Source organism: Rhinoderma darwinii, chromosome 3 (assembly GCF_050947455.1).
Source record: "Rhinoderma darwinii isolate aRhiDar2 chromosome 3, aRhiDar2.hap1, whole genome shotgun sequence".
In the NCBI taxonomy this organism is placed as follows: domain Eukaryota; kingdom Metazoa; phylum Chordata; class Amphibia; order Anura; family Rhinodermatidae; genus Rhinoderma; species Rhinoderma darwinii.
In genome coordinates, this window is record NC_134689.1 from 181,764,883 (window position 1) to 181,909,061 (window position 144,179).

At 43.6% G+C, this 144,179-nt stretch overlaps 1 protein-coding gene across 1 annotated transcript; it reads left to right on the forward strand.

Annotated features, from left to right (window-relative positions):
- Positions 1 to 9,285: 9,285 nt before the first annotated feature.
- Positions 9,286 to 65,581, forward strand: TES (testin LIM domain protein). The gene is made up of 7 exons (XM_075857117.1): positions 9,286 to 9,450; positions 43,053 to 43,138; positions 54,198 to 54,450; positions 54,952 to 55,287; positions 57,415 to 57,630; positions 61,240 to 61,398; positions 62,301 to 65,581. The coding sequence occupies exons 1-7, from the start codon at positions 9,424 to 9,426 to the stop codon at positions 62,490 to 62,492; spliced, it is 1,269 nt and encodes a 422-aa protein (XP_075713232.1). The 5' UTR covers positions 9,286 to 9,423; the 3' UTR covers positions 62,493 to 65,581.
- The last annotated feature ends 78,598 nt before the right edge of the window (positions 65,582 to 144,179 follow it).

Here is a 144,179-nt window from a genome sequence, read left to right on the forward strand (position 1 = left end):
AAAAAGTTATGGTATTTAAAATTCCTTGTTATTTAAATAATAAATGGCTGCTGTGGCCATTAAAATCCAACTCTGCCTCAGTGTCTGCTTTGAGTAATGGATAGGTTTCTTGATGGGAGAAGCGACTCGACTTATTTGAGTCACGATCATTCAGACGATTATCACCGTGTGAGGGAGTAATTTTCTGTCCCTGCGCGATCAGCAGTATGCGCGTTCTGATGCAGCAACGTCCTGCCGCTCATGACCAGCAGCATACTCGTCATGCGTCGGCAACCAGTTAATGCTTTAGGCCCCCTGCACACGGCCGTAGCCGTAATCCCAGTTTGTGATTATGGCCGGCTGCGGTCAGTCACCAACATTTGCGTCTGCATGGGGCCTTATCCATCACACTACATCTGCAGTACACAAACACAGCTCTGCAGTACTTTCACACAGAGCTCTGCACAATGTATAGTAAGGTAGGTAAAAGGAAGAAGGAAAGGGCTGGCACTGTTGAACCAGTAATTATTTTGATTGGAGTATTTCAATGGCCTTTTCTAATGGATCTCAGCAGTCAAATTGCCCCGGAGGTGCTCATCGACAAGTATAACACAAACAACTTGATATCAACGGATAGAAAGTATCGAGGCACTCACCGACTTTGCAACAAATTTCTTTATTCAGGATCTTTATCAGGATGTGGAATTAGCTAATTGTGGAATTACGGACGGAAAATACGCAGTAGAATACAGTAGCAGCATAGTGGATGAGATTTAACAAATCTCATCCACGCGCTGCATAAAATTTCCGACCAGAAATTGACCTGAGGTGCACTATTTTCGTACCGCAGCATTTCAATTCCTGCTGCGGAAAGTGGACTGTATTGCTGCGTTTTTCAGAGGAGATATCACTATCTCCCAACATTGAGGAAACGCGGCAAAATCCAAACTATTTTCTGCAGTAAAAAAACGCAGGAATTGGTGCGCTTTTTCCGCAGCGGAAATCCTGCTAGTTTCTCCAGAAATTCTCTGTAGCAATTCTGTTACGTGTGGACAAGCCCTAAGGGTATGTGCACACACACTAATTACGTCCGTAATTGACGGACGTATTTCGGCCACAAGTAGTGGACCGAACACAGTGCAGGGAGCCGGGCTCCTAGCATCATACTTATGTACGATGCTAGGAGTCCCTGCCTCTCCGTGGAACTACTGTCCCGTACTGAAAACATGATTACAGTACGGGACAGTTGTCCTGCAGAGAGGCAGGGACTCCTAGCATCGTATATAACTATGATGCTAGGAGCCCGGCTCCCTGCACTGTGTTCGGTCCGGGACTTGCGGCCGAAATACGTCTGTCAATTACGGACGTAATTCGTGTGTGTGCACATACCCTAAGACACATGATGTACACCCTGCACAGGGCGTGTCATCACCCCCCACACACAGCTCTGCCCCATGCACATGACCTGCCTAGGTAGAGTCGTGTGTTAACCTTAGACCATACTATCCCCCCACCCCCATTTAGTAAAGACACATGACACCGAGGTTGGATGTGAAATGGCCACAGCAGCCGTTTATTAATTTCACAGTTTTATAAAAACAATTTAAATCCGAAACATTCGGATAACTAGTTAGGAATCCACCAGAGAATTCCTCCTAATAATTCACATGACCCAACATGGGTCAGAATCATAAATAACAATTAAACGTTAACATTAACCCGAGCAGAGGAAGTCCTTGAAGCCCCTTCAGATGTTCCTTTCAAGAACACACCGAATTAGCCATCTGCAAACCACCAATTACCTCCAGCCGTAAACCAGCTCGGAAGCACCGTTCACCTCTGCAGATGGCTCCAACCACTAGAAGTCCACTTCAAGGGGATAACACCCGATGAAGCCCTCAAGTGATATACCGACCACTAGAAGTCCACTTCAAAGGGATAACACCCGATGAAGCCTTCAAGTGATATACCTTCTACCAGAAGACCACTTCAAAGGGATAACACCCGATGAAGTCTTCAACCATGTACCTTTTTTGGGGGACGCATACCCCCGATGCGACCCCCCCACCATTTTGTACTGACTGGCCTCAAGGACTCCCCCCGCCAGCTGCCATGACAACAGAACCTACTCCGGAAAAAAGAAAAACATGTTAAATAAGCACACAAAATAAAACACAACACTCATAGACGGACGTACATAAGACCTAAGGAGTAACAAACCACGGGTGGGAGGGTGGGAGCTTGCTTATTCTATGTTACTCCTCCCGCTGCTTCCGGCTCAATGCCGAGAAACAGCGGGAAGCGCAGTAACGGCCCCCCCGTCCCCCTTAACTCCTCCCCGTCCCTCCTTCAGCTCCTTTCAACTTTCCCTCACCTCATTAACCCTTTCCCTACCAGGACGGTCATGCCGGCTTCCCTTAACCCTGCGGCTGCGTCCAGCCTCTTCTTGACCTGCCTAGGTAGAGTCGTGTGTTAACCTTAGACCATACTATCCCCCCACCCCCATTTAGTAAAGACACATGACACCGAGGTTGGATGTGAAATGGCCACAGCAGCCGTTTATTAATTTCACAGTTTTATAAAAACAATTTAAATCCGAAACATTCGGATAACTAGTTAGGAATCCACCAGAGAATTCCTCCTAATAATTCACATGACCCAACATGGGTCAGAATCATAAATAACAATTAAACGTTAACATTAACCCGAGCAGAGGAAGTCCTTGAAGCCCCTTCAGATGTTCCTTTCAAGAACACACCGAATTAGCCATCTGCAAACCACCAATTACCTCCAGCCGTAAACCAGCTCGGAAGCACCGTTCACCTCTGCAGATGGCTCCAACCACTAGAAGTCCACTTCAAGGGGATAACACCCGATGAAGCCCTCAAGTGATATACCGACCACTAGAAGTCCACTTCAAAGGGATAACACCCGATGAAGCCTTCAAGTGATATACCTTCTACCAGAAGACCACTTCAAAGGGATAACACCCGATGAAGTCTTCAACCATGTACCTTTTTTGGGGGACGCATACCCCCGATGCGACCCCCCCACCATTTTGTACTGACTGGCCTCAAGGACTCCCCCCGCCACCGCGAAACAGGCCTTGACCACCTTAAGCCTGTGAGTTCCTCCACACCACCACCGCCCTTTCTATGCCTTCTGCTATCGCCAAGCTCCAAAGATCAATGCCAACCTCGGTCAGATGAACCCAGTCACTTCTCCAGAAATTCCCCACTCCTGACTCCAAATCCCTATGCCTCACGCAAATGCCCCCGTTCTTTGCCACAAAACGGGACACCGCCCGGTTAACTTTTATGCGAGCCTTATTGACTCTCTCCACCGATCTAGCTAACCGCCAATGCTTTCTTGGGACTATGTCCGACCACACTACCACCAACTTGGGATAAGATACCCACAAACACAACATATCATGTTTGATATCCCGCACCAACTCACGAAAAGGGCGGACTCCTAAGTCATTCCCACCCACGTGCAACACTAAAACCTCCGGAACCCTATCAAGCCGCACATATGTCTGGAATTCCGCCAACACCCTGTTCCACGACATACCTCTAAAACCCAGCCAATGCACAACCGCATCCTGTCGCGGAATGCGCAACTGGCGACCATCCGGGCGGACGTCCGCCCTCAAAGCCCCCCAGTGCACGTACGAATGACCCATCAACCACACCAGACAAGGAGGCGAATCTGAAACGGAAAACACAGTTAGGCACCACCATATAACATTTTCAAGCATAAACAACAAAATTACAACATATGGGGGCGGACATATGACTTAAACCTTTTAGACTCCCAACGACCAATACGCCTCACCCCCTCATCATCCAACCCCCAGCGCCCCGCTTCCGTTGCTGCGCCAATCCGGAAGGAATGAGATGAATATGAGCCTGCCGCAACCCCCACCGCCGTCAAACATTTTTTAAATACAGCTCCAAACTGAAACCTGGACAAAAACGACCCGTCCACATGACGTAACAAAGGCAAATCTGGAGACCCCCTGTTTCCCGTAAAACCCCGCATGCACTCCACTGGGCACATGACCGACCCCGGGAGAGCGAACCAAACTATCAGTTTTCCCTTCCCTACTTGGTCAGTTTTAGATCTACGCAACCATACCTCCAGCCGATCTGCAAAAAGGCTCACCTCCCCAGATCTCAGCCCCCCTGCCTGTTTAGTACTTGGCGACACCAACTCACCTATTCTAAATGCTCCGAAGAACGCTAACGAAAAAGCCAACCGAAACAGATCCATTTCATCTGAAGAACGACATACCGATGCTAATGAACCGCCCAACGAGCCAAGCAAAGCAAACGACACCGGCCTTCTACTATCCGCCTCCACCCTACCTCTGCGCAACCCCTTCAAAGCCTGCGATACCAGAAATTCCTTCGATACATCCCGCAAGCCCCGCAACTTAAGCCCAAACGCCACCGCAGATATGAACCGGTTCACCTTCGCTACTGAAAACCCCGCCTCCCATGCATCCCCTAACCAATACAAAAGTGCCACCAACCTGTCTCTATCCGTATTGACGTCACCCAACTCTCTTACCCACTCCTCCCACTGCCTCCAACAAGCAGCATAAGCACTCCACGTCGTGCGCGCCAAAGACCTTTGTAACAGCTGCTCTACGGGACCGATACCAGATCCCAAAGATGCTCCGGACAAACCAAACCGAGACGTTCCGCTCCCGGGGCCAATTGCCGAAACCGGTCCCACTGCGAGCGAGAAAGAGCATCAGCAATACAATTCCGTACACCCGGGACATGCACCGCCACCACCCACGCGTTCAACGACAAACACACCAACACTAAATGTCGCAACAATTGAACTACCGGAGGAGAGGACGCCGTGATGTTATTAATGGCCAGCACCACCCCCATGTTGTCGCAGTAAAAACGGACCTTCTTATCCCTGAGCCTGTCCCCCCAAATGGTAGCCGCCACCACGATGGGAAACAGCTCGAGCAGGGCCAGATTCCGCGTGAGTCCACTGGACACCCAGCTAGCCGGCCATTGACCTGCGCACCACGGACCTCCCCCGTAAGCTCCAAAGCCACCCGCCCCAGCCGCATCCGTGAAAATATTCAAATCACTCGTATCCTGCGCTGGGGCCATCCATAGCGAGCGACCATTGTACTGGCCCAAGAAGTCATCCCAAACCTGAAGATCAGCTCGGTGCTCCTCCTTGAGCCGCACAAAATGATGCGGCGCACGCACTCCCGCCGTTGCCGCCGCCAACCTTCTACCAAACACCCTTCCCATCGGCATAATCCGGCAGGCGAAATTCAACTTCCCCAGCAGCGACTGAAGCTCCCTCAGCGACATTTTCTTCCTTCTACAAGCCCGTCGAACCTCCAGCCTCAAAGCACCCAACTTATCCGCCGGGAGACGACACTCCATTGCCACCGAGTCTATTTCGATTCCCAAAAAACAAATCGTCGCTACCGGGCCCTCCGTTTTTTCCGGCGCCAAAGGAATCCCAAAATCCCTCGCCACCTTCTGTAGAGCATGAAGCAAATTGCCGCAAACCGGCGAACCCCCCGGGCCAACGCACAAAAAATCATCTAAGTAATGGATCAACGAGTCGACCCCGGATGCTCCCCTCGTTACCCACTCCACGAAGCTACTAAACGCCTCGAAGTATGCACAAGAAAGGGAACACCCCATCGGAAGGCACCGATCCACGTAAAAAGCCCCATTCCAAAAACAACCCAACAGCCGTTGGCTTTCTGGATGAACCGGCAACAACCTGAACGCCGCCTCGATGTCAGTTTTTGCTAGCAGCGCCCCAGGACCCGCAGCCCGCACTAACCCCACCGCCTTATCGAATGAGGTATAAACTACGGAACACAACTCGTGATCAATCCCGTCATTTACCGACGAACCTTTGGGATACGATAAATGTTGAATCAAACGAAACTTTCCGGGCTCGCGTTTAGGGACAATACCCAAAGGGGACACAACTAAATCTTTTACCGGCGACTCAACAAATGGCCCCGACATGCGACCCAACGAAACTTCTTTTAACAACTTTTCCGACACGACTTCCGCATGCAAGTAAGCCGATTTTAAATTCCTCCGCGTAACCGGAACCTCATAAGGAGGTGGAGGAATAACAAACCCAACACGAAACCCTTCATAAAGCAACTTAGCTGCCGCCCTATCCGGATACTCATTTAGATAAGGGGCCATCCTTTCCACCCTCACCGGCGACACCCCCTTGACCAGCCCCGTGCTGGTTCCCTGACCTCTTTTTTCGCAGACATTTTGCCGCCCCGTGTGATGCACCATTACACTCGGAGCACACGTGCTTGAACTTGCACGTGGCCCCGAACTTGCACTGACCTTCATTAAATTGCCAGCAAAACCCCGCCTTTCCCCCGCCGCTTTGTCCACTCTGACTAGACTGGCCTCCCTGGCCACCGCTCCCGGGAAAGGACTGCCTAACCGGAGCCGTAACCCGTAACCAGAGAGCAATATCCTTCTGGTCCCACCGAATCGCCGGCCGAACCGCCTTCCGCTGACGGAATTGCTCATCATATCGCAGCCACGCCTGACCCCCATACGCCCTATGAGCCTCCCCAATGGCATCAAAATAACAAAACAGCGCCGAACAATTCTCCGGCGCCTTTTCCCCTATCACACTAGCCAATATGGCGAACGCCTGCGACCAATTAACGAACGTCTGCGGGATCAGCCTATACCGCCGCCGTTCCTCCTCGTCCTTTTTACTCTCATCCCGCTTGCTCTTATCCAAATTAAATTTAGCCAGTGGCAAGAGAGAAAAAATTTCAACGTATTCGTCTTTCCAGATCCGATCACGCACCTCCTGCTTTAAATGCGCCCCCAACGGACCCTCAAAACAAACATACACCTCCCCCCGAGCACGATCGTCCATACGCACTCGATCGCCGTCCTTCTGTGCCTCGGTCTGTACCGACACCGCGACCGCCTCTCTAACCGCCACCGCAGGACGCGCCTGTAACGATCCCACGTCCCTGGGGCCTTCCCAAACTATCGCAGGAGACACTTCCGTTACTACCGGCGCCGCGGCCCTATCCAGGCGCCCCACCAGCTCCCGTAAGCAACCCACTAAATCTGCCAAACCCGCTCCGTCGCGTCCGCCCGCGCCACTACCGGCCCCCGATGCAATGCTAGCAGCCCCCCCGCCGACACCCGACATAAAAATCGCTGGATAAGACAATGATGGAGTTATACACTCACCGGGCTGCACAGGCGCTGTGTTCCCGTCAGCCGGACCATCCTGACCACGACGATACACGTCCAGTTCACCTTCCTCCAGTTCTTCTCTCGCCGACGACTGTCCCTCCCAACGACATCTTCGGAACGGGGATGAGGACGCGCTGACCGATGGGCCGGCAACCTGCCGCCCGACCGCCGGGACCCAGACTTCCGACCTGACCTGTTGCCTCGACGTCGCTGCAGCTCTAGGCGTCCGTCTAGACGATCCTGACGAAGCCTGCCCCCTGGCCGGAACATCACCATGCGGGGCGGCCGTACCTTGTCCTCCAAATCTTCCATCTGATGGGGGAGGGGTGACAGGGAGCCCAGCCTGCGACTCCCTGCTTACCGCCGGACCCCGTCGCGGCCTGGGATTCCTGCCAGGACGCAGGGCCTGGGAAGGGGCGGTCCTCCCAGCTGCCTGGCCTGCAGCGTCCGGGATCGGGCTCCCTCTGCGACGCCGTGTCCGCGGGACTACCTCCGGACTGAGGCGCTCTGGAGGTCGGGACCGCCGAGAGGGACGGGTCGACCCAGCCTGCGTCGCCGTCACCCCTGGCACCGCTCTCTGCCTGCCCAGCGCAGGAGCGGTTGTTGCCGACTCCCCCCCCGCCGCCATAGCCATGCTTGTAAGGGGGCCGGGGGAGGGGACCCTGTCCTTTTTAACAGACCCCGAACGCCGTGCCCGGCGTGGCGAAACGGCGTCCGGGATCCTCGTTATGGCAGCCACGGTCTCCTCTAGCCATCCGGGACCGTGGTGCACAGCAGCGGCACGCAGCCGCTCTAACAAGAGGGCTTCTGCCATCACTAAAAGCACGGGCAACGGGGAGCTTGCTTATTCTATGTTACTCCTCCCGCTGCTTCCGGCTCAATGCCGAGAAACAGCGGGAAGCGCAGTAACGGCCCCCCCCGTCCCCCTTAACTCCTCCCCGTCCCTCCTTCAGCTCCTTTCAACTTTCCCTCACCTCATTAACCCTTTCCCTACCAGGACGGTCATGCCGGCTTCCCTTAACCCTGCGGCTGCGTCCAGCCTCTTCTTTACACACACAGCTCTCCACTGTAGACTTTACACACACAACCGCACCCCAACTACACACCTAGTACCATGTGTTTCAACCCCCTCACACAGCTCTGCCCAAAGGGCGTCATCAACCAACACAAAACACTACTCCGTGCGCATTACGAATACAAACAGCACTGCATTGTGCACGTTCTGAGCAATAACTGGACATGTACGTGTGCAGTGCACATGCCGCAGAGCTGTGTGTGTGTGTAACGAATACAGCGCAGAGCTGTGTGTGTGTGTGTGTGTATAACGAATACAGCGCAGAGCTGTGTGTGTGTGTGTAACGAACACAGTGCAGGGCTGTGTATGTATGTAACGAATACAGCGCAGAGCTGTGTGTGTGTGTGTGTGTGTGTGTATAACGAATACAGCGCAGAGCTGTGTGTGTGTGTGTAACGAACACAGTGCAGGGCTGTGTATGTATGTAACGAATACAGCGCAGAGGTGTGTGTGTGTGTAACGAATACAGCGCAGAGGTGTGTGTGTGTGTGTGTATAACGAATACAGCGCAGAGGTTTGTGTGTAACGAATACAGCGCAGAGCTGTGCAGTTGATGTGTTTTTTAGAGCTCCATAAAGCACACACATCCATACATCCTGTGTCCTTCTTTTAAAGGGACAGTCCCTACTTTTGACCCAAGTCCCTTATCCCTCTCTGCTCATTAAATGTCCCACTTTTGAAGCTGATAAATAATTTGCATTAACTTAAATACTATAATTCTCCTGAAAGTGTCAGCTTGGATTCTTATTGCATATTAGACCCCACATTGCATATTATTTTATGATTTGATACAAAAATGTTGATAAGCAGATGATATTTTAGTTCCTCTTTGACCGCTGAATAACTTAGGAGGTGTCCACACACATTTCTATTACATGAGGGAAGTTTCACATTCTCAAGAGGAAACTACATGAAACTTCTCCAGCAGCACAGCCAGGAGTCTGACTCCTCCCACACATGTTACTGGTCACATGGTCATGGTGTCATCAAAGGTCCTTTAGCCTAGGAGCATCCCGCAGTGTGGGTCCAATGAGGCAGCGGTGAATGTGAGAGGAGCCCCGGCAACTTCTACACAGTCATTCATAGAGCTGACAGGGAAGGAGCGGCAGAGCAATGGATCTAGAAAACAAAGTAAAGAAGGTGAGAGCAGCTCTTCCTGCGTCTTTTATCGGCTTGTGTGAATGTCATGTAGTGCGGAAATGGCTCGTTTCCTGCAATGTGAGCGCTGAGCTTAGGTGGTAGTTCAGGTACAGGACAAATGTTAAGAGTCAAACCACAGAGTGCTGTGTAACATTTACCAGTTATGTCATGGGCACGAAGTATAAAGACTGACTGGAACAATGCCAAGCTATATTCACATACGGCAGATTTGTTGCAGAAATTTCTACAACTGAATATTTCCTCATACAGGGATGTTTCGGCATTGATTTTGACTCCCTCTTGCCACCCCCCCCCCCCCCCCATATTCAGATAAGTGGGAAAGTCGCAGAAATTTCTGCAACAAATCTGCAGTGTGTGAATACACCCTAAAAGTCTCAGGACTCGTGATAAATGTCTCTAATGTTCAGTTCTGGGACTGGCACAAGCTCTACCTCAGTTTGCCCATCAATAACTCTAATAGATCTTTAGTGGAAAATTTGTGGGTGTTTTTTAGTCAGTGAATAACGTCTGAGTCTCAGACGTTTTGCTTACAAAGATAAGGTAACGCCTCAGCCATTCTATTAGTCATATCAGCAAACCATGATCAACTTTAACCCTTTCACTGCAAGGGGTTTCAATAAATTGAAAGTAGAGACTATTTTATTTTTTTGTACAAATAAAACCTGAATTATAAAATTGAATCCTAATATACCCGCTTTATCTTTTCTAAAAGTAGGCAATCTGCCACCCGGCGCTTTACACTCACGACCGTCTTCATGCAATTTTGCATCAAAGAATAATTTATAAAAAAAAAAAAATAATAGTTTAAAAAAATGAATAAAACCTTTTTGGGGCTAAAAGTCTGACGTATTCGCAATTTTAGATGCATAACTCCTAAAAATGAAAGTTCATGATGTTTCGAGTTGGTGCAGACCACTCGCCTATGTCACATATCACAAGGTCACCAGAACCGAAAAGACCACAAATCTCTTCTTAACAACTAAAAATAAGGGATTAGCCGCCTTCAATAGTAAGTGAACCCCCAAACCCTGTATATTTCCTGAGAGCAGGTAACCTGATCGGAATTGTGCCCAGAAATTTGACATTTTTGCGCAGCCGCCATCATTATGACACTCCATTTGGATGTTTGTAAACAGAAAAGCACGTGGTGCTTTTCTGTTTACATTCAGAGTTTGACAGCCGTTGCGTGAAACAGCCAGTTCGCACGGAAGTGCTTCCATGTGACCTTTTCACGCATCCATTGACCCCTTCACGCACCCAGCGCACAAATATAGGACATGTCGTGAGTGCAAACTGACCTGTCACTTCCTGATGTAGTTTCCGTGTTTTTCCACGAATACAGCATCTCACGGCACACTCAGATTATCACCACTGAATGGGGATAATCTGTGTGCGAAAAACGCAGCTGTAAACTGCCAAACCGCGGTAGAAATGTGAGGATCAGCGTCGGATTTCTGCCATGTAATATCTGCACAGCACATGACATAATTTTTACTGGTAAAAATCTGTTGTGTGAAAAAGACCTAAGGCCTCATGCACACGACCGTAGCAGTGTGCACGGCCGTGATTTTCGGGTCGGCCGGCTGCGGACTGTCAGCCGCGGGCCGCCCGCAAATTGCGGGACATGCACATGGCCGCCGTCATTGTTTTCAATGAGCCCGGACCGCAGAAGATGTAATAGGACATGCCCGTTCTTTCTGTGGTGAGAGTTCCCGGGCCATGCACGGACCGTAAAAACTACGGTCGTGTGCATGGCCCCATAGAAAAGAATGGGGCTGCAATTCTCCCGTGGATTTTCGGGGGAATTGCGGCCGCAAAAACACGTTCGTGTACATGGGGCCTAAGGCTCTGTTCCCAGAATGTTTGTGGTGTATGAGCAAACATGCACCACAAACATCCAGGGTTGCCAACCATCCGTAAATTTACAGACCGTCCGCACAATTTTGTTTTTTTTTTCTGCCGTCTGTAGTGCCCGGCAGAAAAAAACACAGTCTGTGATTTAGTCTCCATTCCCGAAACGTTGCATGTGCCAAAATGTACATGCGCAGTGTAAACAAGGGAAGAGTAGAGGGTGGACGGAGCCAAGTGAATTACGGTCTCAGTGGGAGTGGACCAGTGAGTTCAGGTGACTCCGGCCGTCACCGACCTCACTCGGACTGCCGCTGCCGCGTCATTCACTTGGCTCCGTCTACCCTCCTCCTGCTCATAAATATGAGTGACGTCAGGCAGAGCGGTGGTGGGGGTGGTTGAGTGAGTTCGTTCACCAATCGCTAAGTTAGCGGGGGAAAGCTACAAGCGGAGCTGTGATTGATGAGTCACTCATAGCAAAGTGATTTTGTAATGTGTCCATAACAATTTTGGCCTGTCCATGATTTTTAGCTCAGTTGTCCAGAAATTACTGACGTGGAGGATGACAACCCTGCAAACATTGTGTGAACTGAGCCTACTCTGTGTTTGCTTGAGAGAGTCTGTACAGGATTTTGTCTGCAATATAGACGGTCCGAAGTATGGGACTTCGGCCTTGTTCACACAGAGCAGATTTGATGCAAAATTTGCGTGTATTTTTTTTAAGCCAAAACTAGGAACATTGGAACCTAAACAGAAGAAATATATGAATGGAGGACTTAAAGTTTCTTCTCTCCTGGATCCAATTCTGGTTTTAGCTTTAAATGAGTGCAGATTTGATTTTGCATTCAGTTGTATTGCCCACGGACACCTTCCCATATATATTTACCGGAAGGTGTCCGTGCCTTAGAAAGGCTCCGCAAAAGATAGCACGTGTCCTGTTTGTTGATTTACGGACCGTGCTCCCATACCTGATAATGGGAGCACGGCCCGCAAAATGCGGGTGGCCAGCCGTGCCCGTAATCAGTGATTACAGCCATGGTCGTGTGCACTGGGCCTGAGGCCTCATTTACACGAGCGTGTGCGTTTTGCGCACGCAAAAAAACGCTGCGTTTTGCGTACGCAAAAGGCAATTGACAGCTCCGTGTGTCATCCGTGTATGATGCGCGGCTGCGTGATTTTCGCGCAGCCGCCATCATAGAGATGAGGTAGTCGACGCCCGTCACTGTCCAAGGTGCTGAAAGAGCTAACTGATCGGCAGTAACTCTTTCAGCACCCTCGACAGTGAATGCCGATCACAATCTACACCAACCTGTGAATAAAAAAAAAGACGTTCACACTTACCATGAACTGCCTGCTTCCTCCAGTCCGGTCTCCCGGCCGTTGCCTTGGTGACGCGTCCCTCTCTTGTCATCCGGCCCCACCTCCCAGGATGACGCGGCAGGCCATGAGACCGCTGCAGCCTGTGATTGGCTGCAGCCTGTGCTTGGCCTGTGATTGGCTGCAGCTGTCACTTGGCCTGAATTGTCATCCCGGGAGGTCGGACTGGAGGAAGAAGCCGGGAGTTATCGGTAAGTCAGAACTTCTTTTTTTTTTTACACGTATATGTATATTGTGATCGAAAGTCACTGTCCATGGTGCTGAAACAGTTTAAGTCTTTCAGCACCGTGGGCAGTGACTGTCTCCTGACGTCGCGTACCCGAACATTTTTTGCCGGGTTCGGTTAAAACGAGTTCGGCCGAACCCGGTGAAGTTCGGTGCGCTCATCTCTAATTTGACACTCCGTTTGGATGTTTGTAACCAGAAAAGCACGTGGTGCTTTTCTGTTTACATTCATCCTTTTGACAGCTCTTGCGTGATTTTCGCGCATGCAACGCAGGACCGTCAGTGTGGCATGCGTTGTTTTCACGCACCCATTGAAGTCAATGGGTGCGTGTTGCGTGAAAAACGCAAGAATATAGAACATGTCGTGAGTTTTACGCAACGCGCTCACTCTGCGCAAAATTCACGCATCGTCTAAACAGCCCCATAGACTATTATAGGTGCGTACGACACGCGTGAAAAGCACGCGCGTCGCACGCGCGTATAATACGCTCGTGTAAATGAGGCCTTACAGCGAGATTATGGGTAGAATGAATAGTTCAACTTATCCGGGACAATATGGGAAATTAATGTGAACTCCACAAAAGGAGGACTCTGGTGTAACAGTTGTCCGTATACACATGGTACCCTTTCTGTAGGAATGGCATCATGAGTTCCCAGACTATTTTCCCACTAATGCCAATATCCTCTGGGCAGCCTGGGGGATTAAGGTGGCGGTCCCCTAATAAATAAAAACCCCCACAGGTGTAGCCTTTTGTGCATTTGCACACCTTATAATGTTTCACACTGTATCGGGCTCTTCTGGAGTGGATAAATTGCCGAAAGGATAGACGGCCCTTGAAGTCCATAAGAGACTCGTCTACAGGTAATTTTTGGCCTGGTGTGTAGACGCTTAAAAATGACTCTCTTAGGAGGGAGATAAGTGGGTCTCCATTTGTTGAGGCGATCATGGCCTGGGTCCCTTCTTTGGGGGGGGGGGGGGGGGTGTGGTTTTGGAATTGTCAGAAGTGCATTATAGTTTCATATCGTGTTCGGGCCATAACTGCTGCAAAAATGGGTGCTGTGGATAGCGCCGGTAGCCCAGTAGGACCGGGTGGAAGACTTTACCCCATGTTTAGGGTAATTCCCCAAAAATGTTTAATCTCCGAGACTGTTGTGGGGATCCATGCTCCGGCATAGCAAGACCTGGGATTTTGGGTCACAAATTGCCTGCCATATATATTTGTCTGCTGGACAATTAGTTCCAGGACCTGATCGCCTATGAACAACTTAGTCATAGGGGGTAAAATTTTAGACATCCGTGTTGATGCCTGGAGTGGCTATGTATGGCGAAATTTGGGGGAAAAAAGAAACTGCAGGATCCCACATTGCGGGAGGGACTGCATTACTAGGCCCTTCTCCTGACGCTTCAACTGTGACAGCTACGTCCACCACCATAGGGCTGGGGGTGCAGTGGCAATTCCGAAAGCGACACACAAGTTCTGTTTCTGATACAGTGTCTGTATCGCTGCCTGAAACGTTGGAGCACAGCAAGGTGTATGCCTTCTCCACCGTGAACTTTCTGGGATTCGTTTTTCGCTACACCAACTTTTTATTTGTGTTCTTTCCTTTTTTATTTTTTTATAACTAACAAAAAAGCAAAAAAATTACAGTAAACTGCAGCTAATAACCGCTATTATAACAGCGTAATCAGCAAAAATAATGATCACGGGAGAGAGAGAGAAAACCGCACAAATCCTGTGCTGTATTTACTAAATATGTGACTGTGATAGGCCTATCACAGGGACCATATGATTAACGGTCCCTGATCAGTTACTATTTACAAGCAGACTGTGACTTACACATACAGCGCATGCATGTGCCATTTTTTTCCCGGCAGGGGTGGTGGCAGCGGAGGCCTAATATTAAGTTTTATTTTATTTATTTTTTATCTCCTCTCACCAAACATTTATTGTGAGAGGAGATAAAAATCTTATTTTCACTTGTTACAGCATTATAACGGTGATCGCCGGTATTCGTTGAATACTGGCAATCTCTGCTTTAGGGACCGTAAACAACGGTCCCCAGTCAGTGCTCCAAGCCCTCAGCTACCGGAGATTTCCCTCCTCCAGGCAGCGCTATAGTATTCTAATGCAATGCCGTAAAAAGGCAATTGCATCAGAATAAAGCCTGTTAGTGGCCGCTGTAAAAACAACTATGAGCGGTCGCTAACTGGTTAATGGTGGGAGATCACTTCTGATTTCCATAAATAGGAATATCAATGTTGTCTTGACTACAAAATATTTTTCCATCACCGTCTTGTCTATCTGTGGTTGTTTTGAATTGAGCATATTGTTTATGGACACATGGCCTAATTGATGACCTTTCTTGTAACCGTTCCAGAAGTGAAACAAATGTAAATCAAAAGCTAAAGCAGTTAGAAATGAACATTCTCTGTTGTGTTGTATAAATGTGAAAGTATAGTAAGTAGTTATTTGCCTTTTAATAAAGTAAAATGAGCACTCTTTACCAAGCATGTATAACCAGAGTTAAATGTTCAAAATAGGGTTTTATTATAGCCTTTGCAGCAGGGGTCTCAAGCACGCAGGCCGCATGCGGCCCCTGAGGCTGTCCTCCGCGGGACACAGAGCTGCTAGTATAGGCTCTGCTCCAGGACTCTGTGGAATTTCCTGACATCGCTGTCCATATATGGACACGCGATGTCAGGGTCTTCCCCAGAGCAGAGTCCTGGGCAGAGCGCTATTTATCCCACATGTTAAACGTAAAAATAAAGCTTCTCTCAAATATTTTACTAAATTGTAATAAAAAGGGATTAAAAAGACGTATGTAAGCAAATGTTACAAATAAAATCTATACCTCGCCCTGCAAAAGACAAGCCCTCACACCACCCCATCGACAGAAAAATAAGTTAAAGCTCTCAGAATATGGCGACACAAAACTATTTTTTAACCGGTTAAGGACTAGGCTGTTTTACAGCTAAATGACCAGAGCAAATTTCACAATTTTGCTATGCGCTTCTTTACATGACTATAACTCAGCAGGTGAATAAAGTTCATCTTTGAATTTTACACTCTTTTTAAAGGACAGATAGGGCTTTGTTTTAGTGGCATTTGTCAGTATATATCATTTTTTTTTTTTTCACTAAAGTGGGCAAAATTGGAAAAAAATGCAAGAATTTAACAATTGCGTCGGTTTATGCTAGCATTTTTCACACACGGTATGAACCACGGCCAAAATTAATCTCCTTTCACATTCTTCCACTTCTCCCGTGCATGGGGATACCAAATATGTGAGCCTTATTCACTGTGCGGGCATGTGCCAGGGCTTGGCATAAAAGGAGGCTTTTTGGCCTTTTCGGTCCAGGAATTTTGCATTTGATTTTATAGCCGCATACTGTTTTCTGGGGGGCCTAATGCTGCTGAAACATTAGAAACACCCCATAAATGACTTCATTCACACAAGTAGACCCCACAAGGTTTCCTTCAAGGGGTTTATCATATTTTTAGCAAGTCCAGTTATCTTCTGAAAGTTTCTTGAATAAGATGGAACAAAATAAAATCAGCACTTTTTTAGCAAATGCGTCAGTTTAGGCTAGTATTTTTCACACACGGTATAGACCACGGACAAAATTCATCTCCTTTCACGTTCTTCCACTTCTCCCGTGCATGGGGATACCAAATATGTGTGCCTTATTCGCTGTGCGGGCATGTGCCAGGGCTTGGCATAAAAGGAGGCTTTTTGGCCTTTTCGGTCCAGGAATTTTGCATTTGATTTTAGAGCCGCATACTGTTTTCTGGGGGGTGTAATGCTGCTGAAACATTAGAATCACCCCATAAATGACTTCATTCGCACAAGTAGACCCCACAAGGTTTCCTTCAAGGGGTTTATCATATTTTTAGCAAGTCCAGTTTTCTTCTGAAAGTTTCTTGAATAAGATGGAACAAAATAAAATCAGCACTTTTTTAGCAAATGCGTCAGTTTAGGCTAGTATTTTTCACACACGGTATAGACCACGGCCAAAATTCATCTCCTTTCACGTTCTTCCACTTCTCCCGTGCATGGGGATACCAAATATGTGTGCCTTATTCGCTGTGCGGGCATGTGCCAGGGCTTGGCATAAAAGGAGGCTTTTTGGCATTTTCGGTCCAGGAATTTTGCATTTGATTTTAGAGCCGCATACTGTTTTCTGGGGGGCCTAATGCTGCTGAAACATTAGAAACACCCCATAAATGACTTCATTCACACAAGTAGACCCCACAAGGTTTCCTTCAAGGGGTTTATCATATTTTTAGCAAGTCCAGTTTTCTTCTGAAAGTTTCTTGAATAAGATGGAACAAAATAAAATCAGCACTTTTTTAGCAAATGCGTCAGTTTAGGCTAGTATTTTTCACACACGGTATAGACCACGGCCAAAATTCATCTCCTTTCACATTCTTCCACTTCTCCCGTGCATGGGGATACCAAATATGTGAGCCTTATTCACTGTGCGGGCATGTGCCAGGGCTTGGCATAAAAGGAGGCTTTTTGGCCTTTTCGGTCCAGGAATTTTGCATTTGATTTTATAGCCGCATACTGTTTTCTGGGGGGCCTAATGCTGCTGAAACATTAGAAACACCCCATAAATGACTTCATTCACACAAGTAGACCCCACAAGGTTTCCTTCAAGGGGTTTATCATATTTTTAGCAAGTCCAGTTATCTTCTGAAAGTTTCTTGAATAAGATGGAACAAAATAAAATCAGCACTTTTTTAGCAAATGCGTCAGTTTAGGCTAGTATTTTTCACACACGGTATAGACCACGGACAAAATTCATCTCCTTTCACGTTCTTCCACTTCTCCCGTGCATGGGGATACCAAATATGTGTGCCTTATTCGCTGTGCGGGCATGTGCCAGGGCTTGGCATAAAAGGAGGCTTTTTGGCCTTTTCGGTCCAGGAATTTTGCATTTGATTTTAGAGCCGCATACTGTTTTCTGGGGGGTGTAATGCTGCTGAAACATTAGAATCACCCCATAAATGACTTCATTCGCACAAGTAGACCCCACAAGGTTTCCTTCAAGGGGTTTATCATATTTTTAGCAAGTCCAGTTTTCTTCTGAAAGTTTCTTGAATAAGATGGAACAAAATAAAATCAGCACTTTTTTAGCAAATGCGTCAGTTTAGGCTAGTATTTTTCACACACGGTATAGACCACGGCCAAAATTCATCTCCTTTCACGTTCTTCCACTTCTCCCGTGCATGGGGATACCAAATATGTGTGCCTTATTCGCTGTGCGGGCATGTGCCAGGGCTTGGCATAAAAGGAGGCTTTTTGGCATTTTCGGTCCAGGAATTTTGCATTTGATTTTAGAGCCGCATACTGTTTTCTGGGGGGCCTAATGCTGCTGAAACATTAGAAACACCCCATAAATGACTTCATTCACACAAGTAGACCCCACAAGGTTTCCTTCAAGGGGTTTATCATATTTTTAGCAAGTCCAGTTTTCTTCTGAAAGTTTCTTGAATAAGATGGAACAAAATAAAATCAGCACTTTTTTAGCAAATGCGTCAGTTTAGGCTAGTATTTTTCACACACGGTATAGACCACGGACAAAATTCATCTCCTTTCACGTTCTTCCACTTCTCCCGTGCATGGGGATACCAAATATGTGTGCCTTATTCACTGTGCGGGCATGTGCCAGGGCTTGGCATAAAAGGAGGCTTTTTGGCCTTTTCGGTCTAGGAATTTTGCATTTGATTTTAGAGCCGCATACTGTTTTCTGGGGGGCCTAATGCTGCTGAAACATTAGAAACACCCCATAAATGACTTCATTCACACAAGTAGACCCCACAAGGTTTCCTTCAAGGGGTTTATCATATTTTTAGCAAGTCCAGTTATCTTCTGAAAGTTTCTTGAATAAGATGGAACAAAATAAAATCAGCACTTTTTTAGCAAATGCGTCAGTTTAGGCTAGTATTTTTCACACACGGTATAGACCACGGACAAAATTCATCTCCTTTCACGTTCTTCCACTTCTCCCGTGCATGGGGATACCAAATATGTGTGCCTTATTCAATGGGGGGGCATGTGCCAGGGCTTGGCATAAAAGGAGGCTTTTTGGCCTTTTCGGTCTAGGAATTTTGCATTTGATTTTAGAGCCGCATACTGTTTTCTGGGGGGCCTAATGCTGCTGAAACATTAGAATCACCCCATAAATGACTTCATTCGCACAAGTAGACCCCACAAGGTTTCCTTCAAGGGGTTTATCATATTTTTAGCAAGTCCAGTTTTCTTCTGAAAGTTTCTTGAATAAGATGGAACAAAATAAAATCAGCACTTTTTTAGCAAATGCGTCAGTTTAGGCTAGTATTTTTCACACACGGTATAGACCACGGCCAAAATTCATCTCCTTTCACGTTCTTCCACTTCTCCCGTGCATGGGGATACCAAATATGTGTGCCTTATTCGCTGTGCGGGCATGTGCCAGGGCTTGGCATAAAAGGAGGCTTTTTGGTCCAGGAATTTTGCATTTGATTTTATAGCAGCATACTGTTTTCTGGGGGGTGTAATGCTGCTGAAACATTAGAATCACCCCATAAATGACTTAATTCACACAAGTAGACCCCACAAGGTTTCCTTCAAGGGGTTTATCATATTTTTAGACAGTCCAGTTTTCTTCTGAAAGTTTCTTGAATAAGATGGAACAAAATAAAATTACCTTTTTTTTTTAACAATTGCGCCAGTTTATGCTAGCTTTTTCACACACAAAATGGACCACGGACAAAATTCATCGCATTTCACATTCTTCCACTTCTCCCGTGCATGGGGATACCAAATATGTGTGCTTTATTCACGGGCATGTGCCAGGGCTTGGCATAAAAGGAGGCTTTTTGGCCTTTTCGGTCCAGGAATTCTGCACTTGATTTTATAGCAGCATACTGTTTTCTGGGGGGCCTAATGCTGCTGAAAGATTAGAAACACCCCATAAATTACTTCATTCACACAAGTAGACCCCACAAGGTTTCCTTCAAGGGGTTTATCATATTTTTAGACAGTCCCGTTTTCTTCTGAAAGTTTCTTGAATAAGATGGATCAAAATAAAATTAGCAATTTTTTAGCAAATGCGTCAGTTTATACCAGCATTTTTCACACACGGTATAGACCACGGTCAAAATTAATCTCCGTTCACATTCTGCCACTTCTCCCGTGCATGGGGATACCAAATATGTGGCCTTATTTATCACATAGAGATGTAGGAGGGCGGACGATAGAAGATTATTTCACAAATCGCTTTTTTTCAAAGCTAGTTTTACAAAACTCAACAGAGTTTCTATAACACTTCCAAAATATCTGCTCTTGAAGCAGAGATCCCAAAATATTCATCTAGCGGTATAATGGGAATTTATTTTTTGGGGTTTTCTAAAATAAGAAATTTCAGGTTAATGCAAATGGAGCTCTCCAGCAGATGAACTTTAGAAAACATCAAACATGACATCCACCCCCCACCCATTCCCTCCCTCACCCTTGGAGTAAAATCAGGGGAAAAATAAAAACGTAATGTAGGGCAAATATATTTTCAACAAATTAACTAAAATCTAATAATTCAGAACAGTGTGGTATTTTTTAAAACATGGCTCAATGCACAGGCCTGGTTGCGAGGGACATGAGGGACAGAAATATCGGGAATCTTTGCGGTGCCCGTCTTTTCTGCAGATGCGGCACTTTTTCTGGGGGTTGCTTCTGGTTGCTGTTGGGGGAATCCGACTGACGAAGTGTCTTTCAGTCAGTCGCGTGACATCCTCAGACTGGGGGCATTCTCGGGTGTCCTGAACATCAAAAATGAGGCCTTCAATAATTTTCTCCTGGAAATCCAGGTATGTGTCTCTGCCTCTGTTTTTTTTATAGAGCACAAATGAGTTGTGGATGGCCACCTGTAACAAATAAATGGCCACCTTTTTGTACCAGGTTTTAGTTTTGCGTTTTACTAAATAGGGCTGTAAAACCTGGTCGCTTAAATCCACCCCCCCCATGTACTTGTTATATTCGGACACGCTCACTGGTTTGTGCTTGTCCGATGTTGCCCCTCTTTCCCTCACTGCCACTGTTCCTGCGGTATGAATCGTGCTTAGCACATACACATCTTTGCGATCCCTGAACTTGACCGCCAGCAATTCCTCAGATGCATAAGCACAGGAGTCCCCCTTTACCATGCGCTTCCCCACTAATTGCTGTGGAAAACCAATTCGGTTTTTGCGCATGGTACCATATGCCCCAGTCCTTGCAGCATGCAAATGCCTAAACAGGGGCACACTGGAATAAAAATTATCACAGTACAGGTGGTACCCCTTGTGAAGCAGAGGCTGCATTATCTCCCACACGATCTTACTGCTGGTGGAAAGATCAGGGGGGCATCCAGGAACATTTATTGTGCGGTCCCGCCCTTCATAAATCCTGAAGGCGGTGGTATATCCTGACCCGCTTTCACACAATTTGTAGAGCTTAACGCCATATCTTGCCCTTTTTGAAGGTAGATATTGGCGAAAGCTAAGTCTGCCATGAAAGTTGAGGAGGGATTCGTCCACACTTACATTCTGCTCAGGGGTGTAGAGTTGCAGAAATAAATTATTCAGGGAATTTATTAGCGGTCTTATTTTGAACAACCGATCCCGGTTTGCATCGGTACTTGGGGGGGCCTGTGCGTTGTCATTGAAGTGGAGGAACCTCATTATTGTCTCATAACGAGACCTGGGCATTACTGCAGAATATACTGGGGTGGCTTGGGCGGGTCTTGTTGACCAGTAAGACCTAATGGAGGGCTTTTTGACAATACCCATATTTAGGGTGAGCCCCAAAAAATTTTTTAATTCCTGCAAATTGGTGGGCGTCCAATCTCTGGCATGGGTGGATGAAGGTTTCTGCCTTATATATTGCGTGGCATATAAATTTGTTTCGTGGACAATCTGATTTAGGATGTCGTCCGTTATAAATAAATGGAAGTAATCCATTTGGACAAAATTTGTATTGTCCACGGTTATGCCAGGAGTGGCCGTAAATCCGTGGATTCTAGGCCCAAAAGATGGGGCAGGTGCCCATACAAGAGCCTGGACTGGAGGGACTAGGCTGTCCCGTGCTACAGCGCTACTTGGCCCTGCACTTTCATGTTCTGCAGTTTCGACTGCATCAGGGACAACGTCCCCTGAAGATGAACCTGAAGTGACGCTGTCATCGTCACTACCTAAAACAGGTTCCATCTCGGACGCCATCTCTGATGCGGTCTCCGACTCAGACCACAGCATGGCGTATGCCTCCTCGGCGCTAAACAACTTCCTCGCCATAACGTAACTAACACTAACACTAACTAAACAAATTTTTTTTTTTTTTTTTTTTTTTTATAAAACACACAAACTAACTGCTATATATATCTACACTACCGCTAACAAAAAAATAAACCGCTATTGCTATATATATTATATATATGTGGATATATATATAATTATATACTCCCTACCTGCCTATTCTAATAGAATAAAAGAAAGAAAGGTAGATAGATAGAAAAAAAGATAGATGGATAGATAGATTGTATAGATAGATAGAAATCTATCTATACAGAGAATGTTTTAGTGTAACTGTATTTTTTTTCACTGTATTCTTCTGGCAGCAATTCTCCCGAGTCTCTTCTTCTCCTCAAACTGAAACAATGTTTGAGGAGAAGAAAAGAGGCAGGAGATTTACTGCCAGAAAAGTCAAAATAAAACAAATGTGGTCGCTGTGATAGGTTTTCACAGCGACCACATGATCAGGGACCATCAGATTGGTCCCTGATACTCTGCCCAGTGCCCAGAGCTGTTGGTAACAGCGAGGGCACAGGGCTGTGTGCACGCGATCGCGTGCACACTGTTTTCTATGCAGAAATGCATGTGATCGCTGTGATTGGTTGTCACAGCGATCACATGTTCAGGGGCCAAAAGATTGACCCCTGACATTCTGCCCAGTGCCCATGGCTGTTAGCAACAGCCAGGGCATAGAGCTGTGTGCACGCGATCGCGCGTGCACAGTCTCTGAAGTGCGGCCGTATATATACTATACGCCGGACTTTAGAGACCCTGGCCGCTGGCCGTATATTTACGGCCAGCGGTCGGGAACCTGTTAAAGAAAACTGTTTCTATTATAAAACTAGTACTTCATAAAAAAAATTGTATAAATCGTATTGACCCACAGAATAAAGTTAAAATGTCGCTTTTTTTCAGCGCAGAGAAGAAATGTTTCTAGTTACCCAGTACTTTAAATGGTACATTAACCCCTCCGCGACATCCGCTAAATATATATAGATCAGTCAAAAAACAGGCAGCACTTCGTAGTATGTGAAAAAATAAGGATACTTTATTGCCCCATGTGCACATGGGGCAATAAAGTACCCTCATTTTTTCACATACTACGGAGTGCTGCCTGTTTTTTGACTGCTGTATAGTTGGGACCCTGGTATCCCTGGTATACATATACATACATCTTCACAGCTTGAAAAAGGCTCTAGAGGAAAGAGCTGAAACGCCGCACAGGGAAATAAAGTACCTATCTTTTTTCACTTGAATCATTGGAGTGTTGCCTAATTTTTGACTACTATATATTTGGGACATTGGTCGGTTCCCTGGGGCTTGCAGCGCGCGTCAGGTGCGGGAGTATGGAGCGGGCTAATGGGCTGAGCCTGCTCCATAGGACAAGTGTGTTGGCTGTATATTACAGCCGACACTTCCGGGTAACGAGCGGGAACCTGCTCGAGCGCAATCCTTTTTAGTTTAACCCGTTAAATGCCGAGGTCAATAGACATCGCGGCATTTAAATCACTGGAAACTAAGGCGACCCCCTGTAACATTCCAACGCCCACCCCTCGGGGGGTGCGTTGGTTGGCATGGCAGCCTGGTGCCTGATGAAGGCCATCTCTGTACTCCTATGCCCGGCAGAATCACATATACTTTAATACATTAGTATTGCAGTATATCGTGCAAGCAACCCAACGATCGCTAGTTCAAGTCCCCTAGGGGGACAAGTAAAAAACAGTAAAATAAAGTTGTTGTTTTTTTAATAAATTAAAAAAAAATTGAAAGTTAAAAAAACAAACCTTTTCCCATTCTTAGGCTGGGTTCACACGAGCATGTTACGTCCGTAATGGACGGAACGTATTTCGGCCGCAAGTCCCGGACCGAACACACTGCAGAGAGCCGGGCTCCTAGCATCATAGTTAGGTACGATGCTAGGAGTCCCTGCCTCGCTGCGGGACAACTGTCCCGTACTGTAATCATGTTTTCAGTACGGGACAGTAGTTCCACGGAGAGGCAGGGACTCCTAGCGTCGTACATAACTATGATGCTAGGAGTCCGGCTCCCTGCACTGTGTTCGGTCCGGGACTTCCGGCCGAAATACATTTAGTCCATTACGGACGTAACATGCTCGTGTGAACACAGCCTTAGGCCCCATGGAACACGACCGTATTTTCATCTATCCCGAAATACTGTCAGTAAATACGGATCCGTAGGCATCTTTATTTAACCTGTATATACGGAATGGTATTTCATCTGTATTCCATCCGTATATACTGATCCGTAAAAAAAGGGAGAATGCAAATTATGTCATCGGCATGTTGCATAGCAACGCTTCTGTAAACACGGGCGGTATACTGATGCACATCTGTAGCCGTCTGTATTTATGGAAGCTCCCATAGACTTTTATGAATAGGACAGGTTCTATAATTTTTTCAGCACGGACACGTGTCAGTAAAAATACTGAAAGGTGGCCAATAGAAATAAATGAGTCAGTAATTACATTCCGGAATTACTGATTAAAAATACTGTCGTGTGCGTGGGGCCTAACTCAAGCACAATGTAAACATTAACATAACTGGTATCGACGCGTCCGGAAAAGTCTGAACTATTACAATATATCATTATTTTGTCACGTTAAACGCCATAAAAAAAATTAAAAAGTCAGATTTTCTGTTCTGTGGTCACTTCATAAAGTGGTATCAAAAGTAATCAAAAAGTCTGATGCACTCCAAAATGGTACCAATAGAAACTACAGCTCGCCCCGCAAAAATAAGCCCTCACACCGCTAAATTGACCGAAAAATTAAAAAGTTATGGCTCTCAGATTATTGCGACAACTCAAATTTTATTATTAACTATCAGTTTTTTCTTTGTAAAAGTAGTAAAACATAAACAAAACCTATAAATTTGGTATCGCTGTAATCGTAACGACCCGCAGAATAAAGTTAACGTAACGTTTTTACCGCACGATGAATGCCGTAAACAAAAACCCCCAAAAGATTGAGAAATCCGTTTTTTTTCCTAGTTTACCACTACATTATATGGCACAATAAATGGTGCGAGAAAATCTACAACTTGTCCCGCTAAAAACAAGCCCTCATACGGCAATATTGATAGAAAAATAAAAAAGTTACGGCTTATGGAAGATGGGGAGAAAAAAACCAAAGTGAAAATCCGAAAAATGGCTGCGGCAGGAAGGGGTTAAATGCTGCCATAGCTTTATACGCCTATGACAAAAAAATGAAAAACCCATGATTTTTGAAGGGAAAATGAAAAATGGCTGTGGCGGGATGGGAGTTAATTACCAATTTACAAGAAAAAAGAAGTTAAAAATAAAGTGGCAATAATGCAAGGATGTACAGTGTAATGTGCGGATTATAGATCAAAGTCCAGTCATGATGTGCCAGCCCTATTTACATGTGCCAGTGACACAGATATTCCTTATTCAAGTGGTTTCAATACATACAGAGGTCCTAAATCAGTTGTGTTATATTATTTTCTGCTCACTAGTATTTTAATTTTTTCCCCCTTTTAAGTGGTTCCATACTTCTCATGACTGGTTATATATGGGTAGGATCTACATCCCATGTCTGACAACTGGGGCCTCTAGGGACCTCCTTTAGGGTAGGGACACACGTAGTGTAAACACTGCAGATTTTCCCCGATAGATTTCATTGCGGAAAATCTGCAGCTTATTACCGTAGCAGCAGAGTGGACAAGATTTGAACAAATTGAAACATTCATAAATTGACTAGTGCGGTTTTTAAATCTGCAGCATGTCCGTTTATACTTCAGAATCGCTGCCCTTCTGTTGCAGGTTTTCCCTATTGAATTCAATGGGGAAGAAAAACCTGCAACAAAGCGGCAAATGTTATGTCTTTTTGCGGTGGAAAAGCGGTGATACCGCCGCAAAAAATGCAAGTCCTAAATAAAATGCTTTTTTTCCCTTAAAAATAATAGAAAGGTTGATACTTACAGCCCGGCCGTTATCATCGCGACGCGATCCTCTGTTCTGAGCGCAGTCCAGCCTCTTAGGATGATGTTTTATGCCATGTGACTGCTGCAGCCATTCAAAGGCCGCAGCGGTCACATGGACTGCAACTTCATTCCAGGAGGCTGGGCTAGCTCTGAGTACAGCTGCGGAATCTCTGCTGCGGAAAACAATGCACCAAAATTTTATGATGTTTCTCGGGCGGCATTCTCTGCGGTTTTCCCAATTTTTACTTATTACCTAGTTTGTATTGTTGGGGGTCCGAGCACTGAGACCTCCACCAATCGCTAGAACTAAGCAGCTGCAGCGCTCAGCCGCTTTGTGTCTGTTCGGCTTTTTCCGGAAAGCCGATGTATCGGAGTACGGGCTCAGACTTTCTAATGAGTCCATACACCGATACATTTATTTCCGGAAAAAGCCAAACAGACACGAAGCGGCTGAGCGTTCACACGAACTCTTCAGCTGCTTAGATCTAGCGATTGGTGGGGGTCTCCATGCTCGGACCCCCACCAATCCAAACTTCTGACATGTCACTATGATATATCAGAAGTTTGTCGAACCTTTAGCTACACTTTAAATACTTTTGTGTCAACAAAGACAGAAGTATAGTAGGTATGATAATTTTTTTGGTTAGCCAATACTAGGTATCATACCTACAGTACTTTTTGTCTTTTTTGACACAGAAGTATTTAACATTGCATGTTGTTTCTGGCTAACACGGTACTACACTATTTTTTACTGTACTTATTACCTAAAAATTCTTAATTCAAATTTCTTAAGGGTGTTTGGCTTTTTAAATGAGGTCTTCAGTTTCTAAAAAGATGATTTGGTACGTCAATGATTTTGATATAAGGGAACTGGGAACGCCATATAAAGTACTTGGCTTTATACTCTTGCTTGTATATCTTAAGACTATTAAGGAAAACCATGCCACTAATAACCTTCCTGCTGTGTTGGCTGTGCGTCTTTTATTTACCCCTGCTATTCTTTTCAGCTCTGCTTACAGATAAGTGCAGTGATTTACAGCGTTCGTTTCATCCTTCCTGACAAATGACCAGCGCTACATCTAACACTTTGCACATAATAAATAGATGCACCATTTTAGCAAATGTTCCAATGGTAACCATCAGACAAGTATTAATTTAGGAGTATAATATCAGAGGATCAAAACTAGGGGTAGGCAACCTTGTTGAGGCAGAGATCTACTGTAATAATATAGAATGTTAATGCAGCTGTGTGACGGCCGTTAAAAAAATGATTAAACCTGTCGCGTGAATGAGGCCTAATTTGGATGAGTAGAGGGAAGAATGGTAAGGCCCTGTTCACGCGGAGTATTTTGACAAGCTTTTTGGAGCGGAAACCGCTCCGCAAAACTCGTCAAAAACTGCCTGAAAATGCCTCCCATTGATTTCAATGGGAGGTGGTGGCGGTTTTCTCCCACGAGCGGTAAAACCACATTGCAGGAGAAAGAAGGGACATGCCCTATCTTCGCACGTTTTACGCCTCTGACCTCCCATTGACATCAATGGGAGGCAGAGAAAGCATATTTCGCTGAGTTTTTTGCCGGTAGCACTCAATGGGCGTGAGCGAAAAGCGCAGCAAACGACATGCAGGAAGGACAAAATCTGCCTCAAAATCCCAAACAAAATTTTGAGGCAGAATTTTCCTTCTGCAAAAAACGTGAACGAGGCCTTAGTCAGTATGGTAACAAACAAAAATAGTAGTTTCCTGTGGACTATGGTATTAACAATCACTGATGCTTTACTACAGAACTTGTGGACTGTGAGGGTATGTTCACACGCTGCTCATTTCGGGCCGTAAACGCCAAATACAGGGGCTGAACGCCTCCAAACATCTGCCCGTTGATTTCAATGGGAAAAACGGCATCCTGTTCCCACGGGGCATTTTTTACGCAGCGTTTTTAAGAACGGCGCGTAAAGAAATGGCTCATAAAAAGGAAGTGCATGTCACCTCTTGAGCCGTTTTTCATTGCGTCAATAGATAAACGGCCGTAAAAAATACATAAAAAAAAAAGCTTGATGCATAAAAAAAGGCTGTAAATCAGATGCTGTTTTCCCTTGAAAACAGCTCTGTATTTTACAGCTGTTTTTTGTTAAGCGTGTGAACGTACCCTAAGGCTACGTACACCTTTTTGTAGGCTTTTTTTTTTTCATTAAAGGGTAACTAAACGTTCAACAGACTTCTGACATGTCTTAATACAAATCAATGTATCAGAGTACGGGCTCAATAGAAAGTCTATGAGCCCCTACATCGCTTCATCGGTTTTCCGGGAAAAGCCGAACAGAAACGAAACGACTGAGCGCTCACACGAGCAATACTGCCGCTTCTTTTTAGCGATTTGGTGGGGGTTTCAGTGCTCGGACCCCCACCTATCTATACTTCTGACTTGTCACTATGACAAGTCAGAGGTTTGAACATTTGGTTACCCTTGCAAGCACCTAATAAAGATTTAAAACGTTTTTTTGAATTGACTATTATTAAAAACATTTTTACTGTACCGCTTTTATGTATCTACACACAGGGTACCATAGTTACGGTAACATCTAAGTTAATCAACCGGGACGTGTAATTATGATTCTGTGTGTTTAGAGACGCACACAAGACTCACTGACAGCCGAGTCGTCTGTTCAGCTGAACTGACGGATTTGGCTGATAGCAAACGATACAGCTGATAAGAAGCTGTATCGTAAAAAGTTAGTCAATTTAAAAATCATTTCTAAACACATAAAACACAGATTGAATTTGAAAAGTAAATAATGTGTACATAGCCTTTAAGTGCCCTCATTGCTGAAATAAGTGATCTACTTAGGACCTGTCAAAGATCTACCAGTAGGTTTTGATCTATTAGTTGCCTAACTAGGCTCAAAACTGATTTTAATTCACAACTGAATAGGTTTTTGTTTTTTTATAAAATTGCTATAAATGTTAATCCCTTCCTGCCACAGCCAATTTTTGGATTTTCACTTTAGTTTTTTCCCACTTTCCAAAGCCATAACGTTTCATGGCGCCATTTATTGTACCATATAATGTAGTGGAAAATTGGAATGAATTTTTGTCGGGTGGAATGGGAAAAAAACCCCAGTGATTCCTCCCTTTTTTTTGGAGGGGGGTGTTTGTTTTTACGGCCTTCATCGTGCGGTAAAAGCAGCATCTTAACTTTATTCTGCGGGTCAATACGATTATAGCGATGCCGAATTTATGTAGTGTGTGTGTGTTTTTTTGTTTTTTTTTTACTACTTTTCCAAGGAAAAACTGCTTGTTAAAAATAAAATTTTGTTTTGTTGCCATATTTTGAGCCATAACTTTTTTTTTTTTTTTTTCTTGTCAATTGCGCTTTAGTTTTTTGCTGGGTTGAGTTGTAGTTTTATATTAGTACCATTTTGAGGTACATGAGACTTTTCTTGATCACCTTATTCAGTTTTTTTGGAGGGAGATGAAGTGACCAAAAAAACAGTGGTTCTGACTGTTTACATTTTTTTTTTTTTTTAAGGCGTTCACTGTGTGGGTTAAATAATGTTATATTGTAATAGTTGGACTTTTACCGACGCAGCGATATCAGTTTGTTTTATTTTATGTTTATATTTGCTTTGGGGGGAAAATTTTTTGTTAACATTACATTTTTTTAATATAACGTCTTTATTACTAGTCCCCCTAGGGAACTTGAACCAGGGATCCATAATATACTGCAATACTAATGTATTGCTGTATATCATAATACTGAGTCTACTATGCAACCATGCCGGTGGCAGGAGAACAAAGGTGGCTGGCCTGGGAGCCTTCATTAGGCCCTTAGGCTCCCACTCGTGACACTGAAGTGTCGGCTGTTACACACATACAGTGAAGGAAATAAGTATTTGATCCCTTGCTGATTTTGCAAGTTTGCCCACTGTCAAAGACATGAACAGTCTAGAATTTTTAGGCTAGGTTAATTTTACCAGTGAGAGATAGATTATATAAAAAAAGAAAATCACATAGTCAAAATTATATATATTTATTTGCATTGTGCACAGAGAAATAAGTACTTGATCCCCTACCAACCATTAAGAGTTCAGCCTCCTCCAGACCAGTTACACGCTCCAAATCAACTTGGCGCCTGCATTAAAGACAGCCGTCTTAAAGAGGCTCTGTCACCAGATTTTGCAACCCCTATCTCCTATTGCAGCAGATCGGCGCTGCAATGTAGATAAGAGTAACGTTTTTTTTTTGTTTTTTTTGTTTTTTTAAACGAGCATTTTTGGCCAAGTTATGACCATTTTTATATTTATGCAAATGAGGCTTTCTAAAGTACAACTGGGCGTGTTTAAAGTAAAAGTACAACTGGGCGTGTATTATGTGCGTACATCTGGGCGTTTTTACTTCTTTTACTAGCTGGGCGTTGTGAATGGGAGTGTATGATGCTGACGAATCAGCATCATCCACTTCTCTTCGTTAACACCCAGCTTCTGGCAGTGCACAGACTCAGCGTGTTCTTGAGAGATCACGCTGTGTCGTCACTCACTTCCTGCCCCAGGTCCTGCATCGTGTCGGACGAGCGAGGACACATGGGCACCAGAGGCTACAGTTGATTCTGCAGCAGCATCGGCATTTGCATAAATATAAAAATGGTCATAACTTGGCCAAAAATGCTCGTTTTAAAAAAAACAAAAACGTTACTCTTATCTACATTGCAGCGCCGATCTGCTGCAATAGGAGATAGGGGTTGCAAAATCTGGTGACAGAGCCTCTTTAAATGGTCACCTGTATAAAAGACTCCTGTCCACAGACTCAATTAATCAGTCTGACTCTAACCTCTACAACATGGGCAAGACCAAAGAGCTTTCTAAGGATGTCAGGGACAAGATCATAGACCTGCACAAGGCTGGAATGGGCTACAAAACCATAAGTAAGACGCTGGGTGAGAAGGAGACAACTGTTGGTGCAATAGTAAGAAAATGGAAGACATACAAAATGACTGTCAATCGACCATCGATCTGGGGCTCCATGCAAAATCTCACCTCGTGGGGTATCCTTGATCCTGAGGAAGGTGAGAGCTCAGCTGAAAACTACACAGGGGGAACTTGTTAATGATCTCAAGGCAGCTGGGACCACAGTCACCAAGAAAACCATTGGTAACACATTACGCCGTAATGGATTAAAATCCTGCAGTGCCCGCAAGGTCCCCCTGCTCAAGAAGGCACATGTACAGGCCCGTCTGAAGTTTGCAAATGAACATCTGGATGATTCTGAGAGTGATTGGGAGAAGGTGCTGTGGTCAGATGAGACTAAAATTGAGCTCTTTGGCATTAACTCAACTCGCCGTGTTTGGAGGAAGAGAAATGCTGCCTATGACCCAAAGAACACCATCCCCACTGTCAAGCATGGAGGTGGAAACATTATGTTTTGGGGGTGTTTCTCTGCTAAGGGCACAGGACTACGTCACCGCATCAATGGGATAATGGATGGAGCCATGTACCGTCAAATCCTGAGTGACCACCTCCTTCCCTCCACCAGGACATTAAAAATGGCTCGTGGCTGGGTCTTCCAGCACGACAATGACCCGAAACATACAGCCAAGGCAACAAAGGAGTGGCTCAAAAAGAAGCACATTAAGGTCATGGAGTGGCCTAGCCAGTCTCCAGACCTTAATCCCATCGAAAACTTATGGAGGGAGCTGAAGATCCGAGTTGCCAAGCGACAGCCTCAAAATCTTAATGATTTACAGATGATCTGCAAAGAGGAGTGGGCCAAAATTCCATCTAACATGTGTGCAAACCTCATCAACTACAAAAAACGTCTGACTGCTGTGCTTGCCAACAATGGTTTTGCCACCAAGTATTAAGTCTTGTTTGCCAAAGGGATCAAATACTTATTTCTCTGTGCACAATGCAAATAAATATATATCATTTTGACAATGTGATTTTCTGTTTTTTTTTTTATATAAAATCTATCTCACTGGTAAAATGAACCTAGCCTAAAAATTCTAGACTGTTCATGTCTTTGACAGTGGGCAAACTTACAAAATCAGCAAGGGATCAAATACTTCTTTCCTTCACTGTATATATCCCATGTAGAGGAATATTTTGGGAGTTTACTTTAAGCGATACACGATTGAAATTTCCAGGACATCAAATTACAAATCTTAGTTTTAGTTCATACCAAAGGTCTTCAATGGGGTTGAGGCGTAGCTAAGGATTTAGCAAGGGGGGGGGGGGTGTGGGCGCAACACATCTGCGTGGGCCCCAACCCAGTGGGCCACCGAACGCATGTTTATAACAGCAGAGGTGCATCCGGCGGGGTCAGACTTACGCAATCAGCGTAGTTTGCTGTGTTACTCTGTTTTACTTTCCTAGAAGTGAATGGGTTTTACAAAAGCGGCACAACATAGCGAGCTACGCTGTTTACATAACTTCCATTCACAGAATAGTGCCTCCCCACACAGTTTAATACCCCCATAGCTGCCCCCACACAGTAAAATTTCCCTTTAGCTGCCCTACGCAGTATAATGCCCCTATAGTACTTCCCCACACAGTATAAAGCCCCATAGTGCCCCACACACAGTATAGTGCCTCCACACAACATAATGGTCCCTAGTTGCCCCCCCCCCACAGTATAATGCCCCCATAGTGGCCACCCACACAGTGTGATTCCCCCATAGCTGCCCCCACACTGCCTACTGTCTCTATAGTATAGCTGGCCCTATACGCTATAATTCCCTCATACATAGCTGCCCCCACACAGTATAATGTGCCTAATAAAAACATAATTACTCACCCATCCCCGTTCTCCACGAAGAGTGGAGGAGATCCCTCTGCTCCTCCGCTATGTGCCATGAGTGGCTCGGCGCAGACAGGCACGATGACGTCCCTACATTGCGCCTGTCTGTGCTAAGCCACTCACTACCGGGGTTACACAGTGAATGCTCAAGCAGGGAGCTGACTGCTCCCTGCTCCAGCATTGAATTCCACTGTATCTGTGTCCTGAGGATGCAGATAAAGTTGAAACAGGGACATACCACCGCAATCTGGGCCACCGCCCTCCCTGGCCCCTTGCTAGCTACGCCTCTGGGTTGAGGTGAGTGTTCTGTGCGTGCCAGTCAACTTCTTCCACATCAAACTCACCCAACCATACCTTTTTATGGACCTTGCTTTGTGCACTGGGACAGTCCTGCTGGAACAGAAAAGGGCTTTCCCCAAACTCTTCCCACAAAGTTAGAAGCATACAATTGTCCAAAATGTCTTGGTATGCTGAAACATCAAGCTTTGTTTTCACTGGAACGAAGGGGCCTAGGCCAACATGTGAAAAAATAACCCTATAGCACTATCCCTCCTCCACCAAACTTAACAGCTGGCACAATGCAGTCAGGCAGGTGACGTTCTCCTGGCATTTGCCAAACCCATACTCCTCCATCAGCCTGCCAGTTAGAGACGCTTGATTCATCACTCCACAGAACACATTACCACTTCTCCAGAATCCAGTGGTGGCGTGTTTTACACCACTTCATCCGATGCGTAGCATTGTGCTTAGTGATGTAAGGCTTGCATGTGATGCGGCTGCTCGGCCATGGAAACCCATGCCATGAAATTGCCAATGCACAGTTTTTGTGCAGATGTTAATGCCAGAGGAGGTTTGGAACTTTGTAGTTATTAAGTCAGCAGAGCGTTGGCGACTTTTATGCGCTATGTGACTCGGAGACCCTGTTCTGTAACTTTAGGTTTGTTGCATTACAACCTTGAATTAGAATTAATTTGGGGGGGATCTGTGCCATTGATTTACACAACATGCCTACCACTTTGAAGGTGCAAAATATTTTTAGTGTGACACGAACAATGAAGACAAAAAACAGAGAACTCCTTTGCAATTATTCACCCCCTAAAAGGCAAACATTTATGAAACCACCTTTAGCTGCAATTACAGATGTAAGTCTTTTGTTGTTTGTCTATTAGTTTAGCACTAAACACTGGCATGTTTACCCATTCCTCCAGACAAAACTGCTCCAGCTCCTTCAAAGTTAGATAAGTTGAGTTGGGGTACAGCAATCTTCTAGTCATGCCACAGATTCTCAATTGGTTTGGGGTCTGGGCTTTGACTAGGTAATTTTCAGACAATAAAAAGTTTCCCCTAATTCCACTCTAGTGTAGCTTTAGCGGTATGCTTAAAGAGGCTCTGTCACCAGATTTTGCACCCCCTTTCTACTATTGCAGCAGATTGGCGCTGCAATGTAGATACGAGTAACGTTTTTTTGTTTTTTTTAAAAACGAGCATTTTTGGCCAAGTTATGACCATTTTTATATTTATGCAAATGAGGCTTTCTAAAGTACAACTGGGCGTGTATTATGTATGTACATTTGGGCGTTTTTTTACTTCTTTTACTAGCTGGGCGTTGTGAATAGAAGTGTATGATGCTGACGAATCAGCATCATCCACTTCTCTTCGTTACCACCCAGCTTCTGGCAGTGCACAGACACACAGCGTGTTCTCGAGAGATCACGCTGTGACGTCACTCACTTCCTGCCCCAGGTCCTGCATCGTGTCGGACGAGTGAGGACACATCGATACCAGAGGCTATAGTTGATTCTGCAGCAGCATCAGCAGGTAAGTAGCTACATCGACTTACCTGCAAACGCTGATGCTGCTGCAGAATCAACTGTAGCCTCTGGTGCCGATGTGTCCTCGCTCGTCCGACACGATGCAGGACCTGGGGCAGGAAGTGAGTGACGTCACAGCGTGATCTCTCGAGAACACGCTGTGTGTCTGTGCACTGCCAGAAGCTGGGTGGTAACGAAGAGAAGTGGATGATGCTGATTCGTCAGCATCATACACTTCTATTCACAACGCCCAGCTAGTAAAAGAAGTAAAAACGCCCAGATGTACATACACAATACACGCCCAGTTGTACTTTTACTTTAAACACGCCCAGTTGTATTTTAGAAAGCCTCATTTGCATAAATATAAAAATGGTTATAACTTGGCCAAAAATGCTCGTTTAAAAAAAAAAAAAAACGTTACTCTACATTGCAGCGCCGATCTGCTGAAATAGGAGATAGGGGTTGCAAAATCTGGTGACAGAGCCTCTTTAAGATCAGTGTCCTGCTGGAAGGGGAAACTCTGTCCCAGTCTCAAATCTCTGGCTTTGCTCAAAAATTTCCCTTTCTTGACTGCAATTAATTTTCCTTCAACCCTGACCAGTTTTCCAGTCCCTGCCGATGAAAAGCATCCCCACAGCATGATGCTGCCAGCACCATGCTTCGCTGTCGACTGCGCTATTGATTCCGTCTATAAAAAGGAAACCTTACGGAACGGAGGCAAACGGAAGCCATTTGCAATGGAAGGATTAGCATTGAAATCAATGGTAATGCAAACAGAAGCTATGGTTTCCCTTTGTCTTTCCATTGAAGGGTTACCCTGACTGAAAGGTCTGACTGAACTTGTCAACAAAAACCAAACGCTGATGTGAACACACCCCAAGTTAGGTATATTTGACAAATCATATAAAGCAGTAAAGTCTCTTCCAACAGGAGGAGTATTATTGAGATGAAACGGCTGTGTTTCTGTCGGTAAATTAAAAATGTCACTTTTAAAGGGGTTTTCCCATGAGAGACATTTATGACATATCCACGGGATATATCCTAAATTTCAGAAAGATGCGGGTCCCACCTCTGGGACCCGCACCTATCTCCAGAACGTGGCCCCCTAAACCCCCTTCTGCTGCTCTGTTGCGGCTAAATCAGGCAAATTCCGATCGTGAAAAAGGTTATATGGTCGAGAGTTACGAAAACAGTTTAGCGCGCGGAGTTACACTGTTTCCGTAAGCCCCATAGAACTGAATAGTGTTTAGGGAAACATCGTAGCTCGCATGCTAAGCTGCTTCCGTAACTGCCATTCACTACTATGGCAGTTACGGAAACAGCATAGCTCAGCGAGCTATGCCGTTTTCGTAAATCTCGGCCGAATAACCTTTTTCATGATCGGAATTCGCCTGATTCAGCCGCAACACACAGCAGCAGAACGGGGTTTAGGGGGCCACGTTCTTGAGATAGGTATATATCCTGTGATATGTCATATATGTCTCTTCGGAAACCCCCCGCCTAAAAGGCCTAGTTCACACTGAGGTTTTTTTACAGGCAGCAAAAATCCGCTTCAAAATTCCTGCTGGAAATTTGAGGCCGATTTTTTTATTTTATTTTTTTCCCAATTGCCAGCGTTGTTTTAGAACTTTTATTTTTATGTTTTTTGCATTCAAATCTAAATCTGACTCTTAATAGAACACCTAACATATTCACACTGGAAATCTGGTGGTCTGAGCTCACTAATGTAATTACCTGACATGTATCTCTGATCTTTTCTGTCTGGATTCTTAATTCAAGGCCAGGTTCCCATGAGAAGGTTGCAATGTAGCGTTTGCTGCCCTTTACTAAAGGAAACAGTGGTGGCCTGATTTCTCTGATTGAGGAACAACTGTTGTTGAATTGACAACTGGGCGTGTTTTTACGTTTTACCAAGTGGGCGTTGAACAGAGGAGTGTATGACGCTGACCAATCCGTGACCAATCGGCGTCATACACTTTTCATTGTTCCAGCCCAGCATGATCCACTGCACAGTGTGATTGTGCAGTGAAAGAAGCTGGGCTGGAATGATGGCAAGTGTATGACGCTGATTGGTCAGCGTCATACACTCCTCTGTTCAACGCCCAGTTGTCTATTAAGAAACTAATTAGCATAAATCTAAAATTGTTCATAACTTGCTCAAAAATGATCGTTTTTCAAAATAAAAACCACTGTTCTCTACATTACAGCGCCGATCAGATTATGTGTGAGAGAGGGTACTTATAATCTGGTGACAGAGCCTGTTTAAGGCAAATCTACAGGATATGGGCCCCCGACCTATCTCTCTAGAACGGGGCTCCTAACCCCTATCTTGCCTTCTGGAGCTCTACTCGGGGCACTGAAACCGTGTAGCTTGCTGTGCTCCGCTGTTTTTGTAACTCCTATTCACTTCTATAGGAGTTCTGGAAGCAGTGTAACAAAGCATGCTCGGCTGTTTCCGGAAAAATTCAGTAGCCGGAGCCGATTTGATGGAGGGTAAGGAGAAGGATAGGGTTCCCCATTCTAGAGAGCGGTTTGGATCCCAGAGGTGGGACCTGCATCTATTGGACATTCATCCAATAGATGCGGGTCCCATCTGTCCGAAATGGGAATACCCCTTTAACCCCTTAGTGACCAGCCTATTTTAGACCTTAATGACCAAGCTATTTCTTGCATATTTCAATCGTCTCATTCAAAGAGCTATAACTTTTTTTATTCTTGCGTCGACATAGCTATTTAAGGTCTTGTTTTTTGCGGGAGAAGTTGTAATTTTTTGTATTAAAGTATTCTAGGGGGGGGGGGGGGATACAGAAAGGGAAAAAAAAAAAGGGGATGGGTGGGATAGTAACACAATAACAAGTCATGTTCAACATATTCTCCCGGTGAGAACTAGCTAACTAATACAAATAATCGGTAGCTATCTAATTAGAGTTTTTTTTGTAGTTGAAGAACAGATATATAGAGTTATACTTGCACAAGGTCTCGAGGGTATCTGCTTGTTGGCCTGGTGTGAGAACTATAGTTTCTTATGACATGGTGTTAATTCGTTGGGTTTGTGGTAAGTATGTTTCTATGTCTTTTGAGCCATAAAATCTAGACCATTCATTCCAGATGCTCATATATTTATCATGTTGTAGGTTCCTAGACCATTTATTTCTTTCGTATGATTGGATGAGATTGATCTCTTTTAACCATTCTAGAATGGTAGGAGGATTTGTATCTTTCCAATGTCTCGCTATTAGAGTTTTTGCTGCGTTCAAAAGGTGTGGTATAGTGGAATTTGAGTTAATATATTGATGAGTAGTATCTAGATTGAGTAATACCAGTTCTGGTGTAAGAGTGATAGTTTTTCCAGTATATTTGTTTAAGATCAATTCAATAGTTTGCCAAAAGTAGGAGATATCACAGCATTTAAGCCATATATGTAGCATGGTACCTTTTTTCTTTATTGCATCTCCAACATGTAGGTGAATGATTCTGGTCTATTTTATTTAATATTTCCGGGGTTTTATACCATCTTGTTATAATTTTATAATTGAGTTCTTGGATTCTTGTAGAGACTGAGAACGAGTGGGAATTCCTAAGGATCAGTTTAGATTGTTCTGACGTAAAGGAGGTGTTCAGGTCATTTTCCCACTTCAATAAGTATGGTGGGAATGCCTGTGGAGCTATAAGATATTTATATAATTTCGCTATTTGGCCTTTTGACTGGTCTGTTTTGGGCTTTTATAAGATTAATTAAATTCCTCTGATTTAAGTCAGTAATGTCCGGGAGGAAAGGTTTGATGGATCCCAGTATGATCTCCATTTCCTGTGAGGTTAAGTTTAGGCCTTCCAGGTTAGGTATCGACTTCAGATCTGAAATTATATTATTGTTTGCAATGGGATGTCTAACCGGTCGTTTCGCTAAGCCTTCATCTCTGGTTAGTCTTTGTTTTAGAGATCTGAATCTGTTCGGTATGAGGAATGAAAAGGGTGTGGCCTCACAAATCTTTGGTATGAGATTATGTTTTTTGTCTATGCCAAATTCTTAAAGGAAGAGTGTCGCGAAAATATTTTTTTTTTATATCCCTTTGCTTTTAGTGTTTTATTAAAAAAAAAATTATTTATTTGTGTGTTTGAGTTTAACTTTTTTTTTTTTTTTTTCTAACTTTTTCTTCTCTATGGGGGCTGCCATTTTTTTTTTCATTTCTGTATGTGTCGATTAACGACACATACAGAGATGGAATACGGCACATACACCCCCATAGAGAATGCGAGCCGTTCCATTCACTATGCTGTGCACCGTCTGTGTGGGAACGGCGCATGCGCTGCTCCCACACAGTCCAAATGGAAGGTCTTCGGCCGAGCGACATCCGGCGCCATTTTCTTGTGGGCCGGAAGCCGCGGCCGGACAGTAAGATTACTACTTCTGGTCGCGGCTTCCGGACATGTGTTCTGAAGCAAGCACTAGGAGCGGAGGCAGCGGCGGCGGCAGGAGCAGGTAAGTTATGTCTATGTTCGTGTTTTAGTGTGTGATTAACACTGTATGTAAGCCTACTACACTGTGTATTCGCTCCAAAAATGGCGACACACAGTGTAGGAGGTTTGTACATTCGATCCCCTCCTTTCTCCTGGCACTAGCCAGGATAAAGGAGGGGGGATTGTTTGAGGACGCTAGAGCGAGTGTGTCTTCTCAATTTTGCAGCATAAAGCAATGTGGTTGCTTTACCACATGCCAATGCTGCAATTTTGGGAATTGCTCCCTCTAGTGACCAGCACAGGGAAATGTTATAAATTAGAATCTAATTTATAATATTTCCTGACTTGTGAAAAAATTAGAACAATGTTTAGTCCTTTATATACTAACAGTTTAACTAAAAAAACGTGTTATTAGTCAGGGTATTTACAACTGATTTATATTGGCAAGTTGTAATTTTTAATAGCACCATTTTGGGGTACATAGAATTTACTGATTTTAACTTTTTTAGGGAGGGGTAGAAAAAAAACTTCAATTTCGCCACTCTTTTTTGCGTTCTAAATTTTATGCCGTTTACCGTGTGGTATAAATAACATAATCACTTTATTCAGCGTGTTGTTGCGATTGCAACGATACCAAATTTATATAGATTTTGTATGTTTTACTACTTTTTTACACAGTAAAAACACTTGTTCTTTTTTTTTTTTTTCAAAATTATTTGTTTTTGTGTCTCCATATTTGTAGAGCCATAACTTTATTTTTTTATTTAATTTTTTTTGCGGGACGACTTGTAGTTTTTATTCGTACCATTTTGGAGTAGATGTGACTTTTTGATCACTTTAATTTTTTTTTTTAAAGGCAGGATTCAAAGAAAAGCAGTTTTGCATTGTTTTTTTTATTTTTATTGTTTACGATGTTCACAGTGCGGGTTAAATGATTTTTATTTTTATTTTTTTTTACTAGTCCCACTAGGGGACTTCACTATGTGATCCTCCGATCGCATTTATAATACACTGCAATACTTTTGTATTGCAGTGTATTAGTGCCTGTCTGTGTAAAACGGACAGGCATGTGCTAGGCCATGCCTCTGGCATGACCTAGCAGGCATACACTACAGACAGACCTGGGGGCCTTTATTAGGCCCCCTGGCTGCCAGAGAAGACACCGGCACCCGGCAATCTTATCGCCAGTTGCCGGTGGGATGAGAGGGAGCTCCCTCCCTCTCCCCAAAACCACTCCGATGCGGCGCTCGCAATTGAGGGGTTAAACGGGTGAGTTCTATACTAATATTGATCTCACACGTTCGAGCAGGGACGCACTCAGCTACCTCTCTGTGCTGAGAGCAGGGAGATTTAACGGCTCCCTGCTCTGTTTATTTATTCCGATGCAGCGCCGTGAAAAGACTATTGAATCGGAATAAAGCCCGTTAGTGGCCGCCGTAAAAACACTATGGGGCGGTCACTAACGGGTTACTTTTTTTTTTTTGCCACTTTGATATAGATAGCCTTTTCTTCGAATGGCCCATCTGTAAATATTTTATCACAGGCTGGGGTGCCGGCAGTCAGACCTCTAATCAGCTGAATAAAGAAGCCGCAGCGCTCTTTATTAGACATGTTCATTTAGCATATTCCTGGGGTCCCCTGGAAGGCTATACGGGGAGAGGAGTAACATTATCAGACTATCTTCTTGCTTCCTGCTCTCACTTGCCGCTCGCGGAAAACGTTCCTGACGACAGGCATTTAATCCATTACAACAACGATGCTTCATGATGGTTCATGCTAGAGCAGTGCAGCTAAGCAGTAATGCCGAATGTAAATCTTGCTATGAGGCGCATTAAGGCCTTATTCAGACAAATTATGTAAAACTTGTCTGTATTTATGAGGGAAAAACTGACCATTTTACACCCGTTTTTTTTCCTGTACGTGTAGCAGAAGTGATCATCCGTTTTTCATGTCTGTGAAAAACTGATGCTTTTCAGGCAGTACTTTCTGCTGGGGCTGGGCAATTATGACCTAAATCAAAATCCCGATTTAATTGAACATGTAAACTCGATTACTATTATTTAGGCCACACCACTTTTTGCAGGCTACCCCATTGAATTAATATTTATTCCCTGAGCCTGCTGTATATAATATACCCTCTGACACCACCCCCACACAGTAGAAGGCCCCCTTACCTGCCTCCACACAGTATAATGCCCCCATAGCTGGCTGCCTCCACACCCTATAATGTCCCCCATAATTGTCCTCCACACAGTATGTCTCCATTGCTTCCTCTACATAGTATAATGCCGACAATGCCGCACCCCACACAGTATAATGCCCCCACAGCTGCTCCCAATAGTGCCTGATAAAAAATAATGTCCATACTCCCCTAACCCCGTTCCAATGACTAGTGACGGAGATACTTCTGGTCTGTGCGGCACGGCGCAGTGAGGCGTAATGACATCACTGCCTCGCGTGCGATACATTAGTTTCAACTGTATCTGCGTCCTGAAGATGCAGATACAGTTTAAACCGGGGAAAAATTATTGATAAAACCTAAATTCGCAAGTTGACATTGATTAATTGCGCTGAACTTCGATTTAGATTATTTTTCAATTAATTGCCCAGCCCTACTTTCTACTTTCTTGTCATCATCTGCTAGCAACCCGTCAGTGAAAAACAGAGTGCACACTGATGCCATGAGGGTGCGCTCTGGGTTTTGTTTTGTTTTTCACTGACCCATTGACTTTTTTCACTGACCCATTGAGTCTAGTGCCAGAATCGTACCAAACTGGTGCATTCTGTGATTTCCTCTGCACAAACCAATGGTGAGTGCAGAAAATCAGACATGTAAATTGGCACATTGACGTTAATGTGTCAGTGTGCTGTCCTACACTTGGACAGCACCCGGACATGAACTTTGTTCGTCTGAATAAGGCATTACATTTGGCAAACCCCTCTGACTGCTTTCTTATTGATCGGGTAGAGCTCTTAGATGTGATTCATTACAGATAGATCCTGCCTGTCGGACACACCAGGACCCACTGTCACTGAACCTGTCCGGTCCGGGGGGCAGACAGATTCAGTGAATAGCGCTAGATACAGCTGTACTGTATAGAGAATACAGAGCAGCTGTATCTTAAAAAGTAAAAAACAATTTTTCATCAAATGTATTTACAGTTTATTAACACACACTAATACATGTTTTTATTAAAAAAATCAAAAACACTTTCAAACATTTACATAGCCTTTAACTATAGAGAGAACCACACAGCCGCGCAGTCCCCTCTCTACCTACCTGGCACTTACCTGTCTGATCAGTGCAGGGCACGGAGGGAAGCTGAACACAATGTGCACATCACATTCATCTTCCTGACAGGACTGGGGAGGCGAATAGACCACCAGGTATTCACCCCCTATTTTGCACTGGATCTCAAGGGAACCAGTTATTAACCCTAATATACCATAGGCCACCAGGCATCAACCCCCATTTATACCCTAGGCCACTAGGGAATAAAATATGTACCCCCCCCTATATTTTACCTTAGACCACCAAAGAAAGGGGCACCTCCTTAGACCACCAGGGCTAGTGACATTAACCCCTGCACTATGGGGAATTTTTATTTCATTTTTTTTCCTGTTCTCTGAACCTGGGGTGTGTTTTTATAGTCTGAAAAATATGGGAAGTAAATTGGTTTTATTCACAGTTAATCATTTCTATGTTGGGAATATCCTCATGAGGGTTTGTTTTAGTAACCCTAAACATTTTATACTCTTGTTTTTGATGCTGATCTGAATAACTATTTTTTTTTTTTTTCCACAGATGACATTAGGCCATGAAGAAGGCTCGGGAGCTCCTTGCTTCAAATGTAAAGATAAGTGTGAGGGGTTTGAGCTTCACTTTTGGAGGTGAGTGTTGTGTGTCATACTAATCATCGTGTGTCGGCAATGACCTCATTTTTCTAACGCTACACAAATAAAAAATAAACGTTTTGCTTGTATGGATGTATTGCATGACGAATTATCATTTGCTCTTTGATCTCATTTGCTCTAATCTGCAGTTGAACCTTTTCCCGATGTGGTAGAATGGATAATGCCAGGATTGGAAAATCCCGCATTATAACTAACTTTTTGACATAATTTTGTATTTTTTTTTTAATCCATGTTTATTACAGTTCTTATTGACATACTACAAAAGCAGTTACCGTATATTTCATTACATTAAGGCCTCATGCACACGACCGTAAAAACTCCCATTATTACGGGTCGTTATTACGACCCGTAATAACGGGCTCATAGACTTCTATTGGCCACGGGTACCTTCCCGTTTTCTTACGGGAAGGTGCCCGTGCCGTTAAAAAAGATAGAACATGTCCTATTTCAGGCCGTAATAACGGCACGGACAGTCCATAGAAGTCTATGGAGCTCCCGTAATGACGGGTGGCTACATGTGTGCACCCGTCATTACGGCAGCGTTGCTAAGCGACGTCAGTAAATAGTCACTGTCCAGGGAGCTGAAAGAGTTAACTGATCGGCAGTAACTCTTTCAGCACCCTGGACAGTGACTACCGATCAGAATAAAGAGCAACCTGTAAAAAATAAAAATAGACGTTCATACTTACCGAGAACTTCCTGCTTCCTCCAGTCCGGTCTCCCGGCCGTTGCCTTGGTGACACGTCCCTCTCGACATCCGGCACGACGTCCTGGCCGTCCCTGGATGACGTTTCAGCCCATGTGACCGCTGCAGCCCATCACAGGTCAATCACAGGCTGCAGCGGTCACATGGACTGCCGCGTCATCCAGGGATGTCGGGCTGGATGTGAAGAGGGACGCGTCACCAAGACAACGGCCGGGTAAGTATGAATTTCTTTAACTTTTATTACAGAAAGGGCTGTCCCTTCTCTCTATCCTGCACTGATAGAGAGAAGGGGCTGCCGATTAGTGCAGTGCTATTTTGTCGCCAAAAACGTGCCCGTAAATACGGGTGGAATACGGGTGACACCGGACCCATATTTACGGGCACGGGTCCGTAAATACTGGTGCAAAACGGGTCGAATACGTGTGACACCGGACCCGTATTTACGGGTGGGAAAAAATACGGTCGTGTGCATGAGGCCTTATGGAGTGGTCTATCGGTCTCCTTATGTCCATAGTATTTTTTTTTTTCATTACTTGACTCAACTTAGTGTAATTAAACGTTTGACAAACTTCTGACGTGTCATTATGACATGTCAGAAGTTTGTCAAACGTTTAGTTACACTATAAAAATAAATGACATGAATTGTAATAGATGTAAGCTAGCCATATCCATTAGAGAAATGTTGTCTTAACACGCCAATTCTGAAGGGATTTGGTCTGTTTATGGCGTAGGTTCCCTAATGCCAGAGGGGGGGTTGGACATGCCAATCCATTGTTGTCGCCCCCTCCTGGCACTGGTTTATTCACCCCCTTCATGCTTGGCTAATCCAAGTGTGAGTTTTTATTTTTATTTTTTTATTTTTTTAAAGAGTAGTCATCTCTTATGTACAGCCAGCTTTACTCTTATAAGTGACCTGACTTCACTGCTAATAGGTCACAAATATTTTTCCACACTGCCAGTGCTTTAATCAACCTATGACTCCTATATGTATTTTTGTTTCCAACTCGGGGTTTTCTCATGAGGATCATTTTATCCCCTATCCACAGGAAGCGATATCTTCGGCAGACCCATAGAAAGTTTATCCATAGTCCCGCTCCATTCACATAGGGCACTCCAGAACCAACATTTTCTGGATCGGTGGGGGTGCCAGTGGCGGGGCCCCCACCTTTCAAACATTTATATAAAGGACCTTTGAGACAACACTTTTTTTGTTTTTTCCTTCTGCCTTCAAGAAGTTTTTTTTGTTTTTTTTTGTTGACAGTCATATGAGGGCTTAATTTTTACAGGACAAATTTTACTTTCTAATGCCACTATTTAATATTATGTGGAATTGGGAAAAAAACAGCAGTTCCACCATTTTCTTATGGGTTTCGTTTTTATGGTGTTCACTGTAGGTGAAAATGACACATTGCCTTTATTCTGTGGGTCAGTATAATCACAGTGATAACAAACGATATAAATTTGGTATGTTTTAATAGCTTTTTTTTTAAAAAAATAAAGTTTGAAAGAAGCAAACATTTTTTTTTGAATCGCCAGATTGTGACATCCGTAACTTTTTTATATTTCTGTGTAAGGCGTTTTTTTTTTGTTTTTTTTTTGTACGTGGAAAGATGTCGTTTTTAATTATACCATTTTGGGGAATGTCTGGCATTTCGATCACTTTTGGGGAGTTGAAATGGCAAAAGAAAAACTGATTCGGCCATTTTGACCTTTTTTCCCGCTACGGTGTTCACCGTATTGTAAAAATATTCTTCTAGTTAGAGCATTTTTGGATGCAAGGATACCTAATGTGGTGTTTATTTTTTTAATATGTGATCTAGGAAAGGGGGGTGATTTTAGAATTTGTCTTTTTTTTTTCTTTTATTATTTTTTTTTAGCCCCCCCCCACCCTCCCCTATGGGTGCTTGAACCTAGGATCATTAGATCGCTTATGCCACAGACTGCAGTATCACAATATTGCAGTCGAAGGCAAAATTAGCGCATTGCTATTGAGATCTGCCACATTCAGGTCTCAATAGCAATTTTCCTATAGCAGGGCTGGTAGTGTTCGCAAAGGCTGCCAGCTGCTATAGGAGTACACCGGCTCCCGCAAACTCTCAGCGCGGGAGCCGGTAACCAGCCTTGATGTGAAAGGGGCAGAAAAAAACCCTCAGATGCCGGTGGCCGCATCTTACACCGGCATTTGAGGGGTTAAGTGCTTGCCATCAGAAATTTTTCTGATCACAAGCATTTCCGCTGGGTCCCTGATGTGCAGCACAGCAGAGACCTGGCACCCATTTTAAAAAAGCATTTCCCAACGTAAATAATGTAAATAGGCATATTCGCGACGGAAAACGGTTAAGCCCAGTTATGTCCTCCTAGGTCTAGAATTTTTGTTAAAACATTAACACTTTGGAAGAGCTCCTAAAGGCAAGGAGTCATGGGTTTATGTAAATCTATTTACTAGTGTTTGTCTTTTTTAGAGCATGACGCATCCCTCACTTTGTAGTTTCTATCCTAATAAAGGTTCTACCATGAGAGTAAAAGCAGCTTTTTACCTATTCACATGTTTACTGCAAAATGACTGATCTACTTCACCACTCGCATGATTTTCTCCAGTCCATCTGTAACCATATACGTGGTGAGTCTAAGCAGCTGGCCAGACGCTCATAGGTCATCGCTTTATTGCTCAAATAAAAAGGCTTGTCTCTATTGTAACTGAAGAAAGTTTAAGAAAGTCTGTATTTTAATGTGGTCCATAATTCAGAGTATGACTAGTGTTCAGATGAATAGCAAATTGTATCCAAAGAAGGCAAAAATATGCCATTTATGTGATGGGTCTCTGTTAAACACTGAACATCTTAATGGAAAACAGATTTTTTTTTTTTCTTTTACATTGATAACGTTTTTATAGCTAGGTAGGGACATTCTGAGCAACCCATAAGGGTATGTTCACACGCAGTGTTTTCAGACGTAATTCGGGCGTATTACGCCTGAAAAAACGCCCCTACGCCTACAAACTTCTGCCCATTGCTTTTTTTTTTTTTTAAAACATATTTTTATTGAATTTTTTTTTTCAACACATAAAAAAAAACACAGATCATACAGTAATGCATTGCCATAATAATAAACATTACAAAAAATGTATAAATGAACATGTGATAGTAAATGCTTCCTAGCAAACTAGGTTTAATCTTGGAAGGTATTCCCTAGAGGCTATCAGCCCTCCTTCATCTCCTCTATCCTTCCCATCCTTTAACCCCACATGTCGGGTATTCCTGTAAACATAGTTACATAAATTCGCATATCTGCCTAACTAACATAACTAAACAATACACAAAACAAATAAGAAATGGGAGCATACATAACAATTGGAGCCTCGTGAAGCTGTTCACCGACTCAGGCAGCTAGTCCGCAAGAATAAAGAAATCCAAGAGGATATATATGCTTTACTCCCGTGATATTTTCAGTGCCCCTAAAGTGCCCTTGAGATCTTCAATCAAGTACCATGACGTTCCCGTAAATGGGCCTATGATGTCCCTTCGTTCTGTACTGGTGAAATATTTTGTGAGGAAAAGCTTCCATTTCTCAAAGAATTTTTTGCTCTGCGTGTCTTTATTCTGTAATATACCAATGCGGTCTAGATAAAACAGTTTCCTCAACCCCTGGACCACCATATTTTGAGTCGATACTTCAGCTACCAGCCAGTTTTGGAGTATGCACCTCTTTGCCACTATCAGTGTGGCATGGGCCATGGGAGATAAATGTGTCGTTTCTGTCTCTTCTAATTCTCCATCATGTTGTATATGGAATAAGACCTCCATTGGCCCTACATTCCCATGGAACCTGCCCACCTGCTGTAATAAGGATGTTATCTCCCCCCAGAATGGCTGAATATGTGCACACGCCCAAAGGCCATGATACATGTCCGTCTTTGAGATATTACATCTAGGGCATGACGTTTTCCTATCTGGTTGTGAGGCGGAGGGGGCCAGGGTAAATGCATATATTGCTTGGTGAATGATCTTCAAATGAGTTTCCCTCCAGTTTTCGTTGTGTACGTGTGCCCTGAAATCCACCAGCCCTTTTTCAATATGCTTTTCAATGCCTGGTAAATTAAACAGTTTTTCCCATCTCCCAAAGGCCTGCCCCGGGGACATCTTCAGTAGTGATGGTCTGAGTGTACTATATAATTGGGAAATCGAGTGTCTGTGATTGTCCGTGAACCATGAATCAAACAGGTTGGGGGGGACCTCATCCGCTACATCCGCAAGTTTAGTTTTACAGTGATTAACTATTTGCAAGTACTGTAAGTGCTGATGCTGAACAAAAACGTATTTACTCTGGAGCTCTTGCAAGGTTAACCACCTCTTATCCTGCGCGTGAAACATATCCCCCAGAGTCGCTACCCCTTTCTCCCTCCATTCTGACATTAGTTTGTTAGATCTTCCTGCTGCAAACTCTGGGTGCTGCCATAAGGGCATATGTTTTGAAATGCGATAAGAAAGGTTATAATGTTTGCGCAATACCTTCCAGGCAATGATGGTATCTCGTAACAGAGATGATTTCTTGACGATCTTTGGGAGACAAGTGAACGTTGTGTGTACCAGAGCCATGAGATCCCAAGGTTTTGCTAGCTGTCTCTCCAGTCTAGTATTGGAGTGGAACTCTGTGTTGTGCTTCCAATCTAGCAGATGTCTACTCAAACAGGCCAGGTTATAACCCCGGATGTTAGGGAAATTGACCCCTCCTTCCGCCTTCCGCATCATGAGTTTCGTGAGCGCTATTCTTGGTTTCTTTCCCCCCCATATGAATTTGGTAAATGATGAGTTGAGTATATTGATATCTGAGTGCTTGACCAGAAGTGGAATAGTCTGGAGCGGGTAGAGTAATTTCGCAAATTCTGACATTTTGACCAAACAGCTCCTTCCCATCAGTGATAGAGGTAGACTGTGCCATCTCAGAAGATCTGCTTGGATATCCTGTATAAGGGGGGGATAATTTAGATCATATAGCGAGTTGGGTGCTCGACCCACTTTAATACCCAGATAAGTAATGTTTGACTTAGCCATCTCAACATCCAGGGAGGCTAGGGACCGCCTATATGCTGGGTCCTGCGTTCCCAAATCTAATAGCTGGCATTTTAACGTGTTAACTTTGTACCCTGAATAGCTCCCAAAGTCGTTCAATGCCTGGAAGATACGCGGAACATCTTTAAGGGGGTCTGCGAGAAATAACAAGATGTCATCTGCAAACAACGTTTCCTTGACCTCCATCTCCCCCACCCTTATGCCCGTATATAAATTGGATGACGCCAGATAACGTGCCAGCGGCTCCAAAGCCAGATTGAACAACAGTGGCGATAGCGGACACCCCTGTCTTGTACCTTTACATAGACGGAATGGTTTAGATAGAAAGCCCGGTGTGGAGATTCTAGCCTTAGGGTCTTTGTATATGTGGTGTAATAAGATCCTGAATGCCCCCGTTATTTACATCTTATCCAGGACAGCATCCAACCATTTCCAACGGACATTGTCAAAAGCTTTCTCCGCGTCAAGTAAAAGTAAAGCCGAATGTTCCCCTGGAAATGGGTTATGCTGTACTCTATCTAGCACTGCCAGAACCGTCCTAATGTTGGTGACCGCCGACCTACCTTTAATAAAACCTACTTGTTCTGGGGCTATGAGGAACGGCATTATATTCGCTAACCTATCAGCTATGATTTTGGAAAGGAGTTTAGCGTCCACGTTTATGAGCGACATGGGTCTGTATGATCCTGGTAGTAGGGGGTCCTTTCCAGGTTTTAACAATAATTTCACATAAGATGTGTCTGCTGATGGTGGTAACCCCTCCTCTCCCAGAGCATTGTTAAACAAGGAGACCAAAGTCTCCGTAATCTGTTCCCGCATTGCTTTAAAAAATTCGCCGGTCAGCCCATCTGGGCCAGGCGCCTTACTATTTTTAAGGTTTCTTATTGCCTCATCCACCTCCTCCCTTGTGACCCTGGCATTTAGAAGTTGCAACTGTTCCGCGGAGATGACCGGTAAAGTGACCTTGTCTAACAGTGTGTCTGTCAATGAAAGGGAAGATGTATCAGAGTATAGCTCCTCATAGAATTTAGCCAAGATGGAATTAATACTAGTTGGATCGCATGTTTCTCGCCCATTATGATCCCTTAATTTCGCTATGTGTTGCACTGAGTGCTTTCCTCGAGCCATATTGGCCAAAAGTTTACCCGCCTTACTTCCAAACTTATGTAAAGTAGCTTCAAAATCTCGAGTATGCATTGTTTCTTTTTGAGCTGCCCACTCGTCAAAAGAGTGTTTTTGCCTGAATCCAGGCCTGTCTAGCATCTAGTGTAGGGTGTGCCAAATATGCTGTATAGGTTGCCCTCAGTGTAGCACTAGAGGCATTAAATTTTTGTTATTTCCCGTTTTTTGCTGACAGTATACGCCATTATCCTCCCCCTCAGCACTGCCTTGGCCGTATCCCAGTACAGTGAGGGGTCATCTCTGTGTCCTGAATTCGTCGACGTGTATTCTAACTACCACCCTCTTAGCTGTCTCACAAAGGTGTCATCAGTTGCTAAATGAGCCGGGAATCTCCATACGAAGTCTGATCCTCTGGGATATATTTCCTGAAAATCTACTCGTACCGGGGCGTGATCTGAGATCACTAGGTCTCCTATCTCAGCGGCCCCCAGCCTCGGTTGAAGTGTTGGGGATATTAAGAGGTAGTCAATCCTGGACCAGGACTGTTGAGCGTGGGAGTAATGTGTAAATTCCCAGGCTTCCGGGTTACCCCTTCTCCAGGGATCTATTAAGTGTTCTTTCCATCAGGGGTCCCAACACTCGGTCCTGTTTTCTGGGAGCCCTTGTAGGAATGGATTCCGTGCTTTGTGAACTGTGTGTGCGTCTATCCTCCTTGTGATCAGAAACTGTATTAAAGTCACCTCCCACTATTTTGTGCTGGACATTATCTGACATAAGGGCCCTTTCCAAACCATTGAAAAATGCAATATTATCACTATTAGGTCCATACACGTTATAAATGCTTAATACCCCACATGGTGTGCTTAGAGTAATATGGAGCAGTCGCCCTTCCTTATCTGCATCAGTGTGGATTACCTCATGTACCAGGTTTCTATTTATTAAAATAAGTACCCCCGCTTTACGGCCACAAGCTGAAGAGCCGTATACTTGGCCCACCCACAACTTTTTCATGCGGTGGAAGTCGCTCTCCTCCAAATGTGTCTCCTGAAGAAGAGCGATGTCCGTATGGAGTTTTTTTAAGTGGCGGAGTACCATCATTCTCTTGTTAGGGGATCTGAGCCCCTTTACATTCCACGAGGTCAGCTGCATAAATTGGGCGTTCCGAAAAGGTTCACTATTGACTGGTCATATATATCTATTTCTAGGCAAGAGTGCTTTGCTGCCTTGGTAGCTGCCCGGCGGCGTCTGCTCCAGATTGCTCCCAACATTACAATAACAACATTTACATTCAGTGCCAGAGAATTGGCACAACCTTTAACAACAAAATGCCCATCCAGGAATGTCACCAGCATTTCCTGTGAGACAAACTTTAAATTGGCATACATAACTTCACTTTTTTCTTGTCTGTGACCCCTCCCCCCCCTCCCCTTCCCGCCATCTTTTCGTGATATACTGGAACTTCATATTTTAATTTTTAAAGTATTAAAATAAGTTGGGCTTCCTATACAACACGGGTACAAGTGCTTATGCCTATTATAGCAGGAATTTTGTCGGCATAATATCCCACCAGAACCAATTGCCACATAAATATATAAGGCACAATCAAATGCGCTCATGGAGCCTCTATGAGATACTTATCAGTCCGGGATGGTTGCAAGCCGGTTTTCTGAGCGTTGTCGATGTGGCATCTTCGACGATTCTGCCCGTTGTTGCTTGGGTGAGGAAGTGGAATTGCGGGCGATATCTGACCATGTACAGTCCCTCGGTGAAGAAACTGGTGCACGAGGACCTTCCCCTCCTGTACCTTGACTCGCCGTCTCCTCTCCCGATTGTCTAGGGCCCCGAAGTCCAGGGATCTTGTCTACATATAATGCCGCCTCCTCAGGATTGTGGAATACCTTGGTGGAGCCATCTGTCTGCATGATCCTCAAAGTGGCCGGATACTGTAGCTGAAATTTGATTTTGCGTTTTGTAAAGGGAGGTGCAAACCCCTCCAAATGCTCTCCGACGCCTTGTGACTTCTGCCGAATAATCTGCAAACAGGATGATTTTTGCCCCCTTATATGCAAAGGGGTATTACGGTTCCGGAAAGTGCGCAAAAGTTCCTCTTTGTCATTGTAATCCAAGTACCGCATGATCACCTGGCGCGGTCTGCTTTGCGGCTCTCCTTTTGGCGTTGGCGCTCGGACCAGGGGGGCCCACTCTGTGCCCTTTCCACTCTGCAAGATCTGGTCAGGCCTAGCGCTTCTGGTAACTCCGTCTCGCAGATGCCCTGGAGGAGCTGCGGTCTAATATGCTCAGGCAGTCCCACTATCCTTAAATTGTTTCTTCTGGACCGATTCTCAAGATCTTCTAAGCGGTCTCTGAGTTTTGTGTTATCTCGCATTAGGTCTCTAATGGAGGTATGTGCCCCTGCTGATTCATCCTCCATGAGACCAACCCGCTGCTCCAATTCATCTAGTCGATTGCCATGAGATGTCACCTCATTTTGGAGTTTTTGGAGCGTTGTTGTGACTGTGGCTATTAGGGATTCTCTGATGTCTGGGGCCAGTTGGGTAGCTACCTCAATTGCCAGCTTCCGATAATCAATCTGTGAGTCAATCATTACCGACGGCGATAGCATTTCCCTCTGAATTTCTGGGCTCTGAGACTGGCTCTGTGAAAGTGGTGGCTGCAGCGGCGCCGCCATCTTGGATGGCACCTCACCTCGTGTGCTGTGCTCGGCCGGACAGGAGATCTCTCTGCTGCCGCTCCGGAGGAGATATCTATCCATAAACCGCCCGGTTCTTGTCCCCCAACTCTCCTCCTAATGCCGGGATGTTTATATCCTGCGGGTGTGTGGCGTAGATGGGTTAGGGGATCAGGGCTTCAGGAGCTCATGCAGCTCCGTCCTCACATCCCAGCGCCGGAACCAGAAGTCTGCCCATTGCTTTTAATGGGAATTACGATGTTCTGTTCCCACGAGCCTTTATTTTACGCGTTGCTGTCAAAATACGGCGCGTAAAATGACGGCTCGTCAAGAGGTGCACGACACTTCTTGGGACGTTTTTGGAGGCGTTTTTCATTGACTCCGTTGAAAAACGGCTCCAAAAACGGCCGTAAAAAACGCAGTGAAAAATGTCTGTAAATCAGGAGCTGTTTTCGCCTGAAAACAGCTCAGTATATTCAGACGTTTCTGGTCACTGCGTGTGAACATACCCTAATACTCCACCTAGTCTTTAGGTGTTTTATAATAAATGTTCCAATGAGACAAATATCTTCCGCCTCCATTAAGATCCGCTATATATTACCAGGAAGCGTTTCTTAAAAAGTTACATCTATAAATTGTAAAACTCCAATAATGGGAAAAGGTGAGTGCTGGACTTACAAGTTCACAGCTGTTTAAATTTACTAGATGCTGTAGATTTATTGCCCAGGTTGTTGCAGTCGTGATGATATCAAATATGTGTATATTAGTTTATGTCCTGGGACTTCTGTTTAATAAACTGTATTTATTGTGGGCCCTGATCGCGTCCCCGAGTTTGCCTGTGACGCAATCCAAGGGTGGCCCCCCCTTTGTATGTCGCAAAAAGCATTGATTGGAGTATACAAAGCGTTAACCGGTAGAGATCAGAGGCTACTCTGAATTGTGCCGCTAGAGCAGTACTGCGGCTGTTTGTCACAGCCATTGCCCCGCTCCTGACCATACGGGCACAGTAGCAGTAAAGTATATGAAGAGTTTGCTCGTCCTGATGAGTCTACTGCCTGCCCTACATGAGTATACCCGTCATATGTTCATTTTAAGTACAGAACAGATAGAAGGGAGTTTGACTGTATGATACGACTACACAGGATTTGTTTTTAGTCTGTTAACTTCTCATAGATCTGCAGAGGAGCCGTAGACACAAAACCATGGGACGTTTTTATTCTAGACTATTTTCAAATCGTTTGAATTTTTTTTTTTTTTTTTTTGCATGCATTGGAGCTGAAAAAAAAGAAATGGTTTCAAGAGTTTACCCAGATTTTGTAAAAATGAATTGGGTGGAAAACTTGTAATGTTTTGTGTATGCATTTGCGCAGTCCTAATATGTTAAAGTAAGAAGTCTTTCTATTATATCATGTGCATTTTATATGACTGATCACGTTTTGTGATATCTAGAAAGATCTGTAGAAACTGCAAATGTGGGCAAGAAGAACATGATGTTCCTTCAAACAGCGAAGATGATCACAAAGTTGGCAAGCTATTTGAAGATACAAAATACACCGCTCTGATTGCAAAGCTGAAAACAGATGGCATTCCCACTTACAAAAGGAATGTAATGATCCTGACTAGTCCTGTCGCAGCAAAGAAAGACGTGTCCATCAACACTGTGACCTATGAATGGGCACCACCAGTGCAGAACCAAACTCTAGTAAGTACCCACACTTACACGTTTCATACATTGGAATGGAGGAGATGCTCAAAGCCTTGGGGTAAAGTATACCCTGCTGCTAAGAGGTCTTTACAGCAACTATTTCAATATGAACATTTTGTTGCTCAGATCCATTGCAGAGCAAGTAAAGCTGTCCAGAATTGTGTAGTGTTTGTGTATACAGTGCTGCATTGGAATGGTAGATTATATATTACAACAAAGGTATAATACTTTCTGTGGAAGATTTCCTAAGCACAGAGGGTGGGAGCACACATTGCCATTCATTCATATGTAAGTTTCTCATTATTTGAAATAATAAGTGTTCTTTCAGTTATTGGAATTGGTAAATATCATGTGATGTGTATATACAAATTTTTTTTGTTTTTTTTTTTGTTTTTTTTTTACATTTTCATTATTATAAACATGAGTTGATTTTTAACTTTTTATTTTTATTTTTTAATGGAAATTCCATGCTGACTGTACGAATTCCTGTTCTTCTAGGCCAGGCGTTACATGGAACTCATTCCAAAAGAGAAACAGCCTGTAGCTGGTTCGGAGGGAGCTCAATACAGGAAGAAACAGTTGGCAAAGCAGCTGCCAGCCCATGACCAGGATCCTTCCAAGTGTCATGAGCTCTCTTCCAACGAAGTGAAGCAGATGGAACAGTTTGTGAAGAAATACAAAAATGAAGTCCTGGGTGTAGGAGATGTCAAGCTGCCCAAAGAAGTGTGTGCACAGGCGGGTGAAACGGTTAAACCGGACAATGGAAATCGAAGCACCCTTACCACTGTAAAGAATGTAGAAGACAAGGAAGCTGCACCATCGGGATCTGTTTATGTGAGTTGCATACAAAGTATTACAACTGATGTCCGCTAGACTGTTCGCATCTTTTTCTCACGCTATGTATAAAGAGAATAATGGAGATGTTGCTTGTTTCATGTGATGAAGTCTTCCCACAACTGGCCCCTTGAAGTCTGATCTCAAACTTGCAGCAGATTGTCGTATCTCCCAATCTGTTATACAATTGACATGATGATGATCGCATCATTCATCTACTTTAGTTCCCGTTTTTTGATTTTATCGACCTTATCCTATACAGGAAGAAAGAGAAGAAGCAGCATACAATGTTTTACCATTTGTTCATATCTCTTTCCTCACTGATAACTTTGGCTTCTATATAGTCTGACTAAGCAGTCAGTACGTGTGTGACTTTGTAGAAAGAGACCTCGCTTCTCCCTTACAATATTGCTATGCAGTTCAGGGAAAAGTTAATGTATTCCTAGCCTATACTATTGCTAGCTTTTTTTTTTTTTTTTTAAACGCACAGCTTTAAGGGAGGTCTTTTTGGTCAGCTTTACACCAATCTCTGATTCTATCTCTCTAACTTTACCTCCAATTTGTGGGTTCAGTGTAGTAGAGAAATTGTATTATCTGCAGTTCCCACTAGCAGGATTGCACATACTTCAGACAGAAGAGGTCCACCACCTGTGAAGGCTAAATCAAACTCCCTATAGTAGCAACCAGCCCCCCCCATCATTGGACTATAGACTGTAACTTGCCTACTGGCTGCAGACTGTTGTCAAACAGACTACCAGGAATGGGATTTCCCTCTTCTTGTTTTGGTATTCGAGACTCTGCTAGTGGGAATATATTAGGGTATACATTTCCTGTTGCTTATATAGCACAAACATATTGACTGCATTGCACTTTTAGGCCCCGTTCACACAGCGGATTTTGAGTAGCGGGTCTCGCCGCAAAATCCGCTGCAGAGCTATTCCTGCCGTCAGCAGGAAGATTCCTCCCTCCCGTTGACTTCAATGGTATGTTCGGGCGGAACCCGCCCGACGATCGAGCAGGACGCTTTTTAAAAAAATAAAAAAATAAAAATATACGGTATATATATATATATATATATATATATATGATATATGTTTTTATTTTATTTTTTTGCCGCACATTTCCTCTGTGTGAACATACCCTAGCAGTTGCTCTGGATGGGTAAAATCTGCACTACTATAAGCTGCGTGCCGTGGATATCTTATATGGATAGAAACGTAGGACAGTGGTAGTGCGTGTCCTTTGATGTGGACGTTTTCTTTCTCCATGTGAGTCCCTGTGCCAGAAAGTCTGCTATTCTGAAGCTTTTGCTTTCAGCACTGACTCCAAATTCTTTTCACCTAATTTATGGTGTGTAGTGAGGAATTCTTTGCTATCTCAAGTAAGGTCTGTAAAAACGTAAGAAAAAGCAATGATTTATTCAAATCTGAATTAGTAAAGATGCGTTGGCTCCTCTTTCCGCGTGTTTACAGGTTGTTATCCATCCAGCGCAGCCCACGATGCTTTTATTTATTCACTCTGACTGCTCCAGATTTCAGCTGTGGTTGGAAGTGAATCGTATGTCATAAAACTTTCTCATTACTCACAGAACTCCATAAGAAGGATATCTCCAGTTATGGGAATATCTCGTATTGTGAGCAACTGCCGTGGCTGAGGCAATTTTTCCATCAGAGGCGTTCCTTTCCTGGGACAATGGGATGTTTGTGACTGTAGGGAAGGGTTAAAAGATTGAGAGGGCGAAGACTGCACTGTGACCCGGCTCACAATTGGATTGGTAATTAGCATTTTATCGTTGCGTAGAGAGGGAGTGCTGAGACATGAACAATCGCTTCGGCATGCCTGCCTAATTCCTGCTCTCAGCCCAATTTTTCACTGTCCCAGCAGGATTAGAAAGCCTCTATGCATTGCTGATTTATGGTCCATGTCACTGTCAACATGGCATTTTGGAACTGGGATGCATGTAGGTTCCACAACAACATATGTTACTGTTGGCACAGATTCAGCCTTACCTGTCATTTGTGGCGCTGGCATCCTCGGCTTCCTCCCCATTGTTTTGCTTCATTAAACATCATCTACCTGTGGTTTATTGTAAGATATAATATAATCTTTTTACACTTGTTTCCACAGTACTGCTTCCGGTGCAAGGAGAATATGAAGGAGGGTGACCCTGCAGTGTATGCAGAACGGGCCGGCTACGACAAGCTGTGGCATCCTTCTTGCTTTGTCTGTTTCACCTGCAATGAACTTCTGGTCGACATGATCTACTTCTGGAAAAAGGGAAAACTGTACTGTGGCAGACATTACTGTGACAGTGAGAAGCCTCGGTGTGCAGGTTGTGATGAGGTAATTTCATGTTCACTGCTTCAGCAGCTTTAAAATTGTACCAACACCTTTAGAGGCATCGTATGGAAAATTATTTATATATATATATTATAATAATTTTTTATTGTTTTTTAATTACTTAAGCAGAAATTCCTTATTGCATCATCCTTGAAATTGCTCCTGTTCGCTACTTCTTCTGTCAGCACATGGCTGTCTATATCCCTTTAGTGTTAAGCGCAGTGTAGACTATGTAAAACAGAGAGCAGCTTGCTAAGGGGGAACAGTAAATTCACTCAGAGTGGCTATACTTTTTGATCCCTGTTGTAATCTACTTGATCCATTGTATTAGAAACTTATGCGGCAAGTTGTTCTATATTTGTGGCCTACGAAATAGAATAATCCAACCTGCACAAGATTGTAGGAATAAAAATACATTGCACTTCCTGCTGCACGAAGCTATAATGACATCATTATGACACTTCTGGGATGACTTAAAGGGAACCTGACACTTTAAAATGCAGTCTGATCCTCAGACAGATTATTAGAACAGGCGGAGCTGAGCAGATTGAATACTGAAACTTTTCCAACAAAATCAGAGTCCAGTGGACCGTCTCAGATCTGTCAATCACTTAGCAGGTCTGCCCTCTAGACTCCTAAGCCCAGAATAAACACAGATTTCAATAAATTACAGATTGTCCTGAAGCTTTTCCCACAAAACTATATATCCATCTGCTCCGCTCCTCATTCTCTATAACATTCTGCCTGCTGATGAGATTGTATATTCAAAGTGACAGGTTCCCTTTTAAGTGTATTTAAGGGCCATTGAACCTTCATTGGTCACTGCTGAAAGTTTATTTTTATTTTTTATGGTTGCAATTATGGCGCTATTTTGTAAATGTAACATTATTCAGTGGTAAAGCACTGTGACAAGAATCCTATTCACAACGCCTAGATGTGTAGTGAACTGTGACAGTCCTTATTGGACAGTCGGTGTATACCCTGATCGCTGATTTTATGCACCAATGGATGCCCAGCTTGCAAGAAGCACCAGCTAAATGAATAGGACTGGATTTTCTATAAGCTCAAAGCAATATTTTCAATTCTATTCGCTTTTAATATATGTCATCTACAGAATGGAATTAATTTTATGTTGCATCATGTTATGTATGTTGTTTTTTTGTTTTTTTTTTATCTTTCATGTGTACGTTTTTGTAGTGATTTATAAAACGTTTCTGTTTCAAGTGTGTGTGTGTGTGTGTGTGTGTGTATAAGGGCCTGTTCACATCACATTTGGTCTTTCTGTTCCATCCGAGGAACAGATTAACGGAAAGACAAACGGAAGGTATCGCTTCCGTTTGCAATACCATTTATTTCAATGGCATTTTTTTTTTTCTTTCAGTTGACTTCAGTTTGCGTCCGTTCTGCTAGGTTTAGGTTTTTTCACAGAAACAATAGCGTAGTGCGCTGCGCTATTTCTGTAAAAAAGCGGAAACATAGCGGAATGGACGCAAACTGAAACGGACACAAACTGAGATCAACTGGAAAAAATAAATACAATTGAAATCGATGGTATTGCAAATGGAAACGATACTTTGCGTTTGTCTTTCTGTTCATCTGTTTCTCTGACTAAACAGAGAGACCAACCTGAAGGCAAACATGGTGTGAACAGGCCCTAAGTTGTGACAAGGAGCAGTGGCCACCAGCATAAAATACCTTGGGGCCTCGCTTTCCCACAAGGATGATTAGTTTACTGACACGACACTTGCACAAAATGTTCATAGTGGATAAATTGCCCTATGGCTGAGTACACACGGGGCGATTACGCTGCATAAAAGCACGCAACGGATCCGCCCTGTACGCTGCAGGGAATGCCAGGCAAATAACCGCACCAAGCTGTGCAGTTTTTTGCCTTGAATATCCCCTCCAGAAAACCTGCAGCATTTAACGTTTCATCCCAGGGGACCGCTGCAGCGGCGCTCACATGGGATGACACGTCATCCCATGAAACCGGCCCTCTGATGTCATCCAGGCCGACCTCCTGGGATGACGTTTCATCCCATGTGACTGCCGCTACAGCCTGTGATTGGCTGTAGTAGTCACATAGGATGAATCGACATCCCAGAAGGCTGGCCTGGAGGAAGAGACACAGACTTCTGGGTAAGTATGAGAATTTTTTTGTTTGTTTTTTTTCTAGCTATACTTTTTTTGCGGCAGAATCTCTTTGAATCCGCAACAAAAAAAATCAACAACTGCTATTTGTTGCAGGATTTACCTCCCCATTGAATTAATTGGAGAAAATCCGCAACAAATAAGCATCGTTTATGCAAATACAATTGACACGCTGCAGATTAAAATTCTGCACCACATTGTCTATTACTGAGCGTTTTTTCCGCTCCGTATTTGCGCAGCATGTGGATGAGATTTGTTCTATCTCATTCACTTTGCTGCTGCTGCATTACGCTGCAGATTTTCCGCAACAAATTCCGTTGCGGAAAATCCACAGTATTTAAGCAACATGTGAAAGGACTCTATTTGTGAGTCCTTCACGTTTTACTGCTCCTGCTCACACAGCCAAAAGATGAGCATATGAACAGAACACCTTTTGGAAAGAAGGCGTTTTCTTTTAGCTATGTAGGCAAAAGGTAAAAAAAAAATATTTTTAAAGTGTGCCTAACACTACTGCGTCATAAATGTGTTTGAGTGTTAGAGTGATGTAAGCTTATCAAGTAAATTGGCCTCAGGCCACCTAGTGATCACAACAAACAACTAATGCTCTGTTAACCTCTGCGTTGGGGTCCCGTTCTCACGTTCCGTCGTAGCTTTCCATCAGAACAGGACACTGAACTGACACAAATGGAAAACAGAGTTTTCCGTTTCCATCACCATTGATTTCAATGGTGACGGATCTGTTGCCCATGGTTTCCGTTTGTCTCGACTATGCTATAGCTTCCAGTAAAACAACGGGTCCGGTGCACAACAGAGACAAACTGAAACCATGGGCAACAGATCCGTCACCATTGAAATCAATGGTGATGGAAACCGAAACCTCTGATTTGTTTGTGTCTGTTCAGTGTTCCATTCTGACGGAAAGCTCCGACGCAACGCCAGAACGGGACCCCAACGCAGATGTGAACAGAGCCTTAGTTTTGTGTGTGGGAATAGAGGAATGTTGCCCTGTATTAAAGACACAGGGCACTGTAGCCTTACAGTATATACTATATTATGCTTCTGGTTGTAGTGATCGGTACACTTACAATGTGCTGTAAATTACATAAGGAAGACTAGAACAATAATAATTCTACTGAGAAGTTGGTTTTGCAGTATTTTATATCAGCTTAAACTAGTTGTATAGAACTGTATTATAGCTGCCATAAACTACAGTGTTGGAACTGGATTCCTGCAGTTTTACCTATTGATAATAATGCAATTACTAGTTGAATTTACAACATTTCTTTAGTAGCTTCATTGTTTGAATTTAAAGCATTGAGTGTTTCTAAATCACCAATATCTTTTTATTTGTTGTACTTTTCCTAAATGTGCACTAGGTGGCACAACTCATTGATTAAAAAGTAAGGATCCAGCGACATCTGGTGGTCAGAATTCAAATGAGTATGATTTCTCTTCTCTTAGTTGATTTTCAGCAATGAATATACTCAAGCAGAAGGTCAAAACTGGCATTTGAAACACTTCTGTTGCTTCGACTGTGACTGTGTCCTGGCTGGTGAAGTTTATGTGATGGTGAATGACAAGCCAGTGTGCAAGCCTTGCTATGTGAAAAATCATGCTGTGGTAAGACTGTAATTCTTTTCTTAACTGATTCTTAGGAAATCCAATAGTCTACTGTATTTTGTCCTGACTTCAGTTACCCACACGTGGCCTCAAAAAACCAAACTTTTAATTCATTGTCCTAGAAAAAGTGCTTTAGTGATCCTTTCATAATGTCTTGCATATCTGTATCCATATCATAAGTTCTTTAAAAACAATGTTGAAACATTCGTTTGAGCGTTCGCATGGAAATCTTGCCATTTTTCGCTGACATCTTGTTTTACTGCTGCATACAAAGCTGAGCGGTCTAGTACTAATGATCATATTCCTCTGACCTGCTGGCTAGCTCATTGTCACACGCGCTGTACACACAGGTACACATATGACTGACTGACCAGCATCACACCACCACTTGGCGGTCTACACTGGAATAAAAATACATGCGTATATACAGCACCAATCATCTGTTCTTTAACTCTTTCAACTACCTGTTTCTGGACATTTTGCACCTCTGGTAGCCAGGACAATATTCACACTTTTGCCAAATAAAAAATTCATACTAAACCCGCATACCCATATATTTTCTGAAAGTATAACATCCAAGGGACCACCACCCCATCTCCTCAATGACGTCCATATACATTAATATGGCAAATAGGCAGGCCATCCCCGTTTACCCTTTCACTGCCAGGGGTTTTTGGACATTTTGCACCTCTGGTAGCCAGGACCATCTTCTAAAGTCTCACTGCCAGTCCTTAAATGTACTTGTGCTGGTATTGGCTCAAACCAAAGACCTGTGGAGGAAAATACTCTGGCTGCCCACATCAATGCAGACATGGGTTGGGTCTGGGCAGGCAATGCACCATACTATTAGGCTGCATATAGATTGGCATTATTATAGATCGTGTTTATTTCTCTTCCCTTAGACATGCCAAGGTTGTCACAATGCCATTGATCCTGAAGTTCAGCGTGTGAGCTACAGTGGATTCCATTGGCATGCCTCCTCGGAATGCTTCTTATGCTCATGTTGCAGCAAGTGTCTGATTGGCCAGAAGTTCATGCCAATAGAGGGGATGGTCTTCTGCTCTGTTGAGTGCAAGAAGAAAATGACTTCCTAGACAAGACCATGCAATATTTTACATTTCAAAATCAGGTGGAACTTTTTGAAGATGAATGTTGTGGAATAAATCGACATGAGGTCTCAATTGTATTAGAAATGAAAATACTGTTAAGGGAAAAATATTGTCATGTTTATCAAAACTGCTTATCAAAATGCTGCTTTGCTTGATGTAAAATCAATACAACTTTCACTGCCTAAATACCATTTCCTTTATTCTATCCACAGCATCTGATCAAACCACTTTACATTTCATTGCCGCACTTTACTGTGAATGTATTGATGCCATGAGAGAACTGCATTCCAGGGATAGTTTGTAACATTAAAATGATTTGCTTTTGAAGTTAATTATTTTTTTCAGCTAAGATTGTATGAGACTATATAGCCAGCAACATTTCTATGTAATGTAGCTAAAGATCTGTATTGATTTATTGACCAGGGAGATGCAAGACTTAAATATTTCCCCCTAAAAGTAAAAAAAAAATCAATACTAAATATCCGTTCTTGAGATATACTCTTCTTTTAAGTTGTCCAAAACTCGGGATGACCGTTAATATGGCCGTTATTGATGATTCAACCTTCCTGGAGAGACTTGTATATTAGACTTCTTATTCAGAGAGTGACACGCCGTATTGGAAAGTTAATTGCAACCACATTGATTGTCAACCTGGTTGCTAGAAAATGAATATGTATGAAACATTTAAAAATAATTTTGACAACTTTAAAAGGGTTCTTATGGATCCAGTATATACAGCATGTTTTGTACAATGAAAAGTTATAACATTTTCCAACATGGTTTCTGTATCAATTCCGAACCGTATTCTCAAGATCTCTCCTTGCTTTTAATCAATAGAAACCTTCATTGTTTACTTGCATAAGATCCAAATCTGTCCTGCTCATGTGATGGACACACAGGAGGTCCGCTCGTTACAAGACAGACCTGTGATAACTGTACTGTAACTGTAATCCGTCCTGCACCTGTGTCCATCACATGACCACCAAAGATTTTTATGCATTGGTAGTAAACAATAAAGGTTTATATTGAATGACTGCAAGCAGATCATGAGGCATTCATACAGTAAGTATATTACAAAACTACAACATTTAATTTCCCAGTGAATAACCTGTATTTCTTGAAACTGTAATACTCCTTTAAAGAGGCTCTGTCACCAGTTTAATACTACCCTATCTCCTACCGAATCTAATAGGCACTGTGATGTAGATAACTATTGTTTTTTTAAAAACTTTTATTAGTGACCGAGTTCTGTTCTTTTTTTACATTTATGCAAATTCTTTCTAAATGCCCAACTGGGTGTTTTTTGTTTTTTAATTTCACCAAGTGGGCATTGTAAAGAAAAGTGTATGACGCTGACCAATCAGCGTCATACACTTCTCTTCATTCATGCCCAGCTTTATTCACAGCACAGCGAGATCACGCTGTGACGTCATTTACTCCCGCAGTTCCTTCACCGGAGCGGCGGGAGAATGACTAGACATCGCCTCCAGCCTCTGCCAGGACGATTATCCTCCTCAGCAGCAGTCCTGGCACAGCTGGAAGCGATGTCTGGTCATTCTCCCGTCACTCTGGTGAAGGAACTGCGGGAGTAAATGATCAGAACTTTGTCAATAAAACGTTTAAAAAAAACAAAAAAAAAAAAAAAACTCTAGTTCTCTACATCAAAGCACCTATTAGGTTAGGAGATAGAGAAGTATTAAACTGGTGGCAGAGCCTCTTTAATGACTTGTGTACTGTATGTAAACCACCATAAGCATTCCAAATCAGTGCTCATATGATAGGATCCATCCTAGTCCTATTTATGTGTAGGCATAAAGAGTATCTGTCATCACCAATAGAATACTTGTTTTATTTCACATTTCATTCGCCTCTTAATAAAAAAAAACATATATTTTTGTAAATAAATGTTATTAGAAATGTCTGGTTTTTTTTTAATCCTCTGCATTGACCTGGTTTTAATATGCAAATGAACCGATTCTCCGAAAGTCGGGTCCGAACTTACATGTTTTGGTGATTTCCGCCATCCCCTATGTCCTCCCACAACCCCCCCCCCCCCCCCACACACACACAACAGCCTACTGTTCCTACGCACAGAACAGCAGATTTCTCTGGTTATCGCGAGACCTCCCATTCTATCTAAAAGTGCACTGACTACTTTAAAAGTACAGCAGTTTCCGAACTTGTAGGCTTCCGTTGGGGTATTGTGGGAGGGGGGGGGGGAGTCGGGAATCGCTAAACACGGAAGTTCGAACATGACTCTTGCAGGGGGCCGGATCGTTTGCATATCTAAACCAGGTCAGGTGAGGAGACTTTTTAAAAACACATATCTAATGTGTATTTACTAAAAAACAAATATATATATTTTTAAGGGGCTAATGTTTTTTGTTTTTTTTTAAGTTACACAAGTATCCTATTGTTGTTGATCGGTACTCCTTTAACAGGGTAAACCAGGTCTTCGTGGCTGAGGTTATAATACACCCCCACAAAAAAACCAAGCCCATTTTCTAACTCCCTAAACCAAAACTATGCTTTGTTCTCATATAGACGTCCGAGAGGGGTACAGATTGGAGAGCTATTCTGGAGACTTGGCCCGGCATGTAATGCCTGATCTAAGGGGTCAGAAAGACTATAACCTGCGCCGGCTTCTATTTAAAAAGGGGTTGTGTTTGTGAAAAAAAACTAATTTAAGAGGATATTGAATATTTCTTACATTCAGGCCAATGATTTTTTCATATAAATGAAAAGACAAAAAAAAATAGTTTCAACATCTACTATAACACACCAAGAAGAAAATCATAGGGTACGTAGAAATGGGACTTGCTAAGCAAGGAGTTAATGTTCTATAAATCCTCCAGGTTTCTTTTGTAGTTTGAAGGAAGCAGCATGTTTCCTGCTGGTGTCTAAACCCAATGTATGGCTATGTAAGTCATACAGTAATAGAAGCCTCAAAATCTTTATTTGCATGCTGTTTACTAGTTGTAACTATGCAAACTTAACTGTAGCCTTAAAAACTGTTATGCTGACGTTCATGCACTTCTTTCAGCAAATAATAAAAACATACTTTTGATAACCCAGATTTGTGTATCTTCGTTACAAGTCATAATACATTTATCCAACTTGATATTTTCAAAGATCCTGCAGAGGGAGATCACTTCAAAGATTTCTTTGTATTCTTTTGAATGGTTTGCATTATATGCAAAGATATTCTAGTAATGAAGCGCATGTAAAGACACATCACCCATTGTGCTTCTTCAAATAAAAATCCACCCTTCTACCATTGCTGTATAAATGAAAACGAACACCCTTTAAAATAAATTGCTGTCAAAGTGTGCTAGTAAGGTTCGAACAGCATACTTTTTAACCCCTTACCGCCACAGCCGTTTTTCCGCCCCAAGCGAGAGGGTCTTCCCCTTAGCATAGGAAACCTGCATGCACATCAAGGTAGAACCTCCTTTACTGCCTCAGTGGTTTCCTGTACTTTAACCGGGACCACACCTGGATCCTTACAGGTCTTTAAAGAGAAATTAAGGGACTATTTTCGCCCTTGGTTTGTGGATTAAACCGTAGCATTGCTGCCCCAGCCTGGCTGATTATTTTTTTTTCCTCCGCCTACTATTTCCTGCGGTGTCTGATGTAGGCACACGCACCACCTAGGTCATTGCCGACACACAGTTGGTGTGTCTTCAACCATATGGCGTTTATACCTCCCAGTTAGGATGTACAGTATTGGACCAAGAATGGCCGTGGCCATCTTCCGGTCCAGGCCGGATTTGATGGCATGCCACCAGAAGTGATATTGGTGCGCCTGAGAGAGCCGCAACCAGAAGTCTCAAAGGTTTGCAGCTTCCGAAAAGTGAACGCAGCTTGTGGGGAGGGCCAGTGGCAGCTACCGTGAGTCCACCAGTATATCATTCCAGGTGGTGCCATGGCTTCTTGGTCATTAATACTTACCTATGCAGCGCTTCCAGGGACTAATGAAGTCCAGCTGAAGCAGCTATGCAAAAGCCTGACATTGTTCCGGTAACCAAGCTTCAGGGAAAAGTGTGAGTAGATCTTGTTTATCTTCCGTTGCTTGATTGGCCTATGTTTGCTGTTGCAGAATGACAGACCTAGGAAGGTGTCTTCTAAATACAGAATGTGCGCTTTCTAAAGCAAAGCTATCTGCATCCTAAAAGCAAAGTGGTTATATAAGGTGTTTGTGTGTAGCTAAGACTGTGGAAGAAGAATCCCCTTCCATCTTTAAGACAGTCAAGTCTTTAAAGGGAATGTGTCGCTAGAAAAATATATATTTATTTTTTAGTTAAACTGTTAGTATATAAATGATTCCACATTGTTCTAGTTTTTTTTCAATTTTTTTCACAAGTCAGGAAATGTTATAAATTAGAATCTAATTTATAATATTTCCATGTGCTGGTCACTAGAGGGAGCAATTCCCAAAATTGCAGCATTGGCATGTGGTAAAGCAACCTCATTGCTTTATTTTGCAAAATTGGAGAAGACACACTCGCTCTAGCGTCTTCAAACAATCCCCCCTCCTTTATCCTGGCTAGTGCCACAAAGGAGGGGGTTGAATGTTCAAACCTCCTACACTGTGTGCTGCCATTTTTTGAGCGAATGCACAGTGTAGGAGGCTTAGATACAGTCGTAATCACACAGTATAACACGAACATGCACAAACATACAGTAACTCACCTGCTCCTGCCACCTCTGCTACTAGTCCTTGTTTCTGAACATATGGACGGAAGCCGCGACCGGAAGTAGTCATCTTACTCTCCGGCCGCGGCTTCCGGTCCACATGAAAATGGCGCCGGATGTCGCTCGGCCGGAGATCTTCCTTTTGGACTGTGTGGGAGCGGCGCATGCGCCGTTCCCACACAGGCGGCGTACGCTATAGTGAATGGAACGGCTCCCGTTCGCATTCACTATGGGGATGTATGTGCCGTATTCCATCTCTATATGTGTCGTTAATCGACACATACAGAGATGAAAAAAAATGGCAGCCCCCATAGAGAAGTGAGAAAAAAGTACAACACAAACACAAATAAATAAAATTTATTTTAATAACATACTAAAAGCAAAAACATATATAAAAAAATTTTTTCGTGACACCTTCCCATTAATGAGGAAATAAGGTTAAAAGTGCTTTAGTGATCTAGTTCTAGACCTAGAGATGATATGAGTACTTTGGCAGAAAAAAATTAGCTGTCTGATATTTCCAACTCAGAAGTTTTTTGTTTTTTTTCATATGTTTCATTTGGTTTTGTCAAAGTGGAGAAATAGATTAGGATTCTTCCACACCATTTTCCTCTGCGAATGAAGAAAGTGGTAAACCTTTTTTTTCCAGCAGAATATACGGAACAATTACTGAAGACTATTAGAGCCACAATCAAAATTGAAGGAGTAAAAGAGTTCCATACTGTACAGGGCATAATGTTTGACTGTCTCGAAGGCAGAACTAAAATAATGTTTTCTGTCCATAAAAATGTGTCGGCATTAATTAACAAGACAAAGAAAACGTACAAGATTGTTTATTTAAAAAAAAATTAAATACAAATACCTCTTTGAAGATGAGGACTGCCTAATCTGGGCTATAGCCCCAAATATAGCGGTTTCTATGTCTAAGGTTTCAGAGAGGACTTCCTTGCCGTTTGATGATATGGGTGTTTGAAAGACACGGGACAAAAATGCAGTGGGAATTTAGGGAAGCTTCATTCAAACCTAATTTTGCAGCCACCTGTATAGAAAGAACAATTTTAGGCCGGATTCACACGAGCGTGTGCGTTTTGCGTGCGCAAAAGGTACATAACTGCTCCGTGTGTCCGCAGCGTATGATGCGTAGCTGCAGGATTTCCGTGCAGCTGCTATCATTATGACACTCTGTTTGTAAACAGAAAAGCACGTGGTGCTTTTCTGTTTTCATTCATAGTTTTTACTGCTGTTTCGCGAATCACACGCGTCACACAGAAGTGCTTCCGTGTGCTGTGCGTGATTTTGACGCACCCATTGACTTCAATGGGTGCGTGATGCGTGAGAAACGCACAAATATACACTGCGTTCCAAATTATTATGCAAATGTTATTTTTCGCTGATTTTCCTAAATAGTCGATGCAAATGACAGTCAGTATAATCTTCAAGCCATCAACCGTTGGAGTATAATGCTAATTTTATTGAACAAATCTAATGATGACAGATTTTTTTTTTAGAAGTAAAAAACTCAAAATGCACTGTTTCAAATTATTATGCACAACAGAGATCAAAACATTTTAAAGGTTGTAAAGAGAACTAAAATGGTAATTTGTTGAATTTGCAGCAGCAGGAGGTCATATTTACATAAATCAAAAGCTCTTTCAATCAAAAAAAACTTAACAGGCCAAGTTACATGTTACCATAGGACCCCTTCTTTGATATCACCTTCACAATTCTTCCATACATTGAATTTGTGAGTATTTGGACCGTTTCTGCTTGAATATTTTTGCAGGATGTCCGAATAGCCTCCCAGAGCTTCTGTTTTGATGTGAACTGCCTCCCACCCTCATAGATATTTTGCTTGAGGATGCTCCAAAGGTTCTCAATAGGGTTGAGGTCAGGGGAACATGGGGGCTACACCATGAGTTTCTCTCCTTTTATGCCCATAGCAGCCAATGACACAGAGGTATTCTTTGCAGCATGAGATGGTGCATTGGCAAGAAGATAATTTTGCTACGGAAGGCGCGGTTCTTCTTTTTGTTCCACGGAAGAAAGTGGTCAGTCATAAACTTTACGTACTTTGAAGAGGTCATTTTCACACCATCGGGGACCCTAAAGGGGTCTACCAGCACTCTCCCCATGATTCCAGCCCAAAACATGACTCCGCCAACTCCTTGCTGACGTCGCAGCCTTGTTGGGACATGGTGGCCATTCACCAACCATCCACTACTCCATCCATCTGGACCATCCAGGGTTGCACGGCACTTAGTAAACAACATGGTTTGAAAATTAGTCTTCATGTATTTCTGAGCCCACTGCAACCGTTTCTGCTTGTGAGCATTGTTTAGGGGTGGCCGAATAATAGCTTTATGCACACTTGCAAACCTCTGGAGGATCCTACACCTTGAGGTTCGCAGGACTCCAGAGGCACCAGCGGCTTCAAATACCTGTTTGCTGCAATGGCATTTTAGCAGCTGCTCTCCTAATCCTATTAATTTGTCTGGCAGAAACCTTCCTCATTATGCCTTTATCTGAACTAATCCGTCTGTGCTCTGAATCAGACACAAATCTTTTCACAGTACGATGATCCCGCCTAAGTTTTCTTGAAATATCCAATGTTTTCATAGCTTGTCCAAGGTATTGCACTATTTCACGCTTTTCGGCAGCAGAGAGATCCCTTTTCTTTCCCATATTGCTTGAAACCTGTGGCCTGCTTAATAATGTAGAACGTTCTTCTTAAGTAATTTTCCTTTGATTGGGCACACCTGGCAAACTAATTATCACAGGTGTCTGAGATTGATTACAATGATCCAAAGAGCCCTAAGGGTATGTGCACACGAGAACTGTCTCTTACGTCTGAAAAGACAGACTGTTTTCAGGAGAAAACGGCTGCGTCGTTTCAGACGTAAAAGCTCCTCGCATATTGCGAGGCGTCTTTGACGCCCGTAATCTTGAGCTGCTCTTAATTGAATGCAATGAAGAACTGCTCAAATTACGTTGCAAAGAAGTGTCCTGCACTTCTTTGCCGAGGCAGTGAATTTACGCGTCGTCGTTTGACAACTGTCAATCGACGACGGGTTAATGACAGGTCGTCGGCACAGTACGTCGGCAAACCCGTTCAATACGTCGGCAAACATCTGCCCACTCATTTGGAGCCGTATTTTCAGACGTAAAATGAGGCATAATACGCCTCGTTTACGTCTGAAAATAGGTCGTGTGAACCCAGCCTAAGACACAATACCATCCATGAGTTTAATTGAAAAACTAATAATTAAATGTTTATGACACTTAAATCCAATGTGCATAATAATTTGGAACACAGTGTATGACATGTCGTGAGTTTTACACAGCGGACACACACTGCGTAAAAATCACTGACTCTGAACGGCCCCATTGACTAACATAGGTCCGTGCGAGGCGCGTGAAAATTACGCGCGTAGCACGGACATATTATACGTTCGTCTGAATAAGCCCTTATTCTGTGGCTAAACCACCTTGGAACCCAAATTAGAGGGAAGTACTCTATGGTTCAACTTCTAGCCTTTCACCCTAGGATTCAAAAAGCAATAGATTTTATTGCAGATGCCTCTGCTGATTTGGCTAGATAAGCTGCCTGCACTACCTCGCCATCTATTGCTGTGAGGAGAGCTGTTTGGCTAAGAAACTGGCCAGGAGATCTACGGATCTTCAAAGTTGAAATTATGTGCCATCTTGTGTGAGGGGGAATTCCTTCTTGGGTAGTTTTTCTGGATAACATTCTTGAGAATGCATCTGATTTATAGGAAACCCCTTATTTTCAGAGGCCAAAATAATCCTTTGTAGCTTTAAAAGATTTAATTGAACACCCCCCCCCCCAAAAAAAGAGAAACATTGAAACATGAAAATCAATCCACCAGAGGGGCGTTCAACAATGTCGCCAAAGTGGGAGGGAAGACTGAGATTCTATCTATGAGCCTGGTCCAAGAGAACTTCAAGTTGTTTGACTATGCTCCAGAGAGTCCGACTAGAGGTCATTTACCCTCCCCCTCCAGAAAGATTTTGCCTCATAGGGCTAAAAAGTCCAGATACACATTAAACTGCTGTAGAAATGGAAGTAATTTCTTTGTGGAGAAAAAAAGTCTTGATCCCTGTACCGGAGTCCGAAAAGGGGGCAGGGTTCTATTCCCCTCCTTTGTCTGATCAAGAAACCCAATGATACGTTCAGGGTCATTATAAACCAAAGGGGTTTACGGATTATTTATATATACATATTTTTAAACCTGACAAAAAAGAACATATACAAAAACAAGCATTTTACTATTCTATTTTTTCCCTTTCCTTTGCAAGTTTCTGTTTAAAATATAAACCGCATCTTCAGGCAATATCATCCTGTTTTTCAAAAGAAAGAGACGGAATTTTTTTTAAAATGTTTTATAAAGGTAAAAAAAAATATACAAACTTCTTTCTCCCCACAAGGGTCCCCCGATCAGTGTCCTATCAGCTTTTGAAAGTTCAACCAAAGTGGTTTAAACAAATACATAAAGTGGTTTCTAAGGGTGGAGATGATTTAGATGACGCTGTACAAAAATTGGCAGTTTCAGGCTCTACCCTTTGGGATTTCTATGGCTCCACGCATCTTTGCGAAATTAGTTCTGGAAATTGGCGGCCCATATAAGAGAAAAGGACATCTTATTCATTCCTTACATGGCCGACTTCTTGATAGCGGCTGCATCAAAACAGAAATCTCCGGTCCAACGACATCAAGTATCTTCGATTCTTTCGTCTCTGGGCTGGCAATTGAATCTGGAGAAATCTCAACAGTACTTTCCAGGGATAGCTCAAGACTTCTGCACCCTTTGAGCCAACACAATTTATTGCCTTCCGACCCCTTAAAAACTTTTTTTTCTGATAGCCATCACCTCTGCTAGAAGGTTAGATGAGTTACAAGCTCTGTCTATTAATACTCCCTATACTAATTTCTTGGAGGATAGGATAATTTATCAATATATTCACCTATAATTTTTCTGAACAACATTAGTATATCAAGAATATCTAGCGTCGGGATATAGATATCATGAACTTTATAATATCCAAACTTCCAAAATTAGAGACAAAGTACAAATATGTTTTAAGTTTTCACTTAAAAATATTTATTTTTATTAATACCTACAATGAGACAATACTAAGTTACCCCCAAAAAACAGACCAGATAAAAACATGAAATTACACTGGGATGAATTCCACCCATCAAACCACAATAAATAGGGAAAGTATACAAGCTTTATCACCATATACAGTAGGTAGTACTTGAACCTAGACCAGGATCCACATCTAGAATTGCACCCTGATCTGATTAACCAAATAAAGCATTACATTGGAAAAGTACCTTGTGGAGATGGTTATTGATGGGAAGTCACCCCATGGAGCGCCTCGATGCGCGTTTCGCAACCACCTGACAAAGGTTGCGAAACCTTATTAAGTCAGCAACCTGCTGACTCAATAAGAGTTCCAAGCCTTCTCTGGCGTTAACAACCGCACAAAAACTGTGTGCCGGAAGCTTCGTGGCATGGTTTTCCATAGCTGAGCCACTGCATGCGATCCTTACATCGCCAAGCACAATTGCGAGTTTGCATTTGGTGAATGGCAGGAGAAGGTTACCTGCCTGACTGCATTGTGCCAACTGTAAAGTTTTGGTGGAGGAGGAATAATGCCATGTGGTTGTTTTTCAGATGTTGGCCTAGGCCCTTTAGTTCCAGTGAAGGGAAATTTTAATGCTGCAGCATACCAAGACATGTTGTACAATTGTATACTTCCAACTTTGTGGGAACAGTTTGGGGAAGGCCCTTTTCTGTTCCAGCATGAATGTGCCCTAGTGCACAGAGCAAGGTCCATAAAGGCATGGTTGGATGAGTTTGATGTGGAACAACTTCACTAACCTGTACAGAGCCCTGACTTCAAGCCAATTGAACACATTTGGGATGAACTAGAATGGAGATTGCGAGTCAGGCCCATTCGTCCAACATCAGTGTCTGACCTCACAAATGCTCTTCTGGATGAATTGGTGAGAATTCCCACAGACACACTCCACAATCTTGTAGAAAGCCTTCCCAGAAGAGTGGAAGCTGTTTTAGCTACAACGGGGGGACCAACTCTATATTAATGTCTATGGATTTAGAATGGGATGTCATAAAAGCTCCTTTTGGTAATGTGTAGGAGTCCCAATACTTTTGTCCATATAGTGTATTTTCTTAGCATTCTGCACTGTGTGCTATTCCTTTTATTCCCACTAGAAATGTATGAATAAGTTAACTGGGTGTTACTATTCCCTGTCAAAGGGGCGTGACAGTACGCCGTCTCACTCTGTCAGCACTAATTGGACAGTGTCAGGGGTGTTCCTACATAGTCTGTCCCCACTGGTAACACCCAGTTGTCAATTTATTCATACATTTTTGTAGGAATGAGCACAACATTGAATTCTAAGAAAAGATGCTCCAGAATTGTTATTTTGTGGGGAATACAAGTGTTTATTTAAACACTCGACAGAAGAGGTGATAAATCTTCTTTAATCCCTTAGTGATCAAGCAATTTATAGGATGACTTGTTTTTTTGCGGGATGAGTTGGTTTTTTTTTACTTGTTTTTTTCAATGGCACAATTTTGGGGATAATATAATTTTTGATTACATTTTTTTGTGAATGAATACCAAATATTGATAGTTTTTTTTTTTTTGTATTCTTTATTTTTTTTTACTACTTTGGCAGAATAAACTTTTGAACTCGAGCCATAACTTTTTTTTTTTCTCCATCAATGCAGCCATATGTGAACTTGTTTTTTGCGGGATGAGATGTTACTTTCTTTTTTTTTATTGGTACCATTTTGGGGTACATGGGACTTATTGATTAACTTTTTATTATATATTTGTTTTTTTTACTACTTTTAGCTTGCAGTTTAAATAATATGTTAACTTTATTGTTTGGGTCATTCCAATCGCAGTGATACCATACATTTGTACTCTTTATTTCTTTCTATACATTGTTACAAAATAAAAACACTTATATGGAAAAAAAAGAATAATTTTTTTCACTGTTCATATTTTAAATTTTTTATTTAACAATTATTTCTTCAGTCCCACTAGAGGACTTCACTATGCAATCCTTTGATCGTTGATATAATGCTTGGGCATATTTAATATACCAAAGCATTATTGCCGGTCAGTGTAAAACTGTGTAAAATCTATTAGGCTCAGTTCACACTGAGGTTTTTTAAGCGGAAACCTCGTCGGAATCGGCGGCAAAAAATGTCTGAAACCAGGAGGCGTGTTTTAGCCGCGACTAACCTCCCATTGAAATCAATGAGAGGCAGAGGAAGCGTTTTTCGCTGTTTTTTTGCCTGCGTCACTCAATGGTCGCCGGGGTGAAAAACGTGGCAAGAAATTTCAGGCAGGTCAAAATGAAGAATTTTGAGGCAGATTTTTTTCTGCCTGCAAAAAAATTCTGTGTGAACAGGGCCTTAGCCTATGCCTCTGGCACAGCCTAATTAGGCATATAGCCATGGCAGGCCTAGCGGCCTTTATTAGGCCCCTGGCTGCCGTGGCCACTCATCGGAGACCTGCGATCTTATTTGGGGGCTGCCGATGGGTGACAGAGGGAGCCCTCTCCCTCCTGTAAACCGATTAAATGTGGCAATTGCTATTAACAGCGGCATATAAGGGATTAAACTGTCACAATCAGAACAGTTTGATCGTGACCGTTAGACAGCCAAGCACCTGATACAGCCCGCTCAGAACACTTGTGCAGGACTTAGACTATGCCACCTTGGAATGTCGTATTGGTAAGTTGCGAACTGGGGCCTCTGTAAATTAGACTTGTTTCTCCAGGATATCCCACAGATTCTCAGTGGGATTGAGATCTAGGGAATTTGGATGCCAACTCAATCCTTTGAAGTCTTCGTCATGTTCCTCTAACCATTCCCTAAGGCTGGGTTCACACGAGCATGTTCGGTCCGTAATGGACGGAACGTATTTCGGCCGCAAGTCCCGGACCGAACACAATGCAGGGAGTCGGGCTCCTAGCTTCATCGTTATGTACGATGCTAGGAGTCCCTGCCTCGCTGCAGGACAACTGTCCCGTACTGTAATCGTGTTTTCAGTACGGGACAGTACTTCCACGGAGAGGCAGGGACTCCTAGCATCGTACATAGCTATGATGCTAGGAGCCCGGCTCCCTGCAGTGTGTTCGGTCCGGGACTTGCGTCCGAAATACGTTCCGTCCATTACGGACGTAACATGCTCGTGTGAACCCAGCCTAACAGTTTAAGCAGTGTGGAAGGGCACATTTTCCTACTGAAAAAGGCCATTGCTATTAGGGAATACTGTTGCCGCAACGTATTTTCCATATTTGTTACTTTTGAATGAAAATCATTAACTCACGATACCAGTATTGTATGTGAACCATCCCTTTGGATTTTCTTTATTCCAATTTTTGATACATTCCATTAGTATTTAAACTGAGAACGCTGAGCTTTTTCCTCTAACATTCAAACCTTTACGCAATGTTTTGAGAGACTCTGCCCCCTTAGGGTATGTTCACACGGCCTATTTACGGACGTAAATCGGGCGTTTTTGCCCCGAATTACGTCCGAAAATAGCGCCTCAATAGCGCTGACAAACATCTGCCCATTGAAAGCAATGGGCAGACGTTTGTCTGTTCACACGAGGCGTAATTTACGCGCCGCTGTCAAATGACGGCGCGTAAATAGACGCCCGCGTCAAAGAAGTTACCTGTCACTTCTTTGGCCGTAATTGGAGCCGTTATTCATTAATGAATAGCAGCGCCAATTACGTCCGTAATTGACGCGGCGTTCAAGCGCCTGCACATGCCGGTACGGCTGAAATTACGGGGATGTTTTCAGGCTGAAACATCCCCGTAATTTCAGCCGTTACGGACGCCCTCGTGTGAACATACCCTTACTCATACTTGGTCTGCAACAATGTTCAGGTAGGTGGTACATGTCAAAGTAGCATAAACATGAATGCCAGAACCCAAGTTTTCCCAGCAGAACATTGCACAGCTTTGCACTGCATTAGCCGGATTGCTTTCTTCCCATAGTGCATCCTGGTGCCATCTCTTCCCCAGCTACAGTAATCGATGTACCCAGCAGTCCACATGATGTAAAAGAAAATGGGATTCATAAGACAAGGGCCACCTTCTTCCTTTGCCTTCATGACCCAGTTTTCATGCTCAAGTGCCTATTGCATTCGTTTTCTACAGCGGACATGAGTCAGCATAGGCACTCTGACAGACTACTCAGCCCCAAATGCAGCAAGCTGTGATGCACTGTGTGTTTTGGCACCTTTCTTTCACGACCAGCATTAACTTTGGCAGCAATTTCTGCCACATTAGCTCCATTATGGGATCAGACGAGATGGGCTAGCCTTTGTTCCCCGCGTGAATCAATGAGCTTTGGGTGCCCACGGCCCTGTCGCTGTTTCACCGGTTGCCACCGCTAAAGGAAGTCCGTGGTGGCCGGATCCCAAGGCAACGAGAAATATACAAAGAGGGGCCGTCATGAAGATATCTCCAAAATTACAGCTTTTTAAAAAAAATTAAAGGTATTTACAAAAGTGCATAACTTTTAGTTGATGAGCTTTGTAGGTTTATTTATCAAGATGTGAATACCCCTTTAACATGATGCCGAATATATCCCATTTCTTGACCGGTGCCATTGTAACATAATAATGGTAGGCTCTGTTCACACTACGATTTCGTCCTCTGTTTAACGTATACGCTTCCCATGATGTAACATAACTTCAGCTCTGTGGGATCCACACCGAGTACCCCATGATCCCCATATACCCATATATACCCACCCGCACGATGGCTCGATCCTTGGCAAGGGCAAAACCTTTAGTGCAGTCAGTTGCTTTTTATCCCAGCTTGGGGAAGCTACATCACTGGAGTTTGCCAGGGGTAGTCGCAGTGAAGTTACTGGTCCGTTACATCCTTAGGCCTACCCCAGGGAAGCTCAAGTCACGTAGCTTTCCCGGGCAAAGATAGCAGATAAATATTCCACATACCACCTGCAGGGGGGCCCTATCTCCCGCCTGCAAGACTTTTAAAGCAGCCAGAGTCCCTGGCTGCTGTCAAAGTAGCAGGAGTCCCCAACTACTTCCGCAGCCCAGGAAGCTACGTCACTGGAGCTTCCCTTCGGAATGCCCAGTGAAATAACTGATGATTTACGTCACTGGGGCTACCCCAGGGAAGCTCCAGTGATGCAGCTTTCCCAACTAAAGATAGCAGTTGGGAGCTCCACACACCACTTGCATGGCGACCCTGTTCTCCACCCGCAAGACCTTCAAAGCAGCCGGTGTCCCTAGCTGCTATCTCTGTCCAGGTAAAAAATGGCCCTGGAGCTTGCCTGGGTTTAGCCCTAGTGATGTAACTGACCTGGCAGAGAGAGCAGCCAGGAAAACCGGTTGCTTTGGCAGTAGCCAGGCACTCCTCACTCCTGCCCTAACTCCCGCCCGCAAACTCCTCTAAAGCATCCGGAGTCCCTGACTGTTTTAAAAGGTCTTGCGGTCGCGGAGGATAGGTCTGGCCTGCGGGTAGGTATATGTGGTGCCGCCAGTGTGGAGTTCTCTGTGATTCCATAGGATCTTAAAGAGCTGTCATTGTGGAAAATATTCTGTGTGAGTAAGCTTGTGATAACTGTCCATGGATAGTAAGGGTATGTGCACACGTCCTATTTTCAGACGTAATGGAGGGGTTTTACGCCTCGAATTACGCCTGAAAAGACGGCTCGAATACGTCGGCAAATATCTGCACATTGCCTGTTTTACGTTGTTCTGTGCAGACGAGGTGTAATTTTACGCGCCGCTGTCAAAAGACGGCGCGTAAAATTACGCCCGTGTCAAAGAAGTGCAGGACACTTGTTGGGACGTAATTGGAGCCGTATTTCATTGACTCCAATGAAGAACAGCTCCAATTACGTCCGTAAAAGACGCCGCGAAAAACGCGAGTACATGCAAAAACGTCTGAAATTCAGGAGCTGTTTTCTCCTGAAAACAGCTCCGTAATTTCAGGCATATTTTGCGCTGTCGTGTGAACATACCCTTAGGCTTCGTTCACATCTGCGTCAGGGCTCAATTCTGACATTCCATTGGAGCTTTCTGTCAGAATGGAGCCCTGACTTGACACAAACGGAAACCATAGGTTTTTGTTTCCATCACCATTGATTTCAATGGTGATGGATCCAGTGCCAATGGTTTCCGTTTGTCTCAGCTGTGCAAGGGTTCCATCGTTTTGACAGAATCAATAGCGTAGTCCACCATGCTATTGATTCCCTCAAAACGACGGAACCCTTTCACAACGGAGACAAACGGAAAACATTTGCACCGGATCCATCACCACTGAAATCAATGGTGATGGAAACAGAAACCTGTGGTTTCCGTTTGTTTCAGTCAGGGCTCCGTTCTGACGTATATGTGAATGAAGCCTTATGATAGCTTCCTCCTGACGTCTAAGTTTAATTGATGCCAGTGACAAATCCGTTAAACTTATATTTTTTTTTACTGGATACCTCTGGCTAGAGTTGCTTAATCGACTATGCTCTTCTATCTAGCAAAAAAAACTGTATAGCCCACGTACCACCCGACAGAGGTGTCGGTGTAATAGGAGCCTAAAGGTATGTTCACATGACCTATTTTGGCAGTTTTTTCGGACCGTAAACGCCCGAAAAATCGGAAGCAGAACGCCTACAAACATCTGCCCATTGATTGCAATGGGAAAAACGGCGTTCTGTTCTGATGGGCCGTTTTTATACGCGGCCGTTTTTCAAAACGGCCACGTAAAAAAACGGCCACGAAAAGGAAGTGCAGGACACTTCTTGGGACGTTTTTGGAGCCATTTTTCATTGACTCTATTGAAAACAGCTCCAAAAACGGCCGTAAAAAAAGCCGCAAAAATCGTGAGTGGCTTAAAAAAACGTCTGAAAATCAGAAGCTGTTTTCCCTTGGAAACAGCTTTGTATTTTCAGACGTTTTGACTCCGCGTATGAACATACCCTAAGGGTACGTTTGATGTATGCGTTTGCTGCTTTGCCGATACATACGTCAAATGTACAGGGGAAACGCAATGTGAACAGAGCCTTATTTATTTCACCTGTCAGAGGGTTTTAATGTTACTGCTAAATGGTGTATAAGGCTGTGTTCACATGTCGTGGTGAATTTGCGCAATTTTTAAAAAATCCGAAATGACTGTAACGTGCGAACACAGTCTTAGGCCTGGTTTACACGAGCGTGTGCGTTTTGCGCACACAAAAAACATGGCGTTTTGCGTGCGCAAAAGGCACTTAACAGCTCCGTGTGTCATCAGCATATTATGCGCGGCTGCGTGCTTTTCGCGCAGCCGCCATCATTATGACACTCTGTTTGGATGTTTGTAAACAGAAAAGCATGTGGTGCTTTTCTGTTTTCATTCACCCTTTTCAGTGCTGTTGCGCGAATCACGCGCTTCACACGGAAGTGCTTCCGTGTGACATGCGTGGTTTTCACGCACCCATTGACTTCAATGGGTGCGTGATGCGCGAACAATGCAGAAATATAGGACATGTCGTGAGTTTTTCGCAGCGGTCTCAAGCTGCGCAAAACTCACGGACTGTCTGCACTGCCCCATAGACTAACATAGGTCCGTACAACACGAGTGAAAATCACGCACTTTGCACGGACGTATATCACGCTCGTGTAAACGAGCCCTAATAAAGTAACATATTTGAACTGTAAGAAACCATAAACACTTTGCAGAAATTCCGCAGCGTATGACAATAGCCGTAAAGTGGATGAGATTTGAACAAATGCGGAACGCTGTGAAATTTCTGCACGGAAATTCCTGATGGAAATTCTGCAGTTTTTATGTGGTGTGTGGACATACCCTAAGGCCGAGTTCACACGTTATGTAAATATTGCGGTTTTTCCGCAATGGATTAAATCCATTGCGGAAACTCTGCAGTATAATACAGTAGAAGCTGGGTGGATGAGATTTGAACAAATCTTATCCACACGCTGCGGAATAAAGGCTCAGAAATTGACCTGCAGTTTAGTTTTTTAATCCACAGCGTGTCAAATGTATTTGCATAATCGCTGGTAGATGCAGCGGTCACATGGGATAAAATGTCATCCCATGGCGTCACGACGTCGGAGAGACGCGTCGCCATGCTAAGTATAGCCCTTTTTTTTTTTTTTCATTGCAAAAAACTTTACCACAATTTGGTGCAGTTTTTCGATCAGAATTTCCTGTGGGCAACAGGGTGGATATGCTGTGTACCTTTTGACCGTAATTACGGACCCATTAATTTCTATTGCCCACAGAAACCTTCCCGTATATTTACAGGAAGGTGTCCTTGCCGTAGAAAGGCTCCGCAAAAGATAGGACATGTCCTATTTTTTGCTTGTTACGGACCGTTCTCCCATGGGAGCACAGCCCGCAAATGTGGATGACTGTCCGCGGCCGGCCGTAGCCGCAATAACGAACTGAGATTATAGCTATGGCCGTTTGCAAGGCCTTAGTGAACTAAAACAAGGAATGCATGCTATGCTCTGTAGTGGTGCAGGTTCACACTAAGTTCATGCCTTCTGGAGATGATGTATTTTACTGTAACCTGATTAACTGCCATCTAGCTTTAGTGTTGTCCAGACTAATGGGGCTGTAAAATTAAACAGAGGAGATAAGCTCACATACCTGACCATGTGTATTTGGCATACTCAGCTGTAAAATAACTTGCATGATTTCTTTCTTTATAAAAATGTTGGTAGTATATTTCACAGGTTTGGTATCCGCAGCAAGGTGTTTTACAATGATCAGAGAAGCTAGTGAATTTTTTCTTTCTGATGTTTTTTTTTTTATTTGGCCCAATCCAAAAAGCATTAGCTCATAGTGTACCCCATGCCTACTGCAGGAGTATTAAGGTAGCCACAGATTGGTCAACATTGGTGCAGAATTTAAATCCGCAGCATGTCAATTTATGCTGAATATTAGTTGCTTTTGTTGTAAGTTCCCCCCATTGAACTCAATGGGAACATGAAACCTGCAACAAATAGACAAGTTTGCGACCTTTGCGGCGAAAAACACTGCGATTCCACCAGAAAAATCGCAAATGAGTTGAAAAGATACGTATTTTTTTGTGTAAAATTCAAAAAGTCTATACTTGTCCCGGCCATTGTCGTGGTGACACTCTGTTCTGTTGTTTGTCCAGGCCGGCCACCTGGGATAACGTTTCAACCCATGTGACTGCTGCAGCCAATCACAGGCTGCAGCAGTCACATGGGCTGCAGCGTCATCCAAGGAGGCCGGACAACATAGGGACGTGTCACTATGGCAATGGCCCATGGTAAGTATAGACTTTTTTTTCCCCAAGTGTTGGTTTCTATAGCAATGTTTCCACTCAAAAACCTGCACCACAATTTGGTGAAGTTTTCAGGCGAAATTCCCTGTGGGTTCTTGGTCGGATACGCTGCGTAGATTTACTCCGCGTATCTGAAATGTGGAAACTCAGCCTAAAAGTTTATGTATGGCTAAACTTACAAGTTGTCAGGTCAAAGTAAAACCTCCTTCACACACACTTTTTTTTTTTTTTTTATTCATTTTCAAACGCATGTAAAAAACGACATGCGTTTCAACCTTTTTTAAATGTGGTTTTGGTGGTATTTTTTGTTTTGTATAATATTCTACATGTGTTTTTACTGCTAATTTTTGAAGTCCTATAGGGAAGTATATGGAGAAAAATGCCAGAAAGAGACTAAAACTAAAGCCTGCTGCGTTTTTATAAAAACTCCACTGACCCCAAAATCGCCAAATATCAAAATGCTATTTATGTAGGCATTCTCATATTTCACTTTGGACTAACATTTGACCGCAGCAGTTTTGACAACAAAAAAAACGCAGGGCTAAACGCCAATGTAAACGTGTCAAAGCGCTGAGTGAAACTGGTCTAAAAGTATATGTATGGCTAATCATACCAATCGCCTGGTCAAAGAAAAGGAACCTTCCCTCAGGTATTAATTAATGGTAATAATGATAACAGGAGAGAAGGTAAGGATCAGTCTAATGAGTTAAATCAGGTGAAGTTAACTTGAAAAACCTAAAAATGACATTAGATACATCAATTTTTCTCTATTTTACATTCACAGTGCAGGAAGTTATGATGTGCTGTTTGGTGTGGTCATCACACTGTACAGTTTGTGTTGCCTGTGATATGGCATAAACCCTATGGTCCCCAGGGATTTTCCTTTCCGGACTAACAATACATCAGTTCTGCAGGGTCATGTAGTCATTTTTAACTCTACAGAGCTTCTACATTATTAGTCAGGAAAAGAAGCCCTAATTGTTCCCTCCATTTCACAGGCATTTACAAGGGTAGCAAAAGCATCTCAGCATTGTGAGGACACTACCAAATAATTGCTTATATCACATTTTTCCTGGATACCTGTTTGCTAGACGGGTCACGGGGTATAATGTATTTAGTTGTAGTCACACCAAAGTTTTAAGTAGTTAGGCTTTAATATCTGCCTGAGTGTTGAAGAAAAGAACTGGCTAAGGGATGTACAGTACGTCATTCTGTGCCATTTACTTGTGGGGGTTTGAGTGATAAATTAACCTGCAGTTGAGATTAGTCTATTAATGGGTTTTCTAAACTAGATATCCCCTTTAAAGGGGGGGGGGGCCCTCTCTTCAGAATCCTCATCTCTTGGCTAAAGTGGAGAGCGGTTACAAAGAACGTCTCTCACTCTGAAGGACCCGTCCTGCATTACACAGGCAACACATTGGCTTTAATGGGGACTGTGTAATACTTAATTTCCTCTGTGTGGCGCTGCAGGAATATTGAACACTTACTGCCAGGTTTCCCCACAGATTACAGCTGATCTCTGGGGATCCCGTTAGAAGGGCACTTAAACGCTTCTAACTAATAGGGATTGTTCAAAGCAGACAACCTAATGTGTAGCAACAGTTGGGAATACATACATTCAGACAGCACATTAAAAACCAGCTGCCTAGTATTTGTAGGGCTCCAACCCATTGAGGCATAGACTCCACATGACCTGTCCTGTAAGTTGCGAGATGGGGCCCTCCATTGATCAAACTTTTTTCCAGCACATCCCACGGATGCTCGATCAAATTTAGCATCACACTGCCCTCCGTGGCTTGCATTCTTCCCATAGTGCATTCTGGTGCTATCTTTTATCCAGGCAAGTGATGCACACGCATAAAGCCATAGATGTCGTAAAAGAAAACGGGATTAATCAGACCAGGTTACCTTCTTTTATTGCTCCATTGTCTATTTCTGATGCTCAGGTGCCCACTGCAGGAACTTTCGGCAGTGGACAGGGGTCAGTAGACATGGGCACTTTGACTGTTCTGCTTCTACACAGCGCCAAACACGGTCCTTTCTTGGACCACTTTTGGTAGGTACTAACCATTGCATACCAGAAACACCCCACAAAACCTGCGGTTTTTGAGATGCGCTGACCCAGTCATCTAGCCATGACAATTTAGGTCCTGGCATTCATGTGGATGTTACTTTGACACGTACCCCCTACCAAACATTGTTGCAGACCAAGTACACCCATCATGGCAACGGTATTCTCTAATAGCAGTAGCCTCTTTCAGCAGGATACTGTGCCCTGCCACACTACAAAAATTGTTCAAGAATGGTTTGAGGAACATGACAAAGTGTTTAAGGTTATGACTTGGCCACCAAAATCCCAAGAACTCAATCCGACTGAGCATCCAGGGTATGGGCTGGAAACAAGTGCGATCCATGGAGGCCCCACCTCACAACTTACAGGACACAAGGGATCTGATGTGAATGCCTTGGTGCTAGATACTTTAGGATACCTTCAGAGGTCTTGTGGAGTTTAGCCTCGACAGATCAGAGCTGTTTTGGAGGTCCGAGAGGGGCCTACACAATATTAGGCTGGTGGTTTTAATGATCTGGCTGAACAATATGGTTTCCCCAATATAAACAAATGCAGTGCTTACGAATAATACTCCAATCCATTAAACGTAAAATCTAGAAAATAAGTATATACAAAAATAGGTCAATCTGAAAATAATGGGAGGTACAATGCAGAACATACGTCCGCTGACCTGTATGTGCTACATTAGACTTCATTAAATACAGATTAATATGCAATCAGCACAATGATGAAAATTTGGAACATTTTAGACTGCAGTGTATGCTATCGTTTTGCTGTAATATAGTGCGGAACATTTTAGAATCAGTCAAGAACAAAAATGCCATTTTCCTTTAGACACAATGCACAATCGCAGGATAAGAGAAGCAAGAGATTAAAATGCTATAAACATTAGTGCCAAGTTTCTGATGAACAATGCAGAGGATTTCTTAACATGTGGCCACAAAAAATATATGGATCACCACACTATTCCAAGTGGCTTTTCTTGGTTACCTCTATGCAAACCTATTGCCAGCTATTAAAAAAAACAATTATATTTTTTTTTACCATTTATTATTTTCTGTTGAATTGTAACTAAATACACAGGTTGTCCCTCCACTTTAGTAAAACGTTTTAAGATAAGTAGAAATTACAATTTGCAGTAACTTTTAAATCTTACGCTGCAATGCTTGGTGCTTCGTTATAAAGCACCAATAGGTAGCCCAGCTGCGGCGTAAAGTTCAAGATTCCAAAACGGCTTCATCCACTAAGGATCACAATCTCTGTATTCATACAGTAGATAAATTGATCAACACCGGTTTTGCTTATCTAAACTCTGGTGATCAGCTGTTATTGCCAGGGAAAGCTGTGTAAACATTTGGCTTCTGCGTTACATACTGGTTATTTAAAGGGGTTTCCAATCTTCGATATTTAGGGCATAGCCACAGGATTTTCCATAAATGTCCAACAGATTCAGGTAACACATCTGGGACCCACACCTATTCCTAGAACGGGGCCCTCTAACCCCCGTCCTACCTTCCCTTGCTTCTCTCCAGCCACTGACTTATATGGTGGTCGGGACTACGGAAATTACAGAACTTGCTGAGCTACGCTGTTTCTGTAAGTCTTTTAGAAGTGATTGGGAGTTACAGCTAGCATGACGAGCTATGCTGTTTCTGGAACTTGGACACTACGAACACAGCGTAGCTCACTGTGCTACGCTGTTTCCATAACTCAAATTTACTTCTCTAGGAGTTACAGAAAGCGCGTAGCTCAGAAAGCTCTGCTATTTCTGTACTCCCGCCCAACTCGTCAGTCAGCGGCCATAGAGTAGCAAGAGTAAGAGCAGGTAGGATGGGGGTCAGGGGGCTCCATTCTAGGGATAGGTGCAGGTCCAAAGAATATGCCATAAATGTCTAATATGGGTAAACGCCTTTAATTGAATGGCCAACCATTTAATACATGGACACGCCCGCTAGAGCGGGGGCCACTCTTGCAGAGCAGCTATTTATTTTGGTTCATATGGGGTCTTGAGCAGAGGACACCCCTCTATGATGTCTATATACCCTAATAGGTCATATAGACCACAGAGTGTGTATGGATTGAGACTCCAAGTGGAGAAAGAAAAGTTTATTTGAAGTTTACCCTGCCACAAGGCTAGGCCATTGGTGTTCCATATTGATGAAGCAGATGTCCAGAACCGAAGAAATTTCAGATTTTTTGCAAATAGTGTGTGTCTTAATTATACTAGGCGAGGGACACTTTAAGATTGCCGAATGGCTAAATTGGTTATGCCTAAAATAAATTTAGGCTTAAAAATCCTGACCACCGCCTATCTTAAAAGATAATAGGGCTCACCTTTGTAGACTACTTTACACTTATAGGCAAAAACTAAAAATTGAGTCTTTAGCCAGATTTATGGAGCTTTACTTGCCTCTAAAGTTTCACTTACCTGAACAGGGCTGTTCTGGAGGTCAACTGTTCGCTTCGCCACACAATGGAAATATAAAAACAGCAGTGCTGTCCTTATACATCCAGGGATTTGTATAGGAAATACTACCACCTCCAGTGTCTGTTATAAATATAGATAGCGTGGTCATTGATACAGGAAGTCATTAACAGCTGAGGAGATGGCGGCATCAGAACAGGAAATCGGTTATCTCGGGAAATGCATTAGGGAGCCTTTCAGACTAATAAATAATATTTTGGTCATGCTTTGACAGTGACGGATCGCCACGCCCTTGAGTAGATCTGCTTTTATATAATTGAATTATATAAATTATTAGAAGTATACATTCATACATGCTACCTGGACTAGGAATTGATTTATATATTTTTGAATGCTGTAGAGGTGGAAGGTCTATGTTATGGAATCACTGGTTGCGCAATTCCCAAAAGGCTGCTGGAGGCTGTTGGGAGTAAGCGTGCAAATAAAACCGCGACCCCAAATCCATCACAACTCTGATCGATACAATCTAAGGCTACTCTGAGGTATTCGCTGGAGGTATTCGCCAGAGCCGACCGCAAGGCGGGATGTTTCTTGCTGCACAGAACTCAAGTTGTTCTAACAGAGTTCAGTGTTGGATAAGGGGTGCAATGCAGGCTATACCTGAACAGGTAACCAGACAGCCAGAAGGTAGACAGAAAGTCCAAAACAGAGCAAGTGGAAATCAGGTACAGCAGAGGTCAGAACCGGTCGGGAGCAGATAATCAAAATCGGTAAACAAGGGATTAACAAGAGACAAGCCGAGGTCGGTTTCCAAGAAGTCCAGAAGTCAGAGGTATACGGTATTGTAAGAAGCTTGATCACCACACCTAAGTAGGGAGAACAATTCACAAGCAAAGAAACCCTACGCCTCGCAGGAAGAAGACAGAGAAGTGGAATAGGCTCAGGAAGTAAACAGAACCGCCCAGAAGCTAGATCTGTAGTCATGACGATCTTAAAGACACAGGTGCTTCTAGAGGAAGAGGCAGGGGGAGATTATTTTTTCCCCCCATTCTCTATGTCTTTTGTTAATAAATCTAACATAATATAAATGAATCTGTGTAATGCTCAGCATATCATATTTAAAAATTTACTGTTTGTTAATCTTTAAAGAATATGTACTTGGTTCATATTTTAAGGTTATGCTCACAGTGCATTTTTGCACACTGATTTCAGTACTTTTTTTGGCATCGGAATCAGCATGGATAATTTTGCCTCCTATTGTTTTCAATGGGAATCAGTGCTGTAGTTCATTTGGCTCAGAATTTTTTGCGAGCTGAATTTAAGCTGGCTCAAAAAAAGACAAAAATTGCCCTGACTTATCTAGGAATCCACCCCAAAAATTCACATTGAAATCAATGGGAAGAAGAAAACACGCCGGTGCTGAAAAGTGCCAAAAAACAAGTGTTGAATTTACAGTTAAAAATCAAAGTGCTGATTATGGAGGCAGATTCAGCGTCTGTATTTTCACCCTCAACTTAATACCATGTGAACAAATCCTAAAAGAAAATCAATGAATTTTCCACTTGTAAAGCTGTGTAAATGTATTGCATTGTTGGTGGTAAATATCTAAGGAGTTACTGTCTTTCAGTGTTTTTTGAGAGCCAGGATATCTCATTCAGATGTTACTTTTAGTGACTTTTTTTTGCCAAACAATTAATTCTTTAAAAGTTGGAAAATACAAAGCTTTATTTCAGGCAGCTAGGGAGAGCGGGAGAGACTATCCCCAAACAAAAGTATGTGATCCTGCCTCTGTTAGCACTAAGCTCCATACTGCACATTCCAGACCTCTGATTCATTGATGGAACATTATAACAGTGCCAATACAGCATGAAGAGGTATTGTATTATTGCATATAAAGCTACATGTGGAAGACAGTAAATCATTGTTTTGTTATTAAAAAATATTTTCTTCATTTCCTTTTTTTCCTGAAAAAAACACTTTGACATGTTTCCTATTAAACATGTTATAAGAGCCCATGCACATTGCTGTATTATGGATCCGTGTTGCACAACTTGCTATAGTATTTTAAATGCCTTGCAGTATTTTTCTCAGATTCATATAGAATACGTAAGAAAAGCATTGTGGTGTGGCATATTACAGAGGTATTTTCCCCTAGGTGCATTCTTCTAGGAGAGAAAATGGTCCCTCATTGAGGCACCATACGGCAGCACACAGAGTGCCTGCCCCTCCGTATTGTGATCCCATAAGGATTTTTGCGCACACAACTTTTCTATGTATAAGAGCCCTTAGACCAATGGTGGTCAACCGAACATATTGTGAGGGCCTCAAATACATCCTTTAACACCATCAGTGGGCAGTGCATCACCTTAAGCCAGGACTGGGTCAAGGGGTAGGCACACAGACAAGTGACTTTTTTTACACAGTTGGATTTGTGCCCAGCATGTTCTCAATATATTTTATCTAGTTTAAAGTAGGTTTGGTCTTGTTTTTTTTTTTTGCAAAATAAATATGGAGGACCCAAGATCACAATTTGGAGGGAGGCCATACACACAGATTCCAATACATACACAACACAGCTTTTGCAGATGGGAAAGATACCAAACTGTCTCTATAACACAGGTGAAAATAGAGAAGCCATTCTATTCTTTATTGTTGGGCAGAGTACTTAGCATATAGTTCATGCCTGATCATTATCCTGGGGGTACATATGAGCTTGCCTACCCCTGGGAGCCACACATCAGGAACAGTTAGGCATCACTACGGAGCTGTAATAGGGCTGCCATAGACGTGCCTGTGCCCTCTACTGAACTTTGTTTCCAATTTTTATGGAGGCATGTCAAGTTTTTTACTGTTGGATTCTATACGAAGGGCCCACCATTTATCCATGCAAAACATGTACACATCCACTTTTATTTTCATTGTAAACTTTGCGGTTATCATTGCACCCATAGGAAATATCATTAATAAGGTCTAATAGGTTATTTGTGAATCATCCTATAGGAAATAGACCGCAGTGGCAAGTGATTGGCTCCAAAGTCAGCTCTAAATGAGGTTATCTTCTGTGGACCCTCTAGTACTGCATGGGCATTGTGAATATGTTCATAGATATGGAGTCATATATAGGCTGTACGTCTCCATTCCAGTGTGTATGAGCCCTTAGACAAAGCTAAACAGTAATGTCAGGTTCACACAGGGCATTTTGTTGACATTCTCTGCATTATGTTATTTTCCACAGAAGCCAACAATAGAATGCAAATATATGGAATTCCTATTCAGTCTGCCCAGTATTCCTGCTGTGCAGCGATCTGAAAGCATACTCTAGATGTGGTGTTTAATGGGGGGGGGGGGGTTGACACAAAATAAGAAATGCATGTAAGAAGATGTGCTCTTGCTCACACAGTTCAGTTTTAAAGCTCCAATAATCCAGCATGCAAGTGTATTTACTTTAATTTCTTCATAATTTATTTCAGAATGTATCCACCAATACTGTAATTACATGCAGCAATGCAGATATAGAGATGGTCCTAAAAATACCTCTCACCAATGTTCCCTCTAAGTCTTGACAGCTGCTGAGCGGGGCAGTTAGGCAGCAGGGCAAGTCTCCATCAATGGTGGGCGATCTGATGACCAAAAGTAATACCCCCAGTAAACGCTAATATAGCAACTAAATAAAGGAATGAGAAGGCTTATGTTAAATTCGTTTTAATTACTTTTTTAAATACTATAATATTATAAGTCCAGCAGTAAAATAGACATTTATAAACACCAATTATAGGCATCAATGAAAAAATCCCTCATTACACCACTGTCCCTATAGATAGCGCCACACACATCCCCCCTGTAGGTCCTGCCATACAGACCCCCCCCCTGTAGATCCTGCAACACAGACCCCCCTGTAGATCCTGCCACACAAACCCCCTGTAGATAGTGGCACACAGACCCCCCTTTAGATAGCGCCACACAGATCCCCTTGTACACATCAATTCCCCCCTGTAGATAATGCCACACAGCCCCCCTGTAGATAGTGCCACACAGCCCACCTGTAGATAGCTCCACACAGACCCCTCTCCCCTTGTATATAGTGCTACACAGCCCCCTCTCCCCTTGTATATAGTGCTACTGTAATGTCTATGGCCACGGGCCGTCGTTCTGACTTACCCCTCCACAGCCGTGGCCATGGACATCTGAGTTCCTTGCAGCATTGTTCTGTGAGGTGCCGGCACTCACTTCCTGGTTTCGAGACTGTCTCCCGGAGGGCGCGCGCGCCCGAGTGTAAACGGTCTTAAAGGGCCAGTGTGCGCATATTGCAGGAAGTCTGCAATCTAGCCCAGAAGGCTACTGGGCTATAAAAAGGGCCCTGCCCACTTGTTCTTTGCCTGAGCGTTGTGCGTTTCCCAAAGTTTGTCTTGCTAATGGTCCCCCAGTGTCTTCCAGTTTCCAAGTGTTCCCTGTTCCTGTATCCTGTTTCCCGTACTATCCAGATCCTGTACCGTGCTGAGCTGTTGTCATGTTGTGCTGCATACCACGCCTGTACCGCTATGCCACGCCTTACGTCTACCTGCCACCTGGTCCAAGCTGAGCCTGCCTTACTGCTGTCCAAGTTGCCACAGGTACCCTCTCTGTACTATAGACTCTGTACTTACCTGTTTGGTCAGCTGCCGTTCCGCTGCGCTGTACGATCGTCCACACCCCGCATCGTGACAGCTACGCAGCCCCCCCTCCCCTTGTATATAGTGCTACACAGCCCCCTCTCCCCTTGTAAAATTGTGTTACACAGCCCCCTCCCCTTGTATATCGTGCTACACAGCCACCCCCTCCTCATGTATATAGTGTTACACAGCCCCCCTCCTCCCCTTGTGTATATAGCACAGCACAGCCCCCCTCCTTGTAAATAGTGCTACACAGCCCCCCTCCCGTTGTGTATATAGTGCTACACAGCAATTCCCCCCTGTATATACTGCTGCACAGCCCCCCTCTCCCCTTGTGTATATAGTGTTACACAGCAATTCCCCCGTGTATATAGTGCTACACTGCCCCCTCCTCCCTTTGTGTATATAGTGTTACACAGAAATTTCCCCCCTGTATATAGCGCTACACAGCCCCACTTCTCACCTTGTATATAGTGCTACACAGCCCCACTTCTCGCCTTGTACATAGTGCTACACAGCCCCCTCCCCCACTGCGCCTTAAAAAAAAAATTGTACTAACCTTGCCCCATTACCGCGACAGACAGAGCGCTACACTGCCTCTCCGGCGAGATGCATGTGCAGACTGGCATAATGTGACATCATCACGCGGGCCTGCCCGCCTCCCAGCGCCTTATATTTGTATGTGCGTACGGAGGAGCCCCCTCTGGTGCTAGTGACGCCACTGTATCCACCCGCTGCCCGTGACAGTGCGCTGGCTTTAAACTTTAGTGAGCGGGCGGACTGTGCCGTTCAACTTATAGGGAACACTGCCTCTCACTAGTATTCATTACTATAAGACCTCATGCACATGACAGAGCAGTGTGTGTGGAGCCTTTATGGATGTTTGCAGAGTCCCTATGGCTCCATAATGCAGAGTCATTGGCATGAAGTATGCCACCCCCAATAATACCTCCATATGCCGTGGCATTATGGAGAGATTCTGCCCTAGAAGCAATGATTCTAGCAGAGAAAAGCTCTATGAAACAACATTCGATGGAACGTGGCACACCCCTCTGTATTTTTTTTCTGTCAGATTTATACAGAATCTGACAAAAATAGAAATTGTGCCATGTTATATTGGATGCCAAACAGAGTTATTCTCTCCTAGAAGAATTGCTTCTAATTGTTCTCTGTGATACAGGGCTGTACAGAGGCACCATACTGCGGCACACATGCCTACGGCTCTGTAGTAAGGAGCCATAGGGATTCTGTATACCAGAACACCGTCTTTGTACACATGGCAGAGCCCTAAGGCAATGTTAATATTCTCACTCCCAAACTTTAACAATGTTACGTATAACTTTTACTTATGCATTGTTCTTTTATACTTAGATGCCAAAATAAATGGCCTTTCTTCATTAGATTCAAAGGTCAAAATGCAGACAGTTCCTATTTGATAATAGTAAAAACATCTCAATTCTTAGGGGAGATTCACACGAACGTTGCGTTTTTGCGCGCGCAAACAACGCAGCGTTTTGCGAGCGCAAAAACCATTTGACAGCTGCGTGTGTCATGCGTGTCTGATGCGCGGCTGCGTGATTTTCGCGCAGCCGGCATCATAGAGATGAGGCTTGTCAACGCCCGTCACTGTCCAAGGTGCTGAAAGAGCTAAATCTTTCAGCACCCTCGACAGTGAATGCCGAACACAACAGCGAAAAACCTGTAAAAAAAAAAGATAAAGTTCCTACTTACCGAGAACTTCCCGGCCGTTGCCTTGGTGACGCGTCCTTGGTGACGCGTCCTTGGTGACGCGCCTCTCTTGACATCGGGCCCCACCTCCCTGGATGACGCAGCAGTCCAAGTGACCGCTGCAGCCTGTGATTGGCTGCAGCCTGTGCTTGGCCTGTGATTGGCTGGAGCTGTCACTTGAACTGAAGTGTCATCCCGGGAGGTCGGACTGCAGGAAGGAGACAGGAGTAATCGGTAAGTTAGAACTTCGGTTTTTTTTACAGGTTAATGTATTTTGGGATCGCAAGTCACTGTCCATGGTGCTGAAACAGTTTAACTCTTTCAGCACCATGGACAGTGACTATCTCCTGACGTCGCGTACCGATAATTTTTTTGCCGGGATCGGCCAAAACGAGTTTGGCCGAACCCGGTGAAGTTCGGTACGCTTGTCCGGCTTCGCTCATCGCAAAGACACTCCGTTTGGATGTTCGGAAACAGAAAAGCACGTGGTGCTTTTCGGTTTTCATTCATCCTTTTCACTGCTGTTGCGCGAATCACGCTCGTCCCACGGAAGTGCTTCCGTGTGGTGTGCGTGATTTTCACGCACCCATTGACTTCAATGGGTGCGTGATGCGCGAAATACGCAGAGTTATTGAACCTGTCGCGCATTTTGCGCAGCAGACAAACGCTGCGCAAAAAGCACGGACTGTCTGTACTGCCCCATAGACTTGTATTGGTCCATGCGTGCCGCGTGAAAACCACGCGGCCCGCACGGACCGAATACACGCTCGTGTGAATCCCCCCTTATACTGACTTTGATGTAGTAATTTTTAACAGCTATGTTGAATGTGAAATCTTTGAAGACGCTCCAAATATGAAAATTCTTATGTTAATGACTAATGCTAGCACAGTGAAAACCACATATTCCTCGTGGGGGAAAATGTCATAAGCTTGATAATAATTTGATTCCTACAGATAGTAACAAAATAACATCTATTTCTAAAATTTGCTCCATGAACTACCATTTACCAAGTCAGACTTAATTTAGTTAATCATTTAGTCTCTGAGATACAACGTTGGTGTGGACGCAGCACGTGCCAGGTATGCATAGACACTTCTCAATGTGGCATACTGCAAGTGTTTCTTGAGCATCGAAGCAGCCCATTTAGTCTACGTTCACATGTACCATCGGTGGTGGGGAAAGCAGCACCAGGGCCGCCATCAGGAATTTCAGGGCCCCCTACAGCGAAATTTTCTGGGCCCCCCTACCGTGGCACCGCCTGTTAACGGTATTCCGTCCAGCACTATATCATGGTACCCAGGGCCGCCATCAGGGGGGGTATTAGGGGTACTGATGTGAGAGGCCTGGCCAAACCTAATTGAAAGGGGGGCCCGGCAAACTGCCGCGACTTGCCTTTGGTAGAAAAAAAACAGGCCCCTGCAATGGGGCCCGTTTTTTTTCACCAAAAGAATGTCATGAGCTGCGGGCCCCCCTTTCAATTAGGTTTGGCCGGGCCTCTCACATCAGTACCCCTAATACCCCCCCTGATATCGGCCCTGGGTGGCATGGGGGCCGTCAAACACCGCCGCCCGTGCGACCGATCGCGCGCACCCGCAAACTCCCGCGCATGCGCACCGGCGACCGCCTGGAACCGCGCACCGAATTTTGAGGCAGATTTTGACCTGCCCACACTATCTTGCCGCGTTTGTTGCCCGCGGCGATTGAGGACAGCAGACAAAAAACGCAGCGAAAAATGCATTTTCTGCCTCCCATTGATTTCGATGAGAGGTCAGAGGCGGAACCGCGGCAAGAAAGGACGTGCTGCTTTTTCTTTTTTCCGCGACTGGCTCCCATTGATTTCAGATTAAATCAATGGGAGGCGGTTTTGGAAGTTGTTTGGTGCTGATTCTGACGCAGCGTCCGAGTCAATATCAAGGCCCAAAAACTCTGTGAACTGGGCCTTATTGTTAGGGCTTATTCAGACGAACGTGTAATACGTCCGTGCAAAGAGCGTGATTTTCACGCGCCTCGCACGGACCTGTGTTACTCTATGGGGTCATGCAGACTGTCAGTGATTTTCACGCGCCTCGCACGGACCTATGTTACTCTACGGGGCCGTGCAGACTGTCAGTGATTTTCATGCAGCGTGTGTCCGTGTGTCCGCTGCGTAAAACTGACGACATGTCCGATATTTGTGCATTGTTCGCGCATCACGCACTCATTGAAGTCAATGGGTGCGTGAAAATCCCGCCCAGCACTTCCGCAGCCGTATGAACTATGAATGAAAACAGAAAAGCACCACGTGCTACAAACAGAGTGTCATAATGATGGCGGCTGCGCGAAAATCACACAGCCGCGCATCATACGCTGCTGACACACGGAGCTGTTATGGACCTTTTGCATGCGCAAAATGCCACGTTTTTTGCGCGCGCAAAAATCCGGCCTTAGGGTAGGAACACACTAGGCATGAACACTGCGGATTTTATGCAACACATTTTATTGTGGATAATCCGCAGCGTATCACAGTCGCAGCAGAGTGGATGAGATTAGAACAAATCTCATTCACACGCTGCAAAAAATAATGGACCTGCAGTGTGGCTTTTGGCTTTTTAAGCCGCAGCATGTCAATGTATTCTGTGGAATCGCTGCTCCTCTGTTGCGGAAATGCTGCGGTTCTGCCGCAAAAATCACAAATGAGAAAAGAAAAAATCACTTTTTTAAATTTATAAAAAAGTCTAGACTTGCCCCGGCCGTAGTCCTGGTGACGCGATCCTCTATTCTTAGCGCAGCCCCGCCTCCTGTCATGACGTTTCATCCCATGTGACTGCTGCTGCGGTCACATGGTCTACAGCGTCATCCCAGGAGGCGGGGCTACGTTCAGAAGAGAGAGATGCGTCGCCCTAAACTACGGCCGGGGCAAGTCTAAACTTTTTTTCCCCTGCAGGATTCCCGCAGCGGACAAGCCTCACCAAACCTGCGCCACTATTTGGTGCGGTTTTGCTGGCAGAATTCCCTGCGGCTACCGGGGCGGATAAGCTGTGGAGTTTTACTCAGCATATCCGCCTAGTGTGTCCCTTATGATGTCGCTCCTGGAGCTGCTGCCGGTCTCTAAATAGGCAGTTGGTCCAGTAGAATTTGGAATTATTTTTTTTTGTGAACCAGCTTAAAAAATACAAAACTTTTGTGTTAGGGCCTGTTCACATCACCGTTCGCTTCCGTTCCGGGGTTCCATTTGAGGTTTCTGTCGGGTGAACCCCGCAACGGAAAGTGAAAGTGACAGCACAGCTTCCGTTTCCGTCACCATTAGCGCAGTCGACTGCGATATTGATTCCGTCCGAAAACCAGCCGGAATGGTGACGAACGGAAACCATTAGCAATGTTTCCGTCACCATTGAGATCAATGGTGACTGAAACGGAAGCTGTGCTGTCACTTTCACTTTCCGTTATGGGGCTCACCCGACAGAAACCTCAGACGGAACCCCGGAACGGAAGCGAACGGTGATGTGAACAGGCCCTAACACAGAAAGTTTTGTATTTTTTTAAGCTGGTTCACAAAAAAAAATAATTCCAAATTCTACTGGACCAACTGCCTATTTAGAGACCGGCAGCAGCTCCAGGAGCGACATCATAAGGGACACACTAGGCAGATACGCTGAGTAAAACTACACAACTTATCCGCCCCGGTAGCCGCAGGGAATTCTGCCAGCAAAACCGCACCAAATAGTGGCGCAGGTTTCGGGAGGTGTGTCCGCTGCGGGAATCCTGCAGGGAAAAAAAGTTTAGACTTACCCCGGCCGTAGTTTAAGTGACGCATTTCTCTCTTCTGAACGTAGCCCCGCCTCCTGGGATGACGCTGTAGACCATGTGACCGCTGCAGCAGTCACATGGGATGAAACGTCATGACAGGAGGCCGGGCTGCGCTAAGAATAGAGGATCGCGTCACCTAAACTACGGCCGGGGCAAGTCTAAACTTTATCAATTTAAAAAAGTACCTTTTTTTTTTCTCTTTTGTGATTTTTGCGGCAGAACCGCAGCATTTCCGCAACAGAGGATCAGCGATTCCACAGAATACATTGACATGCTGCGGCTTAAAAAGCCACACTGCAGGTCCATTTTTTTTGCAGCGTGTGGATGAGATTTGTTCTAATCTCATCCCCTCTGCTGCGACTGTGATACGCTGCGGATTTTCCACAATAAAATGTGTTGCATAAAATCCGCAGTGTTCATGCCTAGTGTGTTCCTACCCTAAGGCCGGATTTACACAAGCGCATGCAAAAGGTCCATAACAGCTCCGTGTGTCAACAGCGTATGATGCGCGGCTGCGTGATTTTCGCGCAGCCGCCATCATTATGACACTCTGTTTGTATGTTTGTAGCACGTGGTGCTTTTCTGCTTTCATTCATAGTTTATACGGCTGCGGAAGTGCTGGGCGTGATTTTCACGCACCCATTGACTTCAATGGGTGCGTGATGCGCAAACTACGCACAAATATAAGACATGTCGTGAGTTTTACGCAGCGGACACACGGACTCACGCTGCATGAAACTCACGGACAGTCTGCACGGCCCCATAGACTAACACAGGTCCGTGCGAGGCGCGTGAAAATCACGCGCGTTGCACGGATGTATTACACGTTCGTCTGAATAAGCCCTAACAGTTCACAGAGTTTTTGGGCCTTGATATTGACTCGGACACTGCGTCAGAATCAGCACCAAACAACTTCCAAAACCGCCTCCCATTGATTTAATCTGAAATCAATGGGAGCCAGTCGCGGAAAAAAGAAAAAGCAGCACGTCCTTTCTTGCCGCGGTTCCGCCTCTGACCTCCCATCGAAATCAATGGGAGGCAGAAAATGCATTTTTCGCTGCGTTTTTTGTCTGCTGTCCTCAATCGCCGCGGGCAAAAAACGCAGCAAAAAACGCGGCAAAAAAACGCGGCAAGATAGTGTGGGCAGGTCAAAATCTGCCTCAAAATTCTTTAAGGAATTTTGAGGCAGATTTTTTTTTGCCTGCAAAATACTGTGTGAACAGGGCCATACATAAACAGCACTTTGAGATAATTTACTCACTGTCTGAAGAGCTGCTCCCACTCCAGTCCTCTTCCGGCGATGTCTTCCAGGCGAGGTCTTCGGTCCAGACGTCCAGTCCTTCACCTCCAGCCAGGCTCCAGGTAAGTTTTGTCCATGTGTTTCCATGTGTGCGCCCCGCGGGCGATCGCGGAGGCGGGTGCGCGCGCGGGCGGTCTCGAGTGCGGGCGTTCGTGGGTGCGCGCTCGCGAGTGCGCACACGCGGGAGCTTCCTTGTGCGCGGGAGGACTGTTTGATGGCCCCCCATGACGAGGGGAGAGGAGGGGAGGGGGCCCGCAGCAGCAGCTCACGACATTCTTTTGGTGAAAAAAACGGGCCCCATTGCAGGGGCCCGTTTTTTCCTACCAAAAGAATGTCGCGGCAGTTGCCGGGCCCCCCTTTCAATTAGGTTTGGCCGGGCCCCTCACACCAGTACCCCTAATACCCCCCTGATGGCGGCCCTGAGCAGCACAGAACCTCAGTTAAACCGCATGTTAGAAACACAGGGTTGTACCACACTGAATCCCACTTTTACCTATATGACCCTCACATCTCATAAGCTTTTGGTTTGGATCACTGGTACTCTGTTGGACCCAGTGCTTGGGTGAGGGGTGGATCATTCATGGATTATTCCCTGAAAATATTGGCTAGTTTCACCATGGCTGGTTAGCTACAAATTGCAGACCACTGATGTAAATATAAAATATCACGCCAAAGACAATTAAATATAGTTTATAATGCTGCTAAATAATGTATATAAACATTAAATAATATATCGACAGGTATTGATAGCTGCCCACTGAACTAGGCATTCTGGGCATTGTAGCTCAGTAATGACATCATTGAGGTAGGACAGTTACTTCATATAGGCATTTCGATTCCTCCTTTTACAGAAGACATTGGAGCATGCAGCATATGTGCAGCTAAGTGCATGACAATTTTGCAGAAAGGTAAAGATACCCATACACATTAGTTGAATGTCAGCTGAAGCGGCTGATTTGGGGGAAGACCGCACGACTATGTAATGTGTATGGGGTCTTACGACTCTCTCCAGACGGCAGATGTTGACTGAGATCAGCGTTCGTATTAGTGGGGTAAGGAGGAGGAATAGTTGTTGGCCGAACTAGTGTTACCATTCTAAAGTGTATAGGCATCTTTTTTACGAAAGGATTTTTACAATAACAATTTTATTGCAGACCGTATGACACATACCCGAAATGTTTTTGTGCAGATGACTGGAGATGCACAATAAGGAGAAATATATTCAGGTATGGACATGTTAATTTTTCCTATTTCACCACTTGGAATAACAATATATAGCAAATTTTAGTTTGTTGTTTAACAAAATATTTCTGTAAACTTTAGCTTTCAGAAGATGGATATAGTATCCAGTACTGTGTGATGTAAACTCTTTCCTGATTTCAGCATGTTTCTCTGAAACATTTTCAAGACAGCAGAATTATTACTGAAACATTCAATGCTTTGCCAGATCTCAACAACCTTTTACTTAAAAATATGCCCTGTTTTTCATGACAAGATGTGCCAGGAGTTTATGGAAAATGCCACATGCTAATGTTAATCTACAAAACTAAGGATATATTTTCAATGCATATTTAAAATAGACAAGCCTGAATATACACTACAGGAACCTGTGGGTGCACAACCCTTTGCACCCCAGGCTCGGCACCATACAGTGGCCACATGTTTTCTCAGAGAACTGTCTGCAACTTTTCTCATTGTTTTACAGCATTTTTTAGAGCTAAAATTCCCTTAGTCAAAAATCCAATAATCCAGAAAATATAATCCAGCACAGAATTACAATATTATGTGGAATTTTACAATATATTGGACTGAAGTAATGAATTTGTGGTTCTCTGAGCTTGCTGATGAATAAGGAATTATTTTTCACCTGGACATCCTAGTCCAGCTAAAAAAAATAAAGCAATTGATTAATACAATTCCATCAAATCCATTGGAAGAAATAAGAGAATGAAATGTTAGCTTCGAGCCAGGAATAAGTGTAATGGGTGGTGTCAGGAAATTGTCTAAAAATGTAATGGTGCAATTTGTTCCATTTAAATAATATGCAGGCAAGTATTTCCCATTGGAAAAAAAGAGAACAATTAAGTATCAAAACTGTCACCGAGAGAATCTGGCCTCACATTGAGATTTCTCTCACTTTTTATTGGCATACATATTATCACCTTATATACTTTTACAGGTGATGATAGGATCTCCTCCAGTTGTGCAAATAAACAAGTATGTATTATATAGTCAAGGATCTGTCAAAGACATCTGGACTATATACAACATTTCCTCCTGCAATTTTCTTTTACTATTAAGATGCAGTTGATGGTATGGCACTATGCCAGACATAAGTGACTACCATTGAGTCTTAGTCAACATCTGCAAGTCAGAGAAATGTTGAATAAAATGAACAAGAAGTCTGGAGTACATGGGCATTCCAAAATACTGATGAGCTGAGAACCTAGCTGAAATTTTTTTTATATTTAGATGGACATCTTTGATGTTGTTAACGGGTAGATCAATTACAAATATAACAAGTGGCATAGAAACAATTGATTACATATCGGCTTCTATGATCAGACATGTTGGAGATTTTCTGGAGTGAGTACCAACAGCAGAAAGTACTTACCGGCTCCAATATCTTGGTAGGAGGTCATTTTCATAGGAGCCATGCAGAATAAAAAAGGTTTTTGAAAGCAAGTGTTTATAATATAGGTAATCAATTGTTTGTCAGGCGCTCCAATGTATGGTCCTCTGGTTTGAGCTCCCTGAAATTATGTTTACGTGCAGCAGATTTGTTGTAGAACTTTCTGCGACTGTCCCATTCATCTGAATGGGGCTTGAAGAAATACATGCAAATGCTCCAGAATCAACCCCATTCAGTATATTAAGGAATAGATTTTCAGTCGCAGAAATTTTGTCAATAGTGATCTGGGTTTCTAACAGATCATGGCTCATAGGAATGGTGAGGAAATTTGTATATTCCTTTAAGGTGTATTTGTGTATATGGATTTTTGTACACATAATTATTAATATTGAGCATTTGCATGAATACTGAGCAAAGTTTCAATGTGTTTAACCCCTTCCTGGTCTTTGACGTACTATTCCGTCATGCTGAGCGCATTGTTCGCAATAGTACGTCATGGGGAAAATGCATTGCCATTTTCCCCCGGCGTTTCTTTGAGCTGTGATGACAGCAGGCTATCACAGTTCAGTGTGCCGGGACCAATCGTAGAGGTCACGCCTCCACAATCGCTGCTATTGGTTAGTCACTCATGACCGACCAATAGCAGTGATCGCATACATAATTTCCAGCTCTGACCTCAGATCCTGCCGAAGCCGCTCTCTCTGTTGGAGTTTGTTAGTCGTAGAGAGCGGTTGTGAAGAGAGTCAGTTCAGAGTAGTTTAAAAAAAGAACAAATATATCAGTTTTTTTTTTGCATTTACCACCTTCTATCCATTTCCCACTCCTGTCCTTGTGTTCCCCTTGGTGTATGAGAAGAGAAAAACATACACAGCGCCACATGGTGCAAGATAAACCTAATAGGTAAGGTAATAATAGTGATGGTAAGTTATTACACTCACCTAAAAATAGTTTGTACTGGCAGGTACAACTTAGAGATATAGGCAGTAATAGAACAAGGTTGCAGCTTTCAGTATCCAGATGCTGGCATCAATTGTATTGTGCCGTGAGAAATAGCAATTTATAAATATATATTTTAGACAAAATATATGTTAAAAGTGGATATAGGAAAGTGCTGCTCAAAAGGAAGGATAAGTATAATAATAATAATAATAATAATAATAATGATCGGTGGATTTATTTTGCAAAGAAAGGGCAACGCATTTCAACACAGAACCTGCATCTTCATCAGGCATTCAAGTAACATAAGATATGTAAAAAGATGATGGATAGAAGAGTAACAATGATTTATTATTTATGCTTTATAATTTATCCATCATCTTTTTACATATCTTATGTTACTCTAATTCTGACAGGATTCCTGATGACGTCATTCTGTTGTGGGCTGTGTAATTGATTGTGTTTGGCGTTTTTTTCCTTTGATCCCCTCCCCCTCATCCATCAGTGTATTTAAGATGTGTGTTCAGATTTGTTTTTACTTATTTCTGGCCTGATGAAGACGCAGGTTCTGTGTTGAAACGCTTTGCCCTTTCTTTGCAAAATAAATCCACCGATCATTATTATTATTATTATTATTATTCTGCTTATCCTTCCTTTTGAGTAGCACTTTCCTATATCCACTTTTAACATATATATTTTCTAAAATATATATTTTTTAAATTTTGTTCCATCACTGACCAATTTTGAGTCTACAGGGCCACTTTTCTTTATAATATATAATAAAAACAATTTAAAAAAAAAGTTCGTTTAGAAAGTTAGCAGCTAGTTAGTTTAGTATTAGGGTTAGTACATGTCAGGGAACCATCAAAAAGCGTAGCTAGGTATAGAGTCAGGGAATTTAGTGTCAGGAATCCGTCACAATAGTTAGGTTTATCGTCCGGAATCCGTCACCGTGGTTAGGTTTAGCGTTAGGGATCCATCACTGTAGTTAGGTTTAGCGTCAGTGAAGTTCACATAAAATCAGTTGTTCGTGTCAGGGAATCGTTAAGTATAGCGTCAGGAAATTTAGTGTCAGGAATCCGCCACCGTAGTTAGGTTTACAGCCAGGAAAGCTCGGAATAATTGAGTTAGGTTTAGTGTCGGAATCGTCGCCGTAGTTAGGTTTAGTGTCAGGGAAGTTCACATAAAATCTAGTTAGGTTTAGTGTCAGGGAAGTTCACAAAATCTAGTTAGGTTTAGTGTTTAGAACCCTTGTCCTAGTTAGCTTTAGTGTCAGGGAAGTCCACTCTATAAAAAAGCAGTCGATTGCTTCTAGATAGGGAAGTATACTTTTATTTTGTTCTTTTCAAGTTTTCGAAAGTTTTTTTTACTGTATACACAATACACGTGTCTCAGCACACAGTTTACACGTGTGTAAGCACATAAATAATAAAGATGTCCCAAAGGTCATTTTCTGCTGAAGAGGCATATGTGTTTCTTGCCTATGACAGAGACTCGTTGGATGGCTAGGCTCTCTTTTATTTGTCAACCTCCTCATCCAGTGATGAAGAGGAGGAACCCCATAATAGATGCCCCAGGACCACCACCACAGTTGAAACCCCTGAGAGAAGTGACTCCGCAACAGTTGAAACCCCCAAGCAAAGTGACCCCATTCGGACCCCCACACCAGACAATTACGAGCCCCAAATCCCTGAGTACACGGGCAGCCCAGGGATAAAATTTTATATGGCAGGGCTCAGTGAGATGGACTTTTTTAAGTTCATTTTCACGGATGAATTTATAGAGCTTATGGTGTCCCAGACAAATTTATATGCCTAACAGTATATGACCAAGAACCCCACATCATTTTATGCCCAATCCCACAGGTGGACTCCTGTAGACGCAGCAGAGTTCGGAAAGTTCTGGGGACTGCTCTTAAACATGGGGCTTCTGAAAAAGCCATCCATTAGGACCTACTGGAGTACAGACATGTTATACCACACCCCGATGTAATAATGAGCAGTGCCCAACCCGAGATGACCACAGTTTTGACCGTTTTTGTATAAACTGAGACCCCTATTATACAATTTCAGTGCCCGGTTTCCCCAAGTATACACCCCCGAGAAGTACATTTCTATTGATGAGTCCCTAGTACATTTTAAAGGGAGGCTTCAATTCCACCAATACCTGCCGAGTAAGAGGTCAAGGTGTGGCGTGAAGATGTATAAACTTTGCGAGAGTGCATCAGGGTATACTTACAAATTTAGGATATATGAAGGGAAGGAGACCAGTATTGAGCCCCCAAAATGCCCCCCACCCCCTTACTGGGAGTTAACGCAAAAATTGTTCTGGATTTGGTGCACCCACTGCTGAACGAGTGTTACCACCTCTACCTGGATAATTTTTTTTACCAGCGTCCCACTCTTCAAGTGCCTCGCTTCTAGAAGTACTGCGGCATGCGACACTGCTAGGGAGGCCCCTCAGATTTCTTCTAAGACTCTGCTTGGGCAAACAAGAAGGGGTGAGAGCAGGGCACATTCTAGCAGCAACATATTGTGTCCTTGTATTGACAACAATAAATGACTACACCAGCACCCCCAAACCAGACTAAATCCTGGACTACTATAGGTACATGGGAGGAGTGGACTTGTCAGATCAAGTCCTGAAGTCATACAGTGCCATGCGGTGTGGTATAAGAGGCTGGCCGTGCACATCATACAGATGGCATTGTACAATGCGTACATGCTACGTCGATGTACAGGCCAGACGGGAACTTTCCTGGAATTTCAAGAGGTGGTTATCAAGAACCTAATCTTTAGGGACGAGGAAGGGGGGGCAACCAGTACTTCTGGAAGCGGGGCCACACGCATCGTACCAGGGCAACACTTTCCAGGAGAAGTTCCCCAAACTGGCAAGATAAAAAAGTCAAAGGAGGTGCAAAGTCTGCTATAAGAGGGGGTTAAGGAAGGACACAATATATCAATGTGACATGTGTCCCAAAAAACAGGGCTCTGTATGAAAGAGTGTTTTAAAGTTTACTATACATCCCTTGATTTTTTAATTTACTCCAGTTTTACTTACCCTGATGCACTCAGCACAGCTTATCCCCCTTATCTGTCCCTTCTGAGCCCTGCTGTGTGCCCAGACAGCTGATGACAGCCACAGGTAGGGTATTGCCGTACCCGGGAGAGCCCACATTACACTTTATCGGGTGTATGTCTCAAGTGGCATGTGCTGGGCACAATATATCGAACACTGAAATGGCATATATGTATAGAAAATTGCAAATCTCGCTCTGCACAATTTGCTGCGCATTATCTTTTACACAATACCTGTGGGGTCAAAATGCTCACTACACCCCTAGATGTATGCCTTAAGGGGTTTAGTTTTTAAAATGGGGGCACTTCTGCTGGGTTTCTATTGCTTTGATACCTCTGGGGCTCTGCAAATGCGACATGGCACTCGAAAACCAATCCAGCAAAATCTGGACTCCAAAGAACACATAGCACCCCTTCCCTTCTGAGCCCTCCCATGGGCCCAAACGGCAGTTTATCAACACAAATGGGGTATTGCCACACTTAGGACAAATTGGGCAACAAAATGGGGTATTTTATTCCTTGTGATTGAAATAAGAAATTTTTAGTCAAAACTACATATTGGATTTTTTTTTAATTTTTTTTTTAAATTCACAGCCCAATTCAAATAAGTTCTGTGAAAAAACAGTGGGGTCTAAATGGTCACAACCTCCATAAATGAATTCATTGAGGGGTGTAGTTTCAGAAACGCGGTCAGTTATGGGGGATTTCTACTATTTTGGCACCACAAGACCTCTTCAAACCTAGCATGGTGCCTAAAATATATTCTAATAAAAAAGAGACCCCAAAATGCACTAGGTGCTTCCTTTATTCTGGGGCTTGTGTTTTAGTCCACTAGCACACTAGAGCCACATGTGGGACATTTTTAAAAACTGAAGAATCTGGACAATACATATTTAGTAGTGTTTCACTGGTAAAAGCCTTCTGTGTTACAGAAAAAAAATGGATTCAAATTTAATTTCTGCAAGAAAAATGAAATTTGCAAATTTCACCTCCACATTACTTAAATTCCTGTGAAACGCCTAAAGGGTTAAGAAACGTTCTAAATGCTGTTTTGAATGCTTTGAGGGGTCTAGTTTTTTAAATAGGGTGTTTTATGGGTGTTTATAATACATAGGCCCCTCAAAGCCACTTCAGAACTAAACTGAACTTTTGAAATTTTCTTGAAAATATGAGAAATTGCTGTTTATGTTCTAAGCCTTGTAATGTCCTAGAAAAATAAAATAATGTTAAAAAAATGATGCCAATCTAAAGTACTGTAGACATATTGCAAATGTTAATTGGTAACTCTTGTGTGTGGTATAACCATCTGCCTAACAAGCAGATACATTTAAATAAAAAAATAGCAAAATTTTGAGAGAATGAAAAAAAAAATTTCACAAATAAACACTCAATGTATCGACCAAATTTTACCGCTAACATAAAGCCCAATGTGTCACGAGAAAAATAATCTCAGAATCACTTGGATAGTTAAAAGCATTCTGAAGTTATTACCACATAAAGTGAAATATGTCAGATTTGAAAAATAGGCTCTGAGCCTTAGGGCCCAAATTAGGCTGCGTCCTTAAGGGGTTAATACAGCAATGTTCATTTGTACATTAGTATGGAGCAATGCTCCTCTGTTCCCCTCATAAAGATAAAATGTCAGCTGCCGTTTCTACCGCTGGGTGGATCCATGTACACTTACAGTACATATAGATCCTATATTGCAGGTTATGTTATTTGTTCCTGAATTAATATGTATTATAGGTATTGCCATTAATGATTTTTAATAAAAAAGACTGACCGCTCAGCTATATAGGCACTGCCGAGGGGCACAGAGTGGTATGCTGACAACCCACCACCCAGTGCAATACTAATAACTATTTAAGTGCAAGTTTTTGCTTAGTCATTATGCCATGTGTCCCTGTTTATAGCTGACTTGGAGCAGATAATTATTGACTCCACTATCCATGCCAATCGGCCATCAGACTTCCTGACTGGCTATTTGATATTACCAGGTCCAGCCACAGCAGGACAAGCCAGGTCTTTTACATACATGAAACAAAGAGAGTTAGTCAGCTCCTCCTGAAACATGAAATGGATATACAGGTGCTAATCTGCCGTGACTTATGTATTACCAGTAACAAGAGAATGCAGATGCACACCGCAGGCGCTAAGATATATATATGCAATATATATGCATATAAGATATATATATATACATATATATATTTGCATACAAGATAATATATATGCATTTAGCGGGGATTCATAGGTATTGCAGACTTTTTTCCCATTGAAGTGAACGGGAGAAAATGCTATACCTGTGAATGGCCGCTAAATGCGTGTCGATGATTCACAGTGAGCAAGAAGAAATGAAGAACAAGCGCTGCGGCCCCTTCAAAACAGCTGATCGGCGGGGTTCCGAGAGTCGGACCCCGACCCCTCAGCTATTGATAGCCTATCCTGAGAATAGGCCATCAATTTTTAGTGGCTGAAAAACCCCTTTAAGTCTATAAAGAGATTATGGAAATTGCGCACAGACAACACAGCAAGAAAGCTACAAATGTCATTTTTGAAGAAAAGAAAAGGGCACAACAACGGTTTAATCATTACTGGTGATGATGTTTCATTTTAGATATTTCGATTTGTAATAGTTTATACGAAAAAATGTTTAATGAAGGTCTTGGAAAAGAAAAACGAAATATGCTTTTGTCCATACACATTACCGAGTATTGTAAGGATCTTCCTGTGCTTTTAACTGCACACAATAGTTTATCTTAAAAAAAAATAAAAAGTGTTTCCTGCAGTTTAGTTTGTAATTAGCACACTAAACATCTTTAGACAATTCCTACCCGATATGTAACATCTATAAAGAGAAATTCCACCTGTGTTTATATTCACACTACATGTTAATACAGATGGCTGTTTTCTAAGCCATAATAAAAGCGCAGGTCGTCTCTGGTAACAACCAGTCGGCAACTACAACAAGTGACCACTGCTCTGAGCTCCTTTTTGCGCAGTTTCTTTTAGTCTACAAAGCAGAGTTGGGATAGAATTGCGAAGCCTACAAGACCTGCCGAGGCTAAAAGCCATTTGACTGTGCCAAGTATCATGAACCTGAAATTCTATCAATAGTCTTGCGTTTCCCATTAGTTTTTCTCCCGCCTCCTGAGGAAAACTAATGGGAAACACGCATTGAGGCGACCAGGCACACCATCGAAATTTGGTTTAGGTGAGCTATTTGCATTCTAGTGCGATCTCATGGTGGGGCAACCATCTTTTATTGCTACCTTTCCAGCTGTCTTTATAGTCATCTGCATGTTTTCTTAAACACATCCTTTGATCACACTTATGGTATATTCACACGCAAACTCAAAAACGTCTGAAAATATGGAGCTGTTTTCAAGGGAAAACATCTCCTGATTTTCAGACGTTTTTAAGCCCCTCGCGGTTTTCGTGGCGTTTTTCGCTGCATTTTTTACGGCCGTTTTTGGAGCTGTTTTCTATAGTCAATGAAAAACGCCTCCAAAAACGTCCCAAGAAGTGACCTGCACTTCTTTTTCGCGGCCGTTTTTTTTACGCGCCCATTTTTCAAAACAGTAGTGTAAAAAAATGGCCGATCGGAACAGAACGCCGTTTTTCCCATTGAAATCAATGGGCAGATGTATGGAGGCGTTCTGCTTCTGTTTTTTTGGGCATTTACGGACCGAAAATATGCCGTGTGAGCATACCCTAAGATGTCGCTTTACCATTGACCTGTGTTTCGTGCATTATAGTGTTACCATAGTCAGTTTACATTCACTGCATAATGAAATCTGCTGACAATTGAACATAATTTATGTATATCTTTATTTTGCTACAGTCTAATAGCTTCATATCCTATTGTTACTGCTGTTCAGGTGTATAAACCGTGCATACTGGCTGTTTTGGTGATCCATCACTTATCTTTTTATATGTTGTACATTTTAATGAATTTAATAAAAATTCAAATCTTTATTAGTCAGTACAGTTTTTATTTCATGACTCCTTTCGGATTTTGGTTATATATTTCAGCGGCGTTGTAAGCCTGTTCCATTATTTGTTTGGACTGTATATATAAGTACCATGAAAAAATATTACCTTTCTTTTAACATCAGTTCAAAATCTGTATTTATGATGGATACTTGTACATATTATATAGCAGTCCTTTGTACTTACTAGGTGGAAGAAGCTTTTAGAGGATTGCCATACAAAAATGTAAAATCAGCTGTAGCGATTCATACAAACAATGAACCTAAGGGCATGGCCACACGTGGCGGATTTCCTCCGCAACTGTCCGCATCAATGCCGCACCTAATCCGGGTTGCGGATTACGGCTGCGGATCTGCCCAAAATGTGCAGAAAATTGATGCGGACTAGGTGCTGCGGACTGCGGGAAAAGTGCTTCCCTTCTCCCTATCAGTGCAGGATAGAGAGAAGGGACAGCACTTTCCCTAGTGAAAGTAAACGAATTTCATACTTACCGGCCGTTGTCTTGGTGACGCGTCCCTCTTTCGGCATCCAGCCCGACCTCCCTGGATGACGCGGCAGTCCATGTGACCGCTGCAGCCTGTGCTTGGCCTGTGATTGGCTGCAGCCGTCACTTAGACTGAAACGTCATCCTGGGAGGCCGGACTGGAGACAGAAGCAGGGAGTTCTCGGTAAGTATGAACTTCAATTTTTTTTACAGATACATGTATATTGGGATCGGTAGTCACTGTCCCGGGTGCAGAAACAGTTACTGCCGATCGCTTAACTCTTTCAGCACCCTGGACAGTGACTATTTACAGACGTCTCCTAGCAACGCTCCCGTCATTATGGGAGCCCCATTGACTTCCTCAGTCTGGCTGTAGACCTAGAAATACATAGGTCCAGCCAGAATGAAGAAATGTCAAGTTAAAAAAGCAAGACGCATCCGCAGCACACATGACATGTGCATGACAGCTGCGGACTTCATTGCGGAAATTAGAATCTCCATTGAAGTCAATGGAGAAATTCCGCCATGAGTCCGCCACTGCTCCGCAACAGACAGAGCATGCTGCGGACACCAAATTCCGCTCCGCAGCCTATGCTCCGCAGCGGAATTTTACGCATCGTCTAAACGAACACTGCTAAATTAAAGTGGAAGTCAATGGACAAACGGCTCCGCTGCGGATTAACGCTGCGGAGTGTCCGCAGCGGAATTTAAGTGAAATTCCGCCACGTGTGAACCCAGCCTAAGGCCGGATTCACACGAGTGTGTGCGTTTTGCGCACGCAAAAAAACGTGCCGTTTTTTGTGCGCAAAAGGCACTTAACAGCTCCATGTGTCAGCCCCGTATGATGCGCGGCTGCGTGCTTTTCGCGCAGCCGGCAACATTATGAAACTCCATTTGGATGTTTGTAAACAGAAAAGCACGTGGTGCTTTTCTGTTTACATTCATAGTTTTACTGCTATTGCGCGAATCACGCGCGTCCCATGGAAGTGCTTCCGTGTGGTGCGTGTGATTTTCACGCACCCATTGACTTCAATGGGTGCGTGATACGCGAAATACGCACAAAGAACGGACATGTCGTGAGTTTTACGCAGCGGACTCACGCTGCGTAAAAATCACGCAACTGTGCACGGCCCCATAGACTAATATAGGTCCGTGCGACGCGCGTGAAAATCACGCACGTTGCACGGACGTATATCACGTTCGTCTGAATAAGCCATAAGAGTGTACGTGGATGTCAGTCCCCAGCTGTAGTAGGTCCTTTGGTGATGACTCAGGAGTGGGGATGCAGAATAGCACAGCGGAACAGGTATAGACTTCAGTGGCAGCAGGCAAAGAGGATAAATGACAGGAACCATTATTGAGTTGGTGCAGTCTAACCTGGGTTGTCAAGTCTAAGGAAACCGCCAGTTTTCACCCTTAACCTCAGCAAGGACATTGTCTGTAGAATTTCCAGGTTGCGTACCCAGGATAGACCACAATAGACGTTGGTGCTGCAAATGGAATACTGAGGAAAATTAGTCGTTCCAGAGATTGTTCTGATGAAAAACTTACTTTTATTAAAAAGTTGATTGGAGAGGGAAAAACATATAGAGAAGTGGAGCAAATTATAGGCTGCTCAGCTAAAATGAGCTCAAATGCCTTGAAGTGGCAACCAAAACCTGAAAGACATGGACGGAAGCGGGGAAACTATTGTTCAAATAGATCAAAGAAAAGTCAAAATGGTAAAGGCTCAGCCAATGATCACCTCCGGAAAGATCAAAGAACTGAAGTTACCAGTGAGTACGGCTACAATCAGAGGACGATTAAGTGAAGCCAAGTTACCACCAAAAACTCCCCGCAAAGTCCGCTGTTGAAAAAAAAGACGTCCTGAATTGGTTAAAATTATGTACAACACCAGAACAAAGCTCATTACATATATATACAGCACCAGAACAAAGCTCAGTGCATATATACTGCCTCAGAACCAAGCTCAGTACATAAATACAGCACCAGAACAAAGCTCAGTACATATATACAGCATCAAAACCAAGCTCCGTACATAAATATAGCACCAGAACAAAGCTCAATATATATACAGCACCAGAACAACGCTCAATATTTATACAGCACCAGAACCAAGATCAATATATACAGCAACAGAACCAAGCTCAGTACATATATACAGCCCCAGAACCAAGCTCAGTACATATATACAACACCAGAACCATGCTCATTACAGCATCAGAACCAAGAGAAGTACATATATACAGTGCCAGAACTAAGCTCAGTACATGCATACAGTGCCAGAACAAAGCTCAGTATTAATATACAGTGGCAGAACGAAGCTCAATACATATATACAGCACCAGAACAAAGCGCAGTACATAAATACAACACCAGCACAAATACAGCACAATTTAGTGCAACTCCTGACGTATAGGTTTGCACTAAATCGTGTACAGCTCCCAGCATGGCCCAAGCAATGGTAAGGATATGCTGGAAGATGCTGTTTTACAAAAAAAAAAAATCATACCACCCATCATCACACTGCAGATCATGCAGTGACTACAGTACTGATTAGAGGCAGAATAAACATTTACATTAAGCGACTCACAGGTGATAATCTCAGATTCCAGTTGTTATTTTTCTCTTTTCTTCTCCATCTGGTCCAGACCTCAATGATGACTTCTCCCAGGCCACAGCCCATTCTGCAGTTAGCAACTCATCTTCAGTTTCTCACTTTTCAAACATTTCTGCACCTATAAAAAAAGATAAAGTATTCATGGTGCCAGACACTGTGCCCCTAAATATAATAGCACCATACACTATACCTCTAATTATAATAGCACCATACACTATCCCTGATTATAATAGCACCATACACTGTGTCTCTGATTATAACCGCACCATACACTGTGTCCCACACACACACACACACACACACATCGTGCCCCCTGTAGATAGTGCCCCCATAGAGCCCCCTGTAGATAATGCCCTACATAGATCCCCTTGTAGATAGTGACCCTCATAGAGCCCCTGTAGATAGTGCCCCACATACAGCCCCCTGTAGACAGTGTCCCACATATAGCCACCACTGTAGATAGTGCCCACATATAGCCACCCCTGTAGATAGTGCCCTACATATAGCCCCCTATATACAGTTCCCCACATATAGCCCTATCTGAAAATAGTGCCCCACATGTAGCCACCCTGTAGATACCCCATCCGTGTATACAGTGCCTCACATATAGCTCCCTCTATAGTGCTCCACATATAGCTCACCCCTGTAAATAGCCCCCCTATAGATAATTTCACGTTTTTATTAGGATAAAAAAAAGAAAACTTGACATACTCACCCTAATCCCGTTCCTGCTCTGTCCGGTAGCAATGCAGACCTGCTCTCTTCTGAACAGGTCTGATGGGGTTGAACGACGCAAGTGGAGCGATGACGTAATCGCGCCATTTGCGTCCTTGAAAGGCGCTGATTGACGGGGCAAGTCATTCTGCCCTGCCAATCAGCGCCTTTCATAGACGCAAGCTGTGCGATGACGTCATTGCGCCACTTGCGTCTATGAAAGGCGCTGATTGGCAGAGCACTATGATTTGCCCTGTCAATCAGCGCCTTTCAACGACGCAGGCTGCGCAAAGGAGTAATCGCGCCGCTTGAATCGTTGAAAGGCGCTGAATGGGCGGGTGGGGTAGGAGTAGTGCAGGAGGGGGTGGCGGCGGCTGGTTTCAGTGGCGCCGCCACCCCCCTCAGAGAGGTAGCAGGTCGCCGTTATGGACGGTGCGGTCCTGGCACCCCCACCTCCTTCCCTCTTAGTTGCTACTGTATATCTAATTTGTGCTTTTCCTGCTCTCCTTATATAGCGGTGACATTTCTGTCAGCCGACTGGGATCTAGCTGCAGCTGACTACATTAAAACATGTTTACACCAGAGTTGTGCCTGTGCCAGCACAGCTAGCTCAGGTGAGCATAACCACTTCTGTCCTCTGCTTCCATGCACCCTGAGGTGGCCTGCAGAATGAGGCGCTGTGTACACTTATTCTTTTATGAAACTTTTATGAAACTCCTTGATTAATCTTGAGGCGTGAATGTTATATAAAAACTCTCAGAAATTCTCATCAGGTCCAAACCCTTTCCAGGCTATTGTAAGCCTCCACTGTACCTTCTGCAGTCTAAAATCTTTTTCACTTCATACTTATCCAAATTATTAATTATTGTTGGTCTGGGAGCAGGAGATTGAGTGACAGGGTCAGAACTTAGGATAAGAGGTTTGTGCAGTGGTATGTGGAACATAGAGTAAATAGATAATGAAGAAGATACTGTAACTGAAGTTTGAAGGTGACCGGATTGATATGTTTGATGATATTGTACAGTTCAATAAGCACTATAAGGACAAAAGTTTTGGGACACCTACAGAAGCTTTTATGACATCCCATTCTAAATTCATAGGCATTAATATGCAGTTGGTCCCCCCCTTTGTAGCTAAAACAGCTTCCACTCTTCTGGGAAGACTTTCTACAAGATTTTGGAGTGTGTCTGTGGGAATTTTTGCCCCTTCATCCAGAAGATCATTTGTGAGGTCAGACACTGATGTTGGACGAGAGGGCCTGCCTCACAATATCTGTTCTAGTTCATAGCAAAGGCGTTCAATGGGGTTGAGGTCAGGACTCTCTGCAGGCCAGTCAAGTCCTTCCACACCAGACTAACCAAACCATGCCTTTATGCAGAGGCGTAGCTAGGTTCTCCAGCACCCGGGGCAAAGATTCAGTTTGGCCCCCCCCCCCCCAACCTCTTTCCCCCTCACCATGTTTGTTTTCTCTACCAATCAATGAAGTGTCATTTATTTTCCACATTTTTTTTATGTAACTCGAGCATAAAAATATTTGTACATTTTACAATCAATATAGTTCTATACACAACACCAGAACCAAGTTCATTACATATATGCAGCACCAGAACAAAGCTCATTACATATATACAGCACCAAAACAAAGCTCAGTACACATATACAGTGCCCAAACCAAGCTCAGTACATATATACAGTGCCAGAACAAAGCTCATTATATATATACAGCACCAGAACCAAGCTCAGTACATGAATACAACACCAGAACAAAGCTCAGTACAAATACATTTCAGAACAGAGATCATTTGCAAAGTCAGGTTAGGAGCTTCCAGTATGACCTGAATAATGGTAATCATATACTGGGAGTTGCTTATACCCCAAAAAATAGTACCCTCCACCATCTGTAAAGATCATACAGTAATAATTAGGCTTCATTCTCACATGCGTCAGGGGTTCCGTTCATGGGTTCCGTCAGACCTTTCCATCAGGGGAACCCACAAATGGAAACCAAACGGAAACCATAGCTTTCCATTACCATTACCATTGATTTCAATGGTAACGCTTCCGTTGCTAATGGTTTCTGTTTGTCTCCGTTTTGCAAGGTTTCCGTTTCTTTGGCGGTATTAATAGAGTAGTCGACTGTATCCACCTGTAATCTATCGCATCTAACTTAGATGTGATGTATTACAGGTGGATCCAGCGTGTCAGAGACACACAGGACCAGCTGACACTGAACCATCAGTTCCACAGACCTGACATGTTCAGGATTCAGCGTAAGATACAGTTGCTCTGTATACAGGATACAGAGCAGCTGTATCTCAAAAAGTAAAAAGATTTTTTAATAAAAACTAAATTATAAAGTTGCACAAAACACACTGACAGACATTTAAACTTTTTTTTTTTTTTTAAATCCCTTTCAAAGGTGTACATAACATTTAATGCAAACAATCAGATCGTAAAAAACATTGTCCAGTAAAACACGCAGCACGTGCAGTTTTACCAAAAGTCGGTGCAGTTTTTAAATGATTGTTAATGTCTGCAAAAAACTCCATGGACATTAACAATCATTTGAAAACTGCGCTGACTCGTGGGAATGAAGCATGTTGACGTGGTTTGCAGCTGTATCGTAAGACAGCAGCTACTATATGTATATACTGTACGGGTATGTTCACACAGGGCAGATACACTGTGTAAAGGCGCTGCCCCATGGTGCAGTTTTTTGGCCAGGAATGGCCGCTGCGCAAAACTGAGTAGAAAAAAAAATGGATACATACCATGGCGACGCTTCCCTCCTACATCCTGCAGCCCTGGGATGATGTTTCATCCCATGTGACCGCTGCAGCCTGCGATTGACTGCAGTGGTCACATGGGATGAAACGTCGTCCCAGGAGGCCGGACCGTACAAAGAAACAGAATTCTAGGTAAGTATAAGATTTAAATTTTTCCTGAGTTGCATTTTTTGCAGCGGAATCACTGCATTTCCGGCGCAAAAAAACCCAACATCTGCTATTTGTTGCGAGTTTTACCTCCTCATTGAATTAAATGGGGAAAACCTGAAACAAATAAGCATCATTTACGCAAATACAATTAACATGCTACGGATTAAAAAAACGGACCACAGGTCAATTACTGAGCCTTTTTTCCGCTCATCGTGTGGGTGAGATTTGTTCAAATCTCACCCACTCTGCTGCTACTGCATTTGGGCTTGTCCACACGTAATGGATTTGCTGCGTATTTTCCGTAGCAATTCCAATACGTGTGGAGAAGCCCTTATACTGTGGATTTAGGGTTTGTCCACACACAACAGAATTGCTGCAGAAAATTTCTGCAGCACTTCCGTTTGAAAGTCATAGGCTTTCCGCTACGGCAAAAACGCACCCTTTTCTGCGGTTTTTGCAATAGAAAATGGTGCGTAAATTGCTGCGTTTTTCCGTAGCAGGTATTGACGAGGTGCGGTCCGTAAAATCTGCAGTATTTAAACTACGAGTGAAATAAATACAACAGGTATACCATTCTGCACTCACACCCACATATATATATATATATAGATATATCTATATATATATATATATATACACACGCACACACTATATATACTCACACTATATATATACACACACTATATATATACACACACACATATATATATACATACACACACACGTGCACATCAAACCCACTATATATATATATATATATATATATATATATATATATATATATATATATATATATATATACATAGAAAAAGCAAAATAGAAGCAGCACAGTTTACTTTAGTATCGGGTGCACAGGTTCTTGTTCAGACACACGACCAGTGTCCCAAATAGCCAGCAACAATTCCAAAAGACAAGACAGCACTCCAAATTCAGTGATAGATAGGATCACTTTAATCACCTCTTGTGACATTTCAACCCTACTCAATGGGCTCCTTCTCAAGCAATGGAAGCTTTCTCAAGCTTGAGGAAGACCCCATTGAGTAGGGTTGAAACGTCGCAAGAGGTGATTAAAGTGATCCTATCTATCACTGAATTTGGAGTGCTGTCTTGTCTTTTGGAATTGTTGCTATATATATACATACATACACACACACACACACACATGTACGTACACAAACACGCTATATATATATACATATATACACATACACACACACACACATGTACACAAACACACTATATATACATACACTATATATACACACACAACTATATATATATATATATATATATATATATATACACACACACACACGTACACATCACACACTATATATACACACACACATGTACACATCACACACTATATATACAAACATGTACACATTACACACTATATATAAACACACACACACACACACACACACACACACTCACACACGTACACATCACACACTATATATATACACACACACACACACACACACACACACATGTACACTTCACACACTATATATACAAACATGTACACATCACACACTATATATACACACACACATGTACACATCACACACTATATGCACACACATGTACACATCACACTATATATACACACACGTACACATCACACTATATATATATATATATATACACACACACACACGTACACATCACACACTATATATACACACACTATATATACACACACATGTACACATCACACACTATATATACACACACATGTGAACATCACACACTATATATACACACAAGTACACATCACACACTATATACAAATACATGAACACATCACACACTATATATACACATGTACACATCACATACTCTAAGATAAAGCATAAAGTAGGGGCAAAACTGTGTCAAAACCAAAATAGGCTGGTGCTAAGCTTCAAATATTGAGGAGTGACGTCTCCCCATATAAAGTATGGAAAAAATAGAGCACGGAAGCAGCATTCAAAGCAACAAAAAAAAAGTGACATTTATTCACCCAGCAATGCAACGTTTCACTTCCTCAATGGAAGCATTTTCAAGCAATTTGTGAAAACAACACACAGGAGAGCAAAGCTCAATTAACAAGTGCTCTAAATATTGGCAATTATACAATTCATGCAGAAAAATAGCAATGTGTAAACTGTATCCAAATACTATACAAATGTGTAAAAGAGTCAATTTATGACATGAGGTATAGAAAACGTTTAAATCCTAATATGTGCAACATGTGCATATAAAACATTGTAATACCTTAATTACATATCAATTATTAATCACAATAAAATACACAAAAGCTGGCACTCACCAATCCGAATAAGCAAAGATAACCTGAACAGGATATTCCATATGTCGACTATAAGATTCTCGGCGTCTCAAGCGCCGAGTTGCGCATGCCCAGACTCTAACTGTCCATTGGGTAAGGCTTACACGTGTTATCTAGATTGCTGTGACACCGCACAGCGACGCAACAGCTGACGTGACTTCATCACTATCAAAGGCCCAATCGGCCTAAGGTAAGTATGCTACAACATGCCATATTTGTTATGGGCAAAATACCATTACTCCAAATATAGAATAGATCTAAACATACAGGGATTATACCCAAGTCACGGATAGTATGTTCTGCTATAAAAACGGAGTATAAAGAAACTGTGTATCATATACAGTAGTAGGTTTGCTGTTCCGTGCTCTATTTTTTCCATCACATACACTATATATGCACACACACAGCTGCTCGGTCATGGAAACCCATGCCATGAAGCTATTGGCGCACAATTTTTGTGTGGTTAATGTTTTGAGGAGGTTTGAAGCTCTGCAGTTATTGAGTCAGCAGAGCACTGGTGACTTTTATGCACTTATGCGACTCAGCGACCCTGTAACTTTACGTGGTCTCCAACTTGTGGACTGAGTTACTGAGGTTCCTAAGCGCTTCTACTTTGCAATTTTACCTCTCACAGTTGATGGTGAAATATTTAGGAGGGAAGTCATTTTACAAACTGACTTGTTGCAATGGTGGCATCCTATTACAATACCACCCTGGAACGCAGTGAGCTCTTTAGAATGACCCATTGTATCACAAATGTTTGTAAGGCCTCATTTACACGAGCGTATTATACGCGCGTGCGACGCGCGTGCTTTTCACGCGTGTCGTACGCACCTATAATAGTCTATGGGGCTGTTTAGACGATGCGTGAATTTTGCGCTGCGTGAGTGCGTTGCGTAAAACTCACGACATGTTCTATATTCTTGCGTTTTTCACGCAACACGCACCCATTGACTTCAATGGGTGCGTGAAAACAACGCATGCCACACTGACGGTCCTGCGTTGCATGCGCGAAAATCACGCAAGAGCTGTCAAACTCCTGAATGTAAACAGAAAAGCACCACGTGCTTTTCTGGTTACAAACATCCAAACGGAGTGTCAAATTCGAGATGAGCGCACCGAACTTCACCGGGTTCGGCCAAACTCGTTTTGACCGAAACCGGTAAAAAATGTTCGGGTACGCGACGTCAGGAGACAGTCACTGTCCACGGTGCTGAAAGCGTTAAACTGGTTCAGCACCATGGACAGTGACTTCCGCTCCGAAAATCCATGAACCTGTAAAAAAAAAAAGACGTTCTGACTTACCGATAACTCCGGTCCGACCTCCCGGGATGACAGTTCAGTCCAAATGACAGCTGCAGCCAATCACAGGCCAAGCACAGGCTGCAGCCAATCACAGGCCAAGCACAGGCTGCAGCCAATCACAGGCCAAGCACAGGCTGCAGCCAATCACAGGCTGCAGCGGTCTCATGGACTGCGGCGTCATCCTGGGAGGTGGGGCCGGATGGCAAGAGAGGGACGCGTCACCAAGGCAACGGCCGGGAGCCCGGACTGGGGGAAGCAGGAAGTTCTTGGTAAGTATGAAAGTCTTTTTATTTTCACAGGTTGGTGTATATTGTGATCGGCATTCACTGTCGAGGGTGCTGAAAGAGTTACTGCCGATCAGTTAGCTCTTTCAGCACCTTGGACAGTGACGGGCCTCGACTACCTCATCTCTATGATGGCGGCTGCGTGAAAATCACGCAGCCGCGCATCATGACACACGGAGCTGTCAAATGCCTTTTGCGCGTTTAAAACGCAACAAGGCTGCGTATACGCAGTGCATACGCCATGCATACGCGCGCAAAACGCAGCGTTTTTTGCGCGCGCAAAACGCATACGCTCGTGTAAATGAGGCCTAAAAGCGACTGCATGGCTAGGGGCTGGATTTTATACACCTGTGGCAATGGGACTGAATAAAACACCTTAAATCACTGATTAAGAAGTGTGTCCCAATACTTTTATCCATATAGTGTATCTTTGTGATAATTTCTTAGGCAGCGGTTGATTGCAGATAACCGTACTTTGTCACCAACTTCAAACTTAGGTGAATCTTGTCTTCTTTGGTCTACATGAATCTTGTGATGCTCCTGAGCATGTTTGAGGAATTGTTGGTCAGATGATGCTATCCTGAATTTTTTAAAATTTATCCTGAACCCCCGATCTGGAGATCTCCTATAGTAGGCCAGTGATTATCATGGTGTGGAAGCAATAGTTCACGGAGAAAGAAGTCTGATTAATGGAGTTATTGTAAGAAAATTCATCTAAGGTCAAAACAGACAGCCAACTATCTGGAGAAGTGGAAGCAAAATATTCAAAGTATTGGTAAAAGTTTGGTTTTCTCTTTTCTGTTTGTCTGTTAGTCTGTGGATTGAATGTGGTGGACAAGTCCCAAGCTCTTGACAGAAAGCTTTCTAGAACCAAGTGTAAACTGTATCCCACGATCCAAAATAGTTTTTTTTAACAGAGCATGTTTCTGTTACGGGAAACTCGCACCATTCTCATATTCTGGTCCATTTTTGTGGACTTGACGTGCACATTGAAGTCTATGGGTGCGTGAAAAAAAAACCAGATAGAACACAGATGTTTTCTGTTCATCTTGCCTCCTAAAAACAGGAATAAAAGTAATCAAAAAGTCATATGTACTTCAAAATGGTAGCAATGAAAACTACAAGTTAACTACATATACTTGGGATGCCTCATTCTCCACTATGAATTTGATAAAGAACAGATACCGCTCTCGCATCACAGATAATCATTTGCATCAGTCTGTTCAAATGACAGTCACCCAATTTGTATCTAATTTCAATGGGCTGGTGAAAGAGAAAAGATGCCAGTTTTCCCACTAACAATCCATAATAAACCTGTAAAAAGTTCTACAAAGTTGGGAAAACGTTAACAAAACGACATGTTTACTGTTTGTGTTCAGCTTGGACCTTCACCTGTTGGCATACCCAGGTAAGTGGACCTTTACTAAAAGTAGTTGAGTACCCCTGCCCTAGATCATCGATATAGCATCCAGGAAAGCACTGAAATCCAGGAAGAGAGGGCTATCCTGTTCTATAAGATTTTGTGTTTTGTTTTTTTCATGGGCGGCTTGTGGCCGCTCGCAGGAAAAAATAGCAGCACGTTCTTCCTTGAAGCAGTTTCCGCCTCTGACCTCCCGTTGAAATCAATGGGAGGTAGATGAAACCCATGGTGCTCGGTTATGAAAGTTTTATACAGTGCTTTTTGCCCGAGGTCCATGCATTAGATTTAATGGCCTCAGGCAAAAAATGCACCAAAAACAACATTTAAAAAAAAAAGCATCAAAACAACGTCTGCAGTTCAAAATCTGCATCAAAATTCCTGGAGGCCCCCAGGTTCCCCATCTTTGTGCACCTATTAAGCCCTGCCTCCGGCAGGGCTTAATAGATGCCTGTCAGAATCACGATATACTGCAATACATTAGTATTGCAGCATATCGTGCAAGCGATCTAACGATCGCTGGTTGAAGTCCCCTAGGGGGACTAATAAAAAAATTTAAAAATGAGTTAAATAAAGTTATTTTTTTGTGTAAAAAAATTAAAGAAAAAATTAAAACTTCAAAAAAAAAAACCTAGAGCATAGTAAAAAAATAAATAAATAAACATACTTGGTATCGCCACATCCGTAAAAGTCTGAACTATTACAATAAATCATTAATTAACCCGCACTGTGAACGCCGTAAAAAAAAAAAATTGTAAACGCCAGAATCTCTATTTTTTGGTCACCTAATCTCCCACAAAAAAATTAAATAAAAAGTCATCAAACCGTCGCATGTACCCCAAAATGGTATTATTAAAAACTACAGCATGTCCCGCAAAATATAAGCCCCATACCACTTAATTGCCGGAAAAATAAAAAAGTTATGACTCTCGGAATTTGGCGACACAAAATAAATGTTCTTTTTTACACTTAGGTTTTTACTTGTAAAAGTAGTAAAATATATAAAAAACGATCTATATTTGGTATCGCCGTAATCGTATTGACCCACAGAATAAAATGTACATGTTGTTTTAATTGCACAGTGAATTCCGTAAAAACGCTGCGCAAAAAACCATGGAGGAATGATAGTTTTTCTAAATAAAAAACACTGCTATAATCTACATTACAGCGCCGATCACATTATGTACAAGATAGGGCACTTATAATGTGGTGACAGAGCCTCTTTAAGTTTTGTCTTAAGCAAGTGAAATGCAGCCCTATCGGGTTGAGATCTGCTGATTGACTTGGCCATTGCAGAATATTCCACTTCTTTGCCTTAAAAAAACTCCTGTGTTGCTTTCGCAGCATGTTTTGGGTAATTGTCCATCTGTACTGTGAAGCGATGTCCAATCAACCTTGCTGCATTTGGTTGAATCTGAGCAGAAAGTATATCCCTGAACACTTCAGAATTCATTCGGCTGCTTCTGTCTTCAGTCACATCATCAATAAACACCAGTGACCCAGTGTCTTTGGCAGCCATGCTTGCCCATGCCATCCACTGCCTCCACCATATTTTACAGGGGATGTGGTGTGCTTTGGATCATGAGCCGTTCCAAGCCTTCTCCATACTTTCTTCCTCCAATCATTCTGGTACAGGTTGTTCTTAGTTTCATCTGTCCAAAGAATGCTGTTCTAGAACTGGGCTGGCTTCTTTACATGTTGTTTGGCAAAGTCTAATCTGGCCTTTCTATTTTTGAGGCTAATTAATGGTTTGTACCTTGTGGTAAACCCTCTATATTTGCTCTCATGAAGTCTTCTCTTTATGGTAGACTTAGATACTGATATACCTACTTCCAGGAGAGTGTTCTTCACTTGTTGTAAAGGGCTTTTTCTTCATCATGGAAAGGATTCTGCAATCATCCATCACTGTTGTCTTCCATGGACGTCCAGGCTTTTTGGAGTTCTCGAGATAACCAGTGATCTCCATTTTTAAAGAATATACCAAACTGTTGATTTGGCCACTCCTAACATTTGTGCTCTCTCTCTGATAGATTTCTTCATTTTTTTCAGCCTAACGATGGTTGTTTCACTTGCATTGAGAGCTCCTTTGACCTCATGTTGTGGGTTCACAGCAACAGCTACCAAATGCAAATGCCACACCTGGAATATACTCCAGACCTTTTACCTGTTTAATTGATTATAGATTAACGAGGGAATAGCCCATGCAGTCCATTAAATAGCTTTTGAGATAATTGTCCAATTACCTTTGGTCCCTTGAAAAAGAGGCAGCTACATATTAAAGAGCTGTAATTCCTAAACCATTCCTCAAATTAGGATGTGAATACCCCCAAATTAAAGCTGAGAGTCTGAAATTTAAGCCCATATTGATTATATAACTGGATATTCAATATGTTTTGGTAAACAGCTAAAATTCCAAAACGTGTGTCACTGTTCAAATAATGCTGTACCTAACTGTATATAATATGTCACAGGGTATGTGGACCCACTAGGCCGCTCCGCCGTAGCGGAGAGGCAGCTGACCAGGTCACAGTCTATATGAAAGTCAATAGAAGATAGTAACGCTTGGGTACCTGAACGAGTCCAGACTGTGGCTGTGGCTTCAGCACGGATGGCCAGTGCAGCAGGTAGGGTCAGACGTGGCGGGCAGTATCCGATGTGGCAGAAGACACTGGACGTGGCAGAAGACACTGGACGTGGCAGAAGACACTGGACGTGGCAAACGACAGTGGACGTGGAAAAAGACACGGGACGTGGCAAACGACAGCAGGTGCAGTAGACACGACTTCAACACTGGTATGCACAAGAACAAGTACAGTACGGGACACAAGAACTGGTAACAGGGCACAGGTAACAACTGGAACGAGAAACACTAAGGGACCATTTGCAAGACAGACTGGGATAAACTAACAACGCTCAGGCCTGGGGCCTTCTTATAGACCAGGAAATCATGGCAGTTGATGATGATGATTTCCTTTGTGCACGCGCTGGCCCTTTAAGCGCACAGCAGAACGGAGCGGAAGTGAGCGCTGGCGTCTCCTAGGAAGGAGATGGGGACCAGCGCTCACGGATCCATGGCTGCGGGCGTCGGGAGGTGAGGTGAGTAAAATGTGCCATCTTAGAGAACCGGTCCACCACCACCCAGACAGTGGTGCATCCTGCTGAGGGGGGAAGGTCTGTGACAAAGTCCATCGCAATGTGCTGCCAGGGGGCATTGGGTACAGGCTATGGTTGAAGCAGGCCGGCTGGCTTGGAGTGAGTAGCTTTGTTAGAAGCACACACCGTGCAAGAAGAGACAAAGTCCAGAACATCTTTAGGTAGCGTGGGCCACCAGAAGTGACGAGCAATCAGGTCTCGGGTTTTACGGACACCAGCGTGCCCTGCTAGTTTAGTACTGTGTCCTTAGCGGAGAATTCTTCTCCTGTCTGCCAACCGAACAAAAGTCCTCCCCGGAGGGATGTCTCTAATCTGCAGAGGATTAGCAGTGACAATGCAGGACGGGTCTATGATAGTCTGAAGGGACTCCACCGTGTCTTCCGTCTCAAACGATCTGGACAGGGCATCGGCCCTCACATTCTTGTCAGCGGGACGGTAGTGGAGCAGAAATTGGAAACGGGTGAAAAACAGCGACCACCTGGCTTGACGAGGATTCAGTCTTTGAGCGGACTGAAGGTAGGTAAGGTTCTTGTGGTCGGTGTAGATCAAGATGGGGTGAGCTGCGCCCAATAGAATATGTCTCCACTCCTCCAGAGCCAATTTGATGGCCAGTAGCTCCCTATCTCCAATAGAGTAATTGCGCTCAGCAGAAGAAAAAAATCTTGAGTAGTAGTCACATACTACTGCCTTTCCTTTGGAGCTCCTCTGGAACAGAAGTGCACCTGCACCAACAGAGGAAGCATCCACCTCCAATGAGAACTGTCGAGATAGGTTAGGGTGATGGAGGATCGAAGCTGAAGTGGGGGCTTTCTTGAGGCTAATGAATGCAGACTCTGCCTCTGGAGTCCATACCTTGGCGTTCACACCCTTCTTGGTAAGGGTAGAGATGGGAGCCGTCAGAGATGAAAAGTTCAGAATAAACTGCCGGTAGAAATTTGCGAATCCCAGGAACCGTTGTATGGCCCTTAGGCCCTGAGGACGTGGCCACTCCAGGACAGACTTTAGTTTCCCAGGGTCCATCTTAAGACCTTGATCCGAGATGAAGTAGCCCAGGAAGGGCAAAGACTTCTTTTCAAGGACACACTTCTCCAACTTGGCATATAAGCGATTCTCTCTTAGTCGCAGTAGAACTTGACGGACATGCCTCCGATGGGTCATCAGATCTGGGGAGAAAATCAAAATATCCTCGAGATAAACTACAACACACATATAGAGGAGATCTCGGAAAATATCATTGACGATTCCTAAAATACTGCGGGAGCGTTACACAGTCCAAAGGGCATCACTAGGTATTCGTAGTGCCCATCGCGGGTGTTAAATGCCGTCCTCCATTCGTCACCCCGGCGAATCCGGATTAGTGTATAAGTCCCCCGCAGATCTAGCTTAGAAAACATTTTGGCTCCTCGTATGCGATCAAACAGCTCGAATATAAGTGGCAACGGGTATTTGTTCTTGACCGTGATCTGGTTGAGACCACGGTAGTCAATGCAGGGTCGAAGAGATCCATCTCTCTTCTTAACGAAGATTTTCGAATAGAACCCCTCTCCAAATTCTCCTTGATATAGGCTGACATAGATAAAGTCTCTGGCAAGGAGAGAGGATGGAACCGGGGCATGTAAGCGAAGCCATGGCAGACCCAGCAGGATAGGATTGATAGCCTTATGTTGTACCAGGAAGGTGATCTGTTCTGAGTGAAGAGCTCCGACCCGTAGTGTCAATGGCTCCGTGATGAGCATAATCGGATCGGGCAATGGTAGACCATTCACAGAGGCAACAGCCAGGGGTCTCTCCAGACGGACTGTGGGTAATTGTAAACGATCCACTAGATCCTGCTGGATGAAATTAGCAGCCTCTCTAGAGCCAAGATAGGAGGAGGAAGGATGTGACATTTCTCCGGAGACGATGGCCACAGGAATCGATAATTTGGAAGAGGTTTTAACGTTTGGAGACGTTCCACCTAGAGTTGTCTCTCCAACCAACCCTAGATAGTGGAGTTTTCCAGTTTCTGTGGGCATTGGCGCAAAAAATGACCTTTAAGGCCACAATACATACATAGTCCAGAGGAGCGTCTGCGCTGCTTCTCCTGTTCAGATAACCGGACTCTGTCTACCTGCATGGGTTCTTCAGGTAGCGCACTAGGTGTAGGCAATAGTGGTCTCTGGACCGAGGGTGCTGGTCTGTGGACCCGGCTCTCCTTTCGAACCTCTTGAGTGTGCTCCCGGATTCTCATATCAACCCAGGTGGCTAACAGGATGAGGGCTTCCAAGGTAGAAGGAAGGTCGCGGGCTGCCAGTTCGTCCTTGATGTGAGAGGACAGACCCTGCCAGAAGGTCACCACCTGTGCCTCATTGTTCCATGCCAGCTCGGCTGCTAGGGTACGGAAGGAGATAGCATACTCCCCTACTGTGGAGCCTTCTTGCTTGAGGGTCAACAGAGGGGCTGCGGCAGAGGATGTTCGACCCGGCTCCTCGAACACGGCACGAAAGGACTGCAGGAACAAGGCTAGGTCTGAGGATACAGGTCCTTGTTGCTCCAAGATTGGGTTCGCCCATGCGAGGACTTTGCCAGCGAGGAGGGAGATAATAAACGCCACTTTGGCCACCTCGGAGGGGAAGAGATGAGCCCGTAGGTTAAAATGAACCGTACATTGGTTAATAAATCCTCTACATGCTCTGGGATCACCGTCGTAGCGAGGAGGAAGAGGCTGAGGAACTGTGGATCCGGAATAAACAGGAAGAGCAACGGGCAGTGGCACAGCAACAGCTTCAGGAGGAAGAACCGGAGGTGGAACAGTGAGTAGATCCAGACGGACCAGGATAGAATTCACAGCCTCAAGGAGTTGATCCTGACGTGTGCGTAGGTCATGCATCTCCGTCTGTATCTTCTGGACTGCGGTCTTGGCCTGACCAGAGGGTTCCATGGCCTGAGTGTACTGTAACGGTCACAAGGTATGTGGACCCACAAGGCCGCTCCGCCGTAGCGGAGAGGCAGCTGACCAAGTCACAGTCTATATGAAAATCAATAGTAGATAGTAACGCTTCAGTACCTGAACTAGTCCAGACGGTGGCTGTGGTTTCAGCACGGATGGACGCCGGTGCAGCAGGTAGCACCAGACATGGCGAGCAGTATACGATGTGGCAGAAGACACTGGACGTGGCAGAAGACACTGGACATGGCAGAAGACACTGGACGTGGAAAATTACACTGGACGTGGAAAATGACAGGAGGTGCAGTAGACACGACTCCAACACTGGTATGCACAGGAACAAGAACAGTACGGGACACAGGAACAGGTAACAGGGCCCGGGTAACAACTGGAATGGGAAACACTAAGGGACCATTTGCAAGACAGACTGGGATAAACTAACAACGCTCAGGCCTGGGGCCTTCTTATAGACCAGGAAATCATGGCAGTTGATGATGATGATTTCGTTTGTGCGCGCACTGGCCCTTTAAGGCCAGGCACGAGCGTGCACGCGCACCCTACGGGACACAGCAGAACAGAGCGGAAGTGAGCGCTGGCGTCTCCTAGGAAGGAGATGAGGACCAGCGCTCAAAGGATCGATGGTTGCGGGCGTCGGGAGGTGAGTAAACCCGACGGCCCGCGGCCATGGACGCTACATAATATATATAGTGTAAGCTTTTTAGGGGGAATAAGCTCATGGGTTCGACGTCTCTCATGGCACCAAGGAGTTCAGCCCAACGCAGGGGTCTCTTGATAAAAATTGCCTCAACCAGATTTATTTGTTTCTCATACATACAAGGCCATTGACATTTACAGTATGAAGAAAATCCTAAAATGTTTGGCCACTAACTATACATAATAGATATCAGGGTGAAAGGCATACTGCCTGGCACCACAAAACAAACACACTTGTCTATACCAGTTTCATGGCTCCCAGAGGCCGTTGGCACCTGTTCTTCCCCAGGCTGGAATCCCTGTGTGAGTAGCTTACACCTTTGTTAAGGAGCAGTCTCAGCTGGCACCTAACGAGGCTCATGATGAACCCCAAAACCTGGACTGCCGTAAAGGATGGAGTGGAAACTTATTTTCTCTTTTCACTCCAGCTACCCAGCCGTTTCCAGGTTTGCTTAGTAGCTGCACTATATATATATATTATATGGTTTGAAGAGGCTGATTGAATGACAAATTCCTCATCACAAATACCTAATTCAAGTTACAATAAATAAAACATAATTACCAAACTTTGGCTACTACTCTAACTTCTGAATTACTAATATTAATATATATGCTTTTACATTTTGTGTAGAAATCCTCTTTAAATCTTTCCCAGACCACACAGTAATAGTAGTAATAGTATGTTGTGAGGAGCGGTACTTCCTTCATAATGCCATATTATTATGGTGCAGAGATGGCATGGGCTCAAGGAAGTTTCTTGGTCTTTATCCTGTATGCAACAAAGAAATAGTACATATAATGATGTTCCACACATGCAGCATCCAGAACATTATTCTTACCATTTACACAAGGATGTGTCAAACCTCTTTTGAATCATTTGTTGTTCGACTCCTGATTGAACTCACTGTAATAAAGGGTATGGCGCCCACATTGGTCTCAGGGCACCATGAAAATACCACTGATATTTTCTAAAGGGGAGATTGTAACCCTTGCTGTGAACCTGTACTCTGCCATGATAGGAAATGTATCTGTTCTGTTTGGAAAAAGGAAACAGTGCCAGATATTGTGTTGTCGCACCTGCAAACACCAGTTAGGGAAATATTTTAAAAGAGGAAAGAACATGCGAATATTTGATAAAGATGATTCACAGTCAAAACAAGTCCATATCCATCAGCCTCTGATGATTTATTCTGTTACAGACTACACCCTCGCTCTACTCTTGTTATTTGATAACTTTTCTGATCTAAGTAACTTTGTAGCACATTTGCTTTGAAAGACATTGACTACAGTACTTCAACACTGAAAATGGGCAACTCTGGTTAAAAAGAATAAAGTTGCAGAGACCTCATTAGAGAAAGAAATTACAGCCAATTCAATTGAATTGGCTGTAAAACTATTAAAGCTCAATAAGGCTTCCGTCCCTAATGGCCTTATACCGGTATTACAAAAAGGTCCGAACTATCTAACTGTCAGGGGCGTTGCTATAGGGGTCGCAGCGGTCACAATTGCGACCGGGCCCCAAAGCCACATCAATAAAAAAGATACTATAGTTAGGCTGGGTTCACACACCCTATTTACGGACGTAATTCGGGCGTTTCAACCTCGAATTACGTCCGAAAATACGGCTCCAAAGCGCCGGCAAACATCTGCCCATTCATTTGAATGGGTTTTACGATGTACTATGCCAACGGTCATTTTTTTTACGCGCCGCTGTCAAAAGACGGCGCGTAAGAAAGACGCCCGCATCAAAGAAGTGCCTGTCACTTCTTGGGAAGTAATTGGAGCCATTTTCCATTGACTCCATAGAAAAACAGCTCCAATTACGTTCGTAGTGGACGCGGCGAAAAACTCCTGCACATGCCATTACGTCTGAAATTCAGGAGCTGTTTTCTCCTGAAAACAGCTCCGTAATTTCAGGCGTATCGGACGTGTACGTGTGACCATACCCTAACTGCGGTCACGGGCCCCTGTTACTATAGTAACTGACAGTACTTACCCACCTGGTTCTGGAGCGCAGCGGAGGTCCTGACGTCACAGTGCTGTGAACCTCGCACAACATCCCGACCCTGGATAGAGTCAGGACAGGACCTCAGGCTGCGGCTGAAGAGGAGGGTAAGATTAATATTCCTGTCTGCTGAAGGTGATAGGTCGGGTCCGACTCCCTTGACCCCGCCAATCAGCTGTTTTGAAGGGGCCGCAGCGCTCGTACGCGAGCTGCTTCCCTTTCATTTCCCTCACTTGCTCACACTGTGAGTCGCCGACACGCATATGTGATACTGTCTGTTGGACCCTGTATCTAAGCCTAGCTTGTAGTAGGCTTAGAAACAGAGTCCAACAGACAGTATCACACATCGGCCCTCTATCTAAGCCTACCACCAGTGTTACTAATCTTTTTTTTGTGTTTGTGTTTTTTTTACAGGTTTGGTCGTTGAACTACGTCGGATTCGAGGACTACTTCCATGACAGCTTTTTTTATTATCAATAAAATGGTTAATGAGGGTTGTGTTTTTTCATTTTTATTTCAATAAAATATTTTTTCTATGTCCTTGTGTTTTTTTTAAACTTTATTACTACCGCCTTAGTAATGGCCACCGGCTGATTGACAGCGTCCATTACTGAGGCGGGGCTTAGTGTTAGCCAGTGCAGAGGCTAACACTAACCCCTGGTACCCACAGCCACCTGGGGTGCCGGAAAGAACCGGGTACGATCCAGTACTTGACCATCTGTAGTGATGGTCGGAAACTGGGGCAGCCGTGGGCTGGTATTATCAGGCTGGGAAAGGCCAGAAACAGCGCCCCCCCCCCCCCCCGCCCTGGTTATGCTAGCCTGCTGCTGCTTTATGGTATCGGGCTGGTTATGAAAACCCCACGTCATTTAAAAAAATAATAATAATTGTAAAGAAAGATGTGTGGTCCCCCCCCAATTTGAATAACTAGCCAGATACAACATAGCAGCAGCAGGTAGCATTACCAGGGTGGGAAGGGCCACTGTTTTTGGCCTTCCTCAGCCTAAAAATACCAGCCTGTGGCCGCAACAGTGCCCGACCATCGCTACAGATGATCGGGTATTGGTTCGTACCCGGCTCATCCCAGCACCCCTGGTGGTGGTGGGTATCCGGGTAATAACAGGGGTTAGTGTTAGCCTCTGCACCGGCATAACATTAAGCCTCGCCTTAGTAATGGACGTTGTCAATCAGCCAGCCGCTATTAATAAGGTGGTAATAATAAAGTTTAAAAAAATACAAGGACATAGAAAAAATATTTTATTGAAATAAAAAAGCCCACACAACCCTCATTAACCATTTTATTGAGAATAAAAAAACGCTGTCATTGAAGTAGTCCTCGAATCCGACATAGTCCAACGACCGAACCTGTATAATAACACAATCACACAAAAATAATTAGTAACACATAAAGAAGCAAAACAATTATTATTCTTACCTTTCCTGGATCCAGCGCTGGAGCCGCAATGTCAGCGAGCAGGGCCCTATATTTAATCCTATCATGTGTGATACGGTCTGCTGAGCCACTGTAACTAAACCTATCATGTGTGATACTGTCTGCTGAGCCACTGTATCTAATCCTATCCATAGTTTATAGGGTCTAAAGATATGCTGTCTCCTATACACACACATATATACACACACACACACACACACACACATATACACACACACATTTTCTTGTGGGGGGGGGGGGACATATGTATTAGGGCTATCTACCCTGACATTTTAAGACTTAGTGACGCCCCTGGCTGCTAGTGCTGCATTGTTGGGTCACTTAGGAGACCCAGCGATGCAACTGAAAGCTGCGGGCTGTCGGCCATGAGAAGTTTGCAGGGGGGCCCAATAAGAACTTTTGTATCGGGGCCAATGAGCCTTTAGCTACGCCACTGCTAACAGTCCCAACTTTGAACTCTTTACAATGGCTTAATAAAGGATAACCAGGGTCCAATGGCATTTTATAGTTCTATTTTAGGATTGATTCCCAAACCATGACCTTCTGTAAGGGGCCGTTCACATATGTCCGGCGTCCGATTCAGTTTACTTACGGTGTGTTGAAGGAAAGCCGGAGGCAAACTGATGCTAGAACAGATCCCTTAGCTTTCTATGGGATCTGTTCTGGCACAGGGGACATCAGTTGTGGCGCCGTACGGCATTGGAACTCCCTGGGTGCCGGATCCAAAAACGTTACCTGCAGCGTTTTTGGTTCCGGCTACCAGGAAGGTCCGGCACCGTATTTTAATTGTGGCCGGATGAACGCCGGGTTCTGCTGTATCCACCTTCCGGCAGCACCCGGCTGGAAGGTGGATGTGAGCTAGGAGCGGAATCCCCAGTCATAGCATTGCCGGGGATTCCGCTCCAGGTGGAGACGCTGACGAATACCCTCCCACCTGTCCCGGATTCAGCGGGACAGTCCCAGATTCCGGGAGGTGTCCCGCTGCTCCGTGTACTAGGCTTATGTTCCGCTGTCAACTGTGTTTGCGTCCTTAGGACGCAGACACAGTTGAACTTAATACTGAAGCAGGAAACTATCAGGTCCCTGCTTCAAAATGAGTTCAGAGCAGAGGGAGCTCCTCTGCTCGCCGATAATTCCCCGAGCACAGTGCTACTTTGAGCGCTGTGCTCGGGGAAGCCCTTGACATCACTGTCCATATATAGACAGTGACTTCAGTGGCTACTGATTGAGCGGAATCCCCGTCGCTGATGATCTGGCTGGAGATTCCGCTCCTAGAGGAAACCCCTGAGGTTACTGTCTATATATGGACATTGACATCAGGGGCTCCTGTCACTGTACATATATGGACAGTGAAGTCAGGGCAACCTCCGAGAGGGAATCCACGGCCACAGCTTCCGCAATGCTCTGGCCGGGGATTCCTCTGCTAGAGGGACCTTCAGTAGCGCTATCTACAGGGGAAGGGGGGTAGCACTATATACAGTGGAGGTGGCACTATCTCCAGGGGGCGCTATGTGGCACAATCTACGTGGGGCGCTATGTGGCACAATCTACATGGGGCACTGTGTGGCGCCATCTACAGGGGGCACTGTCTGGCGCTATCTACGGGGGGCTGTGTGACATTATCTACAGGGGGTACTGTGGCATTATACATGGGGGTACTGTGTCATTATATACAGAGTGCACTGTGGCATTATCTACAGGGGCATGTGTGGCACTATATATAGGGGGTGGCACTATCTAAAGAGGGCACAGTGGCATTATCTACAGGGTTATGTGGCACTATATACGGAGGGCGCTGTGGCTTTAGCTACAGGGGGTGTGTGGCACTATATACAGGGGGGGTGTGGCACTATACAGAGGGCACTGCGGTATTATCTACAGGGGGTGTGTGACACTATATACAGGGGGTGTGTGGCACTATATACAGGGGGGGTGTGGCACTATCTACAAAGGGCACTGTGGCATTATCTACAGGGGGTGTGGCACTAGCTACAGAGGGAACCATGTCATTATATACAGGGGGAGTGTGGTACTATAAACAGGGGGTGTGGCACTATCTAAAGAGGACACTGCGGCATTATCTACAGGGGGTGGGTGGCACTATTTACAGGGGGTGTGGCACTATCTACAGAGGGCACTGCTGTATTATCTACAAGGGGTGTGTGGCACTAGATACAGCGGGGGTGTGGCACTATCTACAGAGGAAACCATGGCATTATCTACAGGGGTTGTGTGGCACTATATACAGAGGGCACTGCGGCATTATCTACAGAGGGTACGGTTTCTTTATCTACACATGAAATACATCTGTTTTTCAAAATTTGTCAAAAACTGAAAACACGGAAGAGATACAAAACGGATGCAAACCGACCATCAAAAATGGACCTAGATGGCTCTTTTTAACAGTTGACACCCGAACCCTGTTGTGTGAATCCCTGTGTGGTGTGGGGTGGGTAGGAGATGCTGGGTGGTATTGTGTAACTGTAAAGGCGCCAAAAACAATCAACTCCCTGAAGTTAGGGCTAGTGTTTGGCGTCTTCTCATGTTTGGCGTCTTCTCATGCTCCGATGGCTGCTTCGAAGATTTGATCTGAGGTCTGTGGACAACAGCTGCCTTGTAAGCTCTCTCTCTTGGCGCTGGCCTGAATATGACACACGTGACATTACAATGTGTGTGTCAGACTTCAGTGTAGCGCCAAGGCTGGAGCAGAGAAGGAGAGTCCTGACATGGTACACAACAAGTATCTAATCTATCATGTATCCAATCTATCACAAACTATCCATCACTCTTATAAAATTGGCACATTCTCAGAGCCTAGACCACTTTTTTGGTGGACCATTGTGGTAAAAACTGATGTTAAAAACGTATGTTAACGGATGACAACTAACGACAGCTAATGACAACTGATGGGTTTGTAGTAAAAATCGTGAACAAGCCTGATGGCAACTGATACATTTTTGCATCAATTTTTGCATCAGTTGTAATCACTTGAGAGACAAAGAAAACTGATGCTGATACAACTGATATATGTGAACGCACCCTTAGGGCCTGTTCACATCAGTGTTGGCTTTCCGTTCCGGGGTTCCATTGGAGGTTTCCGTCAGGTTTCCGTCGGGTGAACCCCGCAACGGAAAGTCAAACTGAAACCACAGCTTCCGTTTCCGTCACCATTGTTATCAATGGTGACGGAGACATTACTAAAATGGTTTCCGTTCGTCACCATGTGAATAGGCCCTTAGATAAAAGTTATTGTGCAATATCACTTTTAAATGTTTCTTTTAAATATGCCCCCATGCTGATATATTAGGAATAGTGGTGTCTGGTGCTGAATATAAAGTGAACCTCTTTGTAGTTGATTTATGCTGTCACTCACCCAACTGTTGGTATCCCCTCCTAACAATGTGTTTTTATAATCTTGTTTTGGTAAATTCTCAAGTCCATCTCCTGGAACGAGATTATTATTAATAAGTTTTGAGAGATCTTATTATTTGACATATCTAGGAGTCAATTTCACCCCTACTCTGCCGCCTTCTATAAATGAAATGACCCTCCCTTATTTCACCAGATCCGCATGGGAATACAGCCATAGTCCTCCCCCACACTGTCATGGATAGGCAGAATCCAGTCAATTAAAATGATGACCCTTCACCTTTATTTATTTAAGTCTCTTTCAATTCTAGTCCCCATTTATGATCTGTATATCCTGCAGCGGCAGATCTCAAGGTTTGTGTAATGTCGGGGTAGGGAGACAGACAAGTTACGGTAATCGATGCACGGCCTAAGACCACCATCCTTCTTCCCCACGAAAAAGAAGCCAGCACCTACCGGAGAAGTAGAGGGGCGAATGTAACCCTTGGCCAGGCTTTCCTGGATATATTCTCTCATGGCCTCACGTTCGGGACAAGAGAGATTAAAAATCCTACCCTTAGGGAGCTTAGCTCCTGGTACCAAATCGATTGGGCAATCGTATTCTCTATGAGGAGCTAACACTTCGGAGGCCTTTTTAGAAAAAACATCAGCGAAGTCCTGAATAAACTCAGGTAGAGTGTTCACCTCCTCAGGGAGAGAAATAAAATTAACAGAAAAACAGGACGTCATGCATTCATTACCCCATTTGGTAAGATCCCCAGTATTCCAGTTAAACGTGGGATTATGCAACTGCAACCAGGGAAGGCCTAAAACCAAATCGGACGATAATCCCTGCATCACCAGTACAGAGCACTGCTCCAAATGAATGGAGCCAACAATGAGTTCAAAAACAGGGGTATGCTGCGTAAAATAACCATTAGCAAGTGGAGTGGAGTCGATACCCACTACCGGGACAGGTTTAGGCAAATCAATCAATGGCATAGCTAGAGACATAGCAAATTCCACAGACATAATATTAGCAGCAGACCCTGAATCCACGAAGGCACTGCCGGTGGCAGACCTACCCTCAAAAGAGACCTGAAAGGGAAGCAAGATCTTATTAGGTTTCATATTTACAGGAAATACCTGTTTGCCCAAGCGACCTCCCCGATGGTCACTTAGGCGCGGAAGTTTTCCGGCTGCTTATTCTTACGCCTTGGACAGTTGTTCACTTGATGCTTGTCATCCCCACAGTAGAAGCAGAGACCATTCTTCCTGCGGAGCTCTCTACATTGTTGGGAAGACACGGAGGCCCCGAGTTGCACTGGTTCATCCGAGATTTCCATGGAAGAACGAAGCAAATTAACCACGGGAGCCATCATGGTGGAGCCAGAGGAGAAGGTACAAAAACGTTCAAGTCGTTGTTCCCTGAGACGTCGGTCACGACATACCGCTAAAGTCATAACCTGATCTAGAGAGTCAGAAGAGGGATAGCTAACTAATAGGTCTTTCAGGGCGTTCGACAGACCCAATCTAAACTGGCATCTCAAGGCAGGGTCATTCCACTGAGAAGCTACGCACCACTTCCTAAAGTCAGTACAGTACTCCTCAACGGGTCTCTTACCACGACGTAAGGTCACCAGCTGACTCTCGGTAAAGGCAGTCTTGTCAGTCTCGTCATAGATGAGCCCGAGAGCAGAAAAAAAAAGGTCAACAGAGGAAAGTTCAGGGGCGTCAGGAGCCAAGGAGAAGGCCCATTCTTGGGTGCCGTCCTGGAGCCGGGACATAATTATACCCACTCGCTGGCTCTCAGAACCTGAGGAGTGGGGTCTTAATCGGAAATAGAGCCTACAACTCTCCCGAAAGGAGAAAAAAGTCTTCCGGTCCCCTGAGAACCGGTCAGGCAACTTGAGGTGGGGTTCAAGAGGTGAGGTGGAGGGCACTACCTGGTTAGCATCACGCTGATTGCACCTCTGAGCCAGGGCTTGGACCTGTAGGGAGAGACCCTGCATTTGCTGAGCCAGGGTCTCAAGGGGGTCCATAGTTGTGTAGGAACCAGGGTAGAAAAGGTATATGGGCCTATGATTATGTAATGTCGGGGTAGGGAGACAGACAAGTGAGCCCTAATCTACCCACCACTCAGTCCCTGCCCACTTGCACGGCCCATCCTAGGCGACGGTGTACAACTGGGCGACGGTCCCTACGCTCAATAAGTGCAAGACAGACAAACAGACAAGGGTACACAGAAGCTAAGGGAAAAGGGGCAGTTGCCCACGGCAACACCGTGAGCAACAAGAGTAGTGAACGAGCCGAGTCAAACCAGGAGTGTACGATGTATCAAACGCAGAGCAGGAGCGTAGTCAGTAAAGCCAGGGTCAATTTGAAGCTACTAGCAGGAACAGCAGAGCCAGGAAACCAGACAGAATCACAGGCAAAGGAAGAGTAGGAAATGAAGGTATAAATAGACCGAGGGCGGGAGCTAGCTCCGTCTGGCCAGGCTGTGATAGGTTCTCCCACTCCTCAGCCTACCAGGCTGAGTGGTAGCAGATCGAGTCACTCTATGAGACCTAGGAGCAGATGCAGACTGATTAACCACGGGCGTCGACACAGAAGCTGTGTCTGGCAGATCCTTTACAGTTTGTCTGGAATTATATATAAGATACTCCTAACACAAAATACAGGCAGAATAATCAGTATAATTCAAAATGCAACATCTTTATTAGATACAAAATTAAATACAGAATATAAAATGGAATGACAAACCCATGATGCAAGGATCCCCACACGTAAATACTAAAAACCTCCTATAGAAATAAATGCATAGGTAAATACAGCAAAGTGTAAGTGCCTGAACAATAAATGCAGCAGCCTTATACTGACAAGTGTCGAGTTAGGGAAAACAATTAGACTAGGCAGGCACAAAAAGGAGAACAGAATGCAGACCAAAAGAGGGGGACCCTGATCTCCAACATGTGTTTCGCCACTTGATTTGTCGGTAGTAAAGAGATCTTATTGTTTGACATATCTAGGAGTCAATATCACTCCTACTCTTGCCAGCTTCTATAAATGAAATGACCCTCCCTTATTTCAACAGATCCGCATGGGAATACAGCCATAGTCCTCACCCACACTGTCATGGATAGGCAGAATCCAGTCAATTAAAATGATGACCCTTCACCTTTATTTATTTCCCTCTTTTTGAATTCCAGAAGTAGATGCCTGAAAGCTATTACTGTTAGTCATATTAGTTTTCATGGGGCTTGGTTTTATGTTACCCAGTCACTTCTTCCACTTCCTTTCTCAGATCTTCTTGGCATTCAATCACTTTTCAGGATATCTTCTTCTCCCTCTCATTGTGATGCTTTAAATTGGTTTATCCTCCTTGGGTTTCAATAGTAATCAATATAGCTAGCAGCTCTGGACATAAGTGAACGAAAAGAAATTAAATGTGAGACATGGGATTTTTAACAAAAACATGTAGTTCTATTGAACATTGTCTAAAACAATAGATCATAATAAAATGTACATAAAAAAGAGAAAGTCTCTTGAGGTACAACACGTTACGGGGAAACAGAACTCTTTTATCAAGTAAACATGAGGATGAAATGTGTCCTCAGGATAGGCCATCAATACGTAATGGGTTCAGGTCCGACTCCTAGGACCCCCGCCGATTAGCTGCTTTAAAGGGGCCGCAGTGCTCGTACGAGCGGTGCTTCCTCTTCATTTCCATTACTTGCTCACGCTGTGAATAGACGACACGGCTGTAGCGGCAGTTCACAGTATTACAGCCTTCTCCCATTCACTTCACTACTGTGAACTGCCGCTACTCCTGTGTCGGTGCTGTCTCGTACGAGCGCTGCGGCCTTCAAAACAGCTGATCGGCAGGTGTCCCGGGAGTCGGACCATGACCCATCAGCTATTGATGGCCTATCCTGGGGATAGGCCATCAATTTTTATTGGCTGGAAAACCCCTTTAATGCACCCAAGTTAAAAAATATCCTTAAACAGGTTTTATGATGCCACCATAGGTCAGAAGTAGTTATTTTTCATTTTCATTATGTAGCCCAGATCTGTTGTTTTAATTTTAATAGGTCTTGCTGAGGGTGGGATTACCATGTAAAGGACTACAGTTCCCATGATTCCTCTACCCTCTCACAGACATTGTCTATAGTTACAGCAGCGTGCATGCCCGTTTATTCCAAGGTGATTGGTAGTGCTGTAATTACTGACTTTCTGCTACTGAGACACAGCTCTGCACTATGTGCTGCCCAGCATGTGAAAGATGGTCCCTCCAAAGATGGAAGGAGGGGGAGAGCAGGTTGCAGTGGCGATAAGAGACATCTGCAGGAGATAACCACTAGGAGCATAGTCATGTGCCTGCATGTAAGACTGGCTTACAGAGGCATTTAAGCTACAGACAGTACAATAAAAGTGACTAATCTTACTGCTATTAAACCATCTGCACACAATTTTTAAGGATGGGAAACCCCCTTTTAAACAGCAGGACATGTGGTGTTTCCATGATGTCAAACTAAGGTATCCAACCACAAATCCTTCAGCAATTTAAAGTCCTCACTGCTGTGAAGCAGAAATACTATTACTGACTATGCTGTCCTTTCTCAGATTTCTAAAACAATTCTTTTTATTTGCAATGTTCTAATAACTGTTTATATGATTTCTAATGATAACGGTGATACACTCCCTCCTAAAGGCTTTAAAAGTTCAGGAATCCCCTGCATACTGGTATGAAACTAAAAAGGAGGCTGTCTGTAAAGAATGAATCATTACCATACACTGGACTGTTTGTATATGTTTCAGCGTATCCAGGCAAAGATTTTTAACTTTCCATCCTACAGTTCGAGCTGTAGTTTCCTGAATGCCAGCCAGGAAAGTTTGTGTAGATTTGGCAGAGATGCTGTGGGAAGCCTAGTTCAAGAGTTGTTTAAGTGCTAAAACAGAGGCTTTTTTTATAAGACAGAGAACTAAACCTCCTGCATTTGTTTCACTATAAAACTGAAAAAAAAAGTGGCAAGAGAGATTAATATCAAAGCCCATTGTTCAAAACTTGGGTTTCCATTATTTTAACTCCACTCGGCCAATGTAATCTGATATCTTCAGCTGCAAAACCAATTAGTTACTATTCTTAATTTATCCATATACTAATGCTTTAGCTATTCAGTACCTTGCTCTTTTGGCGTACATCCATTTATTCACAGTCCCTTGAGTAGCGTCTGACAAATTAAGATAACAAAATGACTTCATGTTTCTTTCAATAAGAAAACAAGGACAACTTCCCTCATGTAATAATTGAATAACGTAAATTTTCCACGTGGTGTACGTAAACTTTCAGCTTTCATTTTTTTTCACGCACTGGTTACTTGAAAGGAATGCAAGGAGGAGACGGGCATGTCTAACTTTGTATTTTCTCGGAAAAAATAATACCAACCTTATTGTAAATAGAGGCATTTATCATGTTCTTTTTGGTTCCACAAGCTCAGGGTCATTTCACAACTTATGAGCGACCTTCCAAATATTCTTCTTGAAATGCTTAACATACCTGTCAGCACCAATGCTAGAAGAGAAGAGCAAGTTATAACAAAAAGCTTATTTTAATCATACTAGAATAGGTTATGAATCATTTGCATAAACATTATTGACTATTGCTATATAGGTGAATCCAACTGATAAGCTTTGCTTGTAGGCAGTTTATGTTTTCCGTGGCAACAGTTTCTAAATACCACTAATTGATGGGAATGCGTCGCCTGCAGCAAGCAGAGAACAGACTCCACCACAGCTCGGGAAATATTCCAAGGAGATGCAGATTGTTTACATGGGAAGTGGTATAACAAACAAAAGAATAACAGACCAGTGTCTGTGCTAGGACTCGAAAAGGGCACGCACGCCTCGAATTCTAGTCATATTTCAGTTACAGCACATTGTTTCTTTCTAGAGCGGTTCTATCGTTTTTAATAAATGAAGTGACCCAATAGTAGTGCTGTAACTTTGAAATATTATTAGTTACATTGCGTTCCTAGAGCCCTGATCTTGAGGGTCTCAACTTCAAGTCGGATAGGTGGGCACTATATTTATACGTTTTCTCCATATAGATAAAATATAACTTAAGTAAAAAAAAACTAAAGTAGACAAAATCTTCATTTAACTGTCTTGCATGACATAGAATGATTCTCTAGTGTTAGTACAGGACACAGCCAGTTGCTTGGATGAAATATACGGCTGTATATAGTAGGGCTACTTACTATTCGGAAGGGAATACTCAGTGGGGGTGAAAGTTATGCAGTTTGGTCTCTTTACGGATTGGCAGTAACAGGTTACAAGTTCCTGTATAGACCTCCACTGGGAGCAACTGATCAGAAAAAGACATGCAAATAGTGGAAAAAGCAGTCAATGTGTGATCCAATAAAATCCCACATTGTAAATCCTGTATCCTCAACAATCCCTCTCTTACAGTTCCCAAGATCTACGAATTATAACACACCTAAAAGACAACACAGAATGAGTTTCTGTCAGAAGTTAGTATATGAAAATGGCACGTGTGGTATGGTAAATGCACGTTAGACACTTTTCTCCTCCTTACACAACCTCATGGCTAGTGGACTTTACACCAATATTTTGCTACAAAAAACGGCATATGTTATTATTATGTAATGCACATCTTAGAACTCTTAGCCACAAGCCTTTTTCTAAAAAAATACTTTTTAAGGTGCAAATAGTGTCAAAAGCACAATATTAATTTGGCGCATGCCACGTACGCCACTTCTTTGGCACAATTTGTACTAGAATTATGCCCCATCTTGGTTAGTTAATTTTGCCTACTATTTGTACAACTATGGATACATGGTGTTGCCATTTAAAGGGAATCTGTCATGCTGAAAATTCAGTTCAATCTATGGGCAGGGAAAGCTGAGCAGCTTAATATTTAGTCTTGTAGCAAAAGATTCAGTATAATTTATTCTGTTAAACCTCTGCTCATTCTGTGCTTAGGAGTCCAGTGGGCGGTCCTACTCAGTGAGTGACAGCTATCTTTGTATTTACACTCATACAGGGAAGGCTGGCAATCACTGAACAGGACCGCCCACTGGACTCCAAAGCCAGGAATCAGCAGAGGTTTAACTGAATAAATTAGAAGTTATACTGAATCTTTTCCAAGAAAACTATATATCAATCTGCTCTGATCCTCCTGCGCTATAACATGCTGCCTGTAGATTGGACTGCATTTTCAATGTGACGGGTTCCTTTTACATTAACTTGTATATATTTCAAAGTACTTCAATTCAGTAAATTGCCTCATGGCATCTTATCAAGTTAGACCATTTTAATGCTGAAGCCACATGATGACCTCTGCAGGATCTTTACAGACTATCATTAGAAGGGACTGACTGGGAAATTGAATGAGAACCCCATTGGCATAGGTTCTAGAATTTTTATAGATTTTTTTCATTTCCTTTGCTGGATTATTATTCTACTACCCAAGACTATCTGAATTCATTCTTAGTATAGTTCTAGTATGCTGTAAATCTACTGTTCCGATATCACAGGCACGGGGCACTGGGAGTAAACACACAGGAAAGGCTCTAAAGTGGGGGAAAAGGTGGAGACCTCCTGGAGGAATATTTCTTTATCTGTGTGTTTTCCATAATTCTGCCTTGTTTCTCTACATGTACTTCTTCTTCCCTGTCCATCCTTATATGTGTGTATTTTTCTACATTTTCTCAGTCAATATAGTCAAACTTGCATTTTCAAGCAGTAGTTGATGTCAAATACCAATGCCTCCGACATTATCAGGATGAGTGGCCTGCTTGGGAGGTCAATAGGTGACATCAATATTTTTAATAATGAAAGAATATAAGATTTATCTCACTAAACACTTTGGGGAATTTATTCTCATCTCTGCCTCACTTTTCTGGCGTAAAAAAAAGCTTTACATTATCTCTCCTCTTTCTAATTTTATTATCTAATTTAAAATTGATTAAAATGTGTGCGACTCTTAATAAATTTGTCGCATTACACTCTGATGTACTTCAGTTTATACGAAATGCTAGTCTTAATACATTTTACTCCGTGATTTCACTAAAGATATAAGCAGAGTTTATTAAATTTTTTACTTTTCTGGCAGAGAAAAGTCGCAAATGCCACAAAAGTCACAACTAGCAGTAAAAAATTTTTACTTTTGTGCTTTTCCTCCGGTAATGTCACTTTTCCAAAAAGTGGGCAGGGATAAGCGGAAGCCAGTTTTAATAAATTCCCTTGCATTGACATTGCTAGAACATGCAATTTACATCGCATCTGTGGGGGTCCTACCGCTCCTTGGCTTTCTTTGGAGCCCCAAGTTCGAACATTGATCATGAGACCTCGGAATACAGTTGAGTGGACTGTCCTAGCACTGATTTTCAAAGCACCACTGACACTTTTTTTCTAGTGATTGTCAATGGTCACATCAGTCAGACCCCCCACTGATCTACCAATATGCCATTAATGTCTTTAGAACCTTCATACGTAGGTGTTATTTTTATCATATATTCTAGCCATACAAGGGCAGGGATTAGGTCTCTGTAGGATATGTCCCACACAGGTACGAACTGGAGTGGTAATGCGGAGGAGCTGCCACATTATCTTTGTAGGTACAGACATATCTACATTTGAAATATACTAAAAAGACCTGATCATTTACTGCATTCAGCCACATGGAGCTGAGATACGTTTTAATTCACTGTCTCTATGCAAACATATAAAAACAGTGAGGAATTAAATGTCAACTATGTTAGATATTGTTTTCATTATGCAGGGTTTAGGCTTTATTTCTATAAGACTGGACAACATCCTCTAATGGACTGAAAACACAGTGAAATACTATAGTTTGTGCACAGATATCCCTGGCCTAAATGGGAGTTGTAAGAGGGGACACAGTTCTAGCACAAACCTCTCTGAGCTCCAGTAAGGTTTCCTTTTCTTTTCTAAATGTATTCACATGCTAATGCTAAAAGAGCAATATTTGCAAACAAATAAGAAGATTGTGTCCTGGGACATTAATTTCATGTGCTGCTGTTCTCAAAGTAATCTAAAATAGCACTTGGCACATAATGAATGCCAGCTGTGCTACGTTTGCCAGCCCTCTTACATATTTTCATAATGATTCAGCACTAGAAAAGCCTATTTGTAGCCTTATTAGGATTAGGCTTTGCACAATCATTTGAAATGATACATTTAATATGCTTTATGTTGGCGAGAAACAAACAAGAATAAAAGCTGAACAATGACAGTAATGAAACCCTAAGGCCTCATGCCCATGACTGTATTACGGCTACCCATACTGTACCGCTGTATGCTTTCGGAGGGTTTTAATTTCCCAGATTTTGCATGTATACAAAAAAAAATGCTGCCATGTTCCATAGGATGTTATATTACCAAGATTTTATAACCTAGAAGCAATGCTTCTAGGAGAGAATATATCCATACGGCGCCGCACAGAGGCATCATATAGCAGCACAACAATTGCCTGCTATATCGCACAGTAGATTCTAGAAAGACAACATGTAGCTCTGTACAGGCTGTCATATTGGGTACATGGACCCACTGGGCCATACCGCCTTGACGGTATGGCAACTGGCCAACAGCACGCAGGTCACAGTCTATAGTTCGTATAGTGTACCTGTGGCAGCTCGGACAGTAGCGAGACAGGCTCGGCTGGGACTAGACAGCAGGCAGACGACAGGCGTGGTGTAGCAGGACAGGCGTGGTATATAGCACAGCACAACTTCAGCTCAGCATGGCACATAACCAGGATAGCACGGGATACAGGATACAGGTATAGGAACGGGGAACACTGGGAACTGGGAAACACTAGGAGACCATTTGCTTAGACAAACTTTGGGTACGACAACAGCGCTCAGGCATGGGAGAAAGGGGCCGAGCCCTTCTTATAGTCCAGGGTACTCATGGGCTAATTTTGACATTAGATTCAGGTGCGCGTGCTGGCCCTTTAAGAGCGGGCACGAGCTTGCGCACAAAACCTACGGGACCCGGCCGAGGTAAGCGTAAGTGAGCGCTGGCGTCTCCTGAGGAGGAGACTGGGGCCAGCACTCACAGACCCATGGCTGCGGCCGTCAGGAGGTGAGTGAGCCTGACGGCCCGCGGCTATGGACATGACCGTATCCCCCCTCTTACGCCCCCTCCTCTTGGGACCAGAGCGAGAGAGAAACTTCTTCAGAAGGGTAGGGGCATTGAGATTCTACTCTGGCTCCCAGGACCTCTCTTCAGGACCAAACCCCCTCTAATCCACCAAATAAAAAGTTCTTCCACCT

Excerpts from the sequence above, each read along its gene's own strand:
- TES (XM_075857117.1), top strand. The coding sequence starts at position 9,424 with ATGGATCTAGAAAACAAAGTAAAGAAG. Across the intron at positions 57,631-61,239 it reads GGTGTGCAGGTTGTGATGAG|TTGATTTTCAGCAATGAATA; the intron begins GTAATTTCATGT and ends CTCTTCTCTTAG. Across the intron at positions 61,399-62,300 it reads ATGTGAAAAATCATGCTGTG|ACATGCCAAGGTTGTCACAA; the intron begins GTAAGACTGTAA and ends CTCTTCCCTTAG.